The sequence below is a fragment of the Phyllobates terribilis genome, unplaced genomic scaffold (genome assembly GCF_046119375.1).
Source record: "Phyllobates terribilis strain yellow unplaced genomic scaffold, ASM4611937v1 Scaffold_1__5_contigs__length_1240528914, whole genome shotgun sequence".
NCBI classification, from domain to species: domain Eukaryota; kingdom Metazoa; phylum Chordata; class Amphibia; order Anura; family Dendrobatidae; genus Phyllobates; species Phyllobates terribilis.
In genome coordinates, this window is record NW_027362761.1 from 539264234 (window position 1) to 539408412 (window position 144179).

The 144179-nt window shown below is 44.2% G+C and overlaps 3 protein-coding genes across 7 annotated transcripts; 1 reads left to right on the forward strand and 2 right to left on the reverse strand.

Annotated features, from left to right (window-relative positions):
- Window positions 1–10624: 10624 nt before the first annotated feature.
- On the reverse strand, window positions 10625–13540 carry NUDT2 (nudix hydrolase 2). 5 transcript variants are annotated; one of them, XM_073680398.1, is made up of 3 exons: window positions 13407–13540; window positions 12591–12707; window positions 10625–11234 (listed from the first exon to the last, which is right to left on the reverse strand). In XM_073680398.1, the coding sequence occupies exons 2-3, from the start codon at window positions 12700–12702 to the stop codon at window positions 10891–10893; spliced, it is 456 nt and encodes a 151-aa protein (XP_073536499.1). In that variant the 5' UTR covers window positions 12703–12707; window positions 13407–13540; the 3' UTR covers window positions 10625–10890. The 5 variants fall into 5 exon arrangements, with proteins under 5 accessions (XP_073536499.1, XP_073536502.1, XP_073536501.1 ...); XM_073680401.1 differs by having other exon boundaries at window positions 10625–11210; window positions 13407–13531; XM_073680400.1 differs by having other exon boundaries at window positions 10625–11210; window positions 13326–13420.
- Window positions 13541–13641: 101 nt separating this feature from the next.
- KIF24 (kinesin family member 24) lies at window positions 13642–44796 on the forward strand. The gene is made up of 13 exons (XM_073680395.1): window positions 13642–13802; window positions 20833–21415; window positions 22045–22225; window positions 23135–23232; window positions 24633–24848; window positions 25143–25230; window positions 25314–25435; window positions 26278–26383; window positions 29640–29711; window positions 30777–30886; window positions 33715–35799; window positions 35904–35997; window positions 43664–44796. Exons 2-13 carry the CDS (start codon window positions 20856–20858, stop codon window positions 43844–43846), a joined length of 3915 nt encoding a protein of 1304 aa, XP_073536496.1. The 5' UTR covers window positions 13642–13802; window positions 20833–20855; the 3' UTR covers window positions 43847–44796.
- A 5893-nt stretch (window positions 44797–50689) lies between these two features.
- On the reverse strand, window positions 50690–80517 carry UBAP1 (ubiquitin associated protein 1). The gene is made up of 7 exons (XM_073680402.1): window positions 80362–80517; window positions 72120–72160; window positions 69345–69469; window positions 66873–67751; window positions 56505–56705; window positions 54131–54232; window positions 50690–52250 (listed from the first exon to the last, which is right to left on the reverse strand). The coding sequence occupies exons 2-7, from the start codon at window positions 72151–72153 to the stop codon at window positions 52110–52112; spliced, it is 1482 nt and encodes a 493-aa protein (XP_073536503.1). The 5' UTR covers window positions 72154–72160; window positions 80362–80517; the 3' UTR covers window positions 50690–52109.
- Window positions 80518–144179: the final 63662 nt, after the last annotated feature.

Sequence of the window (144179 nt, forward strand, 5' to 3'; positions counted from 1 at the left end):
ATTATTAGGCAGCTTGTGTTCCTCAGGCAAAATGGGCCAAAAAAGAGATTTAACTGATTCTGAAAAGTCAAATATTTTGAAAAGTCTTTCAGAGAGATGCAGTACTCCTGAAAATGATAAAATATTGGGGTGTGAGCACAGAACCATCAATAGTTTTATTGCAAATAGTCAACAAAAAAAGTGTTGCGCGAAATATAGGCAAATTAACTGCTAACGATTGGAGAAGAATCAAATATGAAGAGATCAGGAAGCCATTATTCTCCAGTGCTGTCATATTCCAGTGCTACAACCTCCTAGGAGGCCCAGAAGTACAAGGTGTTCAATGCTCAGAGACATGTCGAGGTAAGGAGGCTGAGCCCGACCACCACTGACCAAGACACAGAAGTACAAGGTGTTCAGTGCTCAGAGACACGGCCGAGGTGAGGAGGCTGAGCCCGACCCCCACCGAGCAAGACACAGAAGTACAAGGTGTTCAATGCTCAGAGACACGGCCGAGGTGAGGAGGCTGAGCCCGACCACCACTGAGCAAGACACAGAAGTACAAGGTGCTCAGTGATCAGAGACACGGCCGAGGTGAGGAGGCTGAGCCCGACCACCACTGAGCAAGACACAGAAATACAAGGTGTTCAGTGCTCAGAGACACGTCCAAGGTGAGGGAGGCTGAGCCCGACCACCACTGAACAAGACACAGAAATACAAGGTGTTCAGTGCTCAGAGACACGGCCAAGGTGAGGAGTCTGAGCCCGACCACCACTGAACAAGACACAGAAATACAAGGTGTTCAGTGCTCAGAGACACGTCCAAGGTGAGGGAGGCTGACCCCGACTACCACTGAGCAAGACACAGAAGTACAAGGTGTTCAGTGCTTAGAGACACAGCCGAGGTGAGGAGGCTGAGCCCGACCACCACTGAGCAAGACACAGAAGTACAAGGTGTTCAGTGCTCAGAGACACGGCCGAGGTGAGGAGGCTAAGCCCGACCACCACTGAGCAAGACACAGACGTACAAAGTGTTCAGTGCTCAGAGACACGTCCAAGGTGAGGGAGGCTGAGCCCGACTACCACTGAGCAAGACACAGAAGTACAAGGTGTTCAGTGCTCAGAGACATGGCCAAGGTGAGGAGGCTGACCCCGACTACCACTGAGCAAGACACAGAAGTACAAGGTGTTCAGTGCTCAGAGACACAGCCGAGGTGAGGAGGCTGAGCCCGACCACCACTGAGCAAGACACAGAAGTACAAGGTGTTCAGTGCTCATAGACATGACCAAGGTGAGGAGGCTGAGCCGACCACCACTGAGCAAGACACAGAAGTACAAGGTGTTCAGTGCTCAGAGACACGGCCGAGGTGAGGAGGCTGAGCCGACCACCACTGAGCAAGACACAGAAGTACAAAGTGTTCAGTGCTCAGAGACATGTCTGAGGTAAGGAAGCTGAGCCCGACCACCACTGAGCAAGACACAGAAGTACAAAGTGTTCAGTGCTCAGAGACATGTCTGAGGTAAGGAAGCTGAGCCCGACCACCACTGAGCAAGACACAGAAGTACAAGGTGTTCAGTGCTCAGAGACACGGCCGAGGTAAGGAAGGCTGACACCGACCACCACAGAACAAGGCACAGAAGTACAAGTTGCCCAGAGACAGGGCCGATGTAATTAAGGTTGAAACCACTAGTGATGAGCGAGTATGTTCTGTTAGCCCTTTTGGCGAGCATGCTCGGGTGCTCGTGGAGTATCTTCAGCGTGCTCGGGTGTTTTGTTTTAGTCACTCAATGCTCATGATTTGTGACTGTTTGACAGCTTTAATACATGTGAGGAATGCCTAAGAAACAAGCATTCCTCACATGTATTAAAGTTGTCAGTCACAAATCATGAGCACTGAGTGATTAAAACATAACACTCGAGAACGCTGAAGATACTCGGAAAACACCCGAGCATGCTCTTAAGTCTCGAGTAATGAACATGCTCGTAAATCTCGAGTAATGAGCATGCTCGCTCATCACTACTCACCACCACTAAACAAGACACAGAAGGGGAAACGTCAGGATTGGGCCAAGAAATATCTGAAGACGGATTGCTCAAAGGTTTTATGGACTGTTGAGATAACAGTGACTCTTGACGGACCAGATGGATGGGCCCATGGCTGGATCAGTAACCGGCACAGACCTCCACTTATACTTAGAAGCCAGCAAGGTGGAGGTGGGGTAATGCTATGGGTTGGTATTATTAAAGATGAGCTAGTTTTCGGGTTGAAGATGGAATTAAAATCAACTCCCAAACCTACTTACAATTTTAGAAGACCCTTTCTTCCAGCAGTGGTGCAGGAAAAAGTCTGCATCTTTCAAGAAAACCATGATTTTTCTGCAGGATAATGCTCCATCGCAGCATCGAAGTCTCCACTGCTCGGTGCCAGTAAAGGCCTTAAACATTAAACAATAATGACATGGCCCCTTCCTCACCTCACCTAAAGCCTATGGAGAACCTCTTATATGAGAGATTTACTGTGAAGGAAATCAGTCGCCTCTCTGATCAGTGTCTGGGACTGTGGTTGATGCTGCCTAAAAAATCGTCAACAGATTAAGTATCTGATAGACTCGATGGGTGGAAGAATTATGACTGTCATTGAACAGAAAGGTGGATATATTGTCACTGAGATTTTTTTTTTTAAATTTCAGAAATGTACTTTGTACATATTGAGCTGTGTGGTTACTATTCTCACTTTAAAAAATAAAAAAATAAACAATTGAGATGGAAAATTTACATTTTTTTTATTTAATTGCACAATAATTCTGTACAAGTAGATATTCTCTAAGAAAGACAAAACTTCACTTTTACTTTCTTAAATATTCAAGTTTCAGGTTTACTAACCCTTTGGATTGACCAACAGCACTGGAGTTGTTCATTAATAAAATTAGTCATCAAAAATACAAATTACCTAATAGTTGTGCCCACAGTGCATTGTACTGTTGTTGAAGTAACAACAATCTGCTTATTATAGACCTTCAGTCGGTTGGATGACCATTACTTTTTATCTTTCCAACTAATAAATGAGTATTCTCCCTTTTTCAGTTATTGAAGCCTGAAGAATTGATGTTTTTCAAGGAGTTTTAGGAACAGAAACTGAGCAGAAACTCTCCAAATCCTCCTTCAACCCTCAAATCTTCTCAGAAGTATTGAGATTCTGCTCAGTTTTTGCTTCAAAAATTCACTAATATGTGACCGCCCACCTGTCTTAGTTACTTGGAGTGGCTCTTCTAGATCTTCCAAATGACCATTACATTTCCAAAGCAATATATAGAATCATAGAATCATAGAATGGTAGAGTTGGAAGGGACCTCCTGGGTCATCTGGTCCAACCCCCTGCTCAAAGCAGGATTCACTAAATCATCTCAGACAGATGTCTGTCCAGCCTCTGTTTGAAGACGTCCATTGAAGGGGAACTCACCACCTCTCGTGGCAGCCTGTTCCACTCATTAATCACCCTAACTGTCAAAAAGTTTTTTCTAATATCTAATCTGTGTCTCCTCCCATTTAGTTTCATCCCATTGCTTCTAGTCTTTCCTTGTGCAAATGAGAATAAAGATGATCCTTCTACAATGTGACAGCCCTTGACATATTTGTAGACAGCTATTAAGTCTCCTCTCAGTCTTCTTTTTTGCAAGCTAAACATTCCCAAATCCTGTAACCGTTCCTCATAGGACATGGTTTGCAGACCAGTCACCATTCTGGTCGCTCTTCTCTGAACTTGCTCCAGTTTATCAATGTCTTTTTTAAAATGTGGTGCCCAAAACTGTACACAGTATTCCAGATGAGGTCTGACCAAAGAGGAGTAAAGACTGATAATGACTTCACGTGATCTAGACTGTATGCTTCTGTTAATACATCCCAGAATTGTATTTGCCTTTTTTGCTGCTGCATCACACTGTTGACTCATGTTCAGTCTATGATCTATTAGTATACCTAAGTCTTTTTCACATGTACTGTTGCTTAGCTCTATTCCTCCCATTCTATATATGACCCTCATCACATCCTCAGTCATTGGAGTAAACATCATTCTATATCTCCATTAGATCTTCCTAAGGTTGTATGATCATTAGATTTCCATCTTCACAAATAATAAATATGTTTGATATAATTCAATCAAGTAACAACAATGTATGACACAAAGCTAGGAGGGATAGCTAATACTAGAGAAGAGAGAGAGAGGATTCAAAAAGACCTAAATAAACTGGAGCAGTGGGCAGCAACCAACAGAATGGTTTTTAACAGGGAAAAATGCAAAGTACTACATCTGGGCAATAAAAATGAAAAAAGCATATACAGAATGGGAGGAATAGAGCTAAGCAACAGTACATGTGAAAAAGACTTAGGTATACTAATAGATCCAGCAGTATCAACAGCTGCAAGAGTTTAAGCAGCAGCTTCTGCAGTGAGCTTCTGCAGTGAGCTTCTGCAGCAGCAGTTTCAGCAGCAGTTACAGCTAGTTCAGCAGCAGCAGATGGCTCTCCTAGCGGAAACTGCCTGGACCTGGGAGACAACACCTCCCACTAGTCAAAGTGGAGGCCGTGTGAGACCAATGGTACTGGAGGCCTTACAGAAGATGACTCTGGAGGATGATGTTGAGGGTTTCCTGACTGTACTTGAGAGGGTGGCAGACAGAGAAAAACTGCCCCCAGAGGAATGGGCAGAGGTCCTACCTCCACACCTTACAGGGGAACCGCAGAAAGCAAACTACGGCCTTACCTGCAGGCTGCCAAGGAGTATGACAAGCTGAAGGTGGAGATTATGGCATGTCTGCATGTTGGCAGTCCGGACACAACGGGTGTACCTCTGGCGCTTCCAAAGGGACCAACGGTTCCAGATGATGGACCTGTTACACCTGATGGAAAAATGGCTGCAGTCTGAGACTTGCTCTCCAGCACTGATGGTGCAAAAAATGGTAGTGGACCGACTTATCGACTCACTACCGAAATCAGTGCAAAGATGGATTGCCCAAGGAGATCCTCAGAACGCAGATAACCTAGTACGCCTGGTGGAACAATACTTGGCCATGGAGAAATTAAGGGAGTCTAAGGTCATATTTCTGTAAGACCCAAAAAAAGGGGCCCAAGGCCTCGTCTGAGGGGCACACAAAAACCCAGGAGGAGTCAGAGTTGGGTTCAAAGGTTACATCTTGTACTATTATCTGTCGGAGGTGTCGGGTCATATATCAGCCGCTTGTCCATTGACTTCAGAGCCGACGGACTGCAGTGTAGGCTAGCGCTACTCCTACTTCACCTACCCAGCCTGCAGTGCTGTTCCTCACCCTGCCGATGGACCTCAGGTATGCCGGATGACTGGACTTAGGGAGTTTGGTGACCTTGGTGAGGGCTACATTTCTATATGTGCTAGATCCTGAGAAGGGGGTGAGGGTAAGCTGTATCCATAGAGATACCAAGAACTATCCCATGGCCCAAGTCGACATGTGCACAGATGGTGGTTCCGTGTCCCACAAAGTAGGAGTGGTCAAAGACTTATTGCGTATTGTTATCGGATGTGACTTTCTGTTGTTCTGGGACTTATGGGCTAAAGCTGTAGCACCCAGTAGTCCGGGATGCCACCAGAAGTCGGCTATGGAAACAAAATTACATGATGCAAATGGTGAAGTCTTTTTTACTGTACGGGCTAGAAAGGAGGATGAAGAAGCATCTCCTGAAGCCAATGTCCCTGACCTGGAGGAGTCCCAGGACAACTTTGGGACTGTCCAACTCAGAGACTTAACAGTAAAAGGTACTAAGGAAAATGTAGATGGAGTTCCCTAGGAGATGAGATCCAATAGTTGGTTTCCGTAAGGGGCATAATGTCGTGGGGACAAAGTGAAGGGACAGGTAAAAGAGCGCCTTCTCGAGGCTCAAGAGGAAAAATCCAGGGGGTATAATCGGTAGGCTTGAGTGAGACAATTTAACCCCGGGGATCGGGTACTTGTATTAGTGCCCACAGGAGAGAGCAAGTTCCTTACCAAGTGGCAGGGGTCCTATAGGGCAGTGGAAAAAGTGGGAGAGGTCAACTACAAAGTACACCGACCAGGGAAAAGGAAGCCATTCCCTATATATTATGGCAACCTACTAAAACTCTGGAAAGGTAGGGACCCACTTGAAACCTCTTGCTGGTTGGCCTGGTCAGAAGCCTCGTTAAAGGGTTGATATTGACTTTTATTATTACTACTTCCAATAGGTGGCACCAGAGTTCAAGCTCTCTTCCTCTCTGATGAGGTAATTTGCATATTTAACTTCCCAGTGGCCTATAAGTCTGCTTACACTGGCATGTCACTCTCCACAAGGAGAAACCTTACCCCTTAGACCACTGTAAATTTTTAAACATTTATCTATTTTTCATAGTTTTTGTAAGTAAAATGTTGGCCTTGAATTGACAGCTAATAAATAATAAGCTAATAAGTAACAAAAAATATTATGTAATTACCCAACTATGCATTAATAACGCAAAGCTTGTACAGTCGTCATACGGCTTTCCCTCAATCCTGAAAGACATAGAAATTGACACCTTATATATTAGATGCAGTTTGGATGTTATATTGTACTGAATAAGATTCAGAAATCTCTGCTCATATAATTCAGCCAGATTATCGGATTTCACAGATTTTTGTCACAATTTTACAGATTTTTTGTAGTAAATACAGTGTGTACTGCCCATCACTGTTATAATGTTTTAAAAAATTAAGCCCTAATTTTACCAAGCCTACATTATAACCTTCATTCTTGATGAAGGGTCCGCTGATATAAGATGCACCAAATTCATGAAGTGGCTGCTGTAAGCCAAATATTAATCATAATTCATCATAATTTACACCATCTTTGCGGAGTAAATGATGATAAATTTGTCAGCCGCACCGCCTTCCTATTAAGTTTTTTCCACTTTTCAAAAACTTGGTGGAGTTGGCTACAGGTAGAGTAAAACTGACAAAAGCCACAACATTTTTTGACATTTCAAATGGTTTTATGCTAGAATTCAGGCGAAAATTTAGGATAGGATCGCGGGTGATCATATATGACCTCCAAGACACCCTCTTACCAGCAGTGCTCTATTCACTGTACTATCTGCACGCTAGAGGATTGTCCGATGCCGGCAGCGAGAGCAGGCGGTCACGTGACACTAATTATGTAATTTGCATACATGCGGTCACATGCCAACTAGACATGCTCAGCTTTGCTCACTTCACTTGTATTGAGCGAGGCCGCACACGTCTAGTTGGAATGTGGCCGTAAGTATGCAAATCGCATACCTGCAGTCACATGACAGCACCACTCTTGCTACTGGCACCGGAGAGTCCTGACAGTGTGCAATGCGCATGCTATGAGGATTCATGAGTTTACAGTCACATAGAGTGACTGAAGACTTCCATCCCAAATCTGGACAACTACTTTAATAAAATTGCACTACATTTTTGCAGTCTTCACTGTCACTCATATCAGACTACCTCATGTGCTGTTTGCACCTTGATCCAAGTTTTACATTTTTCTCTTGTGGTAGTATCGTTCCCAGTAATTTAGGCTACATGTGAGGTCTGTGAGTATCCAGGGTGCTGATGTCTTCATTAGCTCATGTATCAGTACAGCTTTCATCCTGCTATTTCCACTTCATGTGCTTTCTTTCTTTTTTATAACTTGCTTTCTCTTCCCTCCCTGAGACTGTAGATACTTTCTCCCCAATCCACACTATGGAGATCTGTGTACAACTTCCTCCTGCTATCTCTAAGGCCACGTTCAGTATTTGGTCAGTATTTTATATCAGTATTTGTAAGCCAAAACCAGGAGTGGGTGATATATACAGAAGTGGTGATGTGTTTCTATTATACTTTTCCTTGTTCCACTCCTGGTTTTGGCTTACAAATACTGATGTAAAATACTGACCAAATACTGAATGTGTGAACATGGCCTAACTCTGAGAGAAGGAAAGGAGAGAGCAGAGAGAGCTGTCAGAACCGGGTGCAGGAGTTCTAACAAATTTGTAACATTTTTGCAGATCGCAAAACTAAAGGACATACAGACACTCTACTCTGCAGCTGCAAAATGGTAGTACATTTTTAATGAAGACCATTTAGATAAAATACTCAGCTTTGCATTTAGGAAAAAAATGACACAAACTAAATTCTGTGTGCAAATACACATAGCTTTTCATTTCAGATATCAAGCAGATGAACGAGCCTGGCTGCCCGGATTAGAATTCTAACTCTGTAGATATTCTTCAAAGCGTGTGAAGATCGGGTGTCTTCGGTGGTCACATTCACTGGGAGAACTGGAACAATCCGCTGATAACAGATGGTGCTTTGCCATTTTAAATGTGATATTTGAGAACAGCGTATAGTCATACGTCCAGACAGGAGAAGACATGAAAGAGAGAAATATCCGCCTGCTCACATTTATTATCTCCTGGAAGAATTCAGAATTTTCAAGGACATAAGAATTAAATAAAAAAAAAAAAAAAGAAAATATTAAGTAACTTACAATGTAATTTATAGATAAAATTGGTGCCCACATCGAAAAGACAGTGGCCACATGAAATGAATACGAAGAAGTGAATGCATGGTATACGGGGACAGTCTAGATATGTTGAAAAAAAATGCTATGATTTTTTATGTGGATTATGTTGGCTACAAAGTCCTCATGTGGTTTTGTAAGGACTCATGGTTTTTGCCGCTATTTTGTTGTGGTTTTTGCCACTTTTTTGCAGCATGGTTGCCAGTTTTTTTCTTATAGGGGGAACAATGTGTGTAATAAATTAAAAAAATAAATAAAAAAAAAAAAAAACAGAAAAAAAAAAAGATATACAGTACAGACCAAAAGTTTGGACACACCTTCTAATTTAAAGATTTTTCTGTATTTTCATGACTATAAAAATTGTACATTCACACTGAAGGCATCAAAACTATGAATTAACACATGTGGAATTATATACTTAACAAAAAAGTGTGAAACAACTGAAATTATGTCTTATATTCTAGGTTCTTCAAAGTAGCCACCTTTTGCTTTGATGACTGCTTTGCACACTCTTGGCATTCTCTTGATGAGCTTCAAGAGGTAGTCACCGGAAATGGTCTTCCAACAATCTTGAAGGAGTTCCCAGAGATGCTTAGCACTTGTTGGCCCTTTTGCCTTCACTCTGCGGTCCAGCTCACCCCAAACCATCTCGATTGGGTTCAGGTCTGGTGACTGTCGAGGCCAGGTCATCTGGCGTAGCACCCCATCACTCTCCTTCTTGGTCAAATAGCCCTTACACAGCCTGGAGGTGTGTTTGGGGTCATTGTCCTGTTGAAAAATAAATGATGGTCCAACTAAACGCAAACCGGATGGAATAGCATGCCGCTGCAAGATGCTGTGGTAGTCATGCTGGTTCAGTATGCCTTCAATTTTGAATAAATCCCCAACAGTGTCACCAGCAAAGCACCCCCACACCATCACACCTCCTCCTCCATGCTTCATGGTGGGAACCAGGCATGTAGAGTCCATCCGTTCACCTTTTCTGTGTCGCACAAAGACACGGTGGTTGGAACCAAAGATCTCAAATTTGGACTCATCAGACCAAAGCACAGATTTCCACTGGTCTAATGTCCATTCCTTGTGGTCATTAGCCCAAACAAGTCCTTCTGCTTGTTGCCTGTCCTTAGCAATGGTTTCCTAGCAGCTATTTTACCATGAAGGCCTGCTGCACAAAGTCTCCTCTTAACAGTTGTTGAAGAGATGTGTCTGCTGCAGGAACTCTGTGTGGCATTGACCTGGTCTCTAATCTGAGCTGCTGTTAACCTGCAATTTCTGAGGCTGGTGACTCGGATAAACTTATCCTCAGAAGCAGAGGTGACTCTTGGTCTTCCTTTCCTGGGGCGGTCCTCATGTGAGCCAGTTTCTTTGTAGCGATTGATGGTTTTTGCAACTGCACTTGGGGACACTTTCAAAGTCTTCCCAATTTTTCGGACTGACTGACCTTAATTTCTTAAAGTAATGATGGCCACTCGTTTTTCTTTACTTAGCTGCTTTTTTCTTGCCATAACACACATTCTAACAGTCTATTCAGTAGGACTATCAGCTGTGTATCCACCTGACTTCTGCACAACACAACTGATGGTCCCAACCCCATTTATAAGGCAAGAAATCCCACTTATTAAACCTGACAGGGCACACCTGTGAAGTGAAAACCATTTCTGGTGACTACCTCTTGAAGCTCATCAAGAGAATGCCAAGAGTGTGCAATGCAGTCATCAAAGCAAAAGGTGGCTACTTTGAAGAACCTAGAATATAAGACATATTTTCAGTTGTTTCACACTTTTTTGTTAAGTATATAATTCCACATGTGGTAATTCATAGTTTTGATGCCTTCAGTGTGAATGTACAATTTTCATAGTCATGAAAATACAGAAAAATCTTTAAATGAGAAGGTGTGTCCAAACTTTTGGTCTGTACTGTATAAAACTAAAAAAGATACTGAGAGTCCAAATCACTGTTTCTAGCCCCGACCAGTTGAAAAATATAAGTACAATACATAAAAATAATTTAACAAAAGGGAGCACAATTTAAAATGGTTTTAGCTATCCTACGAGGTATGTGGTGGAAAAAAAAGGAACGTGAATAATACACACATATTTCCTATTCTTCTTTACGTTTATCACCAAAAAGAAAAAAAAAAGAATATAGAAATTACACAGAAATTAAGCCCCATGTATCGTGAAAAAAGGGGCAAAAATTATTTGACTATCTGAACAAGAAGATTTTTTAAAGCCGTTAAAAGAGCAAGTACTACAAACCCAAAAATGTGCCTGGCCAGGAACAGGGGAATCTTTATATTTATATTGGTTGAAGATAACAAAAAATATGAAACATAATTTATGATGAGGCCACAGGTTAAACATCAGGGTTTATTGTGGCCCTGCAGGAACTGATAGGCTTCATTCAGTGTTTCCTGCATATCCTGGTAGCCGGCGAAGGTACAAGCCTCCTGCAGCCGCAGCCAGCGGAAATCCTGGTGCTCATGCGACAGCTTCACCGACGCGCTTTGGTCCTTCAGCTCCCCGAGCCAGTACACCACCGTCTTTGGCGCGTTGTTCACCTTGTAATTTAATTCCTTCCTGAATCCATCCACAATACGGAACTGGCTGGGCTGCAGGCCGGCCTCCTCCTCTGTCTCACGCAACGCCGTCGTCATGTCATCTTCTCCGGGGTCAACATGGCCTGGGATAAATAAATGGGGAAAACCTGGTTTGTGTTATTCGTTATTTATCTCTGCCTCCTCCTCATCCATAATAAGGAACAGAAAGCCTCATAGCCGGGCAGCAAGTGGTCAACGTCTGCAGCCTCCAGAGAGAGAGGGAGAAAGAAAGGGAGAGAAATAGATGGAGGGAGAAAGGGAGAGAAAGAGAGAGAGAGGGAGGGAGAAAGCGAGAGGGAGAGAGATAATGAAAGAGAAATTTAAAGAGAGGGAGTGAGAAAAAGAGAGGAGAAAGAAAAAGTGAAAGAGAAAGAAAGAGGGAGAGGGAAGGAGAGAGAGAGGGGGAGAAAAAAAGAGGGTGAAAGTAAGAGAGGGAAAGAAAAGGGAGTGATGGAGGGGGAGAAAAATAGAATGAAAGAGGGATAGTGAAAGGTAAGGGGAAGAGATAGAGAGAGAGGAAGAGAGAGAGAGGAGAAGAGAGAGAAAGAGAATGAAAGAGATGGAGAAAAACAGATTGAGAGGAAGAGGGAGACAGAAAGAGAATGAAAGAAAGAATGAGAGAAAGAGAATGAGATAGAATGAATAAGAAAAAAAAAGAAAAAGATAGAATGAATGAATTACAACGAATGAAAGAGAGAATGAAAGCAAGAAAGAATGAGAGAATAAGAGAATGAAAGAGAAAATGAAAGAATGAGAGAAAAAGAATGAACAAGAATATGAAAGCAAATGAGAGAGAATGAAAGAATGAGTGAAATGGAAGAATGAGAAGGAATGAAAGAGAGAGATAAGAGAATGAAAGAGAGAGACTCTTTAAAAATCACACTTTACTCTGGGTTAGAGAACAGGATCCTGACTAGAAGACCCCGTGTAGTTAGGATTCCCTAGCAGGGTATATACATTTTTTTTTACCCAAAATGGGAACCTCTTACAATCAGCAAACAAGACATCTACATCTCGGTCGTCCATCTTCCCTGTATCGTAGTTTAAAAACCCACAAGAGATATCATTGGTCGCCCATAGTCATCAACCCAACGACCCCATAATCCCTAATAACATGTATTCAGTCAGTGAAATGGGGGAGCGAGCATCTGACAATGGTGTGTGGTGCCGATTACCTCTAGGCCAACAAACCACAAATTGTCTGACCTTTCTCTTCTCCGATAGCAGACAGCAGAACATTGTCACTACAAAGCATACATGACACTTCACACAACACCTGCAGAACAGTGTCTTGCTGCGCTCATCCTCTACAACAGGAAAAACTGCTTTTGGTGCATGTACTGGTCTAATATGTGCAGAAACTGTTGTGATTCTCATGCCATTTTATTATTTTTTAAGTTCAGCCAGCACTATAAGTATTGGACCTTCCTTTCCCATGATCTTTTTTCGGTTGATGTTCTTACCTTTGGGAGGGGTCCAGTGATGTGTCCCATAAGACGTCTGAAGGAGGAGAAACTCGATGTCACCCAGATAGATTCTCCTGAAGATGATCAGACCACAGGCCCTCCGCGCCATGGTCCCTGCAGAACAATACAGATTATTCAGGGAGGTCAGACGAACCCACGCACCGCACAGTCTGAAGACTCCAGCCATGAAATTTGCAAAATTTCCACTTTTATATAAATTTTTAGCAATGTAAAGACCCCTCCCCCGCACCCCTACTGTAAAAGATACAATCACACACTATATATAGAAAGTGGACAATCCCTTTAAATAGCCTGTATGGATATATTGTAACATCATGCTTCTATACTTTGAACCTGATTTATCACTTGTGGCTTTTGTTGATATTTCTTGATCCAAGTTTTTCAAAATGGTTCAAAAATTTTGTGCAACATCAAAAAAGCTGTTTATTTTGGTCTTTTTAATGCAAATTTTTACTTTTTAATGAAATAGTTGCACATTTAGCTTAAAACGAGGCAAATTTTGCACAAACATTTCAAATTGTACATAAAATCAATTTATGGGGGGGGGGGGGGGACCCGTGGCTATTTATGCAAAAAATGTTAGAACTTTTTAAAAAGTAGAATATTGATCTATAAAAAGGAGTCTTTGCAGTTACAGCAGTGAATCTGTGCAGCAGCTATTGACAGTTATTATTACTATCGTTGTGGGTTCAGAAAGGATTTTTTCCCTACAAGTATTAATCCACCCGCCCTGGATGAGAGATGCGCTCTTTCTTTGAGAATATTACAGCTTGCCCCGGTTTCCATACGTACCCAGGAAATAACAGAACCGCGCAAGCGCAGCAGGGAATACGCCGCGTGTGTCACGTGACACAGCACTGGGCCGGCCATCTTTCTTGTGGGCAAGTGATAAACAATTTGTTGCATTATCACGTAATGCAGCTCCGCAGTTTGTGGTCCGAAAGGGTTAGCGCCAATAGATATAAGCCAGAAACGGTGGTATCCGGTCTGCTACCATAGTCTACAGACGGAAATTCCGACTGTCACGTGGGTGTACTTCACTGTACCCTGCCCCTAGAGTGCAGGGATTGGCTGGCTTGCAGCGGCGTTGTCATGGAGACGGAAACAGCTGTGCTAGTACTGACGGTTGGTGGTAGAGCGGGGAAAAGAGCGAACAGTTAGAACGTGCGGTGCAGAGCGGCCGGACAGGTACAGAGAGATGTCCACTGACAGCGTGAGAGCCGCAACGTACGGACGAGTCTGTGTGAGAACAGGGCGCAAGGCGGTGTGGTACGGGGGCTCCACATGCCGATGTAGGGGCAGTATAGTGGAGAGAGGATGCATAGGAGGCACTGTGCTGGGGGGAGAGAGAGGAGGCATAGGAGGCACTGTGCTGGGGGGAGAGAGAGGACGCATAGGAGGCACTGTGCTGGGGTGGGAGAGAGGACGCATAGGAGGCACTGTGCTGGGGGGAGAGAGAGGACGCATAGGAGGCACTGTGCTGGGGGGAGACAGAGGACGCATAGGAGGCACTGTGCTGGGGGGGAGAGAGGACGCATAGGAGGCACTGTGCTGGGGGGAGACAGAGGACGCATAGGAGGCACTGTGCTGGGGTGGGAGAGAGGACGCATAGGAGGCACTGTGCTGGGGGGAGACAGAGGACGCATAGGAGGCACTGTGCTGGGGGGGAGAGAGGACGCATAGGAGGCACTGTGCTGGGGGGAGACAGAGGACGCATAGGAGGCACTGTGCTGGGGGGGAGAGAGGACGCATAGGAGGCACTGTGCTGGGGGGGAGAGAGGACGCATAGGAGGCACTGTGCTGGGGGGGAGAGAGGAGGCATAGGAGGCACTGTGCTGGGGGGGAGAGAGGAGGCATAGGAGGCACTGTGCTGGGGGGGAGAGAGGAGGCATAGGAGGCACTGTGCTGGGGGGAGAGAGAGGATGCATAGGAGGCACTGTGCTGGGGGGAGAGAGAGGATGCATAGGAGGCACTGTGCTGGGGGGAGAGAGAGGATGCATAGGAGGCACTGTGCTGGGGGGAGAGAGAGGATGCATAGGAGGCACTGTGCTGGGGGGAGAGAGAGGACGCATAGGAGGCACTGTGCTGGGGGGGAGAGAGGAGGCATAGGAGGCACTGTGCTGGGGGGAGAGAGAGGACGCATAGGAGGCACTGTGCTGGGGGGAGAGAGAGGATGCATAGGAGGCACTGTGCTGGGGGGAGAGAGAGGATGCATAGGAGGCACTGTGCTGGGGGGAGAGAGAGGATGCATAGGAGGCACTGTGCTGGGGGGAGAGAGAGGATGCATAGGAGGCACTGTGCTGGGGGGAGAGAGAGGACGCATAGGAGGCACTGTGCTGGGGGGGAGAGAGGAGGCATAGGAGGCACTGTGCTGGGGGGAGAGAGAGGACGCATAGGAGGCACTGTGCTGGGGTGGCAGAGGGGAGGCATAGGAGGCACTGTGCTGGGGGGGAGAGAGGAGGCATAGGAGGCACTGTGCTGGGGGGAGAGAGAGGACGCATAGGAGGCACTGTGCTGGGGTGGCAGAGGGGAGGCATAGGAGGCACTGTGCTGGGGTGGCAGAGGGGAGGCATAGGAGGCACTGTGCTGGGGTGGCAGAGGGGAGGCATAGGCACTGGGGTGGCAGAGGGGAGGCATAGGAGGCACTGTGCTGGGGTGGCAGAGGGGAGGCATAGGAGGCACTGTGCTGGGGGGAGAGAGAGGACGCATAGGAGGCACTGTGCTGGGGTGGCAGAGGGGAGGCATAGGAGGCACTGTGCTGGGGAGGCATAGGAGGCACTGTGCTGGGGTGGCAGAGGGGAGGCATAGGCACTGGGGTGGCAGAGGGGAGGCATAGGAGGCACTGTGCTGGGGTGGCAGAGGGGAGGCATAGGAGGCACTGTGCTGGGGTGGCAGAGGGGAGGCATAGGAGGCACTGTGCTGGGGTGGCAGAGGGGAGGCATAGGAGGCACTGTGCTGGGGTGGCAGAGGGGAGGCATAGGAGGCACTGTGCTGGGGTGGCAGAGGGGAGGCACTGTGCTGGGGTGGCAGAGGGGAGGCATAGGAGGCACTGTGCTGGGGTGGCAGAGGGGAGGCATAGGCACTGGGGTGGCAGAGGGGAGGCATAGGAGGCACTGTGCTGGGGTGGCAGAGGGGAGGCATAGGAGGCACTGTGCTGGGGTGGCAGAGGGGAGGCATAGGAGGCACTGTGCTGGGGTGGCAGAGGGGAGGCATAGGAGGCACTGTGCTGGGGTGGCAGAGGGGAGGCATAGGAGGCACTGTGCTGGGGTGGCAGAGGGGAGGCACTGTGCTGGGGTGGCAGAGGGGAGGCACTGTGCTGGGGTGGCAGAGGGGAGGCACTGTGCTGGGGTGGCAGAGGGGAGGCGTAGGAGGCACTGTGCTGGGGTGGGAGAGAGGAGGCAAAGGAGGCACTGCTGGGGTGGCATAGGAGGCACTGTGCTGGGGTCCCCATAGATGTGCATGTGCTACAGGGCTGTATACATGCTGCTCTCTACATGTATATACCACGGGGTCCTGTACTGAGCGGCTGCTTGTGCTGTATTTTCTGCTGAGGACCATGTGCATTGTAGGCTCATGTATACTGTTGTACATGCCCTGTAGGGTCGTACAGAGGGGTATATTGTGTGCTGTAGAGTCTGTGTGTATAGGATCCTACAGAGCTGCTGTATACCCCACGACCGGACACGTCCCTGCTGCCTGTAGTCATTGGTGGCATGACCTGGTATCTGCACAGGATTGTACAGAGCCGGACCATTAACTGCTGAGGTTCCTCTAGAAATACTTCTTGTTCAGCAGAGTCCCAGCGGCCCCATAGTTGTACTCACCACCTAATAGTCCTTCTATAATGTGGGAGCCGGATGCTAATATCCTAAGCGCAATGAAGTTTAATACTAGCATCAAAGCCGGCGTGCCCACACATTAATGTGTAGGAGTTGTAGTGCCGTGTGTGACGATGTCCTTACTCACAGACCAGTGTCTTCCTTGTCGTTATCCGTCATCGAATTATCCTGTGATGATCAGCAGTGAGTGGTCCAATAATGGCTTTACAAGGCTGAGCGGCACCAATGGGGCATCAGCAGAAACCCAGCTCATGGCCCTTCCTAATGTGATTTTCTTGCTTCTGTCAGATTTCCCATGTAACTGACACTCGTATGACTTGTGCCTCGTGCATAGGAATAATGAAGGGCTGGTGGACTGCTCGTGCTTTAAGCCTCCGTCCATTGCACTTTACATGCCTTAATGACCAAGGTGACTTCGGCTGCGCTCCCATCTGCGTGCATTCAGTGAGGCTGTTCTCTGCCCAGCAGGTGGATCTCCAGCCCCTAGTCTTTGTCCACTTGTATTTTTTTATGCAGATTCTGTGCCAAAATCTAGATACAAATAACAGCGTGTTCTTAGTAAAGAAAAAAACACCAACAATTTAGTTTTCCATAAAAGGGGCTTTAAAGTAGGTTCACACAGGTTTTTTTTTACCCGGACTCTTCCTCCGATTACATGACAAAATCTGCTTGAAATCTGTACACATTTTTTTTCCATGTGTAAATTGTGGCCAAACATGCGTTCTTGTTGCATTTTTTATGCTTTGTGGGGTTTTTCCAACAGAAAGGCTTAAAAAAAAAAAAAAAACACCATATTGCTGCACCCCATATTATAATTAAACAAGGATCAAAAACCACATGTTCTTACAAAACTCTGCCAAAAACCAGGTGTTTTGAAGCAGTTTTTAGATTACTTACAGCACAAATCAGTGGGAAAGCTAAAAAGATGCCCGGAAAAGCCAGAGCATTTTTTTTGCACTTTCTGCTGCAGATTTGGATAGTGTCTTCAATAAAAGACATTTCAGGTTTGCAAAACTGCAGAGATTTTAGGATTTGCTAAGTTGCTGAATCCAAACTATGAAGCGCTATAAAGTGGATCTGATACCAAGATGCCAGGCCGGATCACTGCGCCCCCGGGGGGCTTCTGCCTGACTCCATGCTATGAGATCCAATACTGGATGCTTATCATACTTTTTTCATTAAGCCCCTTTGTGCCCGTGCTCGTCCTGCGGAGCCGTGGGCTGGGCTCGGACAGTTGCTGCCAGGAGACAGCTGTCCCCCATATCAGCTGTGATCTGCCCGGATTAGCAAGTTATTATAGGAACATTGGGATAGTTGTGTATGGTGAGGAGTGCATGCTGCCCTGTGTGCAGGATGTGGTACCCGCGCCCGCAGCCTGATACCCTGACATCCCTGAGGAGGAGATGGGTGTGTTACAGGACTGGGCAGCGCTGGGACATCTTCCCTTTCATCTCCTCTATCGCTGACCAGTGAATACATCCATAACCTGCTTTCATTTGCTTCCTAACACCTGTGTCAGCGCTTCCCTGCCCTATATCCAGTGGGTGTTCCCTTTATTGCCTGTCATGGTCCTTCACTGTATAGACATGTCAGTCAGCAGGGCTTCAGTCCTTTACATTGCACAGGAGTATAACGTGGTCTCTGCTCCATCGCTGCAGTGTTAGCACAGATCTCATCTGGAATATTATGTGCTGCTGACAAGTTTGCTCTTACTACTGACTGTTACTGTCACTAAATGTCTGTACACTCCTTTCTTGAAACAAGACAGGGTTACTTATGTCCTCTCAATGCCCAGAGAATTGCCCTATTAATATTGATGATGCCAGAGTGTGGGTGACAGCTGTCATGCTGTGTGATATGTTACACGGGGAGATCTGCTCTTTTAGTTTGTCAGGGTGTATTTTTACACTACCCTAATCACCCTCACCCCTCTTGTATGATCAGGGTCTCGACCTTCAGTAGCCAGGAGCAGCTGCTTGTGCAGTCACTGTATACGGTATATACATTACTACTCCTGTACTGATCCTGAGTTACATCCTGTATTATACTCCAGAGCTGCACTCACTATTCTGCTGGTGCAGTCACTGTGTACATACATTACATTACTGATCCTGAGTTACATCCTGTATTATACTCCAGAGCTGCACTCACTATTCTGCTGGTGGAGTCACTGTGTACATACATTACATTACTGATCCTGAGTTACATCCTGTATTATACTCCAGAGCTGCACTCACTATTCTGCTGGTGGAGTCACTGTGTACATACATTACATTACTGATCCTGAGTTACATCCTGTATTATACTCCAGAGCTGCACTCACTATTCTGCTGGTACAGTCACTGTGTACATACATTACTGATCCTGAGTTACATCCTGTATTATACTCCAGAGCTGCACTCACTATTCTGCTGGTGCAGTCACTGTGTACATACATTACTGATCCTGAGTTACATCCTGTATTATACTCCAGAGCTACACTCACTATTCTGCTGGTGCAGTCACTGTGTACATACATTACTGATCCTGAGTTACATCCTGTATTATACTCCAGAGCTGCACTCACTATTCTGCTGGTGCAGTCACTGTGTACATACATTACTGATCCTGAGTTACATCCTGTACTCCTTTGGGTGACCCTGCCTGGCCTGCAGACAGGGGTAGCCAAATGACTGGAAAATATACGTAGTCCTGATCCTTAGATGCTGGTCAGGTGCACAAGCAATGTTCTGATGCTTTGCACTTCTGGACCCACAATGTCAGATTACATGCTTGTCGCTTCCCGCCGTGGAAACCTGAAAGGATCTTCGGGCTACTTCATGCTGAATTGTGAGTGGTGCGGCTTCTATTTTGCACCGTGGTCTGTGGTTATACGTTGTGTATGTGGGGGGTGAGCTGCATCTGAGTGTTCATGGCTGCTGCAAATTATTTAACCTTCACAAGTCAAAAACAATCCTGAAAATGTGCATGGTTTGCAGTATGCTAAAATAAGTTCATCAACTGCTACAAAACGGCTTACTCTAACTGTGTTCACACCAGGGGCAAATAAACATCATTACTGCATTAGAAAGAACATTAGTATTGAGCAGAATTCAATTCAGCCTATTGTAGCCCTCCACAACAGTCCCTACATCTCATATGGCCTGTGTGGAAATTAATTGCTCACAGCTAATATAAACGGTGATTCTACCAGCAGCATAGCGAGTGCAGCTCTGGAGTATAATACAGGATGTAACTCAGGATCAGTACAGGATAAGTAATGTATGTATGTACACAGTGACTGCACCAGCAGAATAGTGAGTGCAGCTCTGGAGTATAATACAGGATGTAACTCAGGATCAGTACAGGATAAGTAATGTAATGTATGTACACAGTGACTGCACCAGCAGAATAGTGAGTGCAGCTCTGGAGTATAATACAGGATGTAACTCAGGATCAGTACAGGATCAGTAATATAATGTATGTACACAATGACTGCACCAGCAGAATAGTGAGTGAAGCTCTGGAGTATAATACAGGATTTAACTCAGGATCAGTAATGTTATGTATGTACACAGTGACTGCACCAGCAGAATAGTGAGTGCAGCTCTGGAGTATAATACAGGATGTAACTCAGGATCCGTACAGGATCAGTAATGTAATGTATGTACACAGTAACTCCACCAGCAGAATAGTGAGTGCAGCTCTGGAGTATAATACAGGATGTAACTCAGGATCAGTACAGGATAAGTAATGTAATGTATGTACACAGTGACTGCACCAGCAGAATAGTGAGTGCAGCTCTGGAGTATAATACAGGATGTAACTCAGGATCAGTAATGTAATGTATGTACACAGGGACTGCACCAGCAGAATAGTGAGTGCTGCTCTGGAGTATAATACAGGATGTAACTCAGGATCAGTACAGGATCAGTAATGTAATGTATGTACACAGTGACTCCACCAGCAGAATAGTGAGTGCAGCTCTGGAGTATAATACAGGATGTAACTCAGGATCAGTAATGTAATGTATGTACACAGTGACTGCACCAGCAGAATAGTGAGTGCTGCTCTGGAGTATAATACAGGATGTAACTCAGGATCAGTACAGGATCAGTAATGTAATGTATGTACACAGTGACTCCACCAGCAGAATAGTGAGTGCAGCTCTGGAGTAGATGTAACTGAGGATCAGTACAGGATAAATAATGTAATATCTTTTCCTTTGTTGATCTCTGTACTTGAAAATCTGGTTTCGTTAGCGGTCGGTCTTCTCAGGATGACGCTGTTCTTAGTGTGATGTGATTAACTTCTTAAAATGTAGCTCATCTGAACATTACACAACCTAATTGCTGGATTTCATAGTAAATTGTACTTTGTGATTGATCTCCTCCATTCAGAGCAGTGAGCGGCGCTCCTGAAGATGGCCTCCTGCCTCCTGGAGTGCCTCTGTGAGGCTGATCTGGAGCAGTATTATCCCAAGTTCGTCTCCATTGGACTTCAGAAGATTGAGGAGTTGGCACAGGTGACGATGAGGGATTACTCCAAGCTGGGCGTTCACAGGATGGAGGACCGCAAACGCCTCTTCCAGCTGATTAAAATCATACAGAGCGTGGCAGCTGAAGACAGCAATGATAGCCGGACCCCTCCACTGCAGCCAGGCTGCGTCTACCTCCAGCCCCCCAATAACAGATCTGCCACCCGGAGACAGCTGCAATTCGACATCTCCCTCGATACAGACAGAAGCAAGGTCCTTTCTCATCCCATGAAACACGTTTCTGAAGTGTGTGAAACGGCGCCACCTGCTGACCAGAAAATCTTCACGACGAAGGGAGAGGAGAGTCCCAGCTCTTCAGCTGAGGAGACATGTCTGAAAGTTCTGGGGGGTGCAGCAGCGGGCTCCAGAGACCTTGAGGGCCCCATTGTACATAGAGTGGTGCATGTGTCCGGGTACAACTATGGAGTGCCACAGACCTGCGTACGGTAAGGAAGATGCTGCCTGGGGATTTTATCTTGTAGTTTAGTACTATGAGCCTTTTGCAAAAAACTTTGTTCACCTTTTTTAGAATGACTGTTAAGTTTGATAGGATGATATGTGGTGCAAATCTGTTGCAGTAAATAGAAATGTATACTATATATACCACTGCATTCAACCACTTAGTGCATCGTTACAAAGATTTCTAATATCGGGATTGCAAAGAGCTCCGATCAATGGAGATGCGGGTCCTGATACCCCAGCGATCACTCGACACAGCGCTGCCGCAGGAGCGCACAGCGGGTTGGATATATGGATCTCTCCGCCACGCCGGGAGCCTGTGAGTTATGGACTTACTACTGGGCCCAGGCTCTTGTGTGTTGAGCTGTCGGTGGGGGTCTCGGGACCCGGACCACAAAGGATCAACAAAAAATTTGCAGTGTTTAGCCCATCGATAATCTTTGGAAATAATAGTTGCCTCATTATTGGGGGATTTAAAATGTAACGTTGCTCATTTTCTTCCTGGCACAGCCGCAGCCCCCGTCTCTTCTGGATTACAGTGTCAGGGAGAAGGCTGATGTTGCTTTCTTTGGGTAGAAAAACCCTTTTAATTACACTTTACTTTTTTTTTTGACAGGCCTACCAAGGAGGGACCCTGGACCGACAGCGATAAAATCCGAGTGTGCGTCCGCAAACGTCCGCTGGGCTTGAGGGAAGAAAGACGCGGGGAAGTGAGCGTGGTGACGGCAGAAGACAAGGAGACCATTGCGATCTACGAGAGGAAAGAGGCCGTTAACCTGAAGGAATATATTCTGCAGGTATGAGCAGATAATCAGTAGGGCTGTCTGTTATCAACATCAGTATATTGGGCAGTACCTTTAAAGGGAATCTGTCACCAGTATTTTTTTCTGACCCATATGAGAGCAGCACAATGTAGAGACAGAGACCCTGATTCCAGTGATGTGTCACTTACTGGGCTGCTTACTATAGTTGTTATAAAATCACAGTTTTATCAGCAGGAGATTATCACTACAGGGCTAGTAAACCTGTTGCCAAGTAGTCCTCCATATTCATGAGCTCTGTTTAACTTCACCCTCACCACTGATTGGCAGATTTCTATGTACACTGTACATAGGCAGAAAGCTGCCAATCAGGGATGTGGGCAGGTTATACAGAGCTCAGCATTCAGAGAACTGTAGCAGATAAAACATTGATTTTTATCAAAATTGCAGCAAGTAGCCCAGTAAGTGATACATCGCTGGAATCAGGGCCTCTGCCCCTATATCATGCTGCTCTCGGATGGGGTAGCAAAAACCTGGCGACAGATTGTCTTTAGAGGGTTATTTCCGTCTGAGCCATTCATGGTATACCTGACTCTGCATAGCGGCCATAGCTGTGCCAGATTATGAAAACAGCCAAGTGGGTGGTGCTAATGTTTCTATAACTGTAATGATAGTGATTGGCAGTTACAGAAATGTCATTGTGCCGTGAGCTCCGCTGTTCCTGTAAATCAGTATCCTGTGATGAGTTTTCTGCATAATATACACCTACCTTTATCATAGCAGTGCCGAAGTACCATCCACATATTGCTCCCCATGGGGAAGGGCACTGTTCTGGGACCGGTAGACCTTGCAGTTGTATCAGCACCATGTTATGCCATAGTAAAAGCCACACTTGCCTTTTTTGACTCCTTCGCTATATTTTGGGGTTCACATTTCCCTTTTCAGCACATATTTTATTTCGACGAAGTGTTTAGCGAGACGTTCAGCAATCAGGACGTGTACATGAAGACGGCGCATCCTCTGATCCAGCATGTGTTTAACAGGTAGGCGGACATTGTTTCATATTGGTAATTTTTTGTTCCTTTCTATTTGTTCATCCATCACATCTACACTTGTCACATTATCTGTTCTTATTTTATTTTGTGGTTTGGGAATATCGGTATGTGTGAATGAATGTGGAGTGTTTATATGCTTGTCTCGCTGGTCTCCCTTGTCACATGTATGTTGGGGTTTAAAAATAAAAAATCCGTGTCAGGTTGTAGAAGGGCAGAGTTAGAGGGATTGTCTGCGTGATCTCATGCTGGGCAAGGAGAGACGCAACCGCACACTGGAGGGGTCCGAGATCCGAGTCCTCTGTCCTCATTAAGTGTCGTGCACTCATCTCTTTGGTGACAATCTTACGCCTGTACAATAATCACATGAGTAACCGGACCATCAGCTGCTTCTCTCCACACATGATGGGAGAGGACGCCTGTCAACCCAGTAAATGAGGTAAAGAAAAAAGCTGCCATATTTTTTGCATTTTAAGACGCACCCAGGTTTAGACAACAGAGAATAGGAAAAAAATGTTCCTACTATTTAAAACTTCCCTTCTGGTGTAAAGTGGGAAAGTGTCATTCTCACTAATTTTAATGCAGTGGTAGAAGAGAGCTGTAATAGATGTATTGTTTAGTGTTTCTCTGCTGTGTGTATTATATGCACACAGCTCTGCTACATGCACATTTGCAGGCGCGCGTACTGCTCTGCTACATGCACATTTGCAGGCGCGCGTACTGCTCTGCTACATGCACATTTGCAGGCGCGCGTACTGCTCTGCTACATGCACATTTGCAGGCGCGCGTACTGCTCTGCTACATGCACATTTGCAGGCGGCGTACTGCTCTGCTACATGCACATTTGCAGGCGCGCGTACTGCTCTGCTACATGCACATTTGCAGGCGCGCATACTGCTCTGCTACATGCACATTTGCAGGCACGCGTACTGCTCTGCTACATGCACATTTGCAGACAAACACACATACTATAAATTACCACATCTTGCAGTTCCTTCCAGGGATATGACAGATCACATAACCTGAAACATCCTGGATCTAGTTGGGTGGAAGTTCCTTCAGCTGTTCAGGGTGTTCAGCCTCCATTCAGCCCGGTGGCTTCCTCTTCTGCCCTGTATAGATCATACAGATCAGTGTAGGGCAGGAGAGAAAGCAGCTCTCACTGTGATCGGGAAGCTTGCGGTGTCGGCATTCTCCTCCATCACAGGAAGCTGCCTCAAGGCTTATAAGACGCACACACCTTTTAACAAGATTTTTTTTCTTGCTAAAAAGTGCATCTTATAGTCCAAAAAATACAATAATTCCTTGTACAATTTCCAAATGCCCCCTCATCCCCTCTATTGGTTTTATTCCAGCAGTCATATGAGTATATCTTTCTTATTAATTTCCAGGGGAAATGCTACATGTTTTGCTTATGGTCAGACAGGAGCTGGTAAAACATACACCATGATTGGCACACCGAAAAACCCTGGACTGTACGCATTAGCCGCCAAAGACATCTTCCAGGAGCTGGAGACGAATCATCAGAGAAAAGACCACTCAGTGTGGATCAGCTTTTATGAGATCTACTGCGGTCAGCTGTATGACTTATTAAATGGAAGGAAAAGGTTGGTGTGAGCTGAGGTGGCTGCTCTGTAATGTCACACTGCGTCCATCATTATGACCCTATAGATGGGACACTGATCCCTGCATCTGATGTATAATATTCTCTCTCGCGCCAAGCGTCAGGTTATAGGAATTAAATGAGTCGCTTGCTGCGGATTTGTATAGGATAATTTTCTGTGGCGGGGATGGATAAGTCATCCATCGTACCCCGATGTCTGCGGTGCACCCCGCTATTATTGCAGGTCCCCTGGTATTTAGTCTCTGATCTAATGAAGTCTTGCACTGTCTTCCCTCAGACTCTACGCCAGAGAAGACGGGAAGCACATTGTGCAGGTCGTGGGTCTGCGAGATATTCAAGTTATTAGTGTTGATTTCCTCCTAGAGGTAATAAATCCACAAGATTATCCAGCACTGCCGATAAGTACAGCAAAGTAAGGAAAAGTAACTCGCTTTCATTCATCTCTAAGGTGATCCTGAAGGGCAGCAGAGAGCGCAGCACCGGTGCCACCGGGGTGAATTCTGACTCTTCTCGATCACATGCGGTCATTCAGATCCAGATCAAAGATGCCGGGAACCGCAAACTCGGGAGGTGAGATGATTGCAGGGTGAACAGTGCTGTTTTTTTATACTGTTATCCGTACCATAGAACCAGGCCTTTTTTTTTTTTTCCTTTAAGTTTTCAGGCTCTAAATAAGAATTATTTCTGTGTTGGCAACCTGTAACCACCACTAGAGGGAGCTCTCTGCAGACAGCTTTATACTGCAAGGAGGCGCTCACTGTATACAGATTTATACAGTCGCCACTAGAGGGAGCTCACGATATACAGATTTACACAGCCACCGCTAAGGGTAGTTCGCTGTATACAGATTTACACAGCCAACGCTAGGGGGCGCTCTCTGTATATAGATTTATATAGCCACCGCTAGGGGGAGCTCACGGTATACAGATTTATGCAGCTACCAATAGGGGGAGCTCAGTACATACATATATATACAGCCACTACTAGTTGCAGCTCACTGCATGCAGATTTAGACAGCGGCCACTAGGGGGAGGTCACTGTTATACAGATTTATACACGTTTCATACAGCTGAATAGTAAATTAGTATCCGCTCCTATGCTCCTTCCAGTGGTGGCTGTAGGGAGACACAATGTCATCCTTTAACCCTATAACTATGTGAAGAGAAGCAGGGTCTTAGCCTCTGTATCAGGATATGGTGATCTGACATTGGTAAAGGTTTATTTTGAAATCAACTGGTGTCAAATTTTGACTCTAAAAACTAAATGATGTTCGTATTTAGTGAAACACTAACAGCGTTTTCTGGGATTAAAAAAAAAAAAAGACTACATTTTTTTTATTATTTGAAAAAACCCCACCCAACGGCGATAGACTGACCTCTATGGTGTATTTTTCTTCCACGCTTTTACCCCAGAATGTCCTTCATTGATTTAGCTGGAAGTGAACGAGCTTCTGATGCCCGCGAGTCTGACAAACAGACCAAAATGGAAGGAGCAGAAATAAACCAAAGTCTCCTAGCAGTAAGTCTACATCTCTGTAATGTCACAATTTTTGAACTTTGTAAAATATATATATATATATATATATATACACATACAGTACAGACCAAAAGTTTGGACACACCTTCTCATTTAAAGATTTTTCTGTATTTTCATAACTATAAAAATTGTACATTCACACTGAAGGCATCAAAACTATGAATTAACACATGTGGAATTATATACTTAACAAAAAAGTGTGAAACAACTGAAAATATGTCTTATATTCTAGGTTCTTCAAAGTAGCCACCTTTTGCTTTGATGACTGCTTTGCACACTCTTGGCATATATATTGTGTTGTCATTTTTTCGAGAGCCATAACTTGTTTTTTTTTTTTCATTTATTTATTTTTTTTTATTTTTTGTCAGTGGAGCTGTATGAGGGCTTGTTTCTTTTGCATGGCGAGCTGGTGGTCATACCATTTTGGGTTACTTGCAGATAATGAATCTTGCACGTCGCATTTTTTTGTGGTTGCAGTGACTGGAAAATATCACTTACAGTAAACAAACTAACAATGATAGACTGGTACAGAGGGGAGAGGACCCTGCCTTTGCCGCCTTAAGGCCCCGTCACACTAAGCGACGCTACAGCGATCCCGACAACGATACGACCTGGCAGGGATCCTTGCTGCGTCGCTATGTGGTCGCTGGTGAGATGTCAAACAGGCAGATCTTCCCAACGATGCGGCGACCCGTAACGATCTGTATAACGATGCACGCCTATGTGTTTCTGTGTCTGAGTCGTTAACAAGGTTGTTGGTAAGGTGTCAAACACACCGATGCATGCTACCCAGCGGGACCTCAATGATCAAAGAAATGTCCAGGCCACTCCGACACGACCAGCGATCTCACAGCAGGGGCCTGGTCGCTGCTAAGTGTCAAACGTAGCGAGATCGCTACTGAGGTCGCTGTTGCGTCACAAAACTTGTGACTCAGCAGCGATCTCGCTAGTGATCTCGCTTGGTATGATGGGGGCTTTATATTCTACAGGAATGGGGGAGGAGACAGTAGGTTGGGGGGTTGCAGTGGCTCCAGTGTTGTTGAGGTGGCAGCAAGCAAGGTCATGGCAGGCTGTAAGCTTGTTTGAAGAGATGGGTTTTCAGGTTCCGTCTGAAAGATCCAGGTGTGGTGGATAATCGGACGTGTTGAGGTACAGAATTCCATAGAATGGGAGATATTCGGAAGAAATCTTGGAGGCTATTGGGTGAGGAACGAGTAAGTGTGGAGAAGAGAAGGAGGTCTTGGAAGGACCGGAGGTTACGTAAGGGAATATATCGGGAGTTTAGTTCAGAGATGTACGGAGGAGAGAGGTTATGGATGGCTTTGTAGGTCAGTGTTCGTAGTTTGAACTGGATACGCTGGGGGAATGGGAGCCAGTGAAGAGATTTGCAAAGGGGGTAGCAGAGGAGTAGCGAGGAGAGAGATGAACGAGTCGTGCAGCAGAGTTAAGGATGGACTTGGAAGGGTGCGAGAGTGTTAGTAGGTAGGCCACAGAGGAGGATGTTGCAGTAGTCAAGGTGGGAGATGATGAGGGCATGCACAAGCAGTTTAGTAGATTGAGGGTTGAGGAAAGGACGGATTCTGAAAATGTTTTTGAGCTGGAGGCGACAGGAGGTGGCGAGAGCTTGGATGTGGGGTTTGAAGGACAGAGCAGAGTCAAGGGTTACTCCGAGGCAGCGGATTGTCGGCACAGGGGAAAGTGTGATGTCATTTATTGTGATAGAAAGATCAGGTGGGGAAGATATGCAAGATGGGGGAAAGATAATGAGTTCAGTTTTGTCCACATTGAGCTTGAGGAAGCTGGAGGAGAAGGAGGATATGGCTGCTAGACATGCTGGGATACTGGACAGGAGAGAGGTGACATCTGGGCCAGAGAGGTAGATCTGAGTGTTATCAGCTTACAGATGGTACTGGAAGCCATGGGATTTTATGTGCTGTCCCAGGCAAAGGGTATAGATAGAGAAGAGTAGGGGTCCTAGGACAGAGCCTTGAGGGACTCCAACAGAGAGGGGGCGGGGTGAGGAGGTAGTGTGGGTGTGGGAGACGCTAAATGTTGGAAAGGTATGAGGAGATCCAGGACGGGGCGAGGTCTTTGACGCCAAAGGAAGAGAGGATCTGTAGTAGGAGGCAGTGGTTAAGTGTGTCGAAGGCAGAGGACAGGTCAAGAAGGAGCACATTGTCTGTTAGCTTTGGCTGTAAGTAGGTCATTGGTAATTTTGGTAAGGGCAGATTCGGTGGAATGGTGGGGGCGGAAGCCAGATTGTCCGTTGTCGAAGAGAGAGTTAGATGAGAAGTGAGCGGAAAGTTCAGAGTGAACGTTTTGCTCAAGGAGTTTGGAGGCAAATGGGAGCAGCGATATGGGGCGGTAGCTGGACATGGCGGTTGAGTCGAGGGATGGCTTTTTGAGGATGGGCGTGATTGTGGCTTGTTTGAAGGCAGCGGGGAAGGTACCAGAAGTTAGTGATAGGTTGAAGAGATGGGTTAGGGATGTGATGAGTGTGTAGGTGAGGTTGGGGAGGAGGTGGGATGGGATGGGGTTGAGTGCACAAGTACAAGTCATCCCACAGAAAGCAAGCCCTCGTGCATCTACGTCGATGGAAAAAATATATTGAGTTCCTGAAATATGAAAATAAAATTCTTTGTCCTAAGGCTCAAAATGGTTAACTTTTTTAAGGGGTTTATCAGAATAGAATTGGCTGAAAAAAAAAACAAAAAAAAAAAAACATGACATAAAAGGTGGATATTCGTTTTGAAGCATTCACGGTCTGGACCCGAAAAATGGCATAATCATCGATCATACAGGTGGAACTGTGAGGTTATAATATGTAATGAAGCTGCTGGATTTAAAGGGGTATTCCCATCTCCAAGGACTTATCCCAATATGTAGTAGTAACAATAATGTAAGCAAATACGTTCAATTAGAAATGTAATGTAGTTCTTCTGATTCGCTATGTCGCTTACTCCATGTACAGGGCATTGCAGTAGCTTAGGTATCCATGGTTACAACCACTCATAGTGATAGTTAGTTGTTAGTGGTCGTAACCATGGATATCTAAACTATTGCAATGATCTGAACATGGGGTAAGCAACTTAATGAATCAGAAGAACTACACTACATTTTTAATTGGAAGTATTTGCTATTATTATTATTATTATTATTAAACCTACTACATATTGGGATGGCATCTTGGAGATGGGAATACCCCTTTTATGGCTCTGTGTCTCTGCTTCTTTCTCAGCTGAAGGAGTGTATTCGTGCACTGGATCAGGAACAGGCCCATACACCTTTCAGACAGAGCAAACTGACCCAGGTAGGAACAAAATATACAGTAAAGGTCTAATTGAAAAGCTACATTGACACCTTCCTTGTGGCCCTATCATTGATTATAAATCTGTATCCTCGCTGAGATTCATTGTAAAAGATCACCTGCTTCCCTTACCTTATACATTCTGCACTGTTTGCCTGTTCTCTGGTGAACAGTGTTATACAAGGTGACGCTATGACATCCCAATGATGGCAATTGGCAGCCAACGCCATGCAATATGACATCATGTGATGTTACAGTGTAGAGCACTGATTGATATGATCTGTCACTGAATAAACAGAACGCATCCATTTTATTTAAACACATCCAATTGTGGAAATTATAATTATTCCAAGATCTATTGATTAAAATTAACTTTATTCGTGGGAAAATCCTTTAAGAATTGGCTCCGCGAAGCCCCATTTTTGGGATCGGTAGGTCGGATTTTCAGCCATCAGAAAGTTATGAATAGACAATAACTTTAAGACTTTATATAACCCCTTTAGAATGTAGACAACTGTTTTTAAAAATGGCGTGTTATACATAAGTCTCTTATCTACTGATAAATAACCGTTCAGGCTGTTTTTTTTCCTCTGTATTGGGTGTATTAAAGGGATTGTCCAGAGGAAGAAGAATATAACTTATTGATGTATCTCATTTATCAAATATGTGCCCATCGTATTTCAGACACTTCCTCTTGATCCCTCATTCATTCTCAATCGACTATGGAGCTTCTTCTGCCCGTCCTGTGACAGTGATGTGTTTTGATTCGGTTTATTAGCTAAGCCAGCCCCCTTCAGACAGACGGCCCCCTCTATACACATCCCTGATACAGAGGGGAGCAGAAGCTCAACAAATGGAGAGGAGGAGGAGGAGGACTGAAATGGGACGTCAGGTGCAGATGTGATAAATATGGTATATTGAGTTTTTTTTTTTTTTTTTTAAATTACTTATAATAAAACTAGTTTTCTCCCATAAGACAACCTGTTTTAGGTGTATCTACTGTACAAAGAGGCATTTATAATTGTAATTTCTAAAGACCCGTGAGGAATTTGTCTATCTTATTTACAGGTGCTGAAAGATTCCTTTATTGGAAACTCCAAGACCTGCATGATCGCCAATATATCCCCAAGTCACATCGCTACCGAGCACACACTAAACACTCTGCGCTACGCCGATAGGTAAGTAGTCGTGTGATGTGGGGAAGAAGAGTTACTGTCTGATACTTTGTGCTAAATGCTGTCAACTGGAGAATCTGCTCCTGTTACACCTAGCATTAGTGTCAGGTCTGCAATTAATGCACAACAAAGCTGTGGGCTGAGCGAGCAGCATCATAAATGTCATAAAACTTATGTATGTGCACAGCTGAAACTAAGTGTAAACTCTCCAAATCCTCCTCCAAATCTCAAAACTCCTCAAAAACTTTGGGTTTCTGCAGGTCTGTAAGCTCAAAGTGAAACTCCAAGAACATTTTAACATTTGGCAAATCACATGGAGTCCTACATTCCCACAAAATTTGACTTGCCTGGGTGTCACCTTATCAGATATATGCCGCCATCTATTAGGCTATTAATGCCTGTGCTGGCCTTCATAACCGAACTGAATAGCTATGAGTTGCATACATGCAAAGGAAAACCAGTTTTTTCTTATTGTTCCAGGTTATTCAAAAATGATGTTTTTGTGTATACAACTCCTATAATGCAGACTTATGTGTCTCTATGGTTACCGACAACAACAAAGCACTGTGTAGCCTGCCCTGCACTCATGGCATTCAGCAGGGGGTGGATTAAAATTTTTACCAGGTTCCCTATATGCATATGTGGAAACCACGCCCTTCCTGTCCAACATGCCAACTTGCACGCCCCTCCCTGCACTATATCCCAACTTGCACGCCCCTTCCTGTCCAACCTGCCAACTTGCACGCCCCTCCCCGCACTACATCCCAACTTGCACGACCCCTCCCCGCACTACATCCCAACTTGCACGACCCCTCCCCGCACTACATCCCAACTTGCACGACCCCTCCCCGCACTACATGCCAACTTGCACGCCCCTTCCTGTCCAACATGCACGCCCCTCCCCGCACTACATCCCAACTTGCAAGACCCCTCCCCGCACTACATCCCAACTTGCAAGACCCCTCCCCGCACTACATCCCAACTTGCACGACCCCTCCCCGCACTACATCCCAACTTGCACGGCCCCTCCCCGCACTACATCCCAACTTGCAAGACCCCTCCCCGCACTACATCCCAACTTGCAAGACCCCTCCCCGCACTACATCCCAACTTGCAAGACCCCTCCCCGCACTACATCCCAACTTGCACGACCCCTCCCCGCACTACATCCCAACTTGCACGACCCCTCCCCGCACTACATCCCAACTTGCACGACCCCTCCCCGCACTACATCCCAACTTGCACGACCCCTCCCCGCACTACATCCCAACTTGCACGACCCCTCCCCGCACTACATCCCAACTTGCACGACCCCTCCCCGCACTACATGCCAACTTGCACGCCCCTTCCTGTCCAACATGCACGCCCCTCCCCGCACTACATCCCAACTTGCACGCCCCTTCCTCACACATCAAATAAAAGTAAAGATAACCAAATTTTACTTTCTGCAAATTTAGTACTTGACACCTGCCGTCCTATGTAACACCACAGATTACACAGTGCCACCTCTCTGAATGCAGGTAATATAGTAGATGTCACATCTTTTACCTTCTTGTGTAATGGTGTCCGGCACAGCAGACAGGCCTAGAAAATACACTGCAGAATCAACGAGTAGGACTTCTACTAGCGCTAGTAACATCCTGTGTGGGTGTTAAGCGGCATCACATGTTACCAGCACAGCTGCTGATTGGCTGGCTGTGCTATAACATGTAAAATGTCGGGATTTGGCAGCAACATAAGTCTGTGGCTGCCGCCTGATGCGAGGGAAAACTAGATTCGGGGATGGTGAGGGAGGGGACAACTTCTTCCCTGTCTGGTGTTCTTAAATACTGGTTCAACCAAACCTGGGAGAACCGACTGCATCTTGTCCCTGCAGGCAGCAGAAGAAGAGCAGATGAAAGAGAAAGTATCGTGACTGAAGGCTTATGTGATGCCAAGTATTGCTTTAGTCTGTAACAATGGAAACACAAATCTGCATTTGGAGCTGTAAATACAGCAGGAAACTTTATTTTTAGTTGTAATGTTCCTTCACCTTCTTAGGAGAACTGGCAGCAGAATGTCTGTGTCTGTCTCTAGCTCCTCCCCCTCCATAGAACTGTATGAGCACCAACTGTCATCTTGGGAGAACTTGCAGCAGAATGTCTGTGTCTGTCTCTAGCTCCTCCCCCTCCATAGAACTGTATGAGCACCAACTGTCATCTTGGGAGAACTTGCAGCAGAATGTCTGTATCTAGCTCCTCCCCCTCCATAGAACTGTATGAGCACCAACTGTCATCTCAGGAGAACTTGCAGCAGAATGTCTGTCTGTCTCTAGCTCCTCCCCCATCCATAGAACTTTGAGAACCAACTGTCATCTCAGGAGAACTTGCAGCAGAATGTCTGTGTCCACCTCTAGCTCCTCCCCTTTCCATAGAACTGTATGAGCACCAACGGTCATCTGTTATCACAGTAATGAAAAAAATCTGTCTTCACTGAATACAGATTTTATAAATGCCTGTGAATTGAGAGTAATAGATCAGTCCAGAAGGAGAAAGAAGCCGTATTCCCTCATAAGATATATTATATAGTTGCTTATTTTCACGTGTACTATTGATTTATGGAATAAAAATTTAAAATGACTGTTACTCTTTAAGCGCCAGAGTTGCTGGAGACTAATGATAGCTGCACTTGATTTCACAGCAGCACAAGGCTACTAAAGACAGCCTAGGTGGTGGGGGGAGGGTTGGCCTTGCAGATTGATGGAATCCAGAGACTAGTTCTGTACCGCTGCTTTATGCTCAGGGGTTTAGTATAGTTACTACCACTTAAAAATGTGTAATGTTGTTTTCTAGAGTGAAAGAGCTAAAAAAAGGAATGAAGTGCACCGCGTCCTGCAGCGCTCGGGGCAGATCTGCTCCATGTCTGTCTCCTAAACGAGGTCAAAGTTCTCCATCTGTCTTAGGTGAAAAGATATCTCCAAAAAAAGTAAAACTTGGGCTGCCAAACTCCTCTCCTACGATTGTTAAGCACAAGTCGTGTCCGTCGGTTTTCCATCCATCAAATGTTCCCTTGTCATCCACTCCAAAAATCTGCACAAAGCAAAATCCAGGGGGGAGATGTGGTCCAACCCAAGCTTGGCTCAGCCATACTACTCCAGTCAAAGGCTCAATGAAGACTGGCAGAAAAAAGAATGAAAACCAGGATAAGATCCCTATCTCCAGGAATCCTCACAGCATCAAGGCAGACATGGGCTATGAACCTAAAGAAGATCGCAGTCGGCAGCCTTCGCAGAAAGTACAAGCTGTGAAGCCAGTGCAAAAGCAAATTATCTCCCGAAGTGAGATGTTTACCGATATGACGGCAAGACTGTGGGATGCTAACGACGACTCCACTTGTAATAAGACGGTTGGTGATTATAGGGGTCACCCAGAGCAAAAGGAGAGAGAGGAACACTTGAGATACTATCACCAGCAGATTCAGCACCCTCCCATCCTTCTTCAGAAGCTTCAATATCAACCACTTGGAAAACTTTTAGACAAATATAAACCCCAAGAGGTCACAGTGGGTCATCTCCGAAGCTCCACATCACAACGCGAAGGAACTCCAGTGGATGATCCCGATGACAGCGACTTTAGCGAAGACTCCTTTTCATTCACCTCCAACCAAAAGAAAGGAAGAAAAGAAGAGCTGGTTCGAGAAAGGCTTTCTTTTTTTCTTCACCAGGGTTCGGCAAGCTTGGACTCCAGGAAGCTGTCTGGGACGGGGCAATCGAAGGAGAACAGAAGTACACTAAATTGCAAATGCGCCTGTGGACTGTCAGACAGAAAGAGAGCGGAAACCGGTGATTACTCTATATGGAGTTCTGGAGAAGAATCCACCAATCCTCGAGATTCATCCAATATCAGCAATACTCCAGAAAAACCATATTCTTCTCAGGAAGACCTAGAAAATCAGAAGGAGGTGAAGGATTCAGCTTTGTCTCACAATTTAAACAGTGACTTCAATCCATTACAAGAGAAATGTAGTCGGACTGTGTCTTTAGACGACTGTCCGACAACAGGAACCGCTTTGCTTGTAGAAAAGAGTCCAGCCATAAATACCTCGTGTGAGTCGGCAGTCATGGCGCCCCTCACTGTGTCGCTGTTGAAAGATAACTGGTCACTGGAGTCTACACATAACCTCGAGGCTCACAATCTCTCCGGATTTAATGATGGATCAAATAGTGCAAATTCAGATAAAGTCTTGGGATTCGAGTTTCACTCCAAGGACCAATCTGAGAAGAACCTCTCCGATTTGGTTAAGAAAATGCTTCAGTATAATGAGAGTTTACATACAGAGAGCCCCCAATACCCATGCAAGGACTGGTTTCCAGACAGCAGCTATGAATCCAAGTCTAGTTCTCCGCAGTCCCTGATACAATCGGGTTTGACTGAAAAGAAGTCTTCTAGACCTGACCATATTGGACAATCACTAGTCTATGCGAAAAATGAATCCTACAGCAATAACGATTCTTTTTTAGATTTTTCTCAGTCCAGATGTAGGGATCAGCTTAGCCATTATTATGACGCAGATACTGAGGACAGTGGTGCAAAAGTCAAAGCTCATGGAACACTAAGTCCATCACTGGTATTTGGAAGGAAGAAATCAGAAGATGCTGTTGACTGTGAGGTCTCACCCTCCAGTATCAGCCCTGTATCTCTTCAGGCCAGTCCGGTGGTCTCTGAAGACTCCTTCAAACTGCCATTAAGGGATGGAGAACTGGAACATCTTAAAAATAAACTGATGAACTGTATATTTGCTCACTGTGGTGCCAAGGAGATACCAAAATGTGCCCTCATCAGAGATGAACGATGTCCAAGAACGCCAACCTCAAGTAGCCCGTTACATTCGCCCCATGTAACAAGTCAACAACAGGTGAAGACTATTGAAAAGGCTCAGTAAGTAAATAGGTCGGGACCATTAGTGAGCTGTTTAATAATGAAGCTCTCATTGGGTAATTTCCAGACTTTTGCATTAACCTCCACAGATTTTTTTTTTTCAGGGAGGTTGTCCTTCAATCTCATTGGAAGCAACTAAATGAGATGTCTGTTTTGAGCTCCCAGGAGGAGATGCTGCTGAATCACACGTCCTATGCAGTGAGTGGATTCTTGCTATCTTGTATTTAAGGTTTGAGAAGAGAAAATGTGCACCAGCTGTATATAAACTATCTCATACACCTATGATAGCTGTCAGCCATACACATGAGCACTCGACTTTGCTGAGCGCTTGTGTTTTCAATGGGGAGAGAGAAGAAAGCTGCTGCCGTCCACCACTGTCAGCTGTTTATATCTCAGGTGTTGAAGTCTGGGCAGAGAAGGAAATTAATTTGTCCGCCATCATATGGTGGGTGGGTTCTGCTGACTTTCAGCTAATGTGTATGGAGGGTAAAATATTGATATATTGTCTTTTGTGGTGAAATGACTTCATAAGACAATGCACCATTTAGTGAATTTTACACATTTTGCATATCTGGTGGACAGCTTTTTAACACCTGGCGGCAAAATATAGTCTGTACCTTGGCCTCTCCTATCAATGTGGCCACGCCGACAGCAATGTCCCTTTTTTGCATGCTTATATAACGCACAGCTATGCGTTATTATGACACTGACATTGCATGGGTGTAAAAGCTGTGCCTACCTGTGCAGCTGCCTATCACATCTGTACTTTTGCTCTATCGGTGCAGATTAAATAATTCTATGATGCAATAAGAGTAAGACAAGCATGTAGCATAGTTTTTTGCTCCTACCTTGCTGGTGCACAAAGCCCGAAAGTCATATTGAAGGACTTGACTTATAGAGCAGCCACAGTCTCGAGAGGCATTGTGTGTATATTTAAATGTGTATGTTATGTTATCTGAGAGCAGCATGGTGTAGAGGCAGAGAGCCTGGTTCCAGGATGTATCACTTCTACTGAGTGCAGCGGTTCTTATAAAATACCTATTTTCTCTGCTGTAGTTCTAGCAGTTCTCTGAATGCTGAGCTCTGTATAACCCCGCCCACACCACTGATTGGCTGCTAATCTGTGATGGGGCGGGTTTACATAGAGCAGCAGGACTAGGAGGCATGTGACACCTGGTCCTGTAATGATAATCTCTAAACACTGATTTTATTGAAATAATACACAATCTAGTACAGTAAGTTACATATCTCTGGAATCAGGGTCTTGGCCCTTAAATCATAATGCTCTCGGATTACATGGCAAAAACCTGCTGACAGATTCCCTTTAATATACAGTAAAGACCAAAAGTTTGGTCACACATTCTCATTTAAAGATTTTTCTGTATTTTCATGACTATGAAAATTGTACATTCACACTGAAGGCATCAAAACTATGAATTAGCACATGTGGAATTATATACTTAACAAAAGAGTGTGAAACAACTGAAAATGTCTTATATTCTAGGTTCTTCAAAGTAGCCACCTTTTGCTTTGATGACTGCTTTGCACACTCTTGGCATTCTCTTGATGAGCTTCAAGAGGTAGTCACTGGAAATGGTCTTCCACCAATCTTGAAGGAGTTCCCAGAGATGCTTAGCACTTGTTGGCCCTTTTGCCTTCACTCTGCGGTCCAGCTCACCCCAAACCATCTCGATTGGGTTCAGGTCTGGTGACTGTGGAGGCCAGGTCATCTGGCGTAGCACCCCATCACTCTCCTTCTTGGTCAAATAGCCCTTACACAGCCTGGAGGTGTTTGGGGTCATTGTCCTGTTGAAAAATAAATGATGGTCCAACTAAACGCAAACCAGATGGAATAGCATGCCGCTGTGGTAGCCATGCTGGTTCAGTATGACTTCAATTTTGAATAAATCCTCAACAGTGTCACCAGCAAAGCACCCCCACACCATCACACCTCCTCCTCCTCCTCCTCCATGCTTCACGATGGGAACCAGGCATGTAGAGTCCATCCGTTCACATAGTAACATAGTTTGTAAAGCCGAATAAAGACTTGCGTCCGTCAAGTTCGACCTGTTAGTTCTGTAATTGCTAAAGTTGATCCAGAGGAGGGCAAAAACCCCAAATGATTTAGCCAATCTTCACCTGAGGAAAAATTCCCTCCTGACTCTGAACCCAGCAGTCAGAATAAATCCCTGTATCAACCTACTATTTTATTTTATTTTTAAGTATATGCTGAAGTCTGCCTGGTGTCTAGAAATGCATCCAGTCCCCGCTTGAACTGGTTTAGTGAATCCGACATTACCGTCTCCTCACTCAGTGAATTCCATATTCTCACTGCTCTTACCGTAAAGAACCCCTTCCTATGCTGGTGCTGAAACCTTTTCTCTTCCAGTCTTAGTGAGTGCCCTCTTGTTACCGTAATATCCCTCCTTTTGAACAAATCCCAGGCAAGATCTCTATACTGTCCCCTAACATATTTGTACACATTTATTATGTCCCCCCTCAACCTTCTCTTTTCCAGGCTGAATAGTCCTAGTTTTGCCAACCTCTCTGGGTATTGCAGTCCCTCCATTCCCTTTATTAATTTTGTTGCCCTCCTTTGTACCTTTTCAAGCTCATTTATATCCTTTCTATATATTGGGGCCCATAACTGAGCACAGTTTTCCAAGTGTGGTCTGACCAGTGCTTTGTACAGTGGAAGAACAATGTTCTCATCCTTTGCAGCTATACCTCTTCTGATACATCCCATTACCCTGTTTGCCCTTACAGCAGCGGCCTGACTTTGGGCACTCCAATTTAGTTTGCTATCAATCAAGATGCCCAAGTCCTTCTCCATCTCTGAATTCCCCAATGATTTCCCATTCAGTGAGTACTGGTGACTTCCATTTTTCCTTCCCATATGTATGACCTTACATTTCTCCTCGTTAAACCTCATTTGCCATTTAATGCTCCACCTACCCAGCTTATCCAAATCCCTCTGTAGGTCTGCACTGTCCTCTTTTGTATTAATTGTTTTACATAACTTTGTGTCATCTGCAAATATTGATATTTTACTATTTATCCCGTTGACTATGTCGTTAATAAAGATATTAAATAACATTGGGCCTAGTACAGACCCCTGTGGTACCCCACTAGTGACGCTTACACAATCTGAGTATATTCCATTTATAACCACCCTCTGCCTTCTATCCTTTAGCCAGTTAGCTACCCACTTGCAGACATTTTCCCCCAGCCCCATCATTCTCATTTTGTATACCAACCTATTATGTGGCACGCTATCGAACGCTTTTGAGAAGTCGAGATACACGACATCCACTGGTTCCCCCTGATCTACTCGAGAGCTAACCTCCTCGTAGAAGTCAATCAGGTTTGTTTGGCTGGAGCGATTCCTCATGAATCCATGTTGGTTCGGGATTAAAAGATTATTAGCATTAAGATGCTCCGTAATTGCCTCTTTAATGAAGCTTTCAAAAATTTTGCCCACAACGGACGTCAGACTCACCGGCCGATAGTTTCCGGCGTCACTTTTCGCTCCCTTTTTGAATATTGACACTACATTCGCCTGACGCCAATCAAGTGGCACAGACCCAGTCTCAACAGAGTCCTTAAATATAAGATATAACGGTCTGTCTATCACATTACTTAGTTCCCTTAGTACCCGTGGGTGTATGCCATCAGGTCCTGGTGATTTGTTTATTTTAATGCTACTGAGGCGTTTCTGTACCTCAACTTGGGTTAGATTAGTCATACTTAGTGGAGGATTAAGCTTGTCACTTCTCATTTCGCCTGTTAGTTCTATTTCCTTTGTGAAAGTTGTCGAAAAAAAATTATTTAATAGATTAGCTTTATCCTCATCTTTCTCTATGATTTTGCCTTCATCACTTTTTATCGGTCCAATATTATCCGATTTAATCCTTTTACTATTTATATACGTAAAGAACAGTTTGGGATTTGATCTACTTTCCCTAGCAATACGTTTCTCTGTTTCCTCCTTCGCTATTTTTATTTGTTTTTTGCAGGTTCTCGTTTTTTCCTTGTAACACATTAGTGCCTCCTTACTGTTTTCCTGTTTTAATCTCTTGAATGCCTCTTTTTTGCTATTTAACGCCCCTTTTACGTTCTTGTTCAACCATATTGGTTTCCTCTTATTTCTGGCCCTTTTATTCCCATACGGTATATACCTCTCGCACTGAGTATTCAGAATTCTTTTGAAGGTTTCCCATTTACTATTCGTATTCCTTTGATTAAGAACTTTGTCCCAGTCAATAAGTTGAAGGTTTTCTTTCAGCTGATCAAACTTCGCCCTCCTAAAGTTTAATGTTTTTGTTGTTCCCTTATTGATAACCCTACTGAAGGGCATTTTGAAGTCGATAATATTATGGTCGCTATTACCTAGGTGCCCCCCTATCTGTACCTCAGTTATTCTATCAGGCCTATTAGTCAATATTAAGTCCAACACGGCCTTCCCTCTCGTTGGTTCCTGCACTAGTTGGGAGAGATAATTATCCTTAATATTTGTCAAGAACCTTTTTCCTTTCTGAGATCTACAGGTTTCTGTTTCCCAGTCAATATCCGGGTAGTTGAAGTCCCCCATTACAATCACTTCATTATGTTTTGCTACTTTGTCTATTTGTCCTAATAGAGGAGAATGAGAATCTGCTGTTATATTTGGTGGCTTATAGCAGACCCCCAGTAATATTTTATTATTATTTTTAGTTCCCTCTATCTCTACCCACATGGACTCGACCCCCTCTTCTCCCTCTCCTATATCTTCCCTTAGTCTGGGTTTTAGACATGACTTTACATATAAGCAGACTCCTCCGCCTTTCCCCTGTTTCCGGTCCCTTCTAAATAATCTATAATCCAATAAATTTACTGCCCAGTCGTAGCTATCGTCTAGCCAAGTCTCTGTTATACCTACGATGTCATACCTCTCCTCCGATATAAGCGCCCGCAGCTCATCCGCCTTATTGGTCAGGCTTCTTGCGTTGGTCAGCATGCAAGATAAAACTTTGGGGTTATTTAGCATCCTATTCTTCTCTACCGATCTAACTGTACTGTCCCCACCCCCCTCTCCACCCTCATTATATTCACTTCTCCCCTTCCCCCTTGCTTGCCTCATATCCCACCTATCTCCTTGGTTTCCCCCCCCATCTCTAGTTTAAAAACTCCTCCAACCTATTAGCCATCTTCTTCCCCAGCACCGCTGCACCCTCCCCATTGAGGTGCAGCCCGTCCCTACGGTAGAGCCTGTAGCCGACCGCGAAGTCGGCCCAGTTCTCCATGAACCCAAACCCTTCTGCCTTGCACCAACTCTTTAGCCACTTATTCACCTCCCTAACTTCCCGTTGGCGCTCCTGTGTGGCTCGCGGGATTGGTAATATTTCTGAGAAAACTACCTTGGAGGTCCTTGCCCTAAGCTTCCTACCTAGGTCCCTGAAATCATTTTTAAGGACCCTCCATCTACCACTCACTTTGTCATTGGTGCCGATGTGGACCATGACCGCTGGGTCTTCGCCAGCCCCACCCAGTAACCTGTCAACCCGATCCGCGATGTGCCGGACTCGAGCGCCAGGGAGGCAGCACACCGTTCGGCGATCCCGGTCTTTGTGACAGATTGCCCTGTCTGTCCCCCTAATAATAGAGTCACCCACTACCAGAACCTGTCTTGCCTGCCCTACACTTCCCCCCTCCCCCTCATTACTGGAGCATACACTCCCCCGGCGGTCAGAGGATCTGTCGTGCTCCAATAATGCCGGTTCTGAACCAGCCTTCCTATACTTCTTCCCTCTATCCCTCCCAACTGTTATCCAGCTCCCTGCCTGTTCAGCCTGCACTTCCCCTCTATGCTCCACCCCCAGTATTGACCCATTGAGTGTCTGCTCGGTGAGCAGCAAACTCCGTTCCATGTTGTCGATGCTCCTCAGTATCGCTATCTGAGCACTTAGATCCAGAATTTGGGCTTCCAAGTGCACGATATGCTCACATCTCTCGCAGCAGTATGGATCCTCGAGCGGTTGCTCACGGAATGCATACATTGCGCAAGATGTACACTGCACTGCTCCAGCCAACATGGACGTCATTCTAAATATGGGGATACAGTCAGTATATATATACACAAGTACAAAACACAATTATTTATATATAGGTGTATGGACGGGGATCAATTAGGGATGTGCAAGTGTATCAATTAGATATCGGCGGGGGATCAATTAAGTATCAAGTATGGACGGGGAAATCAGATAAGTAGGTCAGGTGGATTAATTAAGTAAAAAGTAAAGTAAAGAAAGAATAGTAAAGAAAGAATGAAATACAGTCAGCAATTCAGTCCTAAGTCCTCCCTTCCAAACTCCCTGAATCCAAAGTCACTGAAAAACAAGTCACACACTTACTTTCGTTCGCACTTACGCACCGGACACACGCAGCTCGTTCACACTCGCAAACTAAGAGATTTAAAGAGTTTTTTTTTTTTTTTTTTTTCCTTTTCCAGCAATGCACCCTTCACCTCAATGCACTTCCAATGCGTCGCACAAAGACTCGATGGTTGGAACCAAAGATCTTGAATTTGGACTCATCAGACCAAAGCACAGATTTCCACTGGTCTAATGTCCATTCCTTGTGTTCTTTAGCCCAAACAAGTCTCTTCTGTTTGTTGTCTGTCCTTAGCAGTGGTTTCCTAGCAGCTATTTTACCATGAAGGCCTGCTGCACAAAGTCTCCTCTTAACAGTTGTTGTAGAGATGTGTCTGCTGCTAGAACTCTGTGTGGCATTGACCTAGTCTCCAATCTGAGCTGCTGTTAACCTGCGATTTCTGAGGCTGGTGACTCGGATAAACTTATCCTCAGAAGCAGAGGTGACTTTTGGTCTTCCTTTCCTGGGGCGGTCCTCATGTGAACCAGTTTCTTTGTAGAGCTTGATGGTTTTTGCAACTGCACTTGGGGACACTTTCAAAGTTTGCCCAATTTTTCGCACTGACTGACCTTCATTTCTTAAAGTAATGATGGCCACTCGTTTTTCTTTACTTAGCTGCTTTTTTCTTGCCATAATACAAATTCTAACAGTCTATTCAGTAGGACTATCAGCTGTGTATCCACCTGACTTCTGCACAACACAGCTGATGGTCCCAACCCCATTTATAAGGCAAGAAATCCCACTTATTAAACCTGACAGGGCACACCTGTGAAGTGAAAACCATTTCCGGTGACTACCTCTTGAAGCTCATCAAGAGAATGCCAAGAGTGTGCAAAGCAGTCATCAAAGCAAAAGGTGGCTACTTTGAAGAACCTAGAATATAAGACATATTTTCAGTTGTTTCACACTTTTTTGTTAAGTATATAATTCCACATGTATTAATTCATAGTTTTGATGCCTTCAGTGTGAATGTACAATTTTCAAAGTCCTGAAAATACAGAAAAACCTTTAAATGAGAAGGTCTGTACTGTACATATGGTAATAAAACGTATGTGGCCATATTACAAAGTAAAAAAAAAAATAATCTTCTGAACTGCTGTGTCGTAGTAAAAATTATGACCTTCACAATCGAAAACATTGGAAGCTCCTAAAAATAAATAAAGAATAATAAAAAAAATCAGTCATTTTTTCCGTTATAGATTTCCATGTGTATCTGTTCGGGGTTCCAGGTGATGTTCATAAGAATAAAGGGGGCCCCCTATTGGATTTTTTCCCAGACGCGGTGCCACTCTTGTTAATGGGTTGTGCAGCAAATCCCCATTGCCTTTGGACTATGCCTGGTATAACAATGTAGAGACCATTGTGATCATGATTAGTGGGGTCCAGAGCCCCGGTCAACTGTAACGCTGTAAGGGAATGTTTTACCTTTAAAACAATGGCTTCATCTTGTCCGTAGGATTTTCCAGAATATGTGAAGAAGCTGGATGAGATCCTGGTCCTCAAGTGCAAACACATAGAAACCCTGAGAGCTCAGCTGCAGAGGTTCCTGGAAAACCAACCTGCGGAGACGTCGACTCTGCCGCCCTCTGTCCATGAAAAGAACACACAAAAGTTAGACGACTGTCTCTGCTGCGCTTAACCCATCACCAAGAGAGAACTCATCAGCTGAGAAAGGTCACAAGCCTGGGCCTGCACAGCCCATAATGTCAGTGGGGATATATTATGGGATATTCCGTCACAGTGGAGGAAATGTATTAATGAGCAATATTTGGTGCTGTTTTATTAATCCCAAAATAAAGTGACTCTTTTATAATTCACATTTTTCTTGGCCTGGATCAAGAGGCAATGAAAATATGAAAGATTTCATAGAGGGTTAAAGAGAATTTTTTTTTATCATGCACAGGAGATGGTAGGAATCCTTCACCATATTCTGAATGTTCCGTTAATGCATTGGAAAGTTTTCAGACTTCTTCACCTTTATAGAATACGACACAAAGCAGAAGACACGATATAAAGTGCCCAGACCGGTGATACTAGACGGGAACAGGAGTATGCTAAGGGTACGTGCACCAGTTTAGTATTCGCAGCAGGTTTTCTTACTGCAAAACATAATTGTCGGCAGGAAAAATGCTGCGTTTGAGTGCGAGATTTCAGAAATCTTACTCACTTTGCTGGTACCGTAAAAGCTGCGTTATTTTTCAACGGCAAAATGCGATGTGTGAACAAGCCATGATACAGTAAAATTCCTTTAATCCAGCATCAGTGAGACCAGATCTAGTATTCTAGATTTTTGGACTGGCATAGAAAAGGCAAAGAAACTTCAGGAAGATCAGGAGCACAAAATTAAATGTTAAAGGAGTATTCCCATCTCCAAAAGCCTATCCTAATATGTAGTGTGTAAGAATAATATTAGCAAATACATCCAATTAGAAATATAGTAAATCAGAAGAACTATACTATGTCTCACCAGCATGGATTTATATAGTGTGACCGAAAGAATGGTAAAAAAAATAAATATTATACTTACCTTCTGATGGCCCCCGGTGTCCTTGTCTCGGCTTGCCAGCAGCTCGTGGGAGATTAAAGGACCTGCTGACGTCAGCGGTCTCATGACCAGTCACATGACTAAATGACGTCACCGCAGGTCCTTTTAGTCTACCGCGAGCTGCCGGCAAGCCGAGACAAGGACACCAGGGGCCATCAGAAGGTAAGTATAATATTTATTTATTTATTTTTTTTTTACAGGTTCTATGGTACCGGGGTCCGGAGGAGAGTCTCCTGTCCTCCACACCCGGGTACCATCCGCACATTGAAGCGCATGTTATCCGCATGTGCAGATGCAGTGATGCGGATTCCATGCGTTCTAATGCAAGTCAATGGCGGCAAAAACGCAGCGCTTCTGCAAAATAATTGGTAATGCTGCGGATTTTTCTACAATGATAATCCGCAGAGGAAATTTCCGCAGCATGTGCACAGCACATGCGGATTATCATTGGGGAACATAGCAGACCTTCTACCAAGTGTTTTTTAAGCGTTTCTGCAGCGGAATTGCCACTGCGGAAACACTTAAACGCATAGTGGGCACACAGCCTCCTTGTTGTTCTTTGCCAGGCGGCAGCAGTGATGCCGCATCTACTACACGTGACCAGTGCAGGCAATCACTGGCCGCAGCCGTCTTTAACCCCTCTACCTTGGCATGACTAGTGAATGGCTGTTAGTTTGTTAAATGAAAATGCATTGGCAGGAAATGTATTTTTAAAGCATTTTTGGTAAATGTTTTTTTTTTTTTATATCATGATCCATATTTAAAAAAATAAAAACATTTAAAAATTCACTGACCACTAGGCCTATTGCAAGACTTCAAGCCACATGGATATTAGCAGCAATAGACTGACTCAGACCTCACTTGGTTGTGTTGAAGTATGTAATGAGCATGCTCTAATTAAAGAGAGGCTCATTGTGAAGGGAGGGGGAGCAGGTGAGCTGTGACACCACTTACCTACTTTATATAAAGGTATTACCTTTCGTTGTAATCCTGTCAAAAAAGTCCTATGTGAAGAACAGTAAATGTGTCTAAAATTAGGTGTAACGAAAAGAGTGAAAAGTGCAAAATTTTAGCTGCTTTTTCTTTTTTAAATATGAAATTGAAGAAAATTTCTCTTTTAAAAAACACATACATTATAAACATATGATTAAAAGAGCTCATTTTCTGATGACACCAGAGATGTGACCCCAGCATCTTCTGTAGGACTAGGGAATAATTCTTCATTTACCGTCTCTCCTGCACAGTCATGACAGATGATTGTCTCTTTGAATCGGCAGCAATTAATAATCAATCGTCCTGATAAGATTAAAGGGATATATACATTTTCAGACAACAGGTCTAATCTGAACCATCTTTAAAAAAAACAAACAAACCACAATTTAAATCTTTTCTTCCCATTTTGGGTAAACAGCTACCCATGGTAATACGCTGTGCTTGCTTGGTTTGATCCGCCGTAAACGTATTGAGGAGAATCATACTGCAAGGTTATTACTACAAAGTGTACACCGTAAAAATAATTCACCAAAAAAATATCAAAATTGCATGTTTTTTTTTTTTCACTATTTCACCACACACGGAATTTTTTTCCCCATTTTCTAGTACACTATGTGGTAAAATTATTGGTGTCATTCAAAAGTACAACTTGTCAAACGAACCAAGCCTTCATACAGCTATGTGGCAGAAAAAAATAAGTTTAGCAGGCACTTTCACATAACAGATTTCCATTTTTGCATCTGTTTTTTCCCCTTTCCTCCCCTTCTGCCCAGAGGCTTAAAGAAGTTGTCCATTACTTTCACATTGATGCCCTATCGTAGGATAGGGCATCAATGTATGATCGGCCGGGGTCCTGCACCCGGCACCCCCTCCGATCAGCTGTTATCGGTGCCGTTGGCCGGAAGCGCTTGTTACTGCACATCCGCCACCTATTCAATTCAATGGGAGGTGAATCTGCAGTCCACCGCGGCGGCCACTACAGATGGACGGCCAAGCACCTCAGGCTAGGACTTCCAGCCGCCGGCACCGATAACAGCTGATCGGGGGTGCCGGGTGCGGGACACCGGCCGATCATACATAGATGCCCTATCATACAGATAGGGCATCAATGTAATAGTAGTGGACAACCCCTTTAACTCATTTTTTTTTTTTTTTACTTGTTTCAATCTTTACTTTTTACTTAATCTAACTAAGAGTTGTGCAAAAATGTACAATCAGTGGAATAAAAGATAACAAGAGGATATATTAGATCTCCAGAGGTGTCTTTTGGGAAGATGTTTCTTGGGAATACAAGTATTTTCTTAAGAGTTTGATTTTGTGCTGTTCCAGTGTTATTCTTCCTGTAAGTTAATATATCCTCTACATAGTCCAACACTATTGTAGTGTCAGAATTCTCCTCGTCACCCAGCTGTACAAAGACAACTACTTTCTGCATTTCCAGGAGGATTAACAGAACATCAGTGTTCGAAGAAAGATGTGCTGCAGCAGAATTGTCCAGTCAACAGGTGAATTAAAGTAACTTGTTCAGACTGATCCACTTCTACAATGATTATATATGAAATCAAAACCAGATATTTCTGGGCTATGAAGGGTTAAGGTCAGGGTTGTGTGTGCTATGAAATGTTTGACTTATTACTTTATTTTATAATTTAATGATTGTGATATCCATAATAAAAAAAAAACATGCACTTTCCACTGTTGTGAATTTTTATACTTTAATTTCTACCCAGCCTGGACCCCTGGGAAGGTGGAGGTTGGTTGTAACATTATTAACCAAGAAAACTCACTGTCTATAATAATGAGAAATAGATCCTAACAAAAAAACAATGCAGAAGCATCCAATATCTTATGGCTTTTGATAATTGATGGCTCAGTGGTTAGCACTGCAGCCTTGCAGCACTGGGGACCTGAGTTCAAATCCCACCAAGGACAAAATTTAAAAGGATTAATTGTATTTTCACCACATGTTTACGTGGGTTTCCTCCGAGTACTCGGATTTCTTCCCACACTCCAAAGACATACTACTCAGCAGCTATTAATCATTTACAGGACCCTTTATGGTTTCCCATCATACAGAATTGTAAAATGTATCTGTAAAAATGGGATGACATACTGATGGTCCATGTGGCACACAATTTTTTTTCCTCGCACTCATCAGAGAACAGTGTGAAGTCACAGCATGCCGCAATTTTGACAGGTTCTGTCAGTCAAAAAAATCAGCCATCTGCACTGCCTCATTGAATAAGGCTATGTGCCCACGTAGCAGATTTGATGCAGAGTGTTTTTGCCTCTCTGGCAGAAAAAAAAAAAAACGCATGGAGACTTGCATGCAAAAATGCTGAAAAAAACGCATGTGTTTTTTCAATCACTTTTCAAGCGATTTTGAGCATCACTTGGAAAAGTCCTTGACAAGTTGGTCACACAATATAAATCCATGCAACCGGCATGGATTTATATTGTGTGACCAACTTAGATGCTTTAAAATGCTGCACCTATAGTATAAAAAAAAAAAAAAAGTTACAAATAAAAAAAACCTGTATACTCAGCTCTCCAGTCTCCACCCGGCGGCGATCCTCTCTCCTTGGTGTCCTGTGGTGTACTTGCAGGACCTACGGTGACATCATTTAGTTAGCTGATGGTCACGCGACCGCTGACGTCAGCGGTCAGGTGATGGTCGTGTGACCATCAGCTAACTAAATGATGTCACCGCAGGTCCTGCAAGTACACCGCGGGACGCCGAGGAGAGGGGACGCGGCCGGGAGCAGACCGGAGAGGTGAGTATACAGGTATTTTTAATTTTAACTTTTTCTTTTTTTCACCGTGTGGTAGCCGGGATGAAGAGGAGCTGTACATCCCGGGTACCACACGCACCGCAATTACTCTGCAAATTAGCGGCCATTGAATTTAATTGAAACGCAGCAAATCCACATATACCTGCGTGTTTGCTGCGTTTCAATGTTCCTCAAAGGCCGCGAATTTGCAGCGTAATTGCGGTAGAAATGGTCATGCTGCGTTTTGCAACGCAATGCGAATTTGACACGCTAATTAGCGCATCATGTGCACAACACATCCGAATTCACATGGCAGACGGTTTTACAAGCGTTTTCACGGCCGTAAAAACGCTACGTGGGCACATGGCCTAAGGGTCAGTGTGCTATCCGATTAAAAAAAAAAAAATATGGGATAGATCTCGTCTGAGTTAAAGGGAACCTGTCACCAGAAAAAAACGCTATCAACTTGCAGATGTGGGGTTAATCTGCAGGTAATAGCCTGCAGATTAACCTCCCCGGCGCCCGCACTTAGCCAAACTCTGCAGGGAGAAAATTAACTTTTTCCCCCCAGCAGTGTTCCAGTGTCAGTCACAGGAGCGGCGTTTACGCCGCTCGGACTACAGAGCGGCAGCTGTAACCGAGCCCCCGGCCCTGACGGACTCTATATGCATTGGGATCGGGTGACTGTGCGCTGTCATCCCCTGCAGAGCGCAAGTACGTCAGCGTTCTGTCACATCCTGACCAACTTCCGGACCCAGAAGCATGGGGGCAGAACGGCGTCCCATCCCTATTCCAGCAACCGCATGGAAAAGATAGAGGGCAGCCGTCACAAGTCGACGGGACCAAGGGATCCACGTCGGCTGGTGACCCCGGGAAAGCCTCCTGCAATCCCTAAAGAAATCTCCCCAGGTATATCCATCTTCAAACAGCTGTAGGTTTCCTCATCACAGGTACAGGAAATCACACTGAGGCGTACAGAGAGGTACCACCTTTTTATTCTGTAGGCGGATACTCACTCTGTATGGCGCTGTCAGAGTGTAGGAAAAAAGATAGAAGTGGTAAAGCGGAAAGCCGCAATTCAGCTGCTTATATTGGGCTAACCGCCAGCATTAAAAAGCTTCTGGGTCTTCGGAGACGCTAATCAGCTTTATTAATGCATAGTGGCAACTTTAGAGGAATTTTTCTAGTATTTGTGTCTCCTATGCATGCACCAGTTTTAAATGAAAAACTGCAAAATAAACAAAATACATGGGGGAAAAAAAAACAAAACACTGTCGGGGTGGGGAGACACTGCAACACGCCGGGCAATCAGTCAGCCACCGGACAGACTTGTGCAGTGGATATGTTATATTCTAATTAGTAGGATCCATGAACATTGCTGTAACGCCAATGCTGGTGTCCCTGCATGTTTCCTCTCTCCTCCAGGCAGGGATGCTGACATACCGTCACGGCCACGTCTCCCTGTTCTGCCGTGGATTCTTAATCCTGCGCCCATGCAAGGGTCTCCTGGTGGCGCACTTAGTGCACGCGTATGCTCCCCGCTTCTTAAAGGGGTAGCACGCACACGCTGAATCTGCCCCCAGCCAATAGCTGGGAGGTATCGAGAAATTAAGACATCCTTCCCTATAGAGAGGTGCTTGTACAACGCGCTTTTTATTTCGTCCCTGCTAGGTAGTGGTCTAGTCCCTGAACCTATTCTGTCACAACCTGAACCTGCCTAGTCTGAACCTGATCGTTTTACCTGAGCCTAAAGCCGCTCCGATGGTACCTGAACCAGTACCCGTCCTGTCAAGTGTTCCAGGATCCACACTGTCTAAACCTGCATCAAATATCCGGTCCTGCATTGGACCCAGCGTCCGTGTCTGCAATCCTGACCCTTGGGGTTAGCTACAGCATTAGCAGGGACTGCCCTTGGAGTGGTACCTGGCAGCTAACTGCAGTTCAAGCTTAACTCCACCAGAGCCCTAGCGAATACCAGGTGGCCACTTAGCCACATCCCTCCAAGGGTAAGCCCGGAGCGTGGCGCAGTGGGTCCACGATCCACGTGCGTGACAATTTCCTGCCAGACCTTAGGCAGTTGCACTTTTGGCTGTCCTACCCGGCCTCTCCTCACCAAGTGTTCAGCGTGGAAGGGGAGTTGGATGACTTCAAGGAATAATAAAGCACACAATGATTGTTCTTTTAGAGTTTTATTAGTACCTCTGTAGGGAGAAAGAAAATATTTAGCAAATTACTTATATATTCATCAAGACTTAAGATTTACAAGTTCTTTCTTTTCTATCTTTAAACAATGTACAACATAATACACTTTGTAATATCAAAAAGATGATTTGAAATACTAGATATAATTCTGGGAAGGAACAGAAGCGGGGAGAACAAAGTGCTTAAGGAAACTTGGTTCACGTGGACAGGTGGCGCTACTTTACATCTGGGTCTAGCGACTACTGAGCTGCAGGGACCATCAATCCTCGAGCTTGTTAATGAAAACTTACCATGTGGCAATAGTCACCAGCTAGTGGCCAAATTACAACTCCAACAAGGCCCTGAAACCATAAGCAGTCAAGGCATGATGAGAGTTGTAGTAGTTTTGCAGAAGTTGGAGAGTTGGCGGTTAGTTCTTCTAACCTTTAGACCGTCCCGTGAGGTTCGTCCTTTCCTCCCTTACTTTCGCTAAAGATCATTTGTGATTCCCATTTTGCAGTAGGAAAGCTCAAACAATCCCAACACCTTTTGTGCACTTTTCCTCCTGTTTCTACACCAATAACCACATTGTTATCTCAAACAAAATTAACCAAGTTTGGAAAAAAATTAAACATTAATGGACTACAACCTGCTGTCATTGTGCAGCTCAACAGCTGCTAGAACCAGACAACGCATCAACCTGTTTTAAGTTAACACCTTACAAATTTTGGGTCCTTTGAGACGGGGGGTGTGGGTGAACAATGTCCTTTGATGCACAAATAAAGCTCTGAAAACTCAATAACTTATAGCATATAAACAATCCCGATAATCAGTCACAGCTTTACCAGTGCTAAACTGTAACCACCACCAAGCAGCCGCTCGAGTCAGGGCTGAAAAGGTGCATGAGACAGAACAGGTTAGTCTGCATCTTATTCTATGTCCTCCATGACCAGTGTAGCACTAAGTATCAAATAATAATAATAATTAATTGCACTAATATTTGCCATATCAGGGTACATCTGTCCGTATTCCAGTATAAGCATCAGCAGCTTCACACATCAATTCTTCTCAGTTCCCATTTACACTGCAAAGAAATAGAAATGACATAAAATGCGACCCCCCCCCCCCCCCCACTGTCGTGCATATAAAGGTTCAGAAACCTCCTGGTTCTTGGATGGGGGTGAAGGTTTGGGTGTGAAAGGGCACTTCTTACGATATTTCTGTAGCTGGCGTGTTTTGTTTTGTTTTTTGTGAAAAGGGAAAAACCGAGTAGAACAGATTATAACATGGTAGGACACGGCAGGTCTGGCTGCGCGCTCTTCGCACTCCTCTGTGAACGGAAAGCTTGTCGTAGGATTCTCCTATCCCAACATTTGTTAAGAGCCTATAGTGATAGCGGTGGGAACGGGGATTCAGCTTGGGCCGGCGCGTGCCATTAGCTCTTCCAATGCCTTGTCCTGATCGTTGTTATGGAGTAACAAAACTTCTTTTATCTCTTTCTGTTCAAAACCCATCTCTTTAAATTTACTCATCAACTGAAGAAACACCATCGTCTGGGGGGAGGAAAACCGAAAACTGATGCTTACATAAGAGTAAGAAATAATGTTATGGTTACATTACATATTATAGTAGTTATATTCTTGTACATATGAGGTAGTATTATAGTAGTTATATTCTTGTACATAGGGGGCAGTATTATAGTAGTTATATTCTTGTATATAGAAGCAGTATTATAGTAGTTATATTCTTGTACATAGCAGCAGTATTATAGTAGTTATATTCTTGTACATAGGGAGCAGTATTATAGTAGTTATATTCTTGTACATAGGAGGCAGTATTATAGTAGTTCTATTCTTGTACATAGGGAGCACTATTATAGTAGTTCTATTCTTGTACATAGGAGGCAGTATTATAGTAGTTCTATTCTTGTACATAGGAGGCAGTATTATAGTAGTTATATTCTTGTACATAGGAGGCAGTATTATAGTAGTTATATTCTTGTACATAGGAGCAGTATTATAGTAGTTCTATTCTTGTACATAGGAGCAGTATTATAGTAGTTCTATTCTTGTACATAGGGAGCACTATTATAGTAGTTCTATTCTTGTACATAGGGGGCAGTATTATAGTAGTTCTATTCTTGTACATAGGGGGCAGTATTATAGTAGTTCTATTCTTGTACATAGGGGCAGTATTATAATAGTTCTATTCTCGTACATAGGAGGCAGTATTATAGTAGTTACCGTATTTTTCGGACTATAAGACGCACTTTTTTCCTCCGAAATTTTGGAGGAAAGTGGGGGGTGCATCTTATAGTCCACAGACATGTTCTGTGGCTGTAGGGGGAGCTAGGGAGGGAGCGGCAGCGGAGGAAGAGAGGGGCATAGGAGGCAGCAGCCACCTGCTGCAGCCTACGCTGTGCCCGCTGCTGAAGAAAATGAATATTCCCTGCTCTCCACACCCATGGGCGTGGAGAGCAATGAATATTCATTTTCCGTAATAGCGCGTACACACACTGCACCCGGCGGTCTGTGTGCTCGCTATTAAAGCTCATGAATATTCGCTACAACCTACTACCATGGGTTGTAGTGAATATTCATGGTCTTTCATAGCGGGCACACAGACCGCCAAGCACAGCAGGAGCCGCGCTGCGGATACAGTGTGCGCGCTTATTGGAGTGAATGGTCACTGTTCCCCACACACAGAGTCCCGGCATGGGGAGCAGTGACTATTCCGGCACAGCACTTCCCTGTGTGAGGGCGCGCCCTGCCATGCGTGGCTCACACAGTGAGAGTGTCGGCAGCAGAGCGGGACCCAGCACTGGAGGAGAGAGGAGAAGAGTATAATTGTTTAATAATTTGTATAATTTTTTTTGTGGGCAGTGCGATGGGGGAATCAAGGGGTGCCAGCCATGCCCAGATAGGGATGAGGGCCACGTATACCAGGAAGGAGGGGCCGTACATACCAGGATGGAGGATATTAACAGAATTGGGGGACATTACCCCAATACCAGTGTCAGCAGCAGATCCCCTACCCCATAACAGTGCATCATGACCACATTTTTTGCTTAAATTTTTTTTCTATTTTCCTCCTCTAAAACCTAGGTGCGTCTTTTAGTCCAAAAAATACGGTATATTCTTGTACATAGGGGGCAGTATTATAGTAGTTCTACTATTGCCAAAATTCTTATCTGTAGGGGGGAAATATTACACTAGTTAAATAGGTGACTGCAGTTTCATGAGAAAAAAACACAATATTGATCTTACAGGGATCATTTTTGATGCTTCAAATATGATGCAATCAAAATACAGGACAAAGTGAATGTGATACATGGCAGGATATACTGGAGTGAGCACACCTATATCCGGTGCTTTGTAAATGATGCTTATATTATAGGGCGGTGTGATTCACAAGCTAAACGCTGGACACCGACCTTCTCCTCTGAACACCGATGCATCTCTAGAGCCTCATCCACCAGCAATGGATCGAAACCCTTCTCACACAGTTGGGAGTGGATGAACAAGTACTCCAGCACCTGCCATAAATACACATATAAATAAATGTTAACATCATCAATATAATCCACCAGAACGTTATCGGGTAAACAATAAAATCTTCAAACAACTTCACTTCTCATAACAAGCTCAGGTGATACAAGAACTGAATTTACCATAAAGAATAAACTTGTTGGAAATTTCAGGGAAATTCCACCAACCACAAAAGTGTACCCAGAAGGGCTTAATATACACAGATCGCTATTGTATTCCCTATAACGCTTCTTAGCCAGCAGACACACCAAGGGGAAAAGTCATACTTGCTTTTTTAACGGATTCGACTACTTTTTACAGGACTTAGGCAGCCTGTCAGGTCCGCTAACTGTCCTTGAATGCTACTTTAGTGGTATGAGCTGTAGAATTCTATATTTTTACAGTGTTAGGTGTAACTTACTAACGCTGCAATCTTTGAAGAACTCCGCTTTATTCCACAACGTCCTATATGCTAAGACGGGACTAGTCCAGTGAGGGGGGGTCTCTTCCACAACGTCCTATATGCAGAGATCAGACGCCTCACTGGACTAGTCCTTTCTGCAATGTCCTATATGCTAAGACGGGACTAATCCAGTGAGGGGGGTCTCTTCCACAATGTCCTATATGCTGAGAAGGGACTAGTTCAATGAGGGTCTCTTCCACAACGTCCTATATGCCGAGAAGGGACTAGTTCAATGAGGGTCTCTTCCACAACGTCCTATATGCCGAGAAGGGACTAGTTCAATGAGGGTCTCTTCCACAACGTCCTATATGCAGAGATCAGACGCCTCACTGGACTAGTCCTTTCTGCAATGTCCTATATGCTAGGACAGGACTAGTCCAGTGAGGAGTCCCTTCCCCCTGGACCAGTCCTGCCTTCGATCCTCTAACCACAGCTCCCTGGGTGTGACTGACAGCCTTCATAATGGTCCCATCATAACGAGTATTGTATGCCGGCTCACATTGGCAGCACTTTAAAAAGAGAAAGATTTATGGGGACCGATTTATTACAGTTTGAGAATGTGTTCAGTGCGGCCGGACAGTAGGGAAGGCAAGTCCGCTGCTTGGTTGCTCCAGGTATAAACAGTAGATGTAGAGTAATTGTGATCCTATCGTATACTGCTTTAGGGCTCGCTCACACCAGCGTATACATCGGACGAGTGTTATCAAATTTTCTTTCGGGTAGCACTCGGACCAATGTTATATAAAGGGGCAGTGCCAATGCACAATCTTTTTTCATAGACAGAATCTGCTGCATGTTGTGATTTCACTTTGAAAGCGGATGGCACTCACCCATTCAAGTCTATGGGTGCGTGGAAAACATTCGACTGCACTCAGATGACATCTGACTGCAGCCTGATTTAATGGAGACATTTTATTCTCCATCTTCTCCTCACAATGTGTTCTGATTCTCTCATGCGATCACACTACACTGACATTCAGATCAGACTGTCATTAGCATAAGCCACCCAATTCTCTGGGATAAGAGAATATACGGCCGTCTGACCGTAGCCTTCGTGAGATCATATCTGGAGTACTGGGGCAGATTTACTAAAGTGAGTGGGGCCTTGACAATGGCAGAAAATTAACCAAATTTTGGGGCAGTTTAAACGGGTTAAAAGCCCACACAGAAATGGTTAATCCTGTGACCGTAACGGGAGATCTGTGTTGTAGCAACATGAATAGACCTCGCCCGGCTCACAAGATCGAGTGTCTGCTGCTGCACTGCATGTCAGCCGGAGAAACTACCCAGGTTAAAGGGAATCTGTCTGCGGGTTTTTGCCATTTAATCAGAGGGCAGCATAAGTTAGGGGCTGAGACAACAATTTCAGCAGTGTCACTAATTAGGCTTTGTGCTGTTGTGTCATAATAAGTGTTTTATCAGCAGGAGATCATCACTGCTGGACTAGGTGCACAAGTGAATCCTGGTGAAATTCCACCCACAGCACTAATTAGCAGCTTACGGTCAATAAACAATGTACACAAACTGCTAATCAGCGGGGTGTGGGCAGCTTTCAGAGCTCTGCTACATCTAAGAACGCTGTGTCACAACTGCTGCACCCAGTAAACTAAGCGATACATCATTAGAATCAGGGTCTCTTTCCCTACATTATGCGGTTCTCAGATGAAGGAGCAAAAACTTGGTGACAGATTCCCTTTAAGTCATTTGTCCTGCAATACCTCCTCCTATTCAGACCCAGCTCTCCAGGAGGTTGGCACATCCAGCAGATAATGCAGCCTAATGCAAGGTCTCCTCCCCAGGTCGGCCGGCTCCCTCACCTGCTCCACGTTCTGTCCTTGCTTCTGCATGGCTCTCATCACGTGTTCATAGGAATAGCCCATACTGACAATGGTCTCGGCACACTGCCGCTCGCTGCTGGACAGCGCCTGTAGGAGCTCCTCGTAGCCCGGGACACTGAGCCGCCTCACATTGGTTACACTATTGGGCACTTTGGACACTGAGACCTGATGAGCCGACATCTGTGAATAAGAAGAGAAAAAGAAAATCTAAGAAAAGACAATTACATTTCATTTTTCACAATCATTTAAAAGCGTCCCTGTCATTTCAGAAAAAGCTGTCGTGCATGTATATGAAGAGTAAAACTATCTGGCTGCTGTATCACTTGTATCCTGCATTTTTCACCAATTTCCCCCCAATTTCTAAGTCAGTGGGTGGAGACCAGCTGCTAGAAGAAAAATAAAAAGGCTACAACTTTATTCACAACATTATGTTGTGAATATCTCCTGCTGATCCTGACTTATGTCCTGTATTATCCTGCAGAGCAGTACTCAAAATTCTGCTGGTGGAGTCACTTGGGTCACTTCGTCAAAGCTTTTACACCAGAAAAGTCATAAAAATAGTGTGCAGTGAAGAAGTGCAAGATACAGTACAGACCAAAAGTTTGGACACACCTTCTCATTTAAAGATTTTTCCGTATTTTCATGACTATGAAAATTGTACATTCACACTGAAGGCATCAAAACGATGAATTAACACATGTGGAATTATATACTTAACAAAAAAGTGTGAAACAACTGAAAATATGTCTTATATTCTAGGTTCTTCAAAGTAGCCACCTTTTGCTTTGATGACTGCATTGCACACTCTTCGCATTCTCTTGATGAGCTTCAAGAGGTAGTCACCGGAAATGGTTTTCACTTCACAGGTGTGCCCTGTCAGGTTTAATAAGTGGGATTTCTTGCCTTATAAATGGGGTTGGGACCATCAGTTGTGTTGTGCAGAAGTCTGGTGGATACACAGCCGATAGTCCTACTGAATAGACTGTTAGAATTTGTATTATGGCAAGAAAAAAGCAGCTAAGTAAAGAAAAACGAGTGGCCATCATTACATTAAGAAATGAAGGTCAGTCAGTCCGAAAAATTGGGAAAACTTTGAAAGTGTCTCCAAGTGCAGTTGCAAAAACCATCAAGCGCTACAAAGAAACTGGCTCACATGAGGACCGCCCCAGGAAAGGAAGACCAAGAGTCACCTCTGCTTCTGAGGATAAGTTTATCCGAGTCACCAGCCTCAGAAATCGCAGGTTAACAGCAGCTCAGATTAGAGACCAGGTCAATGCCACACAGAGTTCTAGCGGCAGACACATCTCTTCAACAACTGTTAAGAGGAGACTTTGTGCAGCAGGCCTTCATGGTAAAATAGCTGCTAGGAAACCACTGCTAAGGACAGGTAACAAGCAGAAGAGACTTGTTTGGGCTAAAGAACACAAGGAATGGACATTAGACCAGTGGAAATCTGTGCTTTGGTCTGATAAGTCCAAATTTGAGATCTTTGGTTCCAACCACCGTGTCTTTGTGCGATGCAGAAAAGGTGAACGGATGGACTCTACATGCCTGGTTCCCACCGTGAAGCATGGAGGAGGAGGTGTGATGGTGTGGGGGTGCTTTGCTGGTGACAGTGTTGGTGATTTATTCAAAATTGAAGGCATACTGAACCAGCATGGCTACCACAGCATCTTGCAGCGGCATGCTATTCCATCCGGTTTGCGTTTAGTTGGACCATCATTAATTTTTCAACAGGACAATGACCCCAAACACACCTCCAGGCTGTGTAAGGGCTATTTGACCAAGAAGGAGAGTGATGGGGTGCTACGCCAGATGACCTGGCCTCCACAGTCACCAGACCTGAACCCAATCGAGATGGTTTGGGGTGAGCTGGACCGCAGAGTGAAGGCAAAAGGGCCAACAAGTGCTAAGCATCTCCGGGAACTCCTTCAAGATTGTTGGAAGACCATTTCCGGTGACTACCTCTTGAAGCTCATCAAGAGAATGCCAAGAGTGTGCAAAGCAGTCATCAAAGCAAAAGGTGGCTACTTTGAAGAACCTAGAATATAAGACATATTTTCAGTTGTTTCACACTTTTTTGTTAAGTATATAATTCCACATGTGTTAATTCATAGTTTTGATGCCTTCAGTGTGAATGTACAATTTTCATTGTCATGAAAATACAGAAAAATCTTTAAATGAGAAGGTGTGTCCAAACTTTTGGTCTGTACTGTACATTTTTGTGACTTTTCGCAGTTTGAATAAGCTGTCGAAATGGGAGGATCCAGGACAGGGGAGTGTCCACGCCCGACTGTCAGTCATCAAATATGCCAGCGTTTAATACGGCAGAAATTATTTTTGCCGCGGTGCACGGAAGCGTATGCCACTCAGAAAAGGTGCCAAATTCAATAAGTGATGGGTGCCTCTTAGCAAGACTGCCTTAGCACAAGCGTGCGCTACAGTGGGTAAGGAAAGTATTCAGACCCCTTTAAATTTTTCACTCTTTTTAGAATTTACCAAATGGCTGCAAAGAAACAAAGTTCATTTTTTTCCTCATTAAAGTACACTCTGCACCCCATCTTGACTGAAAAAAAAAACAGAAATGTAGAAATTTTTGCAAATTTATTAAAAAATAAAAACTGAAATATCACATGGTCATAAGTATTCAGACCCTTTGCTCAGACACTCATATTTAAGTCACATGCTGTCCATTTCCTTGTGATCCTCCTTGAGATGGTTCTACTCCTTCATTGGAGTCCAGCTGTGTTTAATTAAACTGATAGGACTCGATTTGGAAAGGCACACACCTGTCTATATAAGACCTCACAGCTCACAGTGCATGTCAGACCAAATGAGAATCCTCATGAATCCTCAAAGGAACTGCCCAAGGAGCTCAGAGACAGAATTGTGGCAAGGCACAGATCTGGCCAAGGTTACAAAAGAATTTCTGCAGTACTCAAGGTTCCTAAGAGCACAGTGGCCTCCATAATCCTTAAATGGAAGAAGTTTGGGACCACCAGAAGTCCTCCTAGACCTGGCCGTCCAGCCAAACAGAGCAATCGTGGGAGAAGAGCCTTGATGAGAGAGGTAAAGAAAACCCCAAGATCACTGTGGCTGAGCTCCAGAGATGCAGTAGGGAGATGGGAGAAAGTTCCACAAGGTCAACTATCACTGCAGCCCTCCACCAGTCAGGCCTTTATGGCAGAGTGGCCCGACGGAAGCTTCTCAGTGCAAGACATATGAAAGCAAGCATAGAGTTTGCTCAAAACACATGAAGGACTCCCAGACTATGAGAAATAAGATTCTCTGGTCTGATGAGATGAAGATAGAACTTTTTGGTGATAATTCTAAGAGGTATGTGTGGAGGAAACCAGGCACTGCTTATCACCTGCAAAATACAATCCCAACAGTGAAACATGGTGGTCGCAGAATCATGCTATGGGGTGTTTTTCAGCTGCAGGGACAGGACGACTGGTTGCAATTGAAGGAAACATGAATGCGGCCAAGTACAGAGATATCCTGGATGAAAACCTCTTCCAGAGTACTCTGGACCTCAGACTTGTTAGAAGGTGAACCTTCAGCCAAGACAATGACCCTAAGCACACAGCTAAAATAACAAAAGGAGTGGCTTCAGAACAACTCTGTGACCATTCTTGACTGGCCCAGCCAGAGCCCTGACCTCAACCCAATTGAGCATCTCTGCAGAGACCTGAAAATGGCTGTCCAACAACGTTCACCATCCAACCTGACGGAACTGGAGTGGATCTGCAAGGGAGAATGGCAGAGGATCCCCAAATCCAGGTGTGAAAAACTTGTTGCATCATTGCCAAGAAGACTCATGGCTGTACTAGCTCAAAAGGGGGCTTCTACTCAATACTGAGCAAAGGGTCTGAATACTTATGACCATGTATTTCAGTTTTTCTTTAATAAATTTGCAAAAATTTCTACATTTCTGTTTTATTTCGGTCAAGATGGGGTGCAGAGTGTACTTTAATGAGAAAAGAAAATGAACTTTTTAGAATTTGCCAAATGGCTGCAGTGAAACAAAGTGAAAAATTTAAAGGGGTCTGAATACTTTCCGTACCCACTGTATATTATATTACTTATCTTGTGCTGATCCCAAGTGACACACTGTATTAATTACACTCCAGAGCTGCACTCACTATTCTGCTGGTGCAGTCACTGTGTACATACACTGGTGTGAAAAAATGTTTGCCCCTTTCCTGATTTCTTATTCATTTGCATGTCTGTCACATTTAAATGTTTCAGATCACAAAACAAATTTAAATATGAGACAAAGAGAACACAAGTAATCACAAAATGCAGTTTTTAAATGAAAGTCTTTATTAAAGGAAAAAGAAATCCAAACCTAGAGGGCTCTGTGTGAAAAAGTGATTGTCCCCTAAACCTAATTACTGGTTGGGCCGCCCTTAGCAGTAACAACTGCAATCATGCATTTTCAATAACTGGCAATGAGTGTTTTACAATGTTCTGGAGGAATTTGGGCCCACTCATCTTTGCAAAATTGTTGTAATTCAGCCACATCGGAGGGTTTTCGAGTATGAACCGCCTTTTTAAGGTCATGCCACAACATCTCAATTAGATTAAGGTAAGGATTTTGACTAGGCCACTCTAAAGTCTTAATTTTGTTTTTCTTAAGCCATTCAGAGGTGCACTTGCTGGTGTGTTTTGGATCATTGTTCTGCTGCATAACCCAAGTACGATTAAACTTGAGGTCATGAACAGATGGCCGGGCATTCTCCTTCAGGATTTTTTGGTAGACAGCACAATTCATGGTTCCATTTACCACAGCAAGTCTTCCAGGTCCTGAGGCAGCAAAACAGCCCCAGACCATCACACTGCCACCACCATATCTTACTGTTAGTATGATGTTCCTTTTCTGAAATGCGGTGTTACTTCTATGCCAGATGTAATGGGACATACACCTTCCAAAAAGTTCAACTTTGTCTAGTCAGTCCACAGAGTATTCTCCCAAAAGTCTTGGTGATCATCAAGATGTTTTATGGCAAAACTAAGACAAGCCTTTATATTCTTTTTGCTCAGCAGTGGTTTTCGTCTTGGAATTCTGCCATGCATGACATTTTTGCCCATTCTCTTTCTTATGGTGGAATCAAGAACACTGACCTTAACCGAGGCAAGTGAGGCCTGCAGTTGTTTGGATGTTTTTGTGGGGTCTTCTGTGATCTCTTGGATGAGTTGTCGCTGCGCTCTTGGGGTAATTTTGGTCGGCTGGCCACTCCTGGTAAGGTTCACTACTGTTCCATGTTTTCGCCATTTGTGGATAATGGCTGTCACTGTGGTTCGCTGGAGTCCCAAAGCTTTAGAAATGGCTTTATAACCTTTACCAGACTGATAGATCTCAATTACTTTGTTTTTCATTTGTTCCTCAATGTTTTTGGATTGCAGCATTATATCTAGCTTTTGAGGATCTTTTGGTCTACTTCACTTTGTCAAGAAGGTCATATTTAAGGGATTTCTAGATTGAGAACAGGTGTGACAGCAATCAGGACTGTGTGGCTAGGGAAATAAAACTCAGCTTCTAAAAGATACCACTTTAATGTTTTAAGAAGGAGGCAATTACTTTCAAACAGGGCCCTGAAGGCTTGGATTTCTTTTTTTTTCCTTAATAATAAAGAACTTCATTTAAAAACTGCATTTTCTGTTACTTGTGTTATCTTTGTCTAATATTTAAATTTGTTTTGTGATCTGAAACATTTAAAAAGTGTGACAAACATGCAAAACAATAAGAAATCAGGAAGGTGGCAAACACTTTTTCACACCACTGTACATTACCTATCCTGTACTGATCCCGAGTTATATCCTGTGAGCTGCACTCACTATTCTGTTGGTGCAGTGACTGTGTACATACATTACATTACTTATCCTGATCCTGAGTTATATCCTGTATTATACCCCAGAGCTGCACTCACTATTCTGCTGGTGCGGTCACTGTGTACATACATTACATTACTGATCCTGAGCTACATCCTGTATTATACTCCAGAGCTGCACTCACTATTCTGTTGGTGCAGTCACTTTGTACATACATTACCTATCCTGTTCTGATCTTAAATTACACCCAGTTTTCTTCTCAAGAGCTGCATTCGCTATATTAAAGGAAACTTGGCGGAAAAAGGAGTGGCTTTGACAGTAGCATATAAGGGGTAAATTTCTGTGATGGCAGGTAGCATCTGAACCCTCCCCATATAACTCGTGCACGTATTCACCATATGGCATATGTCTCTAAGGCGTTAATGGAGCTAAGAATTTGTACAGCATCATCATCAGTACAATGGGAGCAATAAACATTGGTCAAGTGGTGCATTGAATTTCTTGCAAAATTAAGTAACCAAGACAATGCAGCACAGAAGAGCGGTCTGGGCAGTTCCAGCCGCCAAAAACACACTGAAGGATCGATACAGGTCAGAAAAACTGCAAATCCACCCGGAAAACGCCATGATGTCATACAAGATACAAAGGCAGAAGAAGTTAATCAGATCTGTATTGTGTACGGAATGCCAAATGCAAGATTTTCTTCCTCCCCGTCAGAGTCCTAAAGTTGCATGGTAACATTTTAGCAGCCACCATTTTGGGGAGGTCAAAGCACAGAAGTGAGTACATCTCCTAATAAACCAACATCTGAAAGTCATCATGTAGCTCTGTGCCTGTGTGACCGGAAAGCCGAGGCCCTAATCCTAAAAATATTATGAAGTTAATCTGCACAGGTTCTGAATTTATTATGGCTCCCACCCGACTCAAGGATCAGGTTTGTCTTCCAAAGATTTAAACATGTGATAGGTGCAAAAATGCCCTGCCAATTTGTAGTGGCCTGGATCCAGAGATTCACACCAATCACGGCAAAAAAAAAAAAGACTTCAGGTGTGCGCAGGTTAGGACACAGAAGCGCCAGCGTCAGGATAGAGAGCCGAGCGCTCATAAGTCTTCAGAGAATGGTGAGAGTCTCAGGACCCAGACCCCACAATCCGGTGTTTCAGTACCCATCACTTACTGAAAAAATGTTAAAAAAAAAACAAAAAAAAAAAACTTGCACTTTAATTGTTCAATCCCTAATTCATCAAGGTGTCCTTGTTTTTTTTTTCCAAATCTCTTGAAATTTCTGAAGTTACGCATAAACTTTGCAACCAAAAGTGAGCAGAGCTGGGGCAGGGTGGGGTGTGGCGGAGTCCACCGGCAAATTCATCATAATTTATGCTAAAAAAAAAAAAAAAAAAAAACCTTTTGCAAAACGCAAGGGACGGAGCGCTATCTGGCTCCTGGAGAGCAGATTTTTCTAGAATAGTATGCGGACTCCATATAAAGAGACCCTAAGTGCTAGAAGAGAAGAATCCCCCCTCAAGTGACCACATTTTGGAAATTATACCCCTTTGAGAATTTATCTACAGGTGTAGTGACTATTTTGACTCCATCGATGTTTTCCAGAAACAAGCAGCAGTGGATGTTGCTGTGTGAAAACTGCCGCTATAGTGACCAGTACATTGTGCCCAGCTCATGTTTCTGGAGACACACGCACCTGTAAATTAGGCGGGCTCTCATCACTACAGAAAAGCCAAAACAGGTGGACGCTAAAAGTGATTTAGGCACACTGGGGCTCAGAAGGGAGGGGGACATTTGGATTTGGGAGTGCAGAATTTGCTGGATTTCTTTTGAAGGGCGAGGAGCCATAGCGCTTTTCCAGAGCCTTGTACTATCAGTAACGTGGAAGTCTCCTACATTTCCGTTAACACATGATGGACCCGAGTGGGGACTAGCTTTTATTGTGGATTGAGTTGAAGCTTTTATTGGGAACATTTATCCGGCGCTCTATGCTCAGCACTTATATCGCCAGGTTTCCATCTAAATCTCCAAAGTGACGTGATTCAGATGAAACCCCCAAGTGAGCCACTCACTACAACGAGGCAGCAGAGTTACTCTGGACTCAGTCTGACCTCTGTTCAGTGGTGTCCTTTTCAGAGGTGCACAAAACTGTGGCGGACCGCGCTTTTATGCAGGCCTAAAAAGAGACACCGCCAGAACGCAGGCCAGATGGTGTCCACAGTGTCTCCATCTGCCTCATTACAGGGAATCTTCTGCTGGGAGTTCGGTCTGAATCACATATTTGAGAGATTTACACAGAAACCCCGGTGTAAGCGCTCAGTGCAGAGCGTAGGATAAATGTGAGCCAAGCCTTACTGCGATCTTAGGGAGGCAGAATGAACAAATCAACAGCAGGTGAAGAATTGGTTTTATTTTTTACGCCGTTCCTCGCGCTGTATAAGTGATTAGATGACTTTATTCTTCGGGTCGGTGCGATTACAGCGATACCAGATTTATATCAATTTTTATGATTGGCAGCTGTCACACTAAAAAATGCTTTTTACTGCAAAAAAATAGTTTTTGCATCGCCATATTTTGAGAGCTACAATTTTTCCATATTTTGGCTGACCAACTCATGAAAGGGTTTATTTTTTATGGGACGAGTTGATGTTTTAATTTGAACCAAGACATTTTTTTATCGCTTTCTATTCTGACTTTTGGGAGGCAGAATGAACAAAGACCAACAATTCAGGGATTTTTTTTTTATGTCGTTCCGACTGTGGTAAAAATGATAAGACTGTTTTATTCTTCGGGTCAGTACGATTACAGCAATACCACTTTTATATAGTTTTTTAATGTTTTAGCGCTTTTACACAATAAAAACAATTTAAAAAAAAAAAAAAAGGGTTAACTAGTGGGACAGTTTTATACTGTAGGTCAGGTCGTTCAGGACACGGCAATACCAAACATGTGTACCCTTTGTTTATTTTTACATAAATAAATGTATTTATTGGCTTAATATTTTTTCTGTTTTTTTCTATATTTTTTACAATTTTTAATTTTTTTTTTTGTTTACATTGCTCTGAGCAACAGCTTACAAGCCACTGTCCCTGGGTGACCCCACAGCCATCTTTCGGCCTGGGTCACCATGGAGACCATTGGCACAAAGCGATCGCAATTGCGTTGTGCCGATAGGAGCAGAGAGGGAGCTCCCTACCTCTGTGATGCCCATCAATGTCAGTCACTATTGAGAGCGGCATCAGAGGGGTGAAACGTTCACGATCGGTGCTAGTAAAGATCGTGGGCGGTGCTGCAGGGTGTCAGCTGTCATATAGAGCTGACACCCACATTAGATCCCGACGGCGCTCAGCATTAACCCGCGCGATCATCACGCCGTATATGCAAGCCGGTTTGCGGGAATGCAGCTCTCACAGTGCCATATATATATATATATAGCGCATGTTGTGAAGGAGTTGATTGATCAGCTTTTGCAAAGTTATGTATCTTTAGAATATACTCATTTACCTTATTTTGCCTCCTCTCCCAAACACCATGGTGAAAGTGCAATTCTAATTTCTTAGTTTATTCTCTTTTTGAAGCGGCTTTGAACTGCTGCTCTAGCAAGAATCTGAATTCAAGCAATATTTACAAATACTCCACCTGTGTGAGCTTCTCTGCTTCCCCCACATGCTCAGAAAGGAAAGCGTTTGTGATAGAGTTTGGATTCTTGCAAGAGCAGCAGTTCAAAGTTGCATCTAAAGGAGCATGACTTAGGCAATTAAAACAGCACTTTCAGCATGATGTTAGGGAGAGAAAAAAAAGCAAAATAAGGTAATGAAGTACATTACAAACATTCAGAACATTTTAATTGCCTAATACATACTATAAATTATAGTAAAATTGATGGCTCCCTCCCAGCTAGGCTGTACACACACTTTCTTTTTTATTAACTTTTTTCTTAAGTGGCTGGTCCAGCTAAAAATATAAAGAGAAGATTAAAAAAAAAAAAAAGTTATGCAAATTTGGCTTAAAGGGGTGGTCCACTACTTGCCTCCAGTAAAGTAACACTTAAACTCACCTCAGCATTCTCACCTCCGATGCCGGCGCAGTTCCAGTTGTGTTGGCACGGTCTCTTCCGGGACTCGTGTGACATTGTTACATCACGCGATCAGCAGCCGCTTCACTCCAGCCTTCGAGCGAATCACATACCTCCGGAGGATGCGAGAGCAGCTGCTCACTACCTTCAGATGTAGGTTAGATGTAAAATGGTGGAGAGTAAAGCGGCTGCTAATTGACTGCAGGGAAGTAGTTACATCACACGATCCCTGGGAGAGACAGTGCTGACACCGGTGGAATGGCGCCGGCACCTGAGGTGAGTACAAGTGTTATTATTTCATTGGGTAGCCAAACATGCGAATTGAGAAGGTGTTGCTCGAGTAATGGACAACCCTTTTAAGCAAATTTTTTTTATCTTGTTTAGTACAGAAAACTGGCCTACATACAGAGATATGGATTCCTATAGCATGTTACCTTTGTGTCACCGCTTAAGCAGGTCCTCGAAATTCCTTCTGTACCAGTAACTGGTCCCACAGTGGAAGGCTGTAATGCACACTTCATCATCCCACTGTCTGACAGCGGGGAGGAGCCCCACACCAGGTGTCCATTCAGTTCATCATCATTATGAGGCGAACGGGACTTTAAGGAATTAAGGAAAGTGCCATTAGGCAGGCAGTTAGTGCTTGCATGTGCTACCTTCTGATTGCTCTCATCAGAGTCTAGTTTGGGAAACGACAGGGATTTGATATTGCTGACCGTAGTCATAGGGGCAAGTGACACTTTGGAAGACGGGGGCAGTTCACAGTTTTCCAACTGTGGTAAAATGATAAAACCATTGGGTTTGTGGAGATACTTAAAGTCTAAAGCTTCTTCTTTTAGGTGAGAGGGGGCATCCTCGTCCTTCAGCGGTGACGGGGAGTTCTGAACTGCGTCAGCGTTACTGGAGTCTGGGCTCACGACAGGCCTCACGTGAACGTCAAGAATTGTCTTTAGCTCTTCTTTATCATCGATGGTTTTTAATTCCAACTTGTCAAACGGGTCCTCCTCACACTCAAAGTCGGCAGGGTTAAAATCTGCCTTGCCATGAGGGGGGCTAAGCACTTTTTGCGGTATGGCACTACTGTTGGCAGGCGTTGGGGTCAGGATGCTGTTGTGTTGGAGGCTTGCCCTGAGGATATGGTTGATAGGGGGAGGGAATCCTAAACCTTCTTCACCCTCTCTCTCTGCCTGAGTATCGGAAATAGCTTGGGAACGGGCTGCTTCCGCCTTCCTTTCGGCTTCCCTCTGCGCTGCTTTGATCCGTTTTACTTCGTCTGCCCACTGGACAGTTTTCTTCTCCAACGTAAAGTCATACTGTCAAGAAAACAAAAGGCTTAATATGATTCATTAATGTATCCATATTGAGAAAACACAGCATTCCCGTATGTGCTACTACAAAATATAGACTGAGAGACAGAAACACAGATGCAAACAACACAGTGAAGATAAATCTAATCCCAATGGACCCATGTTATTGCATATAGGACTAATAAAGAGAACGGGCCATCATCATGTAACAGTAAAGGAAAGGGGGATTGTTCCTCTGTGAAGCAGAGAAACAAAAAGATGGCCACACAAGTTCAAAATTGTAAAGTAGTAAGAAAATGCCTTTATTAACACATGTAGTAAACACAAATTACAAAGATAAATGCGGACGACAGAGTAGACACAGAGTGCTGGATCCACATGAATAAAACAATGTTAAAAACTGTGACACAGCGCCCGAAAGGTCAGCCTATATAGTAAGTGGAAATATAAGGGGGACAGCAACAGGGTCACATGTATTAATAAATATATACCACCCATCAAAAATACCTTTTCCAAATTGTACCCCCAAAACAATAATATCCCATCACAATCAAAATACCCAGAAACAAAAGGGTTAAAGCCCTTATACAGATGGAAGTAATACAAACAATTGGTCATAAATAAGCTAAAATAGCTATGTACCTGGGTAAGGCCACCAGACAGGCTCTGCTACCGTCACCCCGACGCACGTTTCGGTAGGAAAACCTTTTTCAAGGTTATTTTAAGCTATTTTAGCTTATTTATGACCAATTGTTTGTATTACTTCCATCTGTATAAGGGCTTTAACCCTTTTGTTTCTGGGTATTTTGATTGTGATGGGATATTATTGTTTTGGGGGTACAATTTGGAAAAGGTATTTTTGATGGGTGGTATATATTTATTAATACATGTGACCCTGTTGCTGTCCCCCTTATATTTCCACTTACTATATAGGCTGACCTTTCGGGCGCTGTGTCACAGTTTTTAACATTGTTTTATTCATGTGGATCCAGCACTCTGTGTCCACTCTGTCGTCCGCATTTATCTTTGTAATTTGTGTTTACTACATGTGTTAATAAAGGAATTTTCTTACTTCTTTACAATTTTGAACTTGTGTGGCCATCTTTTTGTTTCTCTGCTACACAGAGGAACAATCCCCCCCTTTCCTTTACTAGAAAATATAGACGTTGGAGAGGGGAGAATTTGTGGGAGGTCAATGGATTTCATTGGGTGCAATGTACCGTAATACATAAGATAAAAAGTTGGCTAAATTAAAGCTTCTTCCTTACATAGGGCATTGTAAAGCAGTTTTCAGAAATTCACCTGAATCTCATTAATCCGTTTCATGTAAAAAGATTAAAATAAATTGCTTTTATTGGGCATTTATACTGAGATGAGTACTGCATTTATACTACAGAGCTGTAATTCTGAAAGCTTCAGAGCGAAACTCTCCGGGCTCGATTCATTATTGCATTTATATATAATGTAACATATAAATTATAGAGGAGGATTTGGAATAACATTGAAGGAATATACATATTGCCACTGAGACAGAAGGAAATAGACAACTGCTGGCTTTTTAGGTGGCTTTACACAATGAATAATCCTACAGACCCTTACCTGGACTTCACCGATGAGCTGGCTGATGTCCGGCACACAGAAACCAATAGGAAAACCCACTTTGTCTGGTACTCTGAACTTGTCACCAATCTTAAACGGGACGTCCTCTAAGTAACTGAAAGGCCCTAGAAGAAAGACAAATAGCAAAGAGGAGCATTAGCCCGGGATCAGGACATTATGTCACAGCCAAGTAATGTGTGGCCACGCTAGAAAATGGGGGCACTTTACTAAAAGTAAATTACTAACTTAATTCTGCTGGGACGGCAAGAAGGGAATCTGAAATCATGACATTGGAGCCAAAAAAGTATCTGTTTCTATATGGAAAGAAACTTTTTATTTTCTTTGAAAACCTAGAGACATACCCAGAGTGTAACTTTAATATGTGTTTTAACTCAGCACAATATATAGGATGCTGTCAGACAATGGAAAGAATATTGTTTATTAAGATAAGAGTATGACAAATTATAGGGCGTGTATATTCTCTCATGACAACTCTTCTCATATTAGGGCTTACTTACGTTATAAAGGAGGGTCCGCTGCCTTTAACCTTCTGAACCCAAGGAAAAGGGTGCATGAGTGAGTCTGCACATGTGTAAGAGGACCACTGGTGTGTAATATATAGTATATATTTTATACACACACACTCCAACACTGAAATTTCAACACCAAGACGTACAAGTCATGGAGTTGCCATGGAGTCATGGCAATCACCGGATCTACAGGGTGGGCCATTTATATGGATACACCTAAATTAAATGGGAATGGTTGGTGATATCAACTTCCTGTTTGTGGCACATTAGCATATGGGAGGGGGAAAACTTTTCCAGATGGGTGGTGACCATGGCGGCCATTTTGAAGTTGGCCATTTTGGATCCAACTTTATTTTTTTCAATGGGAAGAGGGTCATGTGACACATCAAACAAATTGAGAATTTCATAAGAAAAACAATGGTGTGCTTGGTTTTAACGTAACTTTATTCTTTCATGAGTTTTTTACAAGTTTATGACCACTTATAAAATGTGTTCAAAGTGCTGCCCATTGTGTTGGACTGTCAATGCAACCCTCTTCTCCCACTCTTGACACACTGATGGCAACACCGCAGAAGAAATGCTAGCACAGACTTCCAGTATCCCTTGTTTCAGATGCTGCACATCTCATATCTTCACAGCATTGACAATTGCCTTCAGATGACCCCAAAGATAAGTCTATGGGGGTCATATCGGGAGACCTTGGTGGCCATTCAACTGGCCCACGACGACCAATCCACTTTCCAGGAAACTGTTCATGTAGGAATGCTCGGAGCTTACACCCATAATGTGGTGGTGACCATCTTGTTGTAAAAACTCAGGGAACGCGCCATCTTCAGTGCATAAAGAGGGCAACACGTCATCATGTAGCAATTTCAGATATCCAGTGGCATTGAGGTTTATATTGATGAAGAATGGCCCCACTATCTTTGTACTCCATATACCACACCATACCATCAAGATACGAGATGTGCAGAATCTGAAACAACGGATACTGGAAGCCTGTGCTAGCATTTCTTCTGCAGTGTTGCTATCAGGGTGTCAAGAGTGGGAGAAGAGGGTTGCATTGACAATCCAACACAATGGGCAACACTTTGAACACATTTTATAAGTGGTCATAAACTTGTAAAAAAAACTCATGAAAGAATAAAGTTACGTTAAAACCAAGCAAACCATTGTTTTTCTTATGAAATTCTCAATTTGTTTGATGTGTCACATGACCCTCTTCCCATTGAAAAAAATAAAGTTGGATCCAAAATGACCAACTTCAAAATGGCCGCCATGGTCACCACCCATCTGGAAAAGTTTTCCTCCTCCCATATACTAATGTGCCACAAACAGGAAGTTGATATCACCAACTATTCCCATTTAATTTAGGTGTATCCATATAAATGGCTCACCCTGTATAGACATGTTAATGATATGCACGTGGTCTCCACATGGAGTCCAGAGGGGGGAATGGAGGTCTATTCTCTTCAGCAATGATTCCTGTTTTTCTCTTGGACACAATGATAGTCAGAGATTGGTCTGGAGACCACATGGCCAACTCCATGAAGTTTCCTTCACCAGGGAACATCACACCACTCATATTTCTGAAATTATGGTGTTCGGTGGTATAATGTACAGGAGCTGGACTCCTCTAGTCTCCATTCCTGGTACACTTATAGCTCACTGTTACATTGATTTGGTCGTGGAACCAGTTGTAAGGCCATATCTCCAACATTTCCTAGAAGCAGTTTTCAACACAAGAATGCCACGGGGCATGTTGCTCATGGTACTGTGATCAGACTGCGTATCCTAAACACGCCATTATGGCCTTCAGCATCTCCGGACTCGTCTCCCATATCTGGGATGTCATTGGTCGGCAATTGCACAGGAGCTGCCAGCAGCGGATCTTGATGATTTGCTCAAGTGCATTCAGTGAGGCAGAACATTCCTCAGACGACCAAGTCTAGCAACCTTGGCTGTAAGTGCGAGGATTTCTTAGTGTGACACTCATACTCTATATTGAAAAAAATAATTCAAGAGGTTTCTATTTTTCAGAATTTGCATATCATTAACATGTCAATCCACCCTGTGCTTTCCGCAATTCTTGGTGCTATAATTTCAATGTTGAGGAGAAGATATCTGTAGATATTTAATAAATCTATAGATTTGTTTCTGAATAGAAAACAGACTGCACATTAGAATACATTTACATACGCTCGGGATAACGCCGGGCAGACGACAAATCACCAGCTATTCTTACCATGTAAATCTGAAGCCGACTTCCTAGAAGCCATTTAGAGTCTGGAGGAACATAAAAGACAGAAGTGAGAGCAGAGCAACTTATGATCCACATGAAAGCCACATGACAAGCAAACTCCGAATATTCATTTAACGGGTATTAGGATGTCATCCGACCGATCCTCAAAAACAAATCTGGTTTGGTAAGTCAATTACAAAGAATTATTGTTTCTGCAGTATCCATGTGTAATATAGCGGGCTCATCAAAAGGAAAACTGATAATTAAAAGTAACCAGTTAACGATTTTGTATAATACCCAAATCTAAACAAAGCCCACAATGACATTAATACTGCTTGCAAACCCATAGGGGTCTCCTATAGCTATACCGGGATAAAGTAAATTAGGTTAGGGGCGACACAGAATGAACGTCTTGTAACCGTCCTGGTAAGACGTGTTTAAAGCAGAGCACATCTGACGATTGTATAAGTCATTAACCACAACCCGGACGCTTCACCGCTCACATGATTCATTACATAAACACCTTAAAGACTTTCTCCAGGTCATGTGAATGACTCCTCGCTGCACTTTGGATCTGACATTTATAGGAAATCATCTCTGCAACTGTCGTGTAGAAGACATAATACAGATCTAGATCTCTACAGGTTCAGTACATCTTATAGTCCGCTGAAGCCATGGGAAACTCACAGCAAATGTACAGGGGTCACTAAACCAACCAGCGTGTGATTATGTAGAATGGGTACGGTTTTCCAAACATTGGGGGCACAAGTCCAACAGCAGCGGGCAGAGGCACAATGTGCAGATCAAGCCTAAGAAAGCACGTCACTTAATGGAGTATTCCCATCGCCAAGATCCTATGTAGTAGGTGTAATAATAACATTAGCAAATCCCTCCAACTAGAAATGTAGTATAGTTCTTCTGATTCACTGTCACTTTTCCCATGTGCAGTGCTTTGCAGTAGCTTAGGTATCCATGGCTATGTCCATTCATACAGTGAGAGTTAGTGGTCGTAACCATGGATACCTAAGCTACTGCAAAGCCCTGCACATGGGCTAAGTCACAGTGAATCAGAAGAACTATTCTACATTTCTAATTGGAGACATTTAATAATATTATTACGACCACACCCAATACATACTGTGATAGGATCCTGAAGACGGGAATACCCCTTTAACTGTGTATGTAATTTAGAACTCCTTTTTATTACTTTTTCAAATGTTCTATTTCCTCAGGCATGGCGACCACCACCGAACTATGAAACAACCTAAAGAGATATGGCATACACCTAGTCTGTTGGTACAGTCACTGGATCGTTTACCAGTGTATATATTACAAAGAGGATTCATCATAAGTTAATAAAGAGCTATTAATATTAAATATATTGTAAAAAAAAGAAAAAAGTATAAAGTACAGTTTTTGCTGTCAAATGACTAATATGCAGAGTACCAAACAGCCTAAAGTGAGGAGCTGTGCTAAATCACTGGCCCCCAACCCTTATCTGCAGAGTAAGAAGGTGCCAGTACTTTTATTACATTTAGCAACTGGGGACAGGTCCAAAATGGAAACAAGGTAACACTATTCAAGTGCATGTGGAAGACGCAGATTATAAAAAGATCTTCCAAAAGTAAGTTCTTCCGCACAACAGAGAAGACTCTTACGTCATGTTCTTGGCTGTGGCTGTACACTGACCACATACAAAAACAGTTTCCATTTAGAAAATAACCACGGACACAATGAGTAACTTCATGATGAGGAGCGCACGTCTTCACCTTTATCATGTGAGAGTCCAGGAATGTCCCAGCATCAGAATTCACACATTTGCGTATTCCTGATTTATAATGGGAGTATAGATAATGCGAGTATGGATGTAAAGGAAGAAGTCGCAGAGCTATCTATGGACAGGAGTCAGCGTCTCATTAACATAAGCAATATCCAATAATAAACTGCCGCGGAGGGCGAGACGGGAGGAGCGATATTTTTAGATCATTAAATTACAGGTTTATAAACTGATGGAGAAGGGTGGAGAAGGGCTGGATGTTTGCTCCTTGTTTTTATGATGTATTGTGAACATGTTTACCTCTTTATTCTGGAAAGACTTACAATTATCAGACAATATACAGAACATAATACATGCACAAAAACAACAACACAATTCGGGTATGTTCACACAAATGTCTTGTGCTCTCCGTGTCGAGAGCGAGTAGCGCAAGGACCCAGTGACCAGGCCTGTGTGCTGCTCTACATGGCCGCGTGCTCTAGCCTGGTCCGGCATATGAAGCAAACTAGTGCATGTAAATAGCGGGCCGGCACAAGCACAATTTACGGACGTGACGGGTCCAAAAATTCAGCAGACAACTTGAACTTAGCTAAGGCCCGTACTGAGATGCTCGTGAACATTTTCTATTCCATGTTTTACAATAATCTAAAACGTTTTTGTAGCTGTTCACATGTCATGTGTTATTGAGGACTGAGTGTGTGCCAAAAAGAAGAGAGTCACACTTTCGAGTTTATTCGCCTGCAAACTACTTGGACAGCACATTGATGGCATCCTACTGTCATCCTAATTTTTCCATGACTGCTAGAAGTTTAAACATAGGAATAACACTAAAAACTGATGCAAATCTGTCCCGTTTTTTTTTTTTTTTTTTCTTCACATACGAGATGTAAAAGCAAATGTCTGAATTAGGCTTTACATCCACTTTGCACAGTCTTCTAGTGCATAGAAGATTTTACTGACACCACATAAACCCTCCAAACTGACATATTAGGCTATGAAATAAAAGCAAAGACATACTGCCAGATCCATTACTTAATAATATTGCACAAGATCACTCAGCCCAGTGATCGGTTGCAGTGCTTTTGTGTGCTGTGGTCGCGATGTCATAGCTGCAGCCTGTTAAAGACCAGAGACAGCGACTGAATAAAGTGGAGTTATTTCTAATCCCGGTAAGCAATTGAGCAAAAAATAAAAAAAAAAATAGTTTCTTTAAAAAGATTGATCCTTAAAGTCACTAAGTGCCAAGTCCAAAACAAAATCCTCACTCAAAGTAAAGGGCAAAAACCATAGTCATAGCCACAATCATCCGGTTCATTCAGGCGTTGAATAGATCTCACACCAAAGACCTGTACAATGCTGTTACCAGGACAGAGAAAATGTTTAGAACTTCACATTTTTCTCAGATTTTCCAGATGCATAAGAAGCGCATCCATCGCCGTTTCTAGTGGATCAGAAACGTACGACACCCACTGACCCAGCGTACGAAGCAGCAGAGATCCGACAGCCGACAGCATTGCATCCATTATTTATACAGCAGAGTTAAATGTTTCATTCAATCAAAACAAAAAAAAACAGTGAACCCAAACATGGAGTCTTCAGCATCGGCAGATGGGATTGAGCAATGCTAGCCACAGATTAGTCACTACTTTTCCCTGGATTACAAACAAAGCAGAATAAATTCAGATCACTGATGAACAGAGCAGATCGTAAACAAGGAGAGAAGCCGGGGATGTCAGAATGAGCGCAGCTCTGGCGGATCATACAGCCATTTACATCCCGATCAGCACAAACATAACAAGCATTTAACCAATGACCCAATTATAAACTTGGATCAAATCTTAATCCCACTTTGAGTTACTCACTGACAGATCAGTGAAACAAGTTACTGGGTGTCCTAAAAGTATATGGGGAGGGGAGGGGGGAGTAAAAAGTAGTTTCACTCACATCGTAGCCAATGTGAGCCACCCACAGACGCAGCGTAAAGCATACAAAATATAAGAGAAGAAAACTGAGCATATACCCTGCTCAAAATAACTAAGTACCCTATGTTACTTACATGTACTATTTATCACTATTTTGATAAAAAAAAACATAAAATACATCCCACCACGACAAGGTGAACCCAATCGGAACGATCCTAACCTCTAGTAATAAAACATCACTGTGTCAGAAGACCTCAATGTATATGGGGGCAGAGCAGGACCGGAGTCCGACAGTTCAGACACCTGGTCATGGGAACCTATGATCATTGCTAGGCCCTAAATGAGCAGCACCACTGATCACAAGAAAAGGGGGTCCTGAGCATTAAATTTGAAAGTCGTGTTGGTTGAGCATGTACCCTGACAATCCATTAAAAATCTATGGGATTGACAGATTGCCGCATTCTGCTGTCAGCTTTCTCCGTTCACAGACGTCAAATGGAGTGATACCCATTTTGCAAGGAACGATCATGCATGTGCTACTTGGTTCCCCAACTTTCGTGGTTGGTGGGACTCTAGCAATCAGCAATTTTATTATTCTAGCGCCATTTATTCCAGAGCTGGTCGCGCAGTGGTATGGTGGAGCGAGGGTTACTGCAGGTTGTAGGCTTGTCGGAAGAGGTGAGTTTTCAGGTTCCTTTTGAAGGCTTCCACAGTAGGCGAGAGTCTGACGTGTTGGGATAGAGAGATCCAGAGTAGGGGGGATGCTCGGGAGAAATCTTGTATGCGATTGTGGGAAGAGGAGATAAGAGGGGAGTAGAGCAGGGGATCTTGTGAGGATCGGAGGTTGCGTGCAGGTATGTACCGGGAGACTAGGTCACAGATGTATGGAGGACACAGGTTGTGGATGGCTTTGTATGTCATGGTTAGGGTTTTAAACTGGAGTCTCTGGGCAATAGGGAATCCAGTGCAGGGATTGACAGAGAGGAGAGGCCGGGGAATAGCGGGCGACAGGTGGATTAGTGGGGCAGCAGAGTTTAGGATAGATTGGATGGGTGCGAGAGTGTTAGAAGGGAGGCCACAGAGCAGGAGGTTGCAGTAGTCGAGGCGGGAGATGATGAGGACGTGCACTAGCGTTTTTGCAGATTAATGGTTGAGGAATGTGCGGATCCAGGAGATTTTTTTGAGTTGGAGTCGACAGGAAGTGGAAAGGCTTGGAGATGAGGTTTGAAGTAGAGGTTAAAATAGTGTGCAGATGGGTGATAAAGGGGTTGTCATCTTTCTGAAAACTTCCTGAAATATGTCCAGTCAGATATTATATAGAACGAGCATTGCTTACCCTGCCGCTGCGCCAGTCTCCAGTTTGCATGTTTACAACTGACAGACAGTTTTCTGAAAGGGAACAACCCCTTTAAGACTTAAAAGTTTAGGTTACCTTAGGTTTTATCCATATGTTGTATGTGTATTGCATTTTCACAAAAGACTTTTTTACTGTGACCATAAGCACCTAAAATTCTGCAAACACAGCTGTGATAAACTCAATGAACTGATTGGACAAGAACGTGCGGCCATCAGTCGGCATTTGGCCCAGAAGCCAATATCCAGAGCGAAGGGAACAAGTCTGGAGAAATAAGGGTCAACACTGTAAATATTGAGGCTGTGCATAAACTTGATGTATTGGTCAATAAAAGTGTAAAAAAAAATTAAAAAAAAGATAATTGTACTTCAGTAACCACAGAAACATCCGACTAAAAGATTTAAAAACACTAAAGCCGCAAACGTGAAAACCAAAACGCGAGTCAGTCTTAAAACTTTTGGCCACGGCTGTAGACCTTCTGCTTCAGTTACACTGCCATCATTGTTGCTTGGATAATCTGAGAAATACTTAACGTGCAGGGAGAAGCTGTGAGTATGTTGTGCCAAGTCTCCAGACGCCTTACAAAACAGCTTCTCTCTCTCAACAGGAAATGTATTTACAGCGTCACAAAGGTACATTGGACCGTGGGTAGGAGGCAGCGGTGGAGCATGAGCGTTGCAACAGAACCCTGGTCTCCGGCACTGAGACCAATCAGTCTGATACAAGGTCCTGTAAACGTGTCAAGGACGGGTAAATAAAGTAGATACAGTGAAATCTTTGTGAGAAAGCGATGAGGGATATTACAATGAATGGGAACACTCAATATTTACATAAAAGAGGAAGAAAACCAGAAAGACCTACATGCAGAGATGAGGTTTTGTTACAATTGTATCCAGTTTATAAACAATCCTAGTTTCCTACAATGTATCAGCCTGGAGTCCTGGACAGGAGATTAAAGGATTGTTCTCATCAGAAAATCTTCAGGAGCACAGCAATCCCCTACCTACCAGACTGCTATTTGCCAGGAGGCGGTGTGCTCCAGACTGATGGTTGTGCGGCTGGGTCTGAACGGTGTGCAAGTTGCAGAGAGCCATACTACTTTTATTTTTACACCCACTCTGGAGGCTATCTGAGCTATCTGTGGTTTAGAAATTGCTGACCAAGACAAAAAGGAATGTAACAAGTTAAGGAATCCTATAGGGGTAATGTACAAGATAATCGTTACCCCACACAAATTTACACTGACTGATAACCCGGTACAAGGGTTCCCAGGAACACTGATTACCAATCAGCCTGTCTAAACAGACCGGCACTCAGACGAATGAGATAAATGCTCAATCGTTGGATGAAATAATTTTCCAGCTTGCTTATAAATACACATTTTCAACAGCAGATCGCCCGCCCTGTGTAAACAGGACACGTGTCACAGAATATAATATCCTATATGTACAGGAAGATTGTGTTAACAATCGTTCTGTGGAAGTGCGGTCGGTTGTATAAACAGGCTATTCAACAATCCCCAACCAACAGTCATTTACCAGCAGAGACAGAGCGGTCTAAACCCAACTTTACCTTCTGTCTACCTCATGATATATCACATAAAACATCATAAAAAGAAAGTATAACTATACAATATAACCGACGCCATAGTACCGTAATTATTACACCTGCCCATCATAAAAGGAAATCGGTCAGTAAGGTCAACCTCCCAACCCACAGATATGGGCATGCAGGTCTTTGAAATGTAAAGCCATGGACTTCTTTATCTTTTCTATCTGTTGCTGCCATCCCAAGAAATTAGCATTTTAACACATAAGCAGATGAGTTGTTGACTGCTCCTCAGGGTTTGACCTTCTGGGTTATTTCCCACCCAGCAGCTGGATTAATAGCTCATTGTCTGACTTCCTTGCCTGGTGCCCAATACCACACAGACGGTGAGCTATCAATCAAGCTAAAGAGGCTGATGCTGAGTGGGAAACAACCTGCCATGTCCAGTGCACTTAAGGCCTCATTTGCATGTGAAAATAAAACTAATTTCTCAATAATGCAGATGAAATATTAAGGAGTCAATGGATTTATATTTCAAAGACCTGTGTGCCAATATATGCAGTTTGGGGGGTGGTGGGGAGGGGCAAGTTGATCTTACTGACAGACAGATTCCCATTAACACCAAAGTCCACACTGGCACAATACAAAAAGGTTCTTCTACACAACTTAACTTATATTAAAACAAACAATTTCCAAATGTATCTAGATGTAAAGTGACCAAATATTTATAAAATAGAAATGATCATCCCCAAACTTTGGCTGCTCCTGTTTATTTGAGAAAGCCATCATTGCAAAAGCGACAACAGGAAGTGCAGCCGCCCTGGTTATCAACATTACATAAGTAACTTTCATTCTTCAATAGAAACATAGTGACAAAAGGAGTGTTCTGATCTGTGCTGCCCTTTCATAAACAGGATCGGTAGAGGTCGGCTCTGGATGGGTCACAGAGTGGTGGCGTAGCCATATAACACTGGAAAACCTCTTTGTCAACTATATGTTGTAGATCATAGAATCAAAGTTTTGGGAACTTCATCAAAACCCTTCTCCGATATCACAGAACAAAACAAGTGCAAATGGATGATAGAGGATATGTCCAAAGAAACCAGCTCTCATATTTCAACAACCATATCACAGTCACCCGCGCTGTGATCCGGTCCCCGTCACCCGCGCTGTGATCCGGTCCCCGTCACCCGCGCTGTGATCCGGTCCCCGTCACCTGTCACCTGCCCTGTGATCCGGTCCCCGTTACCTGTCACCTGCCCTGTGATCCGGTCCCCGTTACCTGTCACCTGCCCTGTGATCCGGTCCCCGTTACCTGTCACCTGCGCTGTGATCCGGTCCCCGTTACCTGTCACCTGCCCTGTGATCCGGTCCCCGTTACCTGCGCTGTGATCCGGTCCCCGTTACCTGTCACCTGCGCTGTGATCCGGTCCCCGTTACCTGTCACCTGACATGTGATCCAGTCCCCGTTACCTGTCACCTGCGCTGTGATCCAGTCCCGGAGATGCCGAGGACACGGAGCAGACAGCCGGGCCCCGGTGTACGTGTTGTGCTGAGAGCCGTTAATCTGTCCTCTCTTCCGGCACCAGGAGCAAAAAACTGGGGTGACAGAGACCCAAAAGCCCGACTAGCAGCTGCACTCACCCGCTGAGCTGCCTCCTCTACCCGGGGTGAATCCGTCACTTTCCTACACACCCAGCTCCTCGGCCCCGGCCTCAGTGCGCGACGCCATCTTGGAACACTTCCTTCTTCCTGCAAACGGTGGCGTAAGACGTTATCACGTTAATCATGTGACCAGAGAGCTCTTACGCCTACAGTCATGTGACATGGCGTCACTCACGCTATATAGATAGATGAAGGTGAGCGGCGTGAGGGCGACACATGGCTGCTGCACGTGATCAGTGACTCGCCATGATAGGCGCAGCCTGTAGCCACCAACCAAATGACTGCTTATAGCTTCCAGAAAACTTCCGAGCAATAAGAGCTGGAATTTGATTGGCTGCAATAAGTGACGTCTTCATTTACCTCACACCGTGACAACTCTCACTTAGAAGTGGTAACCATAGCAACTGGGTTACAGTTCTTACAGGTTGAAAATGAAAGCAGTGTCCTGATTGGTTGTTAAAACCATAAACATCGACCACTTTTTTTCTTATGAAAAAAAAGTTTCCCACAAAAACCGCTGCAGCCGATCGGAGCCCTAGTCTTCTGCGCTGACTTAATTGTCAATGCTGCAGTCGATGAACACCCGCAGTTGCATAACAGTTTGTCACAAGTCCAGCAGGGAGCACAGGGCTCAGACCAATAGTGATGGGCAGGTCGGCCCTTTTCAGCAATCTGGCTCATGTAGCTCTGCTCACCAAATGTGCAGATTGAACGTATGGCTGGGTGGGCGGAGCCATTGATTGGCTGCAGCGGTTACATGACATTGTTTGTGATGAGACAAACGGGGGGTGGAACTGGGCTCGGGGCATAGCAGCCTCGCCAGTCCAGGAGGTAATTATTTAATTGTTTCAAGTTTTATTAGCGTCGCTGGCTCCCACTGCGCTCAGCGAGACCTGGCGACGCTGATGAGCGTTATCGTCAGTACCCGGCGCCTGTGAATAGCGGCTACTTTACTGCTGTTCACAGTCGCCGGATTCGGGGAACGTGGACTACATCGGATCTACATGGGAACATTTTTGGTAATAAAGTTGTGAACGAGGAACAGTCAACTACCATTACCCCGATTGCTGCCACATCAGGGCAATCGGTAAGAGCCGGGTAAAGCGCCAGAATTGGAACATCTAATGTGAAGAACCACTACTAGGGGGGCTGCGGGCTGGTATTTTTAGGCTGGGAAGGGCCCAATAACTATGGACCTTCCCAGTCTGATAATATAAGCCAGCAGCTGTCTGCTTTACCTTGGCTGGTTATCAAAAATAGGGGGGACCCACATCGTTATTTTAAATTACTTATTTATTTAATAGGTTAAATAAGGCCAAACACCCTTTAGTGCCACATGAAAGCCTCTAAAGGGTGTACGTTTATTATATGTAGGAGGCTTGAAAGATTAAAAGAGATTTTTTTTCTTCCTATAAAATTACTAAAAGATAATGAAAAACCCTTAAAATATTGTCATTTTTAATGTATTTTTTTTAAGAATAATCATCACAAATCAGCAAATAACACAGACATATTTGGTGTCCCTGTAATCGTAACGACCTGCACAACCCAGAGATCAGATTATTTACGGGGATCGGTAAATGATGTAAAAAAATGGTGTGATTGATATTTTTTTCTCTATTAAACCCATGAAAAATGTAATAAAAATGTAATGTTGAGGTCATGTTCACACATAGGGTAAATGCTGCATTTTTTCTACTTCTTTTTTTTCTGCAGCTGTCCGCACCCAAAAAACGCAAAAAAAATCTCTTCTGATTATTGCGTGTTTGCTGCGTTTCTTGTATGCGTGTTCCCCAATATTTGATGCATTTTTGGTGCAGTTGTGAATCTGCATTTTTAAAGTTTTTTTTAATAATACAGAAAAGCTTTGATTCTGCACTTAAAAATTCAAAGGTGTTTTTTTTCATACGTTTTTTCAGAATAAACATATAAAGAAAAATTGCAGCAAAATCGCAGAGTTCAGCAGCGTCTTTAGACGCACAGAGGGCGGAGATTTTGTGGAATCACATCCACTTTGCTTAGACCGTGTTCACATGTAGCGTAACTACTGATTTTTTTTCTGCTGTTTTTTTGCACTGAAATTCTGCTGTGTTTAACTATCCAAGCAAAGCGGATGTGATTTCATGAAAACTGCACCCGCTGTGGTCTAAAGACGCTGCTGTACTCTGCGGTTTTGGTGCTTTTTTTTCTCTGAAGGCTTCTATGCAGAGCGTTAAAAAAAAGTGACTCGACCCCTGGGCCGTGGGGTACCCGGAACTGGGCTTCTGTGAGATGCTGGGGGTAGTAGTGGCAACCCGATCCCGTGGCTCAGGGTGGTTAGACCAAATGCTGCGCAGTCTATTTATCAGTGTTTTGGAATGTCCGACTACGCCACCCGTGGATTGCGGTCAAAGATAACCGCCGCTGCAAGGCAGACCGCTGAGGCTGGTGTTGGTGTGCAGCACAGGGATAGGATAACTCCCCACGGGAAGAGTGTAGCCTCAGGGCAGTGTAAGTGGATGCTGGGGGTGATGGTGCAGGCGCAGCATAAATCACACAGAGTCCAATGGTGCAGTTCAGGCCTTTTACTCACAGTTGATATCCAAGTCACTTCTGTCAGCAATGACTGCCCAAGCCGTGCTGCGTCCACCAGGTGAGGGGCTCGGTCAACCCCCAGGCAACTCAGGAGTGTGGCACAGGACCCCCTTCTATCCTTTCTCTGGCCTCTCGTGCCCCAGCAGTGACCACGCTTCTGTCCGGCTGCCTCGGGCCTTCTCTGGTAAAACTTGGCGCCAGTTTCCCTGACCCTATGTGGTGCCTTCCTAGCAGGTGTAGCAAGGGGTCGCACCAATAAATGATCACGACCTCCGATTCTTGGCTGAGGGATGATTTACCTCCACCAACTTGGGAATCCGGTACCCTTCCATGGCCTGACCCTTCACCCGATATAACGCGGGCTTGCAACGGTTGCTGTCCATTCTGCTCTCTTAGGGTCCCTTCTGCCTTCTTGTTTCTGGAGCCTTTCTACTCCTCTGTCTCTCCTCTTTCCTTCATTCTCCTCTTCTCCTCTCTGGCCATGGCCTTCTCTCCAGGCCTGCCTCGTGGAGCTGAGCTCAGGCTGAGCCACAGCTCCCTGTCAGCTCTCTACTCCTTTACTCTGCTTCTCTGAACTGACTGAACTCCCCTCTAAAGATGGCTCCCACCTTTTATCTGCTTCTCTGTGTCTGAGCTCAGGTGACCTGCACCCAATGAGCTCCTTCCTGTGCTCCAGAAACCATCCCCTACTGCTCCTACATCACTGGGTTCTCTCCCCCCTCCCCACTCCAGCCAGGGACATAGTCAGTTGTGCCTGCAATTATATGGGAGCACCGTCGAGCTGTCCCCTGGAAATGGGGTGAGTGTGTATGTGTGTGTGCAGCTAACTGAGCCCTGGTCCATACTCCATCCTTACCTGAGAGTGGAATATCACACCTCTGGTTGAGGTGCAATACCCCTGTGGCAACCGAACCCTCGGGGCGCCACAAAAGTATGTAAAGAACGGCAGATACTTTTTAAGTGCAGAATCAAAGCTTTTCTATACTAAAAAAAACATTAAAAACGCAGCTTCACATCTGCACCAAAAAGGTATCAAATAAGGGGGAGGAGATTGTTATTGTGTAGTTTGATGTGGATCCTGCAGAAAACAAAAAACACAGTTTTCTGCAATGTGTGAACACGGCCTTACAGACACAAAATAAACTACATAAAGATGAGAAAGTTCTGGCAGCTCCGACTGTGAATGAAGGAGCAAAAAATAATCCACAGGTCCCAACTAGAGATGAGCAGGACGCACAGATGACGTCGCTCTGCCCTGGATGATCAAAAGCCGTCAGGGACGGCCGAAGGAAAGAGAATCGCGACCTCCCGTCCGGCCGCCAGGTAGCACTGATCTGGACGCTGGACCAGAGACCAGTAAATTCATCTGCTCATCTCTAGTCCCAACTGTCCTGGATACAGCAGACAGTCCTGGATTTGGGTCTACGCTCTGCAGTCTCGGGTGTCTGCTGATTGTCCCTCACTGTCAGGGCCCCTCTGACAACTCCTCCTGCCAGGGGACAAAGAAATGGAAAATGGGTGTGAATTAGGGCATGGCCAAAACTAGCAGCGGCGAGCTTAGCACACCGCATGATTTGTCCCTCTTTCTAATCTTCATAAATTGGGAAGTATGATAAATGAAAGCAGAGAATTACTTGTGATTGTGTCTCTTTCTGGCTTTGATGCAGCATGAAGAATACAGAATCCTCCACCGTGCAAAGTCTCCAGCCTGAACAATAGACAGAAGCGCCACATGGATTTGTGGTAAAACTTGGAGAGAGAGTAGTCTGAATTGAGTTGGGAAACATTTGCCCTTTCCTCTCAGTCATTGAGCTGAAGCTGGCTAGCCGGGAGTCAATTCCAAACTTGACAACTTTGCATCTGTTGCAGCACAGTAATTGATGCGCTTGCTACTTCTTTTGCTCCCAAGTTGCTGCTGACCAGTGTTGATGGGAGCACACTTGCTTGGATCAAGCAATGCTTTGTGAAAGCAGCACATGGCTCTTATCTCAGACCTTCCCCAAGGCTAGCTGAGGAGTAACTATAGTACTCAGTAAGGAGCCTCAGCACCGAGCTTCTCTCCACAAGACTGCCTGGTTTTATTATGGATATTTATACCTCATCCTGGTAGGATCCATCTAACATATGGCAACAACTTTTATCAAGAAAAGAGACGGCGCACAAGATGGTGAGTTCTTGTTATTGAATTATAATACTCAAAATAGTGTACAAAATAAAAACTGATTTGGCCAAAGCTGCAATAACTATTCTATTCTTTGATTCTGGATTGTACATACATGCAAATTAGATTACATGACAACCAATGCTTTTTTTTATAGCTGATTTTCCTGTCTTGATATTAGAGTAGGATTCCTCCAGAAACAATTCATTCAGACTCAGCTCAGTTGTGCTGCTTTTTCTTTCGACAGAATCCACAATGTATTTTGTCAGGTTGGCCTGCAATCAGATATTTACATTTTTACCTGTTCTCTCACAGTATAGACATTACATTAAGCACATGCAGAACTTTAGCACTGAGCAAACTCCCCATTTCCAAGTACAATGATCTCTTTTCTCAAAACCTGACTGTTGTTCTCCAAGTGCATAATGCTACACGGTAAAATGCTCAATCCGAGCAATTAGCTGGAAAAATTATGGAATTATCAGGCCCTGGCATGGCAATGTAAGGAGGCTTAATCACTGTGCAATGCTCCTCTGGGAAATTAATTATGCAAACTGCCTCTTCAGAGGGAAAAAGAACTAGAACTCTATGGCGCCATCTGTTGGAAGTACAAATACTGCAACTCACTATCAACCCTTTTAGCAAGCGTTGCGATATGATTTAACAAAAAGCCAAATTAGACTCTCAATTTGTAAACACAGTATTTCAGGGTATGGCCCCTCATCAGTACAAAGTATGAAATCTAATTTGGATAGCTAATAGACTCTGGATTGAGGTCTAAGGGGTAACGTTTCTTCTTGTGGAGAGTCACCTATCGGCCCTGGCATGCCAATGTAAGGAGGATTATTCTCCGGTCAATGCTACTCTGGGAAATTAAAAATGCAAATTTCCTCTTCAAAAAAGAATAGGACTAGAACTCTATAGCGCCACCTGTTGGAAGCAGCAATACTACAAGTCATTATCGACCCTTTAACAAGTCTTGCAATTTGACTTGGGATAAAAATCAAATCAGAATCTCAATATGCAGACACAGCAATCCAGGGTATTGCCCCTCATCAGTGCAAAGTATAATATCCAATGTGGCTAGGTGAGAGGCTCTGGACTTACATCTAAGGCTACAGCCCAAGTATCTTCTCAGCATTTGTAAGGCAAAACCAGAACTGGTGCACTCGCTTTTCTTATACCTTTTCTTTGATTGTTTCTCAAATAGTTTTGGCTTACAAATACTGAGAAAAAAATACTGATCAAACACTGATAGTGGGGCCGTAACCTAAGAGGTAACGTTTCTCCTTGTGGAGAGTGAAGAGGCAATTTGCATATTTTATTTCCCAGAGGAGCATTGCACAGCTAATAAGCCTCCTTACATTGGCATGCCAGGGCCGGTCACTCTCCACAAGGAGAAACGTTACCCCTTAGACCTCAGTGTAAAGCCTCTCACCTAGCCAAATCAGTTCTCATACTTTATACTGACAAGGAGCAATGGCCCAATATATTGTCTGCAAGTTGAGCTTTTATTTGAAGTCATATTGTGAGGCTTGTTAAAGGGTGGAGTGATTTGTAGGATTGCTGCTTCCAGCAGGTGGTGCTATAGAGTTGTATTCTGTGACTTCTCTAAAGAAACAATTTGCAGGTTTTAATAGTAATCTGATAATGTATAAATGCCTTTTTGCTACAAGTTATAAAATAATGCTGAACAAAAGGCAAACTGAGTTTTTGTAACACACTTGTTCTTTCCTACAGTGTGTGGATTAAAGATGAACTTTCCAAAGTTGATATTAATAAAGGAAAGCAGAGAATTACTTGTGATTGTGTCTCTTTCTGGCTTTGATGCAGCATGAAGAATACAGAATGCTCCACCGTGCAAAGTCTCCAGCCTGAACAATAGACAGAAGCGCCACATGGATTTGTGGTAAAACTTGGAGAGAGAGTAGTCTGAATTGAGTTGGGAAACATTTGCCCTTTCCTCTCAGTCATTGAGCTGAAGCTGGCTAGCCGGGAGTCAATTCCAAACTTGACAACTTTGCATCTGTTGCAGCACAGTAATTGATGCGCTTGCTACTTCTTTTGCTCCCAAGTTGCTGCTGACCAGTGTTGATGGGAACACACTTGCTTGGATCAAGCAATGCTTTGTGAAAGCAGCACATGGCTCTTATCTCAGACCTTCCCCAAGGCTAGCTGAGGAGTAACTATAGTACTCAGTAAGGAGCCTCAGCACCGAGCTTCTCTCCACAAGACTGCCTGGTTTTATTATGGCTATTTATACCTCATCCTGGTAGGATCCATCTAACATATGGCAACAACTTTTATCAAGAAAAGAGACGGCGCACAAGATGGTGAGTTCTTGTTATTGAATTATAATACTCAAAATAGTGTACAAAATATAAACTGATTTGGCCAAAGCTGCAAAAAATATTCTATTCTTTGGCTCTGGATTGTACATACATGCAAATTAGATTACATGACAACCAATGCATTTTTTTAAATCTGATTTTCCTGTCTTGATTTTAGAGTAGGATTCCTCCAGAAACAATTCATTCAGACTCAGCTCAGTTGTGCTGCTTTTTCTTTCTACAGAATCCACAATGGTATTTTGTCAGGTTGGCCTGCAATCAGATATTTTAAGTTTTACCTGTTCTTTCACAGTATAGACATTAAAGAGAACCTGTCATGTCAGTTGGAGCATGTAAACTGCCCCCAGGTTGTTGTTAGTGATGCAATGTGCATCACTAACACGCTTTTTGCACTACAATCAGCACTGTAATCTTTTGTAAAATCCACTTTACTTATATGTTACTTGCTGGTTTAGTCATACGGGTGTTCCTTTCTTTATTCAGTCTGGCTTGTCCCCGGTTTGCGCTGTCGTCACATGAATAGGCCCGTTGTGGTTCCGCGCTTGTGCACTGTATGCTGTCACCCATGCTTGCTCAATGTGTAATGTAAAGCCGCGCGTGCGCAGTGGTGAGCGGCTCCCGTGAACGCAATTATGAGAGTGGGAGCCGATCGTCACTGCGCACGCACAGCTTTCCAATACAAATTGCGCAAGCATGGGTGACAGCATACAGTGCGCAAGCGCGGAACCACAACGGGCCTATTCATGTGACGACAGCGCAAACCGGGGACAATTCTAATTGAGTGGGCGGTGACAAGCCAGACTGTTGTTCGCCAAGTGCATAATGCTACAGGGTAAAATGCTAAATCCAAGCGTAACTGTAATTATCCGTAAAAATTATGGAATTATCAGGCCCTGGCATGTCAGTATAAGGAGGATTATTCTCTGTGCAATGCTCCACTTGAAAATTAATTATGCAAATTTCCTCTTCAGAAAGGAAGAGGCCTAGAACTCTATAGCGCCACCTGTTGGAAGCTGCAAGACTACAAGTTATTATCAACTCTTTACCAAGTCTTGCAATATGACTTAGGATAAAAGCCAAATCAGAATCTCAATTTGCATACACGATGTTTCAGGGTATTGCCCCTCATCAGTGCAAAGTATAATATCTGATTTGGCTAGGTGAGAGGCTCTGGACTGAGGTCTAAGGTTACAGCCCTAGTATCAGTATTTGGTTGGTATTTTTAAGCCAAACCCAGAATTGGTGCACTTATTTTTATTATATTAGATTTTTAGTATACCATTTATTTGATTGTTTATCATATTGTTTTGGCTTATAAATGCTAATAAAAAAATACTGATAGTGGGGCCGTAGCCTAAGGATTAACATTTCTCCTTGTGGAGAGTGAAGAGACAATTTGCATATTCTGTTTCCCAGAGGAGCATTGCGCTTTGAATAAGCCTCCTTACCTTGGCATGCCAGGGCCGGTCACTCTCCACAAGGAGAAACGTTACCCCTTAGGCTATGTGCCCACGATGCAGAAAATTTCTGCAGCATTTCTGCATCTCCCTGGCAGAAAAAACGCATGCAGATTGTGCATGCGTTTTTCCTGCAGAATGCTTGCGGATTCACATGCATTAACGCATGTGTTTCTGCATATGGACTGACAAGCACTTTCCAGGCTATAGTATCACTTGGAAAGTGCTTGACAACCAGGTCACAGTATATAAATCCATACAAAAGGCATGGATTTATATAGTGTGACCGTAAAAATAAAAAAATAAAGCTATACTTACCTCCGATGCCGCCGCGTGTGCTGTCGCACTCGTCCGGGCTTCTTCCGGGTTGCCGGCACATCGTGAGACAGCCTGCGGTCACATGACCGCGACGTCATCTCAGGTCCTGGAAGGAGAAGCGCTGCAGGGACCGCCGGACAGGTGAATATAAACTTTATTTATTATTTTATTCTTTTTTTTACAGGTACAATGGTACCCAGGTCTGGATGAGTCTCCTCTCCTCCAGAACTGGGTACCATCCGCACATTGAAACGCATATTATCCGCGTGTACAAATGTACAGACACAGATTCTATGCGTCTCAATGCAAGTCAATGGCGGCGCTTCCGCAAAATTAATGAACATGCTGCGGATTTATTTGCGCTGCAGAAACGCTGCGGAAAAATCCGCAGCATGTTCACTGACATTGCGGAATGCCATTGGGGACCATGGGGTGCGGATTACCATGCGTTTTTGATGCGTTTCCGCTGCGGAAATTCTGCAGCGGAAACGCATGAAAAACGCATCGTGTGCATGCAGCCTTAGACCTCAGTCCAGAGTCTCTCATTTAGCCAAATCAGAGCTTGTACTTCATACTGAAGAGAGACAATACTCCAAAACTGTGTCTGCAAGTTGAGCTTCTGATTTGGCTTTTGTCCTAAGTCATATTGTGAGGCTTGTTGAAGGGCTGATAGTGATTTATAGGATTTCTACTTCCAGCAGGTGGTGCTATAGAGTTCTAGTTCTCTTTCTCTCAAGAGGCAATTTGCAGGTTTTAATAGTAATCTGATAATGTATAAATGCCTTTTAGCTACAAATCCTAAAAAATAATGAGCAAAAGTTAAACTGAGTTTTTGTGACACATTTATTCTTCCCTACAGTGTTTGGATTAAAGATGAACTTTCCAAAGTTGATATTAGTAAAGGAAAGCAGAGAATTACTTGTGATTGTGTCTCTTTCTGGCTTTGATGCAGCATGAAGAATACAGAATGCTCCACCGTGCAAAGTCTCCAGCCTGAACAATAGACAGAAGCGCCACATGGATTTGTGGTAAAACTTGGAGAGAGAGTAGTCTGAATTGAGTTGGGAAACATTTGCCCTTTCCTCTCAGTCATTGAGCTGAAGCTGGCTAGCCGGGAGTCAATTCCAAACTTGACAACTTTGCATCTGTTGCAGCACAGTAATTGATGCGCTTGCTACTTCTTTTGCTCCCAAGTTGCTGCTGACCAGTGTTGATGGGAACACACTTGCTTGGATCAAGCAATGCTTTGTGAAAGCAGCACATGGCTCTTATCTCAGACCTTCCCCAAGGCTAGCTGAGGAGTAACTATAGTACTCAGTAAGGAGCCTCAGCACCGAGCTTCTCTCCACAAGACTGCCTGGTTTTATTATGGATATTTATACCTCATCCTGGTAGGATCCATTTAACATATGGCAACAACTTTTATCAAGAAAAGAGACGGCGCACAAGATGGTGAGTTCTTGTTATTGAATTATAATACTCAAAATAGTGTACAAATTATAAACTGATTTGGCCAAAGCTGCAAAAAATATTCTATTCTTTGATTCTGGATTGCACATACATGCAAATTAGATTACATGACAACCAATGCATTTTTTTATATCTGATTTTCTGTCTTGATATTAGAGTAGGATTCCTCCAGAAACAATTCATTCAGACTCAGCTCAGTTGTGCTGCTTTTTCTTTCTACAGAATCCACAATGTATTTTGTCAGGTTGGCCTGCAATCAGATATTTACATTTTTACCTGTTCTCTCACAATATACAGTGGACTGTAAAAGTATTCACCCCTCATGGCTTTTTACCTATTTTGTTACATTATAACCTGTGTTTAAATATTTTGTACTCTGATTTGTGTGTGAAGCATCAGCACTAATTAGATGAAGTATAGTGAGAAAAATATAGGCATAAATTTAATTTATGGGATGAAATAACTAAAAATTGGCATCTGCAGATATGGTCACCCCTTTTGCGATGAAGCCCATAAGAATTTCTGGTTCAAGCAATTACCTTCATAAGTCACATACTTGGTGAAAAGACATCCAACAGTGTGCAATAAGTGTCGCATGGTCTGTCAGTATATACACTTTACCTTTTCTGAAAGGCCACAGAGGCTGCAACACTATTAACAAGAGGCACCACTAACCAAACACCATGAAGACCAAGGAGATCTCCAAACAAGTCAGGGCTTGTTATAAAAAAATATCCCAATCTCTGATGATCCCCCGGAGCACCATCAAATCCATTATCATCAAATGGAAAGAACATGGTACCACAACAAACCTGTCAAGAGAGGGCACCCACCAAAACTCTCAGCCCAGGCAAGGAGGGCATTAATCAAAGAGGCAGCACAGAGACCAAAGGTAACCCTGAAGTAGCTGCAGAATACCCAGGTACAGACTGGAGTATCTGTCCATACGACCACAATAAGCCGTATACTCCATATCTGTGGCCGTTATGGAAGAGTGGGCAGAAAAAAGCCTTTACTTACACACAAAAATTGTAAGGCTCGTTTTAAGTTTGCCAAAAGACATTTGGAAGACTCCCCAAATGTATGGAGGAAGGTGCTGTGGTCAGATGAGACCAAAATTGAACTTTTTGGCCACCAAGGTAAGCGCTATGTCTGGTGCCAAATCAACACAGCTCATCACCTCAAGAACACCATCCCCACAGTGAAACATGGTGGTGGCCGCATCATGCTGTGGGGATATTTTTTTATAAGTAGGAACAGGGAAAATGGTCTGAGCCGAGGAGAAGATGGATGGTGCACAATACAGGGATATTCTTGAGCAAAATGTGTTTCAGCCTGTCAGTGATTTGATACTTGGACAGAGGTTCACCTTCCAACAAGAGAATAACTCAAAGCATACTGCTAAAGCAACACTCGAGTAGTTTAAGGGGTAATGTGTAAATGTTTTGGAGTGGCCTAATCAAAGCCAGACCTTAAAGCAATCGAAAATCTGTGGTCAGACTTGAAGATTGTTGTTCCCCAGAGGAAACCATCTAACTTGAAGGAGCTGGAGCAGTTTTGCCTTGAGGAATGGACAAAAATCCCAAGGGCAAAATGTGGAAAGTTCATAGAGACTTATCTAAAGTGACGAGCAGCAGTAATTTTTGAAAAAGGAGGCTCTACAAAGTACTGACTTTAGGGAGTTGAATAGTTGTGCACACTGAAGTTTGCAGTTATTTTGCCCTATTTGTTGTTTGCGTCACAATAAAAAGAAAACCAAATAGTCACAGCTGTAGGCATGTTCTTTACATGAACTGATGCAAACCCTCAAAAAAACCCAGTGAAATTCCAGGTTGTGCGGTAGCAAAACACAAAAAATGCCAAGGGGGTGAATACTTTTGCAAGCTACTGTAGAAATTAAATACCTTAAGCACATGCAGAACTTTAACATTGAACATACTCCCCATTTCCATGTATAATGATCTCTTTTCTCAAACCCTGACTGTTGTTCTCCAAGAGCCTAATGCTACGGGGTAAAATGCTAAATCTGAGCAATTGGAAAAATGATTGAATTATCAGGCCCTGGCATGCCAATGTAAGGAGGCTTATTCGCCATGCAAATTGCCTCTTCAGAGAGAAAAAGGACTAGAACTCTATGACGTCATCTGTTGGAAGCAACAATACTGCAAGTCACTATCAACCCTTTAGCAAGCCTTGCAATATGACTTAACAAAACGACAAATCAGAATCTCAATTTGTAAACACAGTATTTCATGGTATGGCCACTCATCAGTACAAACTATGACATCTAATTTGGATAGCTAAGAGACTATGGACTGAGGTCTAAGGGGTAACGTTTATTCTTGTGGAGAGTTACCTATCGGCCCTGGCATGCCAATGTATGGAGAATTATTCTCAGTGCAATGCTCCTCTGGGAAATTAAATATGGAAATTTCCTCTTCAGAAAAGAATAGGACTAGAACTCTATAGCGCCATCTGTTGGAAGCAGCAACACTACAAGTCATTATTGACCCTTTAACAAGTCTTACAATATTACTTGGGATAAAAGTCAAATCAGAATCTCAATTTGCAGACAGCGTTCCAGGGTATTGCCCCTCATCAGTGCAAAATATAATATCTGATGTGGCTAGGTGAGAGGCTCTGGACTTAGATCTAAGGTTACAGCTCCAGTATCTTCTCAGCATTTGTAAGGCAAAACCAGAACTGGCACACTTACTTTTCTTATACCTTTTATTTGATTGTTTATCACATAGTTTTGGCTTACAAATACTGAGAAAAAAAAATACTGATCAAACACTGATAGTGGGGCCGTAACCTAAGGGGTAACGTTTCTCCTTGTGGAGAGTGAAGAGGCAATTTGCATATTTTATTTCCCAGAGGAGCATTGCACAGCTAATAAGCCTCCTTACATTGGCATGCCAGGGCCGGTCACTCTCCACAAGGAGAAACGTTACCCCTTAGACCTCAGTGTAAAGCCTCTCACCTAGCCAAATCAGATATCATACTTTATACTGAAGATGTCCCAATACACTGTGTCTGCAAGTTTAGATCCTGATTTAGCTCTTATCCTAAGTCATATTGTGAGGCTTGTTAAAGGGTGGAGTGATTTGTAGGATTGCTGCTTCCAGCAGGTGGTGCTATAGAGTTGTGGTCCTTGACTTCTCTGAGGCTACGTGCCCACGATGCAGAAATGAAGCAGAAAATTTCTGCAGCATTTCTGCATCTCCCTGGCAGAAAAAACGCATGCAGATTGTGCATGCGTTTTTCCTGCAGAATACATGCGGATTCACATGCGTTTCCGCATGCAGATTGACAAGCGCTTTTCAGGCGATAGCATCACTTGGAAAGTGCTTGACAACTAGGTCACACTATATAAATCCATGCAAACAGCATGGATTTATACAGTGTGAACCGTAAAAATTAAATAAAGCTATACTTACCCCCGAGGCCCCGGCGTGGCTGCAGCGCTCGTTCCTGTCTGGTTCCCGGCTGCCGGCATATCGCGAGACAGAGCGGTGAAGGGCCTGCGGTCACATGACTGTGACGTCACCGCAGGTCCTCAAGCGATGACGGCATTCAGAGAGAAGACGCCGGACAGGTGAATATAACTTTATTTGTTATTTTATTCTTTTTTTACAGGTACAATGGTACCCAGGTCTGGATGAGAGTCTCCTCTCCTCCAGAACTGGGTACCATCCGCACACAGAGACGCATAGAAGCCGCTTGTACAAATGTAGAGTCGCGGTTTCTATGCGTTTCAATGCAAGTCAATGGCGGGAGTTCAGCTGCGCTACCGCAAAATTAAGTGACATGCTGCGGATTTTTGTACGTAGCATAAACGCTGCGGAAAAATCCGCAGCATGTGCATAGAACATGCGGAATCCCCTTGGGGACCATGGGGTGCGGATTACCTAGCGTTTCACAAGTGTTTATGCTGCAGAAATTCCGCAGCATAAACTTGAAAAACGCTACTTGGGCACCCAGCCAAACACTGTGTCAATCTAGTGAGGGCGGTCTATAGGGACCCCTGAGATGGCACACAGCCTGAAGAGACAATTTGCAGGTTTTAATAGTAATCTGATAATGTATAAATGCCTTTTAGCTACAGATCCTAAAAAATAATGAACAAAAGGTAAACAGTTTTTGTGACACATTAATTCTTCCCTACAGTGTTTGGATTAAAGATGAACTTTCCAAAGTTGATATTAATAAAGGAAAGCAGAGAATTACTTGTGATTGTGTCTCTTTCTGGCTTTGATGCAGCATGAAGAATACAGAATGCTCCACCGTGCAAAGTCTCCAGCCTGAACAATAGACAGAAGCGCCACATGGATTTGTGGCAAAACTTGGAGAGAGAGTAGTCTGAATTGAGTTGGGAAACATTTGCCCTTTCCTCTCAGTCATTGAGCTGAAGCTGGCTAGCCGGGAGTCAATTCCAAACTTGACAACTTTGCATCTGTTGCAGCACAGTAATTGATGTGCTTGCTACTTCTTTTGCTCCCAAGTTGCTGCTGACCAGTGTTGATGGGAACACACTTGCTTGGATCAAGCAATGCTTTGTGAAAGCAGCACATGTCTCTTATCTCAGACCTTCCCCAAGACTAGCTGAGGAGTAACTATAGTACTCAGTAAGGAGCCTTAGCACCGAGCTTCTCTCCACAAGACTGCCTGGTTTTATTATGGATATTTATACCTCATCCTGGTAGGATCCATCTAACATATGGCAACAACTTTTATCAAGAAAAGAGACGGCGCACAAGATGGTGAGTTCTTGTTATTGAATTATAATACTCAAAATAGTGTACAAAATAAAAACTGATTTGGCCAAAGCTGCAAAAAATATTCTATTCTTTGGCTCTGGATTGTACATAAATGCAAATTAGATTACATGACAACCAATGCAGTTTTTTTTATCTGATTTTACTGTTTTGATTACGGATGAGCAGACCCCTGGATGTTCAGGTTCTGGTACCCGACCCAAACTTTAGTGCAAACTTTGGTTCAAGTACCAGAACTGAACCCGAATGTGATACAGAACCCGAAACCCATTGAAAACAATGGAGAACCGAACTTTGGATCTGGAAAAAAATCTCTCTATCTCTCTCTCGTCCCCGGACTTCCTCCAGAAGCCGAACATTAATACAGACTTCCAGGAGAAGTCCGTGTTCAGAGTTGAGCACTGAACAGTTCGCTCATCTGTAGTCTTGATTTAAGGCCACGGCCTCACTATCAGTATTCGGTCAGTATTTGGTCAGTATTCAGTCACTATTTTTTCTCAGGAGTGGGAGCCAAAACCAGGTGAGGAAAAATCAGAGAAAAGGTATAATAGAGACCAGTGCACCAATTCTGCATTTATCACCCACTCCTGGTTTTTGCTCCCACTCCTGAGAAAAATAGTGACCGAATACTGACCAAATACTGATAGTGGGGCCGTGGCCTTAGAGTATGATTCCTGCAGAAACAATTAATTCAGGCTCAGCTCAATTGTAGTACTTTTTCTTTCTACAGAATCCTCAATGGTATTTTGTCAGATTGGCCTGCTATCAAATAATTTAATTTTTACTAGTGATGAGCGAGCACTAAAATGCTCGGGTGGTCGTTGCTCAGGTCAAGCAAATTGGAATGCTCGAGTGGTCTGTCCGAGCAACGAGCCCAATCTAAGTCTATGGGAAACTCGAGCATTTTTCCGGCGGCTCCCCCCGGCCGTCTGCAGAGGGCCTAAAAATTGCCCAAATTGATGGGAACAGTGCTCAAATGACATGGGAACAGCATGGGAAAGACCCCTGGAAGTATCTCTGCTCTGCAACGTCACTTCTGTGAACAGTGTGACATGCATAAGTAGTGCTTTTGCAGAGTGTGACATGCAGAAGTAGTGCTGGTGCTTTAAAAGCATAGAGCAACTAGAGGAGTTAACACAGTCACAGGAGAAGGGGAGTGTTTTAGCAGAACCCCAGGGGAATTGTGGGGAAGTTGTTTACTGTCTGGCTGGAGCCGAAGAGAAAGGTGGTGTGTGTGTTCTGTATCTTACAGAAGCGCCCCTGCAAGTGAAAAGGATTCAAGTCAGGAGTGAAGCTAAACACAGGTCAGGTAGAGTTCCTGGACTAGCAGTGCAGAGTATTGTCAGGTATAAAGATAAGGACTGGAAGAAATGGTGTCACAGGGATCATCTCCCTCAGTAAACCCTCCCCCCCTACCCCCCCTCCATCTCACTGTGCTGTAAAGAATGCTGTGTTCATTAATGTGCCTTTGCATTAGAACTGTGCTGTCCTGTACTACTGGGAAGACTGTGAACTGCTGTGCTGCTAAGGAAATTGTACTGTTTGTCACTGGAGCCTGTTTCTTTTAAGACTTAACTTGCACTGGCTGTGCGGCTTCTTATTAAATGCTACTGTTCTACCGTTTATGAGGATTCTTGTCAAGTGTGTCTGGTCAGCAAGTGAACAACCTACGTGTCTGAGCCTGAGGGTCAATACCCATGGGTACCTGAGAGAAGCTGCAGCACATGGTCTATGGTCACCCTGAGTAACGGTTCCCCCAGGATTCCAAAGAATTCTTGTAACCTGTCTCGCCCCTATCTGAACCTAGCAGCGTGCGTGTAACAACAATATTGTCAGAGTATTACGTCACTTTTACGGACTCACAATTAAACATACAAAAACGAAACCAAAATGTATTTTCCTGGGAAAAATGTTAAGGAATATCCTTTCCAGGGTAATGACTTGTATATAAAGCAAAATAAATATACAAAAACAAAAATGCTCCTCCACACCTTGGGCTATGTTCACAAGTATCTTTTTTGATGCGTTTTTGGACTTTTGCAATCCTTTCAATGGTGAAAAATACATTCACGGGTAAATGTCATTTTAACATTTTACTACCTTATCTTGCCATGTGGTGTGTGAGACATCAGCAGACACATCCTGTTTCATTTATGAAGGAGGGATTCTGAAAGTCACAAAGACTATTTTTATAGGGCGATCAGGCGGCCCTTACTATTCTTAAAGGGCCAGCAGTCGGCCCTCACTATTGTTATAGGGCCATCATCCGGCTATGCTTTGTTGTTCCCATTATTAAAGAGTGGGTCTCCTATACTGTTATTGCGTATGCAGTAACTGCAAGGACTGCCAAAAATTTGGACGCTCCCCAATACCCCTTTGAAGAGACATTGAGGAGGGCCTCAGTAAAAAAAATGTTCCCATTATAAAAGAGTGAGTCTCCTATAGTGGTAATGCCCATGCAGTAACTGAAAGGGCTGCCAAAATTTGGGAAAACCCCAATAACAATTTAAAGACACATAGAGGTGGGCCTCAGTAATGAGTACGACATGTTGCCATTAGAAAGGAGCGGGTCTGCTATACAGTTGTAGGGTTTGCAGTGAGTACAACGGCTGCCAAAATTTGAGGAAAAAAAACAATAACAATTTAAAGACACATAGAGGTGGGCCACAGTAACGACATGTTCCCATTAGAAAGGGGCGGGTTTGCTATCCAGTTATAGGGTATGTAGTGCGTACAATGGCTGCCAAAATTTAGGAAAAACCCCAATAACAATTTAAAGACACATAGAGGTGGACCTCAGTAACGACATGTTCCCATTAGAAAGGAGTGGCTCTCCCTTACTTTTCTTGCGTATGCAGTGACTGCAACGGCTGCCAAAAATTTGGAGGCACTCCAATTCCCCTTGCAAGAGACGTAGAGGAGGGCCTCCTGAAATTTTTTTTTCCATTATTAGGAAGTGGGTCTTCCATACTATTTGCCTATGCCGTGAATGAAATGGCTGCCAAAAAATTGGAGACACTCCAATGCCCCTTGTAAGAGACGTAAAGGTTGGAGGGCCTCCTGAAAATTTTTTTCCTTTATTAGGAAGTGGGTCTCCCATACTGTTTGCCTATGCAGTGAATGAAACAGCTGCCAAAATATTTAAGGCACTCCAGTGCCCCTTGCAAGAGACATAGAGGTTGAAGGGCATCCTGAAAAAAATGTTCCCATTATTAGGAAGTGGGTCTCCCATACTGTTTGCGTATGCAGTGAATGCAACAGCTGGCAAAAAATTGGAGGCACTCCAATGCCCCTTGCAAGAGATGTAGATATGGTGATATGGTTGATATGGTGGTGATATGGTGTTGGAGGATGAGAAAAAGGAGGCAGACAAGAGCAAATAGACAAAATCAGGAAGCGTATACCCATGCCTGGGTGTGAAGACAGAGGTGCATGGGAATAGAGTTAGACCTCCCCAAAAAAAAGACACTGTATTTGAGTTTATGTTACGCTGTTATCATTCGGTGGTGTTGAGAAATCTGGCCCAATCCAGCCCTTGTTCATTTTTATAAGAGTCAGCCTGTCAGCATTTTCAGTTGACAGGTGGATGCGACTATCGGTTATAATTCTACCAGCAGCACTAAAAACCTGCTCTGACAAAACGCTAGCGGCAGGGCAGGCCAGGACCTCCAAGGCGTAGAGAGCCAGTTCATGCCACGTGTCCAGCTTGGATACCCAAAAATTATAAAGCACAGAGGAATCACGGAGGACGTTGGTACGGTCGGCAAGGTACTCTTTAAGCATCTTCCGATACTTTTTCCTCCTTGTGAGAGTACCCCGCGCATCAGAGCCTGTGCGATGGGAGGGTCTGAGAAATCTGTCCCAGAACGTTGACAGTGTTCCCCTGCCTCTGCTGGATTGGATTTGTGTCTCTCTCGCCTGCACTCCTTGGTTGTCCAACGAACTGTGACCTCTGCCGCCAGCATTTTCAGATGGGAATTTTTTTTATAATTCCGCAACAAGGGCCTTCTGGTACTGCCCCATTTTATTAGGCCTGTCCAGCATGGGAATGAGAGACAGAATGTTTTCCTTGTAGCATGGGTCTAGAAGTGTCACCAACCAGTAATGACTGTCACCCAAAATTTGGACAACGCGAGGGTCACGGGAAAGGCAACGTAACATAAACTCAGCCATGTGTGCCAGACTGCAAAGAGGCAAGACTTCCTTGTCCTCACCAAGAGGACGACTGACCATGCTCTCCTCCTCATCCTCCTCCTCCTCCCTGTCCTCAGGCCATCCACGCTGAACAGACAGGTGTGCAGGTAGTACCGTCTATAGCGCATGAAACTAACTCCTCCTCCTCCTCTTCCTCATTGTCACCCAATCCACGTTGTGGTGAGATGAGGCTGGGCTGTGTGGAATCACCCTGTATGGTTCCGTGCTCCATCTCATCGTGCTCCGCCTGTAATGCATCCTCTTTAATTGTGAGCAGAGAGCTTTTCAGAAGACAGAGAAGCGGGATGGTGACGGTAATTATGGTGTCATCACCGCTCACCATCTTGGTGGAGTCCTCAAAGTTTTGGATGATGGTACAGATGTCTGAAATCCATGCCCACTTCTGAGGTCTTAGGTGTGGAGTCTGACCTGAATACCGACGGCCTTGTTGATGCTGGTACTCAACAACTGTCCTCTTCTGCTCACAAATCCTTTCCAACATCCGCAATGTAGAGATCCAGTGCGTGGGGACATCGCATACCAGTCGGTGAGCTGGAAGCTGCAAATGCTGCTGAAGCATGTTAAGGGCGGCGGAAGCTATAGCTGACTTTCTAAAATGGGCACACACGCGGCGTACTTTGACAAGCAGATCTGGCAGATCTGGGTAGGTTTTGAGAAACCGCTGAACCACGAGGTTAAGCACCTGGGCCAGGCATGGTAAATGTGTGAGCTCGCCTCGCTTCAGAGCCGCCACCAGGTTCCGGCCATTGTCACACGACCATTCCTGGCTGTAGGGTAAGCGGTGTCAGCAACAGATCTGCCTGCTCTTTCAGAGCTGTCCACAACTCTCCAGCATTGTGCGGTTTGTCATCTAAGCATATTACCTTCAGCACATCCTGTTGCCGCTTGTGACTGATGTGGTCATTTCGGAGATGGAGGCTGAAGAGGAGGAGGAGGTGCAGGAGCTGTAGAATGTGGGGGTAACCCGGATTGACCCAGGGCCCGCAATCCTCCGTGTTCTGTCCGAAGGTCCGACTTGGTCCCAGCTTCCACTATGTTAACCCAATGTGCCGTCAGCGAGATGTACCGTCCCTGCCCACAAGCACTTGTCCACGTGTTCGTGGTTAGGTGGACTTTCCCAGTAACTGCGTTGTTGAAAGCACGGCTAATGTTGTGGGACACGTGCTCGTGTATTGCGGGGATGGCACACTGGGAGAAATAGTGGCGGCTGGGGACTGAGTACCGAGGGACGGCCGCCGCCATCAGGTTGCGGAAAGCTTCTGTCTCCGTGAGCCTAAAAGGCAACATTTCGAGTGCACCTGGCAACTTCCGTCTTGTTGGTGTTACGGGGAACACTTTCCTGCTTCTGTCTGCGTTCTCCACACTGCTTCTTCCTGCCTGGTGTGGTGCTGTCCTCCCTCTGCATGTCTCTCTGCCAGGTTGGGTCAGGTACTATAGGTACTATATCATCCATCACCTCTTCTTCCACTTCTGCACCCTGGTCCTCCTCCTGACTTTCTGGCAATTGTGTCTCATCATCATCCACCTCTTGCAACATTAGTTGCAAGGCACGGTGGCGCAGTGGTTAGCACTGCAGCCTTGCAGCACTGGGGTCCTGGGTTCAAATCCCACCAAGGATAACATCTGCAAGGAGTTTGTATGTTCTCCCCATGTTTGTGTGGGTTTCCTCCCAACAGAAAAGTTAGTTGTAGATTAAAGGGAACAAAACTGGTGGAACTAGAAGTCCCAGGATAACAATTGTCCTAAGCACAAAGAACTAACAAGGCAACTTAGCCAGAGCACAAGTGTAACAACACTGATGTCCAGCAAGAAATGGGAGACAGGTGCTGAGTAAAAAAGAGTGAGGAGATCACTTGACCAAGACACCCAGCACAAGAGGAAAAGATTAGAAGCCAGCAAACTACAAACAGATGGCCGAAAAGTAAAACAACATAGATTCTAACAGTACCTCCCCTTTTACGAGGATCCTCTATGCCGAGCCTTACCAGGAAATCTCCTTAATTAGCCTTGAGGAATTATCCTCAGGGCCGAAACCTCTCCAGGACACAAGATACTGTAATCTCCCTCTATGCCACCTGGAATCCAAAATGCGAGAAATATCAAATTCACCGTCCTCATCAACAGGAGGAACAGTAGGCTTCGCCTGCTTATCAGGCGTGTCCACCTTCTTAAGTAACGACACATGAAACACAGAATTAATCCTCCAGGACGAGGGAATGCCCGACCTCACCGCTGCCGAGTTGACAATCTGAACCACTTTGAAAGGACCGACAAATTTAGGCCCCAGTTTTTTAGAAGGAATTTTCAAATGAAGATTCCTAGAGGACAACCAAACCATGTCCCCAACAGCAAACAATGACTCCTTTCTTTTTTTGTCAAAATACCTTTTTGATCTCCTGTTAGCCTCTTTAAGATTCAGGCGTACACTGGTCCAAACCCTCTCCAAATCACCAGAAAAATTGTGGAACACCCATCCGAGGAAGAAGTATGACTATTAAGGGCAAACTCCATAAGTGGTAGAAATTCCGACCACATTTCCTGATTGTCTGCCACAAAACATCTCAAAAACTGCTCGACATCCTGGTTCTTCCTTTCAGTCTGTCCATTGGACTCTGGATGATACCCCGACGAAAATGAAATTTCAATCTGTCACAAAAAGCACGCCAAAAGCGAGCCACAAACTGTGGTCCTCTATCGGAAACAATGTCTGTGGGAACACCATGGAGCCTGACAATCTCCTTCACAAAAGCCTTAGCAAGAGTCTTGGCGCAAGGTAACTTGTTGAACGGAACCAGATGACACATTTTACTAAACCGGTCCACAACAACCCAGATGACAGAAAAACCTTCCTATACAGGCAGATCGGTGATAAAATCCATGGCAAGGTGCGTCCATGGCGAACTAGGAACTTCCAAGGGGCACAGCAACCCCACAGCCGGAGCATGAGAGGCCTTCGACCTAGCGCACACAGAACACTGACGCACCCACTTGATGACTTCCCTTTGCCACCCTGGCCACCAGAAACTCCGACTGATAGACTTCCTAGTTTCCGAATTCCCTGGATGACCTGCTTACCGAGACTCATGACATTCAACAAACAACGCTCTCCTCAAGGGTCTAGGCACCAACAATTTACCACTTGGAGTGTTAGTTGGTGCCACACTTTGAGCTCCTAGGATGCTATTCTCCAACTCAGAATCCAATGCGGCCACCACCACCCCTCTCTCCAAAATACACTTCTCCCTCTCAGCATTCACCGCTGGAGAGAAACTACGAGACAAAGTGTCAGCCTTAACATTCTTTGTCCCCGGGACCAAGGTTACGGAAAAATTAAACCGGGCAAAAAACAGTGCCCACCTAGCCTGACGGGCATTCAAACGTTTAGCTGCGTCCAGATAAATCAAATTCTTATCAGTGAAAACCTGTATAGCATGTCGAGCCCCCTCCAAAAAATGTTGCCAATGCTCAAACGCGAGTTTAATAGCCAACAACTCACGATTCCCAACATCATAGTTGAGCTCTGTCTCAGAAATTTTTTTTGAAAAGAAAGCACAGGGATGCACCCCATCCTCTTCCACCTGGGACACAACTGCCCTCACGCCTATAGATGAGGCATCCACCTCAACCAAAAATAGCTTGGTCTCATCCGTCTGGATAAGAACAGGAGCAGAGCTGAACCTGTCCTTGAGATACTTAAAAGCTTCAATAACCTCAGTGGACCATTGGACTGTATTAGCACCCTTCTTGGTGAGATCAGTAATGGGTTTAGCGAGGACAGAGAAATTCTTTATGAATTTCCTGTAATAATTGGCAAACCCCAAAAACCTCTGTACGGACTTCAAACCTTCAGGCCTCGGCTACTCCAGCACAGCCTGAACTTTCACCGGGTCCATCTCAAGACCATCACAAGAGACAAACTAACCCAAAAAAACTAATTTTCTGGACAGCAAACTGACACTTCTCCAATTTAGCAAAGAGTGTGTTATCTCTCAGTATCTGAAGAACTTTGCGGACCCTCTGCCAATGAGGCTCAAGATCCGAAGAATAAATCAAAATATCATCCAGATAAACAATAACACTCCTACCGATCAAGGGTCTCAGAATGTCATTGATGAAATTTTGAAAAAATGCAGAAGTGTTAGTAAGCCCAAAAGGCATCACCAAACACTCAAAATGACCTTCCGGGGTGTTAAAAGCTGTCTTCCATTCGTCTCAGTCCTTCACCCGCAGCAAATTATATGCCCCTTGAAGGTCAATCTTAGAAAACCATTTAGCTCCGGTCAATTGGTTAAACAAATCCGGAATAAGTGGTAACGGGTAAGGATTGCGCACAGTGATTTTATTAATCTCCCGAAAATCCAGACATGGCCTAAGACCCCCATCCTTCTTTTTGACAAAAAAGAACCCAACTGCCACAGGAAACTTAGAGGGTCTTATGTGACCTGCAGCTAAACTAGTCTGAAGGTATTCTTTCAAAGCCCCCCTCTCGGGAATTGTCAGATTAAACAACCGACTCTTTGGGAGCTTAGCATCAGGGACGAACTCAACTGCGCAATCGTAATCTCTATGAGGTTGTAAAGCTTTCGACTCCACCTCCGAAAAAAACATCCAAAAATCCTGACTGGGTTCAGGTATCTCCCCCTTCACAACAGCCGCAATGTGAACATTACAACACTTACCATAACACCCCTGACCCCAGGATCTTATGGAACCAGACGACCAGTCCAGCAAAGGATTATGCACTTTTAACCAGGACAACCCCAGAACGACCGGGGAAGGCAATTTAGCAAGTACAAATAAGTCAATCTGCTCCTGATGTTCCATATTCATAGTAATCGGAAACCCAGTGACCTTTCGAAGAATGCTCCCATGCTCCAGGGGAGTATTATCAATCACCACCACAGGAAAAGGAGACGACAAAGGTTCAGAACCGAACTTATACTTTTCAAGAAATTGTTGATCAATCAAATTAAGTGCAGAACCACAATCCACCATTACCTGAAACTCAATCGAACGACCCTGACAGGTGGTATTACCAGGAAAAAACACCCAAGCAGAACGTAAAAACGCAATGCAAACGGGAGTGTTATTTCTGCTGACCATCAACGTGCCTCTGCCTCTAAACTCATTGACTTCAACTCAATTACCTCAAGACCCTGAGGAGTATACGCTATATCTCCTAACTATTTATTTATCTATTTATTCATTTTTACTACTTGTTTTTATTCTCTATATTGTCTATCTCCTTGATATCCTTGTATATCACTGTTTTTACAGTGCCTTTTAACCTATATATTTTTAAGAATTCCACTTGTCTCAATTAATAAAAGCTTCTATTTATATCTATACCAAACACCTCTCCCAGATTTCCTTCAATACCGCTAGCGCAAATTTATATTTTAACCTTAGTTCATTTACATTACGGACACCCAGTGGTTCCCTGTCCACAAATTCGCCGCCATTGGTAGTGACTAGCCTAATAGCGCCTACTTCACCCAAACCTATAACACTGGATATATAGATATGCTGTGGAATACATATACTAACTATAAACAAGCAAATCTCTCCCTGATTCACAGCTGCTCTCCCTACTCTGCCTGTTTCCGGGGTAGACCGTGACGAGTCACCGGGTCTTAAATAGACCTGATGACGCTGTGCGGCCAGCCAATCACTGTAATGCCACAGCCAACATGGCTACGGCATTACAGTGCGTGGCAAACAATCCCTGCATGTTCATTGGCTCTCTAAAGAGCGCCAAACATGCAGGGCGGGAACCCAAGCTCCCGCCCGAACAACCCGGAAATACTCGCCTAGCGTGTCGAGCACCGTGATACTCGGGCGAGTACTGAGTAGTGGCGAGCACGTTCGCTCATCACTAATTTTTACCTGTTCTCTCACAATATAGACATTAAATTCCTTAAGCACATGCAGAACTTTAACATTGAACAAACTCCCAATTTCCAAGTACAATGATCTCTTTTCTCAAAACCTGACTGTTGCTTGTGCCTAATGCTAAGGGGCATAGGTGGATTATAATGAGAGCGATCTGGGCTATCGCGCAGGGCCCCAAGCCTCGAGGGAGGCCCATACCCAGATTGCCCTCATGATAATATTTTTTTGCCACCATGGGTGGTACTTATCACCAGCAGGGAGCACTCTCCTGTTGCTCCACTGCTGGCAATTAATAGACATGGACTAACTACACGCAGGAAGCCAATGTTGCCTTCTGTATGATTCAGCTGGCGTGATGACGTCATCGCGCTGGTGGCGTCATCGTCGTCAATTAGCACATACAATGTGGCATTGCCTGGCAAGAAGAGAAAGTATGCAGAGCAACGGGATTTCCAGGAGGGGTAAGTTTTGTTTCTTTTTGTCGTTCAAGTGAATGACCTGGGTGGGAGAAGGAGCAAATAATGTGATAATGAATTGGGGGTGGGAGAAAGAGACTAAACAGTGTGATAATGAGAGAGCAAATAGGAGAGAGCAAATAGTGTGATGATGAATTGGGGGTGGATAGGAGAGAGACTAAACAGCATGATAATGAATTGGGGGTGGGAGAGAGCAAATAGTGTGATGATGAATTGGGGGGGGAATGGGAGAGAGCATAAACAGTATAATTAATTGGGGGTGGGAAGATGATAGAGAGAGCACAGAGTATTATAATGAATTGAGAGGGGTGGGGAAAGAAAGCAAAGACTAGGATAATGAATTGGGGGTGTGAGAGAGAACAAAGAGTATTATAATGAATTGGGGGTTGAGGTGGGAGACAACACAGAGTGTTATAATGAATTGAGAGTGGGGGTGGGAAAGAGCGCACAGAGTGTTATTGTAAGGTGCCCCAGTGAGGTAGTTGTGGGCGAGCTGTGGCCCCTGCTCACTCTGGCAACCTACAAACAAGGTGTGTTCTCCCTCTGGTGTGCTGCAGTGTGTGTGGTGCTTTGCACTTACTTCAGACCAGCCGGTCGCGTCTGACTCCAGGCATTTCTCTTCTGGAACCAGGGCAGCAATAAATTCAGAGGACACGAGGTTCATAACAATAAATGGGACTTTACTTGGGGAAGAGGAATATGTACAATATTTATAGGCTGATATAATGGATAAGGCCCAACGGGTTGTCACAGGTACTTGATACAACTTCAGCCCTGGTTCCTTCTTTAAGTGAAGCATCTCTGTTGCTCTGTTCTCTAGCCCTAGAGAATCTTCCTCACCAATGACAGTGTACCCGGATCCTAGTTCTCCCCACATCCTAGACTTGAGTCCTAGCTTATTCTGCAGTCTGCAGACAGAATGTACCCCCGGGTTCTCAATAGCTCTCTTGAGTTTCTCCAGCCGGCTAAGGGGACTCTTGTGGAGGGAATCTTCACTCTGGTGATCCTATTGTCTGGGGTATGGGGCTTATGTCTGCCCTAGCAGCCACTATACCGAGGCTGCCTGTACTGTTCCAAGTACTATCTCTCACTGAACTGTCATTTCCTGCTTCTGGAAACTAACCAGAGATTTCCTAAAGTGCCTACCCTCTATGGGCTGTCCTCACACACAATTAACTCCCTCACTGCCCTAAATGCCTGCAATGCTATTGGCAAACTTAACCTGTCATCTGCATTCAGGACATTGGCATCTTGTGGCTGGTTACCAATACTACAGCCGACAAGGAAACATACCAGTGACAAAGTATTTGTTCACATCCTGTGCTCAACCATAGCACTCTCTCTCTCTCTTTCCTGGGCTGGATTATCACAGCTAACCCCTTAACTGGACCTAACTGCAGCCCAGAGAGATCTAACTCTTGGGAACATGCTTTTCAACTATATTAGTACTACATCATAATGAATTGAGGGTGGGAGTCAGAGTGGGAGAGAGAGCACAGAGTGTTATAATGAATTGATGGAGGGGGGAACAGTGGAGGATTATCAATTGATATTTTGGATGATGGGTTGCACAATGGGTAATTATACATTAATGGTGTGTGCATGTCTGAATTTTGTAATGCAGAATGGGGTATTCTTTTTTCAAGAAACAAATGTAATATATATGTGACCTTTTTATTTTCATGGGCGCTGTGATCAGTGCAGCAAACTATTGAGTGACCACATCACGGCTTTAGGACGTCGACAAGAAGGTTTGACAAGATGGAGAAGAAACAAACTGGCTGTAATCAGATGAAACGTCAGCGGTAAGGTGCTGGCTGCAAATATTGATTCTGTGTCTTCGCCATACAAAGGTCTCTGTTTCCTTGAATTACCGGTGGCACTAAACTACCACTGATCGGTAGAACATTATCGATTGAGGGTGGCTTAATAGTCAAAACCTAGGATAGAAACAAAATGAGCATATACTCTGCTGTAAGCAAATAAGTAGAAGCAATAGTGCATATAAATAACATAGGGTACTTAGTAAACACCGTTTTAGATAAAAAAAAAAGCGTGAAAGCCATCCCACCAGCGTCAAGATGTACCCAAATTTGTGATTTGTGGATTAAATGTAAATCCTCTCCAAGCTGAAGCCTGTATTTATATGGGTAGGTAGGATCCTGCTGTAATTAAAACCGCTACGGGCTGATAGGTGGAGTGCTCAGTCAGAGAGGCTATATATAAATAACAAAAGACTGACCTTGACTTCCAAACAGAAAACTGGTGTGTACAGGTGGATACTAAGAGTAGCCATCTCTATACATAACTAATAAATAAAGTTGCTCCCTGTAGCGCTATAGCATGTAAACATGAATTATATGAAATTTTCATTGCATTACTGTTCTAGATAATAGGAAAAAATTGACATATTTAGCACATAATTTGGCAAATTCATGCATGCCCAGTAGCCAACGGCAAGGCGATCCCCTTTACTGGGAACCTATTCTACTGTGAATCCTAATAATGAATAGACTCTCTGACTGAGCACTCTACCCATCAGGCCGTGGCAGTTTTAATTACAGCAGGATCCTACCTACCCATATAAATGCAGGCTCATCCTAGGACAGGATTCACAGTAGAATAGGTTCCCAGTAAAGGGGATCGCCTTGTCTTTGGCTACTGGGCATGCATGAATTGTCTAAATTATGTGCTAAGTATCTCCACTTTTTCCTGTTATCTAGCGCAGTAATGCAATTCAAATTTCATGTTTACATGCTATAGCACTATAGAGTGCAACTTTGTTAGTTATATATAAAAATGGCTACTCTTAGTTTGCACCTGTTCACACCAGTTTTCTGTTTGGATGTGACGGTCAGTCTTTTGTTATTTATATATAGTCAGTTTAATGGTCAGTGTGAACATGCCACTATATTTTGCATGCATACCAACTTATACTCCAGTTCAGTTTTTTCGGTGAGGTCTGTTTACACAGACAGACTGGAGTAAACGACGTGCACTGAGCGTTCTCTAATAGATTGGTCACTGCACGCAGCCCGTCAGGTTCTCGGCAGGGCTAATCTTGTTTAGAGGACGATGCACCACAGAGAACGATGATCTTTTGTGCTGTGCAGAAGATCAATTTACCCAATGAACGAGTGTTTTGCTCATTCATTGGGTGATCAGCAGCTTGTTTAAACTGAAATATATCTTAAGAACGTTTGATCAACGATAATTATCGTTCTGTGTAAATGCTGTGAAGTGAGTAATACCCCTGTTTGCAAAAGAAACTCCCTTAGGGCTCATTCACATGTCCGATTATATCGGACAAAGGCTATCTGTGGTATTTACGGATAGCACTTGTACCCATGATATTCTATGGGGCCATGCACATGTCTAATTTTTTCCTCAGACTGAGTGGCCCGAGGAAAAGATCGGTGACATATCCAATTTTGATCCGAGTGTCGGATCAAAATTGCCAATGCGAGTTTATGGGTCCGTGGAAAACATTGGACCAAACTCGGATAACATCAGAGCACAGCCCAATTTACACAGACTCAGAAAGGAGAAGGTGGAGAAACTTTTTTTTTCTCTCCATCTCCGAGAAAAACTGATGCCACTCTGATCAAACTCTGATCAGAATAATCGGACCAGATTTCTTAGATGGAGAGAAAATGGTCCTGTGCACCTACCCTTATTATGTAAACCACCGCCCTTAGCATATAGGGTTTTATTTTATGTTCAGCGCCGTCCTTTATTCCATAGCATTCTCTCTTGTTATGTATAGTGCTGTCCCTTATTCTATAGTATCCTCTCTTGTTATGTATAGTGCTGTCCCATATTCTATAGCTTCCTCTCTTGTTATGTATAGCGCCGTCCCTTATTCTATAGCCTCCTCTCTTGTTATATATAGTTCTGTCCCTTATTCTATAGCATCATCTCTTGTTATGTATAGCACTGTCCATTATTACATAGTATTCTCTATTGTTATGTATAGCGCTGTACTTAAGGGAAAAAATTCTGTCAGCCTCCTTACATGTGCAGATGTGTGATTATCACATGACCTCCTCAAAATTTCATGTGACATGTCACATGATACATCAGGTGCTGGAGGCCCCACACACCCTAAACTGCCTGAGGCCCTGACTACCCTTAATCCGTACCTGCTAAGGGGTAAAATGCTAAGCTTGTGCGTAACAACAATTAGCTGGAAAATTATGCAATTATCAGGTTTTGATAGTAATCTGATAATGTATAAATGCCTTTTTACTACAGATCCTAAAAGAATGCAGAACCAAAGGTAAACTGAGTTTTTGTAACACATTTGTTCTTTCCTACAACGTTTGGATTAAAGATGAACTTTCCAAAATCGATATTAATAAAGGAAAGCAGAGAATTACTTGTGATTGTGTCTCTTTCTGGCTTTGATGCAGCATGAAGAATACAGAATGCTCCACCGTGCAAAGTCTCCAGCCTGAACAATAGACAGAAGCGCCACATGGATTTTGGCAAAACTTGGAGAGAGAGTAGTCTGAATTGAGTTGGGAAACACTTGCCCTTTCCTCTCAGTCATTGAGCTGCAGCTGGCTAGCTGGGAGTCAATTCCAAACTTGACAACTTTGCATCTGTTGCAGCACAGTAATTGATGTGCTTGCTACTTCTTTTGCTCCCAAGTTGCTGCTGACCAGTGTTGATGGGAACACACTTGCTTGGATCAAGCAATGCTTTGTGAAAGCAGCACATGGCTCTTATCTCAGACCTTCCCCAAGGCTAGCTGAGGAGTAACTATAGTACTCAGTAAGGAGCCTCAGCACCGAGCTTCTCTCCACAAGACTGCCTGGTTTTATTATGGATATTTATACCTCATCCTGGTAGGATCCATTTAACATATGGCAACAACTTTTATCAAGAAACGAGACGGCGCCCAAGATGGTGAGTTCTTGTTATTGAATTATAATACTCAAAATAGTGTACAAAATAAAAACTGATTGGCCAAAGCTGCAAAAAATATTCTATTCTTTGGTTCTGGATGGTACATACATGCAAATTAGATTACATGACAACCAATGCATTTTTTTATATCTGATTTTACTGTCTTGATTTTAGAGTAGGATTCCTCCAGAAACAATTCATTCAGACTCAGCTCAGTTGTGCTGCTTTTACTTTCAACAGAATCCACAATGTATTTTGTCAGGTTGGCCTGCAATCAGATATTTACATTTTTACCTGTTCTCTCACAGTATAGACATTACATTACATTAAGCACATACAGAACTTTAGCACTGAGCAAACTCCCCATTTCCAAGTACAATGATCTCTTTTTTCAAAACCTGACTGTTCTTCTCCAAGTGCATAATGCTAAAGGGTAAAATGCTCAATCCGAGAGTAACGGAAATTAGCTGGAAAAATGATGAAATTATCAGGCCCTGGCATGCCAATGTAAAGAGGCTAATTCGTCGTGCGATGTTTCTCTGGGAAATTATTTTGTAAATTGCCTCTTCAGAGAGAAAAAGGACAAAAATTCTTTAGCGCCATCTTTAAGAAGCAGCAATCTTATCAGTCACCATTGACCCTTTAACAAGCCTTGCAACATGACTTAGTTAAAAAGCCAAATCAGAATCTCAATTTGTAGACACAGTTTTTCAGAATACTACCCCTCATCAGTACAAAGTATGAGCTCTGATTTGGCTATGTGAGAGACTCTGGACTGAGGTCTAAGGGGTAACGTTTCTTCTTGTGGAGAGTGATCTACCCCCCCCGGCATGCCAGTGTTAGGAGGATTATTGTGAAGAAACGGCAACAGGGGGACCCCGCAGAATCTTGCTGTTGCCACCGCTGGTGATGGGTCCACACCCCACCGCCTGCCTGACGTCACAATTACGTCAGACGAAGCACGTGGTATGGATCTGCCCTCTGCACCTACGTGATGATCCGCACCCCCTCAAGGACGCATAAGGTCAGATTGGCACAGATCTGCACAGACACCCCCTATCCACACGAATACAGGAAGGCACCAGGGAGTGAGGAGAGGAGACCCACTCAGTCACTGATGTGGCATCACACTCGCCCACAACCCTGACAGGCTGAGAGGCTCCATTCACTAGCTCCAGTGAAGCAGAGCTTGGTTGGCCTGGGAGAGCTGCCACCAGTTTCTATTTGATATAACGGACCTATATCGGGCTAGAAATCAGCCCGGTAGCGTGTTCGTTGGACCGAAAAACAGGCGTAAGGTTCGTGGATCGAGATAAAAGAACAGCCCAAGGTTAAATTATCTATTTAATTGCCGTAAGGGCACACTAAACAATACACTATATACATAAGGGTTATACATACACAGTGGTCAGAGTTACAAATACAAATGTATGGGTACAACAAGTATAAGCCGAACTTAAGAGTCAATTACCAGTTTAGATGGAAAGGCCAGGCTTGTGGGGGGTGTCTGCCCTCACTTGGTGGATGGACTTTTCCCACACGTCTTGATGTCACGACCTCCCCAGGACAAAGACACTGGGCTCTAGCTACAGAGACCTTTAAACTCTCTGGGTCACTCCTCCTACTGCCCCCTGCTCAAGCCCAACTCTCCAACCTTGTTCTCTCCCAGCTACAGATTCCCAAAAACTAAGATGGGCTATACCTCCTTACTGGACGATCATAGGGAGCCGGTTCTGGTGTCATCGGATCCAGCTGGGCCCCTGCTCTGCGTAGAGACCAAACACAGTGGCCCTAGGGGCTTCTGAAAGGCTGTGCCGCATATCTCCCTGTCCTTGCTTGCTGGACGGTAAAGAAAGGAATGGTGAGATTCTCCATTCTTTTTGGTTTCTAAAAATATATTTTGTGTATCACAGAGACGTATCGTCTTCCCATCGCTCGACGTTAAATTATAGTTTCACACAAAGGATCACGTGGGGGAGGGGGGTGGGCCTGCCTGTAGCAGCTTCCCAGCTGCTGCTGGTGGGGGCTTTTGTCACTTACTGTGTATCTCAGCCCCGTCCCCTCTGCTTCAGCTTCAGTGGTGTTGGATTTGAATATGTAGAGCTCTGTAAAACCTGCCTGCCAGTGCACAGTGATCGACAGGGGATTACCTTGAATATCTTCACAATTATTCTTCGTGCAAAGCTCCACTGAGAAATTAAATATGTATTTCTCTTCAGAAGGAAAGAGGACAAGAACTCTATAGCACCACCTGTTGAAAGCAGCAAAACTACAAGTCATTATCGATCCCTTTAAAAAGTCTTAAAATATGACTTAGGATAAAAGCCAAATCAGAATCTCAATTTGCACACACTGTGTTTCAGGATATTTCCCTTCATCAGTGCAAAGTATAATATCTGATTTGGCTAGATGAGAGGCTCTGGACTGAAGTCTAAGGTTACAACCCCACTATCAGTATTCATAAGCCAAAACCGGTGCACTTGTTTTTCTTATACTTTTCTTTGATCGTTTCTCACGTGGTTTTGGCTTAAAAATACTAAGAAAAAATACTGACCAAATACTGATAGTGGGGCTGTAGCCTAAGAGGAAACATTTCTCCTTGTGGAGAGTGAGGAGGCAATTTGCATATTTTATTTCCCAGAGGAGCATTGCACAGCGAATAAGCCTCCTTACATTGGCATGCCAGGGCCGGTCACTCTCTACAAGGAGAAACGTTACCCCTTAGACCTCAGTCTAAAGCCTCTCTCCTAGCTAAATCAATTCTCATACTTTCTACTGAAAAGGGACAATGTCCCAATACATTGTGTCTGCAAGTTGAGATCCTGATTTGGTTTTAGTTCTAAGTCATATTGCAAGGCTTGTTAAAGGATTGATAGTGACTTGTAGGATTGCTGCTTTCAACAGGTGGTGAATTTGTGGGTTTTAATAGTAATCTGATAATGTTTAAACGATTTTTTGCTACAAATCCTAAAATAATGCTGAGCAAAAGGTAAACTGAGCTTTTGTAACACACTTGTTCTTTTCTACAATGTTTGGATTAAAACTGAACTTTCCAAAGTTGATATTAGTAAAGGAAAGCAGAGAATTACTTGTGATTGTGTCTCTTTCTGGCTTTGATGCAGCATGAAGAATACAGAATCCTCCACCGTGCAAAGTCTCCAGCCTGAACAATAGACAGAAGCGCCACATGGATTTGTGGCAAAACTTGGAGAGAGAGTAGTCTGAATTGAGTTGGGAAACATTTGCCCTTTCCTCTCAGTCATTGAGCTGAAGCTGGCTAGCCGGGAGTCAATTCCAAACTTGACAACTTTGCATCTGTTGCAGCACAGTAATTGATGCGCTTGCTACTTCTTTTGCTCCCAAGTTGCTGCTGACCAGTGTTGATGGGAACACACTTGCTTGGATCAAGCAATGCTTTGTGAAAGCAGCACATGGCTCTTATCTCAGACCTTCCCCAAGGCTAGCTGAGGAGTAACTATAGTACTCAGTAAGGAGCCTCAGCACCGAGCTTCTCTCCACAAGACTGCCTGGTTTTATTATGGCTATTTATACCTCATCCTGGTAGGATCCATTTAACATATGGCCACAACTTTTATCAAGAAAAGAGACGGCGCACAAGATGGTGAGTTCTTGTTATTGAATTATAATACTCAAAATAGTGTACAAAATTATAAACTGATTTGGCCAAAGCTGCAAAAAATATTCTATTCTTTGGTTCTGGATTGTACATACATGCAAATTAGATTACATGACAACCAATGCATTTTTTAATCTGATTTTACTGACTCAGCTCAGTTGTGCTGCTTTTTCTTTTGATAGAATCCACAATGGTATTTTGCCAAATTTGCCTGTAATCAAATATTTAAATTTACAACCGGTGTTTAAATACTTTTGTAATCCGATTTGTGTGTGATGCATCAGTACAAAACAGTCTCAGTTGGTGAAGTGACGTGAGAAAAATATAAGAATAAATTTATGGGATGAAAGAACTACAAATTGTCATGTGCATATGTATTCACCCCTTTTGCGATGAAGCCCCTAAATATTTCTGGTGCAAGTATAAGGGGTCTAGGATGGATCTGATGGCGAGGGAATGCTGTGTTCCTTCACCCCGGCTCCCAGACAAAGACAAATGTCCTGATCCTCCTGTGTTGTGTATGATGCATGTCACTCACATTTTGGTTGCAGGTCTCTGCTGTCTCTGGTTCTTTCACTTCAGGAACCGCCTCAGACACACTAAGGGACTTCCACTCCATTTTGTAAAAACAAAGTTTTCTTGAAGTTTCCAATTCAACATAGTGGAAGATACAATAAAGGATAGTTACTTTTCCAGGGTTACAGTCCTTTGTACAGCACAGGTTGTTGGTCACTGCCTATCCGCCCTGAGCTACCCTTCCATAGTCGGCCGCTTTGGCCCTTGAGATGCTTAAAATGCTTGCAGTTTTAAGAGTCCCGCACAGTCTTCTCTGGACTAATCCCCATCCGACTATTCCCCCAGTCTGGGGATGTTTTGAGGAAAGCTTCACTGCTGCCTCTTATGGACTGTAGGTTCCGAATGCTACTGGAAAGTCTGTTTCAGATTTACAGACCGACGTTACTCTTCTGCTGGACAGACGGTGTCACTCGTGCCCCCCTGGATCTCCAACTAACTGTCAAACAGGAACCTCCATATTGAGCAGTTCATAACCCTTTTAACTGTTTCCTGACTTACTATCTCCTATCTTAAAGTGCCCGCCTCTGCACTACCCCAATCTTACCTTTCTAAATCTAAACTGACCCTGTAGCTAACACATCTGACAGTAGTCACATGCATGTTCATATATATATATATATATATATATATATATATATATATATATATATAATAAACAGAGTACTTCACTTTTTGCACACAGAGAGACAAGGCTCATGACCTTTCCGGTCACCCCCTTACACAAGCAGTTACCTCCATAAGTCCCATGCTTAGTGACAGGACGTCCACCTGTGTGCAATGTAAGTGTCACATGGTCTGTTAGTATATACACATACAGAGGCTGCAACAGCATTACCAAGAGGCACCATTAACCAAACAATACCATGAAGGCCAAGGAGATCTGCAAACAAGTCAGGGACAAAGTTGTTGAGAAGTACTTGTCAGGGTTGGGTCATAAAAAAAAATCCCAATCTCTGATGATCCCCCAGATCACCATCAAATTCATTATCATCAAATGGAAAGAACATGACACCACAACAAACCCACCAAGAGAAGGACGCCCACCAAAACTCTCAGCCCGGGCAAGGAGGGCATTAATCAGAGAGGCAGCACAGAGACCAAAGGTATTCCTGAAGGAGCTGCAGACACTATAATATATGTCCACCATAAACCATACACTTCATAAAGGTGGCCTTTATGGAAGAGTGGGCAGAAAGAAGCCTTTACTTATGCACAAAAATTGTAAGGCTCATTTTGAGTTTTCCAAGAGACATATGGGAGACTTAAGAAGAAAAAGGAAGCCAGCTCACCTATACTTCTCGGCGTTTCTGGAGCATGGAATCTCAAGGGACCGCTTGCAAACAAGGATTAGAAAAACATTCCAGCTTCCATCGTGGATAAAAAAGTTTTTTATTTAAGTAATGGCATTTCCATATAAAAATATTTAGCCATAGCAGCGCGTTTCGAACGCAATGTACGTCCTTTATCAGAGCTATATAACTAATGAACAGACATGATTAAATACAAAAAATACACCAATCCAATGGAAGATAAAAATCACATGATTAGCTGTCAATCAAAAAGACGAAAATCACATGATTGGAGCATACAAAATGTTACGGAGGCCGGAAGACGGCAGGGGGCAGCTACAGTACCCCCCCTTTACGCCCCCTCTTTTTTAGGCCTGCAAGAAATTCTTTAAGTAGAAGAGGGGCCTGAATGTTCTCCCTGGGTTCCCAAGACCTCTTCTCCGGGCCAAACCCCTTCCAATCCACCAGAGAAAAAGGTTTTTCCTCTTACCCTTTTTGTGGCCAAAATGTTCTCTACCTCATAGACGTCCTCAGCAGAGACCGGAGCTGGGGTGGAACCTGCATCGTTAGAAAAAGAATTAAGAACAACTGGTTTGAGGAGAGATACGCAGAAGGAGTTGGGAATCCGAAAGGAGACCGGGAGTTTTAGCTTGTAAGCCACGGGATTGATTTGGTTGTGAACCTCAAACGGACCGATTAACAGCGGACCCAACTTATACCATGGTATTTTGAGATGAACATGTTTGGAGGAGAGCCAGACCCTGTCTCCCGGACGGAACTGAGGCGGATCCAGACGTCTCTTATCAGCATGTTTCTTCATCCGCTCGGAGGACTGAAGAAGTGTGGATCTAGTGTCTTCCCAAATAGTAGAAAATTCGCTGACCAGAGACTCCGCGGCCCGATTGTCCACTGAAGCAGAGATGGGAAACAGAATTCGGGGGTGTTGACCGTAGACCACAAAGAACGGGGATTTGGAAGAAGACTCGCTCTCATGGTTGTTATAGGAGACTTCAGCCCATGGTAGGAGCTCAACCCAATCGTTATGGTGAACGTTGACGAAGTGCCGGAGAAAGATGGTAAGGACCTGGTTGATACGTTCCACTTGACCATTGGACTCAGGATGATAAGCAGAGGAGAAATCCAGGGAGACATCCAGCAGCTTACACGTAGCTCTCCAGAAGCGCGAAGTGAACTGGACCCCGCGATCAGACACAATGTGGAGGGGTAGGCCGTGGAGACGAAAGATGTGATGGATGAAGTCCTTAGACAGCACAAATGCAGACGGGAGACCAGGCAGAGGGATGAAGTGGGCCATTTTAGAAAAGCGGTCAGCGACCACCCAAATGACAGTACAACCGGCAGAAACAGGGAGATCCGTAATAAAGTCCATAGCAATGTGTTGCCATGGAGCGGAAGGTACGGGAAGAGGAAGGAGACGGCCGGCTGGAAGATGCCTGGGAACCTTGTTACGGGCACAGGAGGAACAAGCAGTGAAGAAATCCACAACATCCTTGCGTAGGTAAGGCCACCAGTAATGCCAGGCGATGAGCAGGAAGGTCTTCCTCTGGCCACCATTGCCGGCTAGTTTTGATGAATGGCCCCAGAGAAGAACCTTCTTACGATCCGGAACCGCTACAAAGGTCTTACCGGGTGGAAGACGAGACAGGTCAAACAGAGCCACGGTCATTACTTTGGAGGGGTCGATGATATGCAGAGGCTGCTCCTCTTGGTCGGAAGACAGGAATGAACGGGATAGAGCGTCGGCTTTTATGTTCTTGTCCGCAGGGCGGTAATGTAGAGTAAAGCAGAATCGGGCAAAGAACAGAGACCACCGGGCCTGACTCGGATTGAGTCTTTGGGCGTTTTGTAAATAGGCCAGGTTTTTGTGGTCAGTGTAGATGACCACCGAGTGCAGAGCCCCTTCCAGCGGGTAGCGCCACTCCTCCAGCGCCAATTTGATGTGAAGCAGCTCACGATCTCCTATGGAGTAGTTGCGCTCGGACGAGGAGAAGAGCTTGGAGAAGAAGCCGCAGGTTACCATTCTCCCGGACGGGGATTTCTGGGTGAGCACCGCTCCGGCTCAGGAGGAGGAAGCATCAACCTCCAGGAAGAACTGCTTGTTGCAATCCGGACGGTGCAGCACAGGAGCGGAGGAGAAGGCTTGTTTTAGGGAGACGAAGACCTCCTCCGCTTCGGAAGTCCATTCCTTGAGATTTGCTCCCTTACAGGTGAGCGCGAAGATGGGAGCGGTCCGGGAGGAGAAATGAGGGATGAAGAGGCGGTAATAATTTGCGAAGCCCAGGAATCGCTGAATCGCCTTCAACCCCTCCGGTCGGGGCCACTTTAAGACGGTAGAAACCTTCTCGGGATCCATCCGAAGGCCAGTCTCGGAGATAATACATCCCAGGAATGGAAGGGAAGTCTGCTCGAAGAGACATTTCTCTAATTTTGCGTAGAGGCAATTCTGCCGGAGCCTTAGCAGAACCTGACGAACATTTCTCTGGTGTGGGCAAATCCGGAGAGAAGACCAAGATATCGTCCAGGTACACCACCACGCAAGAATACAGGAGATCACGGAATATTTTGTTAACCAGCTCCTCGAAGACGGCTGGGGCATCACAGAGACCAAAGGGCATCACGCGATATTCATAGTGGCCGTTCCAGGTGTTGAATGTCGTCTTCCACTCGTCTCCCTGGCGGATCCGGACCAAATTTTACGCTCCACGAAGATCGAGCTTGGTGAAGATCTTCGCGCCTTTAAGGCGGTCGAACAGCTCCGAGATGAGAGGCAGGGAGTACTTATTCTTGATGGTGATCTGGTTAAGACCTCTGTAGTCGATACACAGACGTAGCGAGTCATCTTTCTTCTTAACGAAGAAGAATCCTGCTCCAGCCGGGGAGGTAGATTTCTGGATAAATCCCCTAGCAAGATTCTCTTCTATGTACTCACGCATGGCCCGGGTCTCAGCCAGCGACAAGGGGTAGATACGATCGAGGGGTGGTGAAGCACTGGGTACCAGGTCGATTGGGCAATCATACGGCCTATGAGGTGGTAGTGTCTCGGCTTCCCTCTTGTCGAAGACATCCGCATAGGACCAGTAGGGTGCTGGCAGACCAGGTAGATTAGCCGGAGTAGACAGGGGTCGAGCTGGACGAACCGGAACCAGGCAGGACTCATGGCAGTACTGCCCCCAACGGAGCACCTCACCAGATCACCAATTAAAGACGGTTTATGTCTCTGTAACCAGGGTAGACCAAGCAAGAGGGAGTGAGAGAGACCGGATAGCACATGAAAGGAGATCCTCTCCGAGTGTAGCATTGTCACCTGAAGGGTTAAAGGCTCTGTGACGAGCAAGATGGTCTCCGAAAGAAGTCTCCCATCCACGGAAGCGACTGCCAATGGTTCAGCCAGACGTATGGTAGGAATCTGATACCGCTCCACAAGGGCCTGAGAAATGAGATTCCCAGCGGCTCCGGAATCCAGGTGGGCGGTCTCAAAGAAGCGGGTCTCACCACTGGAAATGGAAACAGATAGATTCAAGGACGAAGAGGATTTACTTTTGCCTAGGACGACCTCTCCGAGCTGTCCTAGACACAGGAGTTTCCCAGCTTCACCGGGCAGGAACGGATCAGATGCTCCTTACTACCACAGTAGAAGGAACTACCTTCAGCTCGGCACGTCTCCTGGCGAGACTTGACCCTCTCGGTTTGGTCAATTTGCATGGGTTCAGGCGAGCGTGCCAGGGGAATTGCTGGTTGGGAGGCAGGCTTTTGGAATACAGGAGCGAGACGTGGAAATCTTCTCTCCCGGGTAGTTCCAAAAAACTGATGTCAATCCGGGTAGCTAGTGACACCAGGTCGTCCAGGGTGGAAGGGATGTCACGACCGGCTAGCTCGTCCTTGATCCGTCCGGAAAGACCCTCCCAGAAGGTGGACACCAGGGCCTCGTTGTTCCAGGCAAGCTCAGATGTGAGGGTACGGAACTGTACGGCATACTCAACCACGGTGAGACTCCCTTGGCGGAGACAGAGCAGTGAGGAGGCAGTAAAAGTCTTTCGACCGGGCTCATCGAAGACCTTCCGGAAGGCAGTGAGGAAAGCCGGAAGATCGAACACCAGGGGATGCCCTCTCTCCCACAGAGGGTTTAGCCATGCCAATGCCTCCCCGGTGAGGTGAGACATGATGACCACCACCTTGGCCCGGTCAGAGGGAAACTGATGTGCCAGGAGTTCAAAGTGCAGCGTGCACTGATTTAGAAAACCCCGACTTAAGACGGGGTCACCACCAAAACGAGGAGGCGCAGAGAGCCGAGGACCAGAGCTGGTTGCCACGGCACTAGTAGGCTGAGGCGCCACCAGAGCGGGTGCCGCTCGGCTCGAGACGGACACAGGTGGGGTGGGCAGCGTGTCCAGGCGGGAGTTGACAGACCGCAGGTAGGTCAGGATAGTTTCCTGTTGGGATCTCTGACGAGAAACCTCCTGGTTCAGGTCAGAGAGCGAAGGAGCCTGGGGGCCACCGGGTTCCATGGCCCGTGCAAACTGTTACGGATCCGGGTGGTGGAACCTCTGTGCTGCGGTGCAAGGAGGGACCAGAGGGGCGTGACTAAGTACCTACTCGGCCTGACCAAGTTCGCACGGCGGCTCAATCGACTCCGTGAACCAGGGATGGACCGAGCAGGGGGACCAGGTGCCACTCTGGGACCGACCTTGTATGAGAGCAGGTGACTCCCACGGGTCAGATGGCAGGAACTGACCGGTACAGCGGATGAGCACGGCAGGCAGACTGACGGGTGATCCGGGTAGGCAAGCAGGCTGATTCGGCTGATAGCCAGACGGGTGCTCCGGGTTGGCAGGCTGGCAGGCACGGCAGGTAACAGGCAGGTGCTTCCAGGTAAGCAGGCTGGCGGGCACAGCAGATAACAGGCAGGTGCTTCCAGGCTGAGCCCATAGACAGACTGGTGGACTGGACTATAGACAGACTGTCAGGCTGGATAGAAGTCAGACTGGCGGACTGGACTGAAGAACAGACTGGCGGGCAGGACTGACTTGCAGAGGGACCTGAGGGCTGAAGCAAGAGTAAGAATTACAGAGCAACAACCTTGCACGGGCACCTCCATATTGGAGGAGGTGCTTTAAATAGGGAAAGTCTTCTGGCCATTGGCCGGAGACTTTTTAGGATGGCGCGCGCGTCCCCCTTAAGAGGGAGGGAGTGCGCGCGCGCCCTAAGCACAGTGCCCGGGAAGCTGAGTGCACCAGCAGCAGGGAGGCCGGAAGACACCAGTCAGGAGCGCGGCGGTAAGGGGGATGGCGTCTCTGCCTGGCAGGGGGCAGAGACGCCGATGCTACACAAAATGAAACATACAAAAGATTTCTACAGTATATTATAAAAACAATTACATAGAAGAAACACACATGTACGTGAGCCTGTACAAAGAAACAATTTAAATATCAATAATGATACATAAGTTCACGCCGCAAATTGAGGCCAGTGGGATTGCAGGTGTCAAGATTCATTATCCAATATGCCTCGCGATTTAGCAGACGTTTCCTTGAGTCTTCTCCTCTGGGATTCGGAGCGACCCTCTCAATGCCCATAACTTGGAATGAGGATTAATTTCTATTATGATATTGTATAAAATGCCTAGAAGCATGAGACATATTGTGATTATTCATGGAAATATTAGTTATATCAGAAACATGTTCAGAAATTCTCTTTTTCAGTTTTCTGATTGTACATCCCACATACATTTTGTCACATAAAGTACAATTAATTTTATATATTACATGATCACAGTTGCAGTTAATAAAATGGTTTATATGAAATATCTGGGATCTATCCGCATTAGAAAAATTTTTTGTAACTTTTGCATATTGACAAAGATTGCACCTATTTTGACCACACTTATAAAATCCTTGGCATTGCGACCACGTATGTCTTTTTTGTAGAGAATTTGTTAAAGAGGAGGAAATAATATTTCCCAAAGTCTGTGCTCTCTTGGCCACTATCCTAATACCTGGGGAAAGAACTTGCGCTAGCGTGGCATCTTCATATAACAGAGGTAAAAATTTCAATGCTATATTTTTAATGCTATTAAATTGAGGGCTATATTGAAGGGATGTTACTTGTTGATTACCCTGATTGTTGTCCTGAATATATCGATCTTGTAGTAGATCAGATCTGCTTTTATCCTCTGCAATTTTACTTGCTCTATCTAATATCCACTGCGGATACCCCCTTTCTTTCAATTTGTTTTTACACTGGGATAATTCTTTATTTAAATTATTAGAGTTACTGCAGTTAGGTTTTATTCTGACCATTTCTCCTACCGGTATGGCCTTAATGGTTTGTAACAGATGTCCACTCCTAGCGAGGAGAATTGTGTTACCTGACATGGGTTTGAAATAGGTGGATGTTGAAATTCCACGCTTAGTTCCCTCCAATTGCAAATCCAAAAAAGAGATACACCTTGAATGAAAAGAAAATGTGAACGACAAGTTCAATGAATTACTGTTTAACTATTCTACAAATGATGGAATATCAGATTTATCTCCCTTCCATATGAAGAGTTGATCATCTATAAATCTGGCATACCATTGAATACTATTTGAAAACAGATTGTCAGCAGAGTATAAGAATTTTTGTTCCCAATAAGACATGACTAAGTTAGCTAACGAGGGGGATTACTTGGCCCCCATAGATAAGCCTTTACATTGCAAGTAATATTCATTGGAATAGGTGAAAAAATTGTGGGGCATTAGGAATGCAATGACCTGTTTAATATAATTACATAAATCTGGTGTGTAGTTGCTGAAATGACTAAGATAATATTTAACAGCCAACAATGCAACATCAACTGGTATGCTTGTGTATAGCGATACAACATCGCAACTGAGCCAAGTAAACTTACAGGCGATGGTAGACAATTGGCTTAATACATCCTTAGAATCTTTCAAAAATCCAGGAACCCTCTGTACTAGTGGTTGGAGAAGGTTGTCTAACCAATCCCCTAGATGTTCAGATACCGCATTATCCATCCAAATGTTTTATCAATGCTACTTGATTGTACACAGCCATCCAGAAATACAAAGATGTTAAAATATTACCTTTATTTCGAACACAATCGATCTCATAGGAGGTGGATAAATTTGTTTGTGCGAGACTGGGAGAGACTTCCCAAATATAAGGAGGAAGGTGCTATGGTCAGATGAGACCAAAACAGCATCTCCACAGTGAAACATGCTGGTGGCAGCATCATGTTGTGGGGATGGGGAAGACGGAGGGTGTGAAATACAGAGATATTCTTGAGAAAAACCTGTTTCAGTCTGTCAATGAGTTGAGACTGGGACCCAAATCATACTGCTAAAGCAGCGCTCGAGCAGTTTGAGGGGAAAAGTGTAAATGTTTTGGAGTGGCCTAGTCAAAGCCCAGACCTTGCAGCTATAATTTCTGAAAAAATGAGACACTACAAAGTACTGACTTTAGGGGAGTGAACAGTTATGCACACTGAAGTTTTCAGTTATTTTGCCCTATTTGTTGTTTGCTTCACAATAAAAAGAAAAGCAAATGTTCACAGTTGTAGGCATGTTCTTGAAATGAACTGATGCAAACCCTCAAAAACCCAGTGAAATTCCAGGTTGTTAGGTAGCAAAACACGAAAAATGCTAAGGGTGTGAATACTTTTGGAAGCCACTGTAGAAATTAAATTCCTTAAGCACATCCAGCACTTTAGCATTGAACATACTCCCCAATTCCAAGTACAATGATCTCTTTTTTCAAAACCTGACTGTTGTTCTCCAAGTGTCTGATGGTAAGGGGTAGAATGCAAAGTTCGTGCACAATGAGAATTAGCTGGAAAAATTATGGAATTATCAGGTTTTAATAGTAATCTGATAATGTTTAAACACTTCTTTGCTACAGATCCTAAAAAAATGCTGAACCAAAAGTAAACTGAGTTTTTGTAGCACACTGCAGCGTTTGGATTAAAGATGAACTTTCCAAAGTCGATATGAAAGCACCACTCCAGTATTTTTTTTTTATTGCACCAGAGTGGTGCTATAAATGTAAGGCTCCTGCCCTCTGTCTAATACTTCCCTTCTGGCGTTTTCATCTGTTTTCGCCGCCGCTCCTGTCGGTCTCTAGCGGAAAGTGACCTACTCACAGCTCCAGTGTTTCATGGAGGTGCGCAGAGGTCACTTTACAATACAAGTCTATGAGAACGTTGTTCTGGGTCACATAGACTTGCATTGTGCTCTAGTGACGTAGTTTCTGACTTCCGGCAAGTCAAAAGATGCGCTCACAAGAGGGCGCAGGGGCGACCGGAGCAGCACCGAAAAAACTGTGAAGATGCCGGAGGGTGAGTATATGACTGGGGGCAGAGGGCTTAGATTTAAAGCACCACTCCAGCACTGAAAACAAAACAAAATACTGGAGTGGTGCTTTAATAAAGAAAAACAGTGAATTACTTGTGATTGTGTCTCTTTCTGGCTTTGATACATCATGAAGAATACAGAATCCTCCACCGTGCAAAGTCTCCAGCCTGAACAATAGGACAGAAGCGCCACATGGATTTGTGGAAAAACTTGGAGAGAGAGTAGTCTGAATTGAGTTGGGAAACATTTGCCCTTTCCTCTCAGTCATTGAGCTGAAGCTGGCTAGCTGAGAGTCAATTCCAAACTTGACAACTTTGCATCTGTTGCAGCACAGTAATTGATGCGCTTGCTACTTCTTTTGCTCCCAAGTTGCTGCTGACCAGTGTTGATGGGAACACACTCGCTTGGATCAAGCAATGCTTTGTGAAAGCAGCACATGGCTCTTATCTCAGACCTTCCCCAAGGCTAAGCTGAGGAGTAACTATAGTACTCAGTAAGGAGCCTCAGCACCGAGCTTCTCTCCACAACACTGCCTGGTTTTATTATGGATATTTATACCTCATCCTGGTAGGATCCATTTAACATATGGCAACAACTTTTATCAAGAAAAGAGACGGCGCACAAGATGGTGAGTTCTTGTTATTGAATTATAATACTGAAAATAGTGTACAAAATATAAACTGATTTGGCCAAAGCTGCAAAAAACATTCTATTCTTTGGTTCTGGATTGCACATGCATGCAAATTAGATTACATGACAACCAATGCATTTTTTTTATCTGATTTTACTGTTTTGATTACGGATGAGCAGACCCGTGGAAGTTCAGGTTTTGGTTCCCGACCCAAACTTTAGTGCAAACTTTGGTTCAGGTACCTGAACTGAACCCGAATGTGATACAGAACCCGAAACCCATTGAAAACAATGGAGAACCGAACTTTGGATCTGGAAAAAATCTCTCTATCTCTCTCTCGTCCCCGGACTTCCCCCAGAATGCCGAACATTAATACAGACTTCCAGGAGAAGTCCGTGTTCAGAGTTAAGCACTGAAGAGTTCGCCCATCTGTAGTCTTGATTTAAGGCCACGGCCCCACTATCAGTGTTTGGTCAGTATTCGGTCAGTATTTTTTCTCAGGAGTGGAAGTCAAAACCAGGTGAGTAACAAACACAGAAAAGGTATAATAGAAACAAGTCACCAATTCTGCATTTATCACCCACTCCTGGTTTTTGCTCCCACTCCTGAGAAAAAATACTGACCGAATACTGACCAAATACTGATAGTGGGGCCGTGGCCTTAGAGTATGATTCCAACAGAAACAATTAATTCCGGCTCAGCTCAATTGTAGTACTTTTTCTTTCTACAAAATTCTAAATGCGATTTTGTCAGATTGGCCTGCAATCAAATATTTAAATTTTTACTAGTGATGAGCGAGCACTAAAATGCTCGGGTACTCGTTGCTCAGGTCAAGCAAATTGGAATGCTCGAGTGGTCTGTCCGAGCAACGAACCCAATGTAAGTCTATGGGAAATTCGAGCATTTTTCCGGCGGCTCCCCCCGGCGGTCTGCAGAGGGCCTAAAAATTGCCCAAATTGATGGGAACAGTGCTGAAATGACATGGGAACAGCATGGGAAAGACCCCTGGAAGTATCTCTGCTCTGCCAGGTCACTGCTGTGAACAGTGTGACATGCAGAAGTGCTTTTGCAGAGTGTGACATGCAGAAGTAGTGCTGGTGCTTTAAAAGCATAGAGCAACTAGAGGAGTTAACACAGTCACAGAAGAAGGGGAGTGTTTTAGTAGAAACCCAGGGGAATTGTGGGGAAGTTGTTTACTGTCTGGCTGGAGCCGAAGAGAAAGGTGGTGTGTGTGTTCTGTATCTCACAGAAGCGCCCCTGCAAGTGAAAAGGATTCAAGTCAGGAGTGAAGCTAAACACAGGTCAGGTAGAGTTCCTGGTATAGCAGTGCAGAGTATTGTCAGGTATAAAGATAAGGACTGGAAGAAATGGTGTCACAGGGATCATCTCCCTCAGTAAACCCTCCCCCCCTCCTCCATCTCACTGTGCTGTAAAGAATGCTGTGTTCATTAATGTGCCTTTGCATTAGAACTGTGCTGTCCTGTACTACTGGGAAGACTGTGAACTGCTGTGCTGCTAAGGGAACTGTACTGTTTGTCACTGGAGCCTGTTTCTCATAAGATTTAACTTGCACTGGCTGTGCGGCTTCTTATTAAATGCTACTGTTCTACCCTTTATGAGGACTCTTGTCAAGTGTGTCTGGTCAGAAAGTGAACAACCTACGTGTCTGAGCCTGAGGGTCAATACCCATGGGTACCTGAGAGAAGCTGCAGCACATGGTCTATGGTCACCCTGAGTAACGGTTCCCCCAGGATTCCAAAGAATTCATGTAACCTGTCTCGCCCCTATCTGAACCTAGCAGCGTGCGTGTAACAACAATATTGTCAGAGTATTACGCCACTTTTATGGACTCACAATTAAACATACAAAAACGAAACCAAAATGTATTTTCCTGGGAAAAATGATAAGGAATATCCTTTCCAGGGTAATGACTTGTATATAAAGCAAAATAAATATACAAAAACAAAAATGCTCCTCCACACCTTGGGCTATGTTCACAAGTAGCTTTTTTGATGCGTTTTTGCACTTTTGCATTCCTTTCAATGGTGAAAAATACATTCATGGGTAAATGTCATTTTAACATTTTACTACCTTATCTTGCCATGTGGTGTGTGAGACATCAGCAGACACATCCTGTTTCATTTATGAAGGAGGGATTCTGAAAGTCACAAAGACTATTTTTTTAGGGCGATCAGGCGGCCCTTACTATTCTTAAAGGGCCAGCAGTCGGCCCTCTCTATTGTTATAGGGCCATCATCCGGCTATGCTTTGTTGTTCCCATTATTAAAGAGTGGGTCTCCTATACTGTTATTGCGTATGCAGTAACTGCAAGGACTGCCAAAAATTTGGACGCACCCCAATACCCCTTTGAAGAGACATCGAGGAGGGTCTCAGTAAAAAAAATGTTCCCATTATAAAAGAGTGGGTCTCCTATAGTGGTAATGCCCATGCAGTAACTGCAAGGGCTACCAAAATTTGGGAAAACCCCAATAACAATTTAAAGACACATAGAGGTGGGCCTCAGTAATGAGTACGACATGTTGCCATTAGAAAGGAGCGGGTCTGCTATACAGTTATAGGGTATGCAGTGAGTACAACGGCTGCCAAAATTTAGGAAAAAAAACAATAACAATTTAAAGACACATAGAGGTGGGTCACAGTAACGACATGTTCCCATTAGAAAGGAGCGGGTCTGCTATCCAGTTATAGGGTATGTAGTGCGTACAATGGCTGCCAAAATTTAGGAAAAACCCCAATAACAATTTAAAGACACATAGAGGTGGACCTCAGTAACGACATGTTCCCATTAGAAAGGAGTGGCTCTCCCTTACTTTTCTTGCGTATGCAGTGACTGCAACGGCTGCCAAAAATTTGGAGGCACTCCAATTCCCCTTGCAAGAGACGTAGAGGAGGGCCTCCTGAAAAAAATGTTTCCATTATTAGGAAGTGGGTCTCCCATACTGTCTGCCTATGCAGTGAATGAAATGGCTGCCAAAAAATTGGAGGCACTCCAGTGCCCCTTGTAAGAGACGTAAAGGTTGGAGGGCCTCCTGAATTTTTTTTTCCTTTATTAGGAAGTGGGTCTCCCATACTGTTTGCCTATGCAGTGAATGAAACTGCTGCCAAAAAATTGAAGGCACTCCAATGCCCCTTGCAAGAGACGTAGAGGTCGGAGGGCCTACTGAAAAAAATGTTCCAATTTTAAGGAAGTGGGTCTCCCATACTGTTTGCCTATGCAGTGAATGCAACGGCTGCCAAAAAATTGGAGGCACTCCAATGCCCCTTGCAAGAGACGTAGAGGTTGGAGGGCCTCCTGAAAAAATGTTCCCATTATTAGGAAGTGGGTCTCCCATACCTTTTGCCTATGCAATGAATGCAACGGCTGGCAAAAAATTGGAGGCACTCCAATGCCCCATGCAATAGATGTAGATATGGTGATATGGTAGATATGGTGGTGATATGGTGTTGGAGGATGAGAAAAAGGAGGCGGACAAGAGCAAATAGACAAAAAAAAGACACTGTATTTGAGTTTATGTTACGCTGTTATCATTCGGTGGTGTTGAGAAATCTGGCCCAATCCAGCCCTTGTTCATTTTTATAAGAGTCAGCCTGTCAGCATTTTCAGTTGACAGGCGGATGCGACTATCGGTTATAATTCTACCAGCAGCACTAAAAACCTGCTCTGACAAAACGCTAGGAACAGGGCAGGCCAGGACCTCCAAGGCGTAGAGAGCCAGTTCATGCCACGTGTCCAGCTTGGATACCCAAAAATTATAAAGCACAGAGGAATCACGGAGGATGTTAGTACGGTCGGCAAGGTACTCTTTAAGCATCTTCCGATACTTTTTCCTCCTTGTGAGAGTACCCCGCGCATCAGGGCCTGTGCGATGGGAGGGTCTGAGAAATCTGTCCCAGAACGTTGACAGTGTTCCCCTGCCTCTGCTGGATTGGATTTGTGTCTCTCTCGCCTGTACTCCTTAGTTGTCCAACGAACTGTGACCTCTGCCGCAAGCATTTTCAGATGGGAATTTTTTTTATAATTCCGCAACAAGGGCCTTCTGGTACTGCCCCATTTTATTAGGCCTGTCCAGCATGGGAATGAGAGACAGAATGTTCTCCTTGTAGCATGAGTCTAGAAGTGTCACCAACCAGTAATAACTGTCACCCAAAATTTGGACAACGCGAGGGTCACGGGTAAGGCAACGTAACATAAACTCAGCCATGTGTGCCAGACTGCAAAGAGGCAAGACTTCCTTGTCCTCACCAAGAGGACGACTGTCCATGCTCTCCTCCTCATCCTCATCCTCCTCCTCCTCCCTGTCCTCAGGCCATCCACGCTGAACAGACAGGTGTGCAGTTAGTACCGTCTATAGCGCATGAAACTAGCTCCTCCTCCTCCTCTTCCTCATTGTCACCCAATCCACATTGTGATGAGATGAGGCTGGGCTGTGTGGAATCACCCTGTATGGTTCCGTGCTCCATCTCATCGTGCTCCGCCTGCAATGCATCCTCTTTAATTGTGAGCAGAGAGCTTTTCTGAAGACAGAGAAGCGGGATGGTGACAGTAATTATGGTGTCATCACCGCTCACCATCTTGGTGGAGTCCTCAAAGTTTTGGATGATGGTAAAGATGTCTGAAATCCATGTCCACTTCTGAGGTCTTATGTGTGGAGTCTGACCTGAATACCGACGGCCGTGTTGATGCTGGTAGTCAACAACTGTCCTCTTCTGCTCACAAATCCTTTCCAACATCTGCAATGTAGAGATCCAATGCGTGGGGACATCGCACACCTGTCACTGAGCTGGAAGCTGCAATTGCTGCTGAAGCATGTTAAGGGCGGCGGAAGCTGTAGCTGACTTTCTAAAATGGGCACACACGCGGTGTACTTTGACAAGCAGATCTGGCAGATCTGGGTAGGTTTTGAGAAACCGCTGAACTATGAGGTTAAGCACATGGGCCAGGCATGGTACGTGTGTGAGCTCGCCTCGCTTCAGAGCCACCACCAGGTTCCGGCCATTGTCACATGACCATTCCTGGCTGTAGGGTAAGCGGTGTCAGCAACAGATCTGCCTGCTCTTTCAGAGCTGTCCACAACTCTTCAGCATTGTGCGGTTTGTCATCTAAGCATATTAGCTTCAGCACAGCCTGTTGCCACTTGGCCGAGGCAGTGCTGCAGTGCTTCCAGCTTGTGACTGATGTGGTCATTTTGGAGATGGAGGCTGAAGAGGAGGAGGAGGTGCAGGAGCTGTAGAATGTGGGGGTAACCCTGATTGACCCAGGGCCCGCAATCCTCCGTGTTCTGTCCCAAGGTCCGACTTGCTCCCAACTTCCACTATGTTAACCCAGTGTGCTGTCAGCGAGATGTACCATTCCTGCCCACAAGCACTTGTCCACGTGTCCGTGGTTAGGTGGACTTTCCCAGTAACTGCATTGTTGAAAGCACGGCTAATGTTGTGGGACACGTGCTCGTGTAATGCGGGGATGGCACACTGGGAGAAATAGTGGCGGCTGGGGACTGAGTACCGAGGTACGGCCGCCGCCGCCATCAGGTTGCGGAAAGCTTCCGTCTCCACGAGCCTAAAAGGCAACATTTCGAGTGCAACTGGCAACTTCCGTCTTGGTGTTACGGGGAACACTTTCCTGCCTTCTGTCTTTGTTCTCCACACTGCTTCTTCCTGCCTGTTGTGGTGCTGTCCTCCCTCTGCATGTCTCTCTGCCAGGTTGGGTCAGGTACTATATCATCCATCACCTCGTCTTCCACTTCCGCACCCTGGTCCTCCTCCTGACTTTCTGGCAATTGTGTCTCATCATCATCCACCTCTTGCAACAGTAGTTGCACTTTCCCACCATTGCCTTCGTGTGACTGCTCAAATATTTAGGCATCGCTACACGCGTTCTCCTCTTCACCCTCTTGAAGCTGGCCGGACGAGAGGCCCGAATCTATAAATGGAAAAGTGAACAGCTCTTCTGAGTGTCCAAGTGTGGGATCGGTTGTCTCCAGGCATTCGGCATGGTGGGAGGAAGGAGGATCAGGGTGAGGAATATTCGGTCCAGACTCACGGCTACTGAGACTTGACCGTGTGGAAGACAGGGTGGTGGTGGAAAAGTGACTGAAAGCATTATCTGCTATATAACCAAAAACCTTTTGACACTGCTCTGTGGTCAATTGTGGTGTTCTGCGGTCCCTTAGTAATTGGGACAGGAAGGTCGAGCGACAAGATGTGGGTGTTTGTTGTGGCACAATTTCAGCTTGCCCTCGGCCTCGGCCTCTGCATGCACCATTACCATCACGTCCACTTCCCCGTCCCTTGCCACGCACCTTACCCATTTTAAATGGAGGACAATATTTTCCACGTTCACTACAAATGGCTGGATTTGAACCGCAGTTATATGTGATATACATCTGACGGAGAACCACGGTTTTAAATAGCGGGCCTGTAGTTTACTAATACTAGTCTTCACAGTGACCTCGTGTGAATAGCTTCACTGACACACTGCAACAAAATAGAAATGGAAGCCAGAAATGGCTGATTTTTGAACGCAGTTATTGTTATGTTCTGCAACTAAGAACTAAGGAATAGAAGGTAAAAGCTGCCCCTGCACTGAGACTCTGCTTAAACGCTATGCTGGGGTGGGTGCCCTATTCCTTGTGAATAGCCTCACCGACGGTCCTGCACTGAACTCAAGTGAAGACCTGAAGGAAGGGGAAAGGGTGTCCCTAAAAGATCTAAGGACTGGGAGCAAAAACAGGAGACCTCCTAGCAGAAAAGTTAGTTGTAGAAACGTAGATTAAAGGGAACAAAACTGGTGGATCTAGAAGTCCCAGGATGACAATTGTCCTAAGCACAAAGAACTAACAAGGCAACTTAGCCAGAGCACAAGCGTAACAGCACTGATGTCCAGCTAGAAATGGGAGACAGGTGCTGAGTAAAAAAGAGTGAGGAGATCACGTGACCAAGACACCCTGCACCAGAGGAAAAGACTAGAATCCAGCAAACCACAAAAAGATGGCCGAAAAGTAAAATAACATAGATTCTAACAGTTATATGTGATACATCTAACAGAGAACCACAGTTTTAAATAGCGGGCCTGTAGTTTACTAATACTATTCCTCACAGCGACTTCGTGTGATAGCTTCACTTACACACTGCAACAAAATGTAAATGGAAGCCAGAAATTGCTGATTTTGTAACGCAGTTATATGTGATACGTTTGACGGAGAACCACAGTTTTAAATAGCAGGCCTGTAGTTTACTAAAACTATTCTTCACAGCGACGTCGTGTAAATAGCTTCACTGACACACTGCAATAAAATAGAAATGGAAGCCTCAAATGGCTGATTTTGGAACACAGTCATATGTGATACGTCTGACAGAGAACAACGTTTTTAAATAGCGGGCCTGTAGTTTACTAATACTATTCTTGACAGTGACCTCATGTGAATAGCTTCACTGACACACTGCAATAAAATGGAAATGGAAGCCAGAAATGGCTGATTTTGGAATGCAGTTATATGTGATACGTCTGATAGAGAACCACGGTTTTTAATAGCGGGCCTGTAGTTTACTAATACTATAGTTCACAGTGACCTCATGTGAATAGCTTCACTGACACACTGCAACAAAATGGAAAAAGAGGCCAACATTTTCCACGTTCACTTCACATTTCTGTAATATGGAAAACATCTGGCTGTATTCTGCAGTGCTAACAAGCAAATGGAGCAGAAAAATGGTGTACTCTGGATTGCTTTTTAAGCACATAATCAGGATTAAGATAAAAAAAATTAGCCCTGGCCCCTGATAATCTGGGTCTATGTCTACAAATATCTGTAACAACAGCAGCAGCAGACACAATGTGCAATGTACCCTCTTGTGCTATATGCACAGCAGTCTGCCACAAACCCTGCCTGCCTGCCTAACTCCTGCTATCACCACTGAATATATGCAGCTGGATTAGTCCTCAGAAGGACTGTTAGTTCAGATGGATATATAAATATGCTGTGGAATACCTATACTAACTATAAACAAGCAAATCTCTCCCTGATTCACAGCAGCTCTCCCTACTCTGCCTGTTTCCGGGGTAGACTGTGACGAGTCACCGGGTCTTAAATAGACCTAATGACGCTGTGCGGCCAGCCAATCACTGTACTGCCACAGCCAACATGGCTACGGCATTACAGTGCATGGCAAGCAATCCCTGCATGTTCATTGGCTCTTTAGAGCGCCAAACATGCAGGGCGGGGACCCAAGCTCCCGCCCGAACAACCCGGAAATACTCACCAAGCGTGTCGAGCACCGTGATGCTCGGGCAAGTACTGAGTAGTGGCGAGCTCGTTCGCTCATCACTAATTTTTACCTGTTCTCTCACAATATAGACATTAAATTCCTTAAGCACATGCAGAACTTTAACACTGAACAAACTCCCAATTTCCAAGTACAATGATCTCTTTTCTCAAAACCTGACTGTTGCTTGTGCCTAATGGTAAGGGGCATAGGTGGATTATAATGAGAGCAATCTGGGCTATCGCGCAGGGCCCAAACCTCGAGGGAGGCCCATGCCCAGATTGCCCTCATCATAATATTTTTTTGCCACCATCGGCAGTACTTATCACCAGCAGGGAGCAATCTCCTGTTGCTCCACTGCTGGTAATTAATAGACATGGACTAACTACACGCAGGAAGCCAATGTTGCCTTCTGTATGATTCAGCAGGTGTGATGACGTCATCGCACTGGTGGCGTCATCGTCGTCAATTAGCACATACTATGTGGCATTGCCTGGCAAGAAGAGCAAGTATGCAGAGCAACGGGATTTCCAGGAGAGGTAAGTTTTTTTTTTTTTTGTCTTTCAAGTGAATGACCTGGGTGGGAGAAGGAGCAAATAATGTGATAATGAATTGGGGGTGGGAGAAAGAGATTAAACAGTGTGATAATGAATTAGGGGTGGGAGAGAGCAAATAGTGTGATGATGAATTGGGGGTGGATAGGAGAGAGACTAAACAGCATGATAATGAATTGGGGGTGGGAGAGAGCAAATAGTGTGATGATGAATTGGGGGGAATGGGAGAGAGCAAAAACAGTATAATTAATTGGGGGTGGGAGGATGATAGAGAGAGCACAGAGTATTATAATGAATCGAGAGGGGTAGGGAAAGAAAGCAAAGACTAGGATAATGAATTGGGGGTGTGAGAGAGAACAAAGAGTATGATAATGAATTGGGGGTGGTGTGATGGGAGAGAGAGCACAGAGTATTATAATGAATTGGGGGTTGAGGTGGGAGACAACACAGAGTGTTATAATGAATTGAGAGTGGGGGTGGGAAAGAGCGCACAGGGTGTTATAATGATGTATTGGGGGGTGGGTGGGAGATAAACTTAACAGTATAATTAATTGGGGGTGGGAGGATGGTAGAAAGAGCACAGAGTGTTATTGTAAGGTGCCCCAGTGAGGTAGTTGTGGGCGAGCTGTGGCCCCTGCTTACTCTGGCACCCTATAGACAAGGTGTGTCCTCCCTCTGGTGTGCTGCAGTGTATGTGGTGCTTTGCACTTACTTCAGACTAAACGGTCGCGTCTGACTCCAGGCATTTCTCTTCTGGAACCAGGGCAGCAATAAATTCAGAGGACACGAGGTTCATAACAATAAATGGGACTTTACTTGGGGAAGAGGAATATGTACAATATTCATAGGCAAATATAATGGATAAGACCCAACGGGTTGTCATCTTTCCCACGGGTACTTGATACAACTTCAACCCTGGTTCCCTCTTTAAGTGAAGCATCTCTGTTGCTCTGTTCTCTAGCCCTAGAGAATCTTCCTCACCAATGACAGTGTATCCGAATCCTAGTTCTCCCCACGTCCTAGACTTGAGTCCTAGCTTCTTCTGCAGTCTGCGGACAGAATGTGCCCCCTGGTCCTCAATAGCTCTCTTGAGTTTCTCCGGCCGGCTAAGGTGACTCTTGTGGAGGGAATCTTCACTCTGGTGATCCTATTGTCTGGGGTATGGGGCTTAAGTCTGCCCTAGCAGCCGCTATACCGAGGCTGCCTGTACTGTTCCAAGTACTATCTCTCACTGAACTGTCATTTCCTGCTTCTGGAAACTAACCAGAGAATTCCTAAAGTGCCTACCCTCTATGGGCTGTCCTCACACACAATTAACTCCCTCACTGCCCTAAATGCCTGCATTTCTATTGGCAAACTTAACCTGTCATCTGCATTCGGGACATTGGCATCTTGTGGCTGGTTACCAATACTACAGCCCACAGGGAAACATACCAGTGACCAAGTATTTGTTCACATCCTGTGCTAAACCATAGCACTGGATTCTCTCTCTCTTTCCTGGGCTAGATTATCACAGCTAACCCCTTAACTGGACCTAACTGCAGCCCAGAGAGATCTAACTCTTGGGAACTTGCTTTTCAACTATATTAGTACCAGAAGGAAGCTACTTCCTTCACCATTACTACATTATAATGAATTGAGGGTGGGAGTGGGAGTGAGAGCACAGAGTGTTATAATGAATTGATGGAGGGGGAAACAGTGGAGGAGTATCAATTTATATTTTGGATGATGGGTTGCACAATGGGTAATTGTACATTATTGTTGGGTGCATGTCTGTATTTTGTAATGCAGGATGGGGTATTCTTCTTTCAAGAAACAAATGTAATATATATGTGACCTTTTTATTTTCATGGGTGCTGTGATCAGTGCAGCAAACTATTGAGTGACCACATCACGGCTTTAGGACGTCGACAAGAAGGTTTGACAAGATGGAGAAGAAACAAACTGGCTGTAATCAGATGAGACGTCAGCGGTAAGGTGCTGGCTGCAAATATTGATTCTGTGTCTTCGCCATACAAAGGTCTCTGTTTCCGTGAATTACCGGTGGCACAAAACTACCACTGATCGGTAAAACATTATCGATTGAGGGTGGCTTAATAGTCAAAACCTAGGATAGAAACAAAATGAGCATATGCCCTGCTGTAAGTAAATAAGTAGAAGCAATAGTGCATATAAATAACATAGGGTACTTAGTAAACACCGTTTTAGATTAAAAAAAAGCGTGAAAGTCATCCCATCAGCGTCACGATGTACCCAAATTTGTGATTTGTGGATCAAATGTGAATCCTCTCCAAGCTGAAGCCTGTATTTATATGGGTAGGTAGGATCCTGCTGTAATTAAAACCGCTGTGGTCCGATAGGTGGAGTGCTCAGTCAGAGAGCCTATATATAAATGACAAAAGACTGACCGTCAATTCCAAACAGAAAACTGGCGTGTACAGGTGCATATTAAGAGTAGCCATCTCTATACATAACAAATAAAGTGGCTCTCTGTAGCGCTATAGCATTTAACCATGAAATATATGAAATTTTCATTGCATTACTGCTCTAGATAATAGGAAAAAATGGACATATTTAAGCACATAATTTGGCCAATTCATGCATGCCCAGCAGACAACGACAAGGCCTTTTCCTGTTGCTGGGAACCTTTCCTAATGTGAATCCTAACAATGAATAGGCTCTCTGACCGAGCACTCTACCCATCAGGCCGTGGCAGTTTTAAGTACAGCAGGATCCTACCTACCCATATAAATGCAGGCTCAGCCTAGGAGAAGATTCACATTAGGATAGGTTCCCAGTAAAGGGGATCGCCTTGTCTTTGGATGCTTGGCATGCATGAATTGGCTAAACTGTGTGCTAAGTATCTCCATTTTTTCCTATTATCTAGCGCAGTAATGCAATTCAAATTTCATGTTTACATGCTATAGGTCTATAGAGTGCAACTTTGTTTGTTAGTTATATATAGAAATGGCTACTCTTAGTTTGCACCTGTTCACACCAGTTTTCTGTTTGGATGTGACGGTCAGTCTTTTGTTATTTATATATAGTCTGTTTAATGGTCAGTGTGAACATGCTCCCATATTTTGCAACTTATACTCCAGTTCAGTTTTTTCGGTGAGGTCTGTTTACACAGTAAATGATGGACACTGAGCGTTCTGTAATAGATTGTTCACTGCACGCAGCCCGTCAGGTTCTCGGCAGGGCGAGTCTTGTTTAAAGGACAATGCACCACAGAGAACGATGATCTTTTGTGCTGTGCAGAAGATTAATTTACCCAATGAACGAGCGTTTTGCTCATTCATTGGGTGATCAGCAGCTTGTTTAAACTGAAATATATCTTAAGAACGTTTGATCAACGATAACTATCGTTCTGTGTAAATGCAGCTATATCTGCAGTGAAGTGAGTAATACCCTTGTTTGCAAAAGAAACTCCCTTAGGGCTCATGCACATGTCCGATTATATCAGACTAAGGCTATCTGTGGTATTTACGGATAGCACTTGTACCCATGATATTCTATGGGGCCATGTACATGTCCAATTTTTTCCTCAGACTGAGTGGCCCGAGGAAAACATCGGTGACATATCCAATTTTGATCCGAGTGTCGGATCAAAATTACCAATGCAAGTCTATGGGTCCGTGGAAAACATCGGACCAAACTCGAATAACATCAGAGCGCAGCCTAATTTACACAGACTCTCAGAAAGGAGAAGGTGGAGAAACTTTTTTTTTCTCTCCATCTCCGAGAAAAACTGATGCCACTCTGATCAAACTGTGATCAGAATAATCGGACCAGTTTTCTTAGATGGATAGAAAATGGTCCTGTGCACCTATCCTTATTATGTAAACCACCGCCCTTAGCATATAGGGTTTTATTTTATGTTCAGCACCGTCCTTTATTCCATAGCATCCTCTCTTGTTATGTATAGTGCCATCCCTTATTCTATAGTATCCTCTCTTGTTATGTATAGCGCCGTCCCTTATTCTATAGCCTCCTCTCTTGTTATGTATAGTGATGTCCCTTATTCTATAGTATCCTCTCTTGTTATGTATAGTGCCGTCCCTTATTCTATAGCCTCCTCTCTTGTTATGTATAGTGCTGTCCCTTAATCTATACCATCCTCTCTTGTTATGTATAGCGCCGTCCCTTATTCTATAGCCTCCTCTCTTGTTATGTATACTGCCGTCCCTTATTCTATAGCCTACTCTCTTGTTATGTATAGTGCTGTCCCTTATTCTATAGTATCCTCTCTTGTTATGTATAGTGGCCCTCCCTTATTATATAGCCTCCTCTCTTGTTATGTATAGTGCTGTCCCTTATTCTATAGTATCCTCTCTTGTTATGTATAGTGCCATCCCTTACTCTATAGCATCCTCTCTTGCTATGTATAGCGCCGTCCCTTATTCTATAGCCTCTTCTCTTGTTATGTATAGCACTGTCCCTTATTACATAGTATTCTCTATTGCTATATATAGCGCTGTACTTAAGGGAAAAAATTCTGTCAGCCTCCTTACATCTGTAGATGTGCACCAGAGCACCTGTGCGATTATCACATGACCTCCTCAAAATTTCATGTGACATGTCACATGATACATCAGGTGCTGGAGGCTCCACACACCCTAAACTGCCAGAGGCCCTGACTACCCTTAATCCGTACCTCCTAAGGGGTAAAATGCTAAGCTTGTGCGTAACAACAATTAGCTGGAAAATTATGGAATTATCAGGTTTTAATAGTAATATGATAATGTATAAATGCCTTTTTGCTACAGATCCTAAAAGAATGCAGAACCAAAGGTAAACTGAGTTTTTGTAACACACTTGTTCTTTCCTACAACGTTTGAATTAAAGATGAATTTTCCAAAGTTGATATTAGTAAAGGAAAGCAGAGAATTACTTGTGATTGTGTCTCTTTCTGGCTTTGATGCAGCATGAAGAATACAGAATGCTCCACCGTGCAAAGTCTCCAGCCTGAACAATAGACAGAAGCGCCACATGGATTTGTGGAAAAACTTGGAGAGAGAGTAGTCTGAATTGAGTTGGGAAACATTTGCCCTTTCCTCTCAGTCATTGAGCTGAAGCTGGCTAGCCGGGAGTCAATTCCAAACTTGACAACTTTGCATCTGTTGCAGCACAGTAATTGATGCGCTTGCTACTTCTTTTGCTCCCAAGTTGCCGCTGACCAGTGTTGATGGGAACACACTTGCTTGGATCAAGCAATGCTTTGTGAAAGCAGCACATGGCTCTTATCTCAGACCTTCCCCAAGGCTAGCTGAGGAGTAACTATAGTACTCAGTAAGGAGCCTCAGCACCGAGCTTCTCTCCACAAGACTGCCTGGTTTTATTATGGCTATTTATACCTCATCCTGGTAGGATCCATCTAACATATGGCAACAACTTTTATCAAGAAAAGAGACGGCGCACAAGATGGTGAGTTCTTGTTATTGAATTATAATACTCAAAATAGTGTACAAAATATAAACTGATTTGGCCAAAGCTGCAAAAAAAACATTCTACTCCTTGGCTCTGGATTGTACATACATGCAAATTAGATTACATGACAACCAATCTATTTTTTAAATCTAATTTTCCTTTCTTTATTTTAGAGTAGGATTCCTCCAGAAACAATTCATTCAGACTCAGCTCAGTTGTGCTGCTTTTTCTTTCCACAATGGTATTTTGTCAGGTTGGCCTGCAATCAAATATTTTAATTTTTACCTGTTCTCTCACAGTATAGACATTACATTAAGCACATGCAGAACTTTTGCATTGAGCAAACTCCCCATTTCCAAGTACAATGATCTCTTTTTTCAAAACCTGACTGTTGTTCTCCAGGTGCATAATGCTGCGGGGTAAAATGCTAAATCCGAGCGTAACGGCAATTAGCTGGAAAAATGATGGAATTATCAGGCCCTGGCATGCCAATGTAAAGAGGCTAATTCGTCGTGCAATGTTTATCTTTGAAATTAATTTTGTAAATTGCCTCTTCAGAGAGAAAGAGGACAAAAACTCTTTAGCGCCATCTTTTGGAAGCAGCAATCTTATCAGTTACTATTGACCCTTTAACAAGCCTTGGAACATGACTTAGAAAAAAAAGCCAAATCAGAATCTCAATTTGTAGTCACAGTTTTTCACGATACTACCCCTCATCAGAATAAAGTATGAGCTCTGATTTGGCTATGTGAGAGACTCTGGACTGAGGTCTAAGGGGTAACGTTTCTTCTTGTGGAGAGTGATCTACCCACCCTGGCATGCCAATGTTAGGAGGATTATTGTGAAGAAATGGCAACAGGGGGACCCCGCAGAATCTTGCTGTTTCCACCGCTGGTGATGGGTCCACACCCCACCACCCGCCTGACGTCGCAATTACTTCACACGGAGCACGTGGTATGGATCTGCCCTCTGCACCTACATGATGTTCCGCACCCCCTCAAGGACGCGTAAGGTCAGATTGGTACAGTTCTGCACTGACACCCCATATGCACACGAATACAGGAAGGCACCAGGGAGTGAGAAAAGGAGGCCCACTCAGTCACTGACGTGGCATCACACTCGCCCACAACCTTGACAGGCTGAGAGACTCCATTCACTAGCTCCAGTGAAGCTGAGCTTGATTGGCCTGGGAGAGCTGCCCCAGTTTCTATTTGATATAACGGACTTATATCAGGCTAGAAATCAGCCCGGTAGCGTGTTCGTTGGACCGAACAACAGGTGTAAGGTTCGTGGATCGAGATAAAAGAACAGCCAAAGGTTAAATTATCTATTTATCTGCCGTAAGGGCACACTAAACAATACACTATATACATAAGGGTTATACATACACAGTGGTCAGAGTTACAAATACAAAAGTATGGGTACAACAAGTATAAGCAGAACTTAAGAGTCAATTACCAGTTTAGATGGAAAGGCCTGGCTTGTGGGGGGTGTCTTCCCTCACTTGCTGGATTGACTTTTCCCACATGTCTTGATGTCACAACCTCCCCAGGACAAAGACACTGGGCTCTAGCTACAGAGACCTGTAAACTCTCTGGGTCACTCTTCCTACTGCCCCCTGCTCAAGCACAACTTTCCACCCTGGTTCTCTCCCAGCTACAGATTCCCAAAAACTAAGATGGGCTGTACCTCCTTACTGGAGGATCCTAGGAAGCCGGTTCTGGTGTCATCGGATCCAGCCGGGCCCCTGCTCTGCATAGAGACCAAACACAGTGGCCCTAGGGGCTTCTGAAAGGCTGTGCCGCATATCTCCCTATCCTTGCTTGCTGGGCGGTGAAGAAAGGAATGGTGAGATTTTCAATTCTTTTAGGTTTCCAAAAATCTATTTTGTGTATCACTGAGGCGTATCGTCTTCCCATCGCTCGACGTTAAATTATAGTTTCACACAAAGGATCACATGGCATGGGGGGATGGGCCTGCCTGTAGCAGCTTCCCAGCTGCTGCTGGTGGGGGCTTTTGTCACTTACTGTGTCTCTCAGCCCCCTCCCCTCTGCTTGCACTGCATTCTTGTCGGATTTGCCTATGTAGAGCTCTGTAAAACCTGCCTGCCAGTGCACAGTGATCGACAGGGGATTACCTTGAATATCTTCACAATTATTCTTCGTGCAAAGCTCTACTGAGAAATTAAATATGTATTTCTCTTCAGAAAAAAAGAGGACAAGAGCTCTATAGCGCCACCTGTTGAAAGCAGCAATACTACAAATCATTATCGATCCCTTTAAAAAGTCTTAGAATATGACTTAGGATAAAAGCCAAATCACAATCTCAATTTGCAGACAGTGTTTCAGGGTATTTCCCCTCATTAGTGCAAAGTATAATATCTGATTTGGCTAGATGAGAGGCTCTGGACTGAGGTCTAAGGTTATAGCCTCACTATCAGTATTCATAAGCCAAAACCAAGATTGGTGCACTTGTTTTTCTTATACCTTTCTTTGATTGTTTCTCACGTGGTTTTGGCAAAAAAAAAATACTAAGAAAAAATACTGACCAAATACTGACAGTGTGACTGTAGCCTAAGAGGTAACATTTCTCCTTGTGGAGAGTGAAGAGGCAATTTGCATATTTTATTTCCCAGAGGATCATTGCACAGTGAATAAGCCTCCTTACATTGGCATGCCAGGGCCGGTCACTCTCCACTAGGAGGAATGTTACCCATTAGACCTCAGTCTAAAGCCACTCTCCTAGCTAAATCAATTCTCATACTTTATACTGAAGATGTCCCAATACAATGTGTCTGCATGTTGAGATCCTGATTTGGTTTTAGTTCTAAGTCATATTGCAAGGCTTGTTAAAGGATTGATAGTGACTTGTAGGATTGCTGCTTTCAACAGGTGGTGAATTTGTGGGTTTTAATAGTAATCTGATAATGTTTAAATGACTTTTTGCTACAAATCCTAAAATAATGCTGAGCAAAAGGTAAACTGAGTTTTTGTAACACACTTGTTCTTTTATACAACGTTTGAATTAAAGATGAACTTTCCAAAGTCGATATTAATAAAGGAAAGCAGTGAATTACTTGTGATTGTGTCTCTATCTGGCTTTGATGCAGCATGAAGACTACAGAATGCTCCACCGTGCAAAGTCTCCAGCCTGAACAATAGACAGAAGCGCCACATGGATTTGAGGCAAAACTTGGAGAGAGAGTAGTCTGAATTGAGTTGGGAAACATTTGCCCTTTCCTCTCAGTCATTGAGCTGAAGCTGGCTAGCCGTGAGTCAATTCCAAACTTGACAACTTTGCATCTGTTGCAGCACAGTAATTGATGCGCTTGCTACTTCTTTTTCTCCCAAGTTGCTGCTGACCAGTGTTGATGGGAACACACTCGCTTGGATCAAGCAATGCTTTGTGAAAGCAGCACATGGCTCTTATCTCAGACCTTCCCCAAGGCTAGCTGAGGAGTAACTATAATACTCAGTAAGGAGCCTCAGCACCGAGCTTCTCTCCACAAGACTGCCTGGTTTTATTATGGCTATTTATACCTCATCCTGGTAGGATTCATTTAACATATGGCCACAACTTTTATCAAGAAAAGAGACGGCGCAAAAGATGGTGAGTTCTTGTTATTGAATTATAATAGTCAAAATAGTGTACAAAATATAAAATGATTTGGCCAAAGCTGCAAAAAAAACATTCTACTCCTTGGCTCTGGATTGTACATACATGCAAATTAGATTACATGACAACTGTTATAGCAGAAGATGAGGCCCCTCAAATTCAAAGACCCCATCTATGCTATATAAGTCTGAAAGTTACTTTAGGTCAAAATAACACCAGCTGTGAATGTTCCTTCTTGAATCAATTATGCGTCCTTGCTAGTCATCAGAATGTATCTGATTAAATGTGTCTAATAAAATGTGTCCGAATAAATGTTTCAACACAAGCATAGACATCACAAGAATAGAATCTAGTCTTTGTGTGCTAAAATTGTATAATCAAACCATATATGGTAAATCCTTTTCCTGCCTTCAGAGTGGATATAAACCCATGCTTTGTAATAAAGTTTAGAACTTGTTTGACACACATCCTGTCCTGTGTGTCAGTCTCTCCGAGCTCCTAATCCAAAGGATAGAAGACTCAGAATGCAGTGACCACAGCTGGCGCCCGAACAGGGACCTTGAGTTAATCTACCCAGGGGTGCTCGACCGGTCCGAGACGTGGGACGAGTGAAGCTCTATGTTGGTGATATATACAGCGCTGAGGTAAGAATAACTGTTATATTCTACCTAATTATATCACTGCATAGAAGAGACTCCCTCACCCCCGAGCGGTCGACTCCCCAGGTAATTCACAGATTGTTGTCTGGCTCAGGTCCCTTTGAACCAGTAGAATTCCCTCAGATAAATTGACAGTCCTGCCTTCTATCCT

Bases quoted from the DNA above. Each gene is read 5' to 3' on its own strand.
- UBAP1 (XM_073680402.1), bottom strand. From the start codon at position 72,153: ATGGCTTCTAGGAAGTCGGCTTCAGATTTACATG. The intron at 56,706-66,872 runs GTAACATGCTAT...TCTTATTCACAG, and splicing joins GCTTAAGCGGTGACACAAAG to ATGTCGGCTCATCAGGTCTC. The intron at 52,251-54,130 runs GTCGGTGTCCAG...TCCTCCCCCCAG, and splicing joins ATCGGTGTTCAGAGGAGAAG to ACGATGGTGTTTCTTCAGTT.
- NUDT2 (XM_073680398.1), bottom strand. From the start codon at position 12,702: ATGGCGCGGAGGGCCTGTGGTCTGATCATCTTCAGGAGAATCTATCTG. The intron at 11,235-12,590 runs GTAAGAACATCA...AACACAAACCAG, and splicing joins TCACTGGACCCCTCCCAAAG to GTTTTCCCCATTTATTTATC.
- KIF24 (XM_073680395.1), top strand. From the start codon at position 20,856: ATGGCCTCCTGCCTCCTGGAGTGCCTCTGTGAGGCTGATCTGGAGCAG. The intron at 24,849-25,142 runs GTTGGTGTGAGC...GTCTTCCCTCAG, and splicing joins TTATTAAATGGAAGGAAAAG to ACTCTACGCCAGAGAAGACG. The intron at 35,800-35,903 runs GTAAGTAAATAG...TTTTTTTTTCAG, and splicing joins AAGACTATTGAAAAGGCTCA to GGAGGTTGTCCTTCAATCTC.